This window comes from Pinus tabuliformis, chromosome 6 (genome assembly GCF_031772625.1).
Source record: "Pinus tabuliformis cultivar Carrire ecotype Pingquan chromosome 6, CPIR1, whole genome shotgun sequence".
Classification (NCBI taxonomy): Eukaryota; Viridiplantae; Streptophyta; class Pinopsida; order Pinales; family Pinaceae; genus Pinus; species Pinus tabuliformis.
Window position 1 is genome coordinate 326,674,819 of NC_142292.1, and position 144,179 is coordinate 326,818,997.

Consider the following 144,179-nt stretch of genomic DNA (forward strand, 5'->3'; position numbering starts at 1 on the left):
TCTTACATGGAATTCTTGAAGTCACAAGCATAACGAAATTACAAATTAACTTTTTGAACAATAATATCAATTCAGACTGCATATGATAGACAAAGCTCCAAAATTTTTAAAAGGTTACATGTTTTATAAGCTCCCTTGTTGGAACTAACACAATCACAATGGGGGCCCTTCCATAGGTTGTATTCCTACCTTTGGCATTTGGACCATTTTTTAACGTCTCCACAATAGGCAATACAAATTCCAATGTTCTACCGTGAACAAATTCATGTATACATATCAGTAAATATGATATGGATTTAAATTATAAAATCTAGACTTCTAGTTTTAGAGAAAAGATTTATCATTTAAGAGTTTAACTGATTATCCCTCACTGAAAAACTTGAACAAAAAATAAATCAAATATTGTCTTAAATTAATTGATGGATGCTCAAACCAGATGAGCACGCGTTGAACTTGATATTTTAGTTTGAACAACAACTCTAGACTATGAAATAATTAGTAACAAATCAGGGACCACAAAAATCCAGGGCTCTTTATATGTTTCTCCCAATACAAAATTATCATTCCATGTTATGTCCCTGTGTATAATCCATGCAAAAAGTGAGAAATTGTTGAGCATCTATAAAAGCTAGCTAGTCCTAACTCCTCACACAAAATCCAATGCACGTCATGACTATATTTGACATATTTCATATCATTTTATCACTTCCAGTCAATGCATGCAAGCAACACTTTTCAACACTTGACATTACAATGAAGTGGATACATCTCACAACTCGAGGAAGCTACCCTTTTGCTAAGATGCTACAACTGGGTGGGTATCCTAATAAACCAAATTTCACCCACAAGACATTCACCTTGGTGGGGGGCATAACAATGCCCCCACTTTACCAACCAACCAAGCAACCAAATTGTAGATTTTGGCTTATGTTTTAATGGTAGACAGGTGGGGATGTTTTCATTTTATTAGCATACTCTTTAGTTAACTATTTTGATAATTTGATATGTTACCAAAGGAGGAGCTGTCAATTTGTTCTTTAAAATGCATATTTAATTGCCACTGGAGGACATAGATAATACTTAGTGAAAATCATCTCACCCATTTTATATCTTAGCCTTTAGAAGAGAAAAGCGACTATGAAGTGTCTGCCCATGACATTTGTGCACAAATAGTATACAAAATATATTGAATTGTCACCTTAATGCGCCTAGGTGTACCAACAATGATATACACACCTCTATGCAATGCATATTCCTGTGGACCATAGGGAGCACCTCCATATACAGAGGATGAATGAAGACCAATTGCTCCACCATAAACCTCAAAGTCAGCATGGACCTGCATTACAAAACATTTCTTACATAGAATTCCTGAATTCACAAGCATAAAGAAATTACAAATGAAGTTTTTGAACAATTTCAATATCAAAGTCAGACTGCAGATGATAGACAAAGCTCCAGAATTTTTAAAAGGCTACCCGTTTTGCAAGCTCCCTTGTTGGAACTAACACAATTACACTATGGGCCCTTCCATAGGCTATATTCCTACCTTTGGCATTTGGACCATTTGTTAATGATCCACAATAAGCAACACAAATGTTAATGTTTTACCCTGAACAAATTCATGTATACATATCATTAAATATGATATTGATTTAAATTATAAAATCTAGACTTCTAGTTCAGAGAAAAGATTTATCATTTAAGAGTTTAACTGATTATCCCTCACTGAAAAACTTGAACAAAAAATAAATCAAAATAGTGTCTTAAATTAATTGATGGATGAACAACAACTCTAGACTATGAAATAATTAGTAACAAATCAGGAACCACAGAAATCCAGGGCTCTTTATATGTTTCTCCCAATACAAAATTATCATTCCTTATTCTGTCCCTATGTATAATCTATGCAAAAAGTGAGAAATCGTTGAGCATCTATAAAGGTTATCTAGTCATGACTCCTCACACAAAAGCCAATGCACGTCATGACTATACTTGACATATTTCATATCATTTTATCACCTCGAGTCAATGCATGCAAGAAACACTTTTCAACACTTGAAATTTCAATGAAGCAGATACATCTCACAACTCGAGGAAGTTACATGTGTTTGGTTTTGTTTTCTTCATTCCATAGAAGGATTTTATGGTTCATTCCAAGTCTTTGTTCATAGAATCTAATCTAGATGATATCATGTTGGATTTCTAGAGATTCCATTCTCATAGGGAAATAAAGGAAAATCCCTGGTTATTGGCACAAGTAGCCATCTATGAAATTTCTCCAATAGTTTTTCTATTTCAAATATGGAAGGCCTGGAATGTAGTCCCGATGATGAAGGAGAATTCAGGATAGTTCTAAGAGGCTTAAATATTTCTTTGCAAAGAGAGATCTGAGAGCTGATTATCTCGAGAGATTCCAAACTGGTCATTGAAGCATTGTTTCATAATTAGAGCGAACCATATGGAAGCATTCATTTTGTTCCTTAATGCATTCCCTGTGTTCCCTGCCTTCCATGAAAAAATGGATGCGTTGGAGACATAAGAATTGTATCCCCATTTGCATTTAATAGTCAGGAATTTCCTTTCAGAGATAGATAGAGACACAGACATGGGGGAATGATTACGTAATGACTCACAATCTTTAAGTGTAAGCTCTTTCTTACAATCCTGAATCAATTTTCCTTAAATGGATAAGTGGGTGAATCTAACATATTATTCCTTGCACCACATGGAATATGATATCCAACTTCAACTCTATCCTAGGTTAAGCAGTAAACAGGACATGAGATCTCTGATATCTAGAATAAATCAGTCGTGTCTCCTATTATTCTCTGATCCACCTAGAAGCCATGTTTGTGGCTTGTAGCAACCTTCTTCTAGTATTGCAGGTATGAAAAGCTTCGAATTGTGATTTCCAGGATCTTGTTCATAACAGAGTTCTAGTTTCAACATCATGCTCACAAGGTCACTTGGGTGCCCACTCTTAAAAATTCCGGGACCAAATCCGGGTATTAAACCTTGTAAAGATTCTCTTAAAATCACCTCCAACTCTTTTTTAGTTGTAAATCCCCTTCGTTGTCATCCAAAGTAGATTGACTTTTGATGTTCAATCTTACTAGACGTCCAGGGACTTCCTCACAAAACCACTCACAGTTCACTATGATGAAATGAAGCTCTTGAAAATAGATGGTTTCTCCAGCTTTATGCAAAGAGCATGCTATGGCTCTTCGCCTCTCTTCAACCTTTCTGGGGTCATCATAGCGAGACTATATTCTCAATGTTGGAATCTTCGTTTTACACAGTTGAGCAAACTCTTCCCATCTCATAACTGGCTTGTTGGAATGCTTAGCTTTCCAATTGAACAACAACACTCTTAAGTCATCACATACTTGGTAAATTTCAGGAACCCTTTATAAAATTGTTTTGGTTGTTTGCTGCACATGATGAGCAACCTTATTCATTAAACTAGATGACCTTGCATCCACTGTATATATGGTTGGGGATAATTCAACAAAGCCAGTGAAATGATCCCTAAGCCTGTAAACGCATTGGATCGCTGATAAGTACAATTTCTAAACTTTCAGAAGTTTTATCAATATGAGTGAAAATTGTGACATGACTGAGAAAGGATTCTACTCTCCTGGAATTGGAAACAAATAAATCTTAGCCAACATACTATATATTCTTCAAGTTATTGAAGCTTTTTGGGTTGTCTGTTGTCTGGTTTTTTTTTGAACAGGCTACAAATTATGAGAAAGAAATATGGGCTCCCAGGACCAAGGAACATGAGATCATGAAAAGCATGGAACTCATGTTGACCCGCAAGGTCCAAAATTGAGATTCTAGTATCATCATCTTCTAGGATCTTGATTTTGATACCCTAAGTTCTTATGATGGGTTCAACTGGGTTCACGAGAGTTTTTATTTGGTATATTGATGGAATCTTGGCTCAAGCAAAACTCTGCAATATGGAATTACATAGAATTGTTTTACTTGTAGCCAAAATTGCAGATATTGATCATTTGAATTGGAAAAATCAATCTTGGTTGTCCAATTTATAATGGAATACCTAATAACATTCATAACAAGGATAAGTCATCTAATTTTAGAAACTGTAAAATTTTCTTACTCTTATAAATTTTGAAAAGATTAAACCTCTTTTTAGATCATATTTTATTTGATTCCAAATAATGAATAATCTTCCTCGTGGTCATTGCATGACCAATCTATCTATCTATAGTTGTTTTTAAGTATTATATATAATATATTATCATTCTCCTCACTAAATATTTCAACAATATATAGAAGTAGATTGGATCGTTGCCTTTACCTTTGTGTATAATGAGAAATTGATTAAGGGTGAATAGGGAAAGTCATAAATCTTGCCAGCAAATTCTTGTTCACAGAGGAAAACTCTAGCAGTTTTGGGCACTGTCGTGGGCATGTCTTCCAAAAAATCAATCTGTGGCTCGGCATTGGTATTTTGTCCAAGACATTGGTGAACACGATCATTTTTACCAGAGGCTTGAAGCGGAGTTCCATTCAGATCAATCTCTTCAAGCCAGGGATTCACTCGCAATGTATCCATAATTGCTTCAAGTATTGCATCTCTTGCAACTCCTTTACATCCCTTCAAAGACATGGACTTCAAAGCTGCATTTCTTTGAAGAGTTACAAGAATTTTGATGAAATTAGATGCGCCCATGCTACGATCATCATTTATAGCGAATTTTAGCAAACTCTGGTTTGTGGAGATCATATGCACCAATGCACTTCCACCAGAACTACCCATTTTAGTATGAGGTCCCCCAATGGACAAAAATTTCAGAGAATAATTTGCTTGAGGTTGGTCTGGTTTGAACCTACTAAGAGGACAAAGAAAATGATCAATTCCTTCTCCTCCCATTGGATTTCTTTCAAGTTGCAAGGATTGCAGGGTATGGTTCGAAAACATAGTAGTTGTAATGTAGGAAACACCCTTAAATTCAATGTACATAAACAAATGTAATTATGAAGTTTTCACAAATTTTTTAACATAGTTTGCTCAAAGTGACTATAATTTGAGGTTACATTCAAACCTTATATTCCATAAATAAAAAATAAACAAAAATTATAAAATCATATATATCTATATATATATATATATATATATATGCTGTTCTATGATTACCTCGTTTATCGTGCTCCGATGATTCATTAAATTAGTTATTATAAAATGCAATGCTAAAAAATAAAATATAAAACAAAATTAAGTTATATTAATAGTTGTCATAATCTTTAAATATTTATTTGCACCTTTTTCACATTAAAATTTATCTACAATTATGTTCTATAGCTTGCACATGGTTTCGGACCCATGGTTTTGGTTACACATGGTATTGTGCCTATAGTATTTCTTTGTGTAGACTATTTAAATATAGTATTTCTTTATGTAGACTATTTAAATATAAGATATCTCTCACAAAATAAATAGAGAGTGGAAAATAATAATTCGAGATTATAGGTTGCACATGGTATTGTGCTCGTCGTATTTTCTTGTGTAGACTATATAAATATAGAATGACTCTCACAAATAAAAAATAGAGAGTGGAAGCTATATGACATTGGAGTGGAGGTGAAGTTTGATGAATATTGTATTATTAATAAAAAGAATGGTTGATCCTTTCTCATATTTTTTCACGAAAAATTTGTGTTGTCTTAATAAATTATTATTGATTTAAGATTTATTGTAATTTATTTATTGATTGGTGTTCAAAATAAACAATATTGAGATCATTTCTAAATATGGTTACAATGTTTAATCATACAAATTAGAGAGTTTCACAATCTTTTTAAATATATTTATCTTTTGGCTTTTAGGTGATTAAATAGTTTGACTTTATCTATTTAAAGTTGATATAAAATTGTTTTTTTTTGGGTAATGCTTAATAAAGATATTGAATTGTTTTATTTATAACTTATAACAAAATATTTTTTAGTTTTATATATATATCAACTTTATATTAAAAAAGAAATAAAAAATACACATTTATTTGGTATTTAACTAGGAATTGAGGTATGTCCCTTACCTGAAGGATGAGAATGAAAATATTCAAAGGTATATCAACTAGCATTTGCACCAAATGCTGCAAAGGAAACAACATAAGTCGGTATTGCATATGGAAGAAGAGCATAGATGAAAAAAATGTGATGTGTTAGGTGATCTAACTATAACGAAATTTGTATGAAAAAAGAAATCTTAATGTTAAATGTAATACAAGCAAACAATCTACTCAAAATAGAGGCATGCGCAACTTCCTTCCCAAGTGCTCAATCGAAGAGCTTACTTTCATTAAAAATGGCATCCCAGATTGGACCTCTGTCTTTCATTGCCTCATCCACCCTGAACCCTTCACCCTCATATGGTAATGGTTCCAGATCATTTTTTTGTGCAAGTATTCTCTAGCGGCGTTTCCATTTATACACGTCTCCATTAACATAATCAAAGGCCTAGTTCTTTTGATAAGGATTTTTCGCGGCCCAAATTTCTTGTTCTGCAATCAATTCTGCATCAGATGCATCCATAAATTATTCCCATGAAATATTGTTAATCCTTCTTTATTCTTTGCAGCCTCGAATACAATATCCTTGAGAGTGTAGTAAAAATTGGGCACAGGTAGCATACGAAGCTCTTCACAAGGGAGCATGGTCTTCCTTTCTTCCGTTTTTTATCTTCAAGCAAATATTCTAAACCAAGTTTATTCTTTTTACTACCAAATCCAAAAATTGCTAGTAGACCTTGCCTTGACTTTTGGGCTTTGATAAGTACATGGATGTTGAATTTATTGTAGAAAAGTTGATGGGTTGTGATGACCCTTAAGTTGAGGAAAGTGTTGTATGTGCACTTGGGCAATACCACTACAAAGAATGCATTAGTCATACTTGTTTCTCATATAGATTGAACCATGCAACAAACTTGCAGTGTTTATAAAGAACTTCTTGAAGGAAACCCAGTGAGTCCAAAAAAGAATACCTTGACCTTTTTATTACACTTCCCATAGAAGAAATGAGGGTTGAACTCCACAATACTCTTAAACCGATCTCTGATGCTTCATATGTAGCTGTAAACTTTCTAGAAAAACAAAATATACAACCATCAAAAGGTGCAGTGCTAGTATACATAATGACGATTTGATAGAGAATGTGATATAGGAGAGAGGAAGGGGAAAAAATCTTAATGCTTAACCAAACAATATTCTTATACTCTCATTAGCAATACCTTAGTATGTGGAAGGCCTTCGCGACTACATTCTAGCTGTAGTAAATAGAAAAGAGTGTCAACGTGAAGTTACAAATGGTAAGAATGAGGATAGCAATACGTTGGAGATGAAAACATATGTTCCAGATATGCATCCATTTTGCCCCCAAAATAGAAACACAAAGAATAAATGTTTTGGCATTTAGGTTGGTCATTTGGTTATAAATTTGTGAATATGGAGATCTTGTGTTGTATTTTGTACATTGTTGAATATTAGATGATACTGTGCAAGAATAAGGGGTTAGGAAAACAGATAAAGCACTTTCCTTTAGAACAATTTATATACAATTGGTCCTAATAAATGATATGAATCAGAATGCAAACTCAGCTTAATACTTTCCTTGTTTCAAAATCAGCTTAATACTCACCCTGCACTCAAGAAGAACTGGCCAACGGTTGCAAAAAAATAGTCTTGACTGAATCCCTGGATGTAGGAAATACACCACTTGAAGCCTTTCTTTAAAATCCAGAGGAAGTTCTTCATAGATCAACCACAATGTCAAGCTTGAATTTACTATGAACAGTAACACATAAAAGGGATAAATGAACACAAAACATGTTTTGTCACCTTAATGCGCCCATGTGTACCAACAATGATATCCAAACCTCTAAGCAATGCATATTCATGTGGACCATAGGGAGCACCTCCATATACATAGGATGAATGAAGGCCAATTGCTCCAACATAAACCTCAAAGTCAACATGGACCTACATTACAAAACATTTCTTACATGGAATTCCTGAAGTCACGAGCATAAAGAAATTACAAATGAACTTTTTGAACAATTTCAACATCAAGTCAAACTGCATATGATAGACAAAGCTCCAGACTTTTTAAAAGGTTACATGTTTTGCAAGCTCCCTTGTTGGAACTAACACAATCACAATGGGGGCCCTTCCATAGGTTGTATTCCTACCTTTGGCATTTGGACCATTTATTAACGACTCCACAATAGGCAACATAAATGCCAACGTTTTACCCTGAACAAATTCATGTATACATATAAAAAAATATGATATTGATTTAAATTATAAAATCTAGACTTCTAGTTCAGAGAAAAGATTTATAATTTAAGAGTTTAATTGATTACCCCTCACTGAAAAACTTGAACAAAAAATAAATAAAATATTGTCTTAAATTAATTGATGGATGCTCAAACTAGATGAGCACAAGTTGAACTTGATATTTTAGTTTGAACAACAACTCTAGACTATGAAATAATTAGTAACAAATCATGAACCACAGAAAGCCAGGGCTCTTTATATGTTTCTCCCAATACAAAATTATCATTCCATGTTATGTCCCTATGTATAATCCATGCAAAAAGTGAGAAATTGTTGAGCACCTATAAAAGCTAGCTGGCACTAACTCCTCACACAAAATCCAATGCACTTCATGACTATATTTGGCATATTTCATATCATTTTATCACTTCTAGTCAATGCATACAAGCAACACTTTTCAACACTTGACATTACAATGAAGCGGATACATCTCACAACTCGAGGAAGCTACCCTTTTGCTAAGATGCTGCAAATGGGTGGGTATCCTAATAAACCAAATTTCACCCACAAGACATTCACCTTGGTGGGAGGCATAACGATGCCCCCACTTTACCAACAAACCAAGTAACCAAATTGTAGATTTTGGCTTATGTTTTAATGGTAGACATGTGGGGATGTTTTCATTTTATTGGCATACTCTTTAGTTAAATATTTTGATAATTTGATATGTTACCAATGGAGGAGCTGTCAATTTTTCTTTAAAATTCATATTTAATTGCCACTGGAGGACATAGATAATACTTAGTGAAAATCATCTCACCCATTTTATATCTTAGCTTTTAGAAGAGAAAAGCGACTATGAAGTGTATGCCCATGACATTTGTGTACAAACAACATACAAAATATATTGAATTGTCACCTTAATGCGCCCAAGTGTACCAAAAATGATATACACACCTCTACGCAATGCATATTCCTGTGGACCATAGGGAGCACCTCCATATACAGTGGATGAATGAAGGCCAACTGCTCCACCATAAACCTCAAAGTCAGCATGGACCTGCATTGCAAAACATTTCTTACATAGAATTCCTGAATTCACAAGCATAAATAAATTACAAATGAAGTTTTTGAACAATTTCAATATCAAAGTCAGACTGCAGATGATAGACAAAGCTCCAGACTTTAAAAGGCTACATGTTTTGCAAGCTCCCTTGCTGGAACTAACACAATCACACTGGGGGCACTTCCATAGGTTGTATTCCTACCTTTGCATTTGGACCATTTGTTAATGATCCACAATAAGCAACACAAATGTTAATGTTTTACCCTGAACAAATTCATGTATACATATCATTAAATATGATATTGATTTAAATTATAAAATCTAGACTTCTAGTTCAGAGAAAAGATTTATCATTTAAGAGTTTAACTGATTATCACTCATTGAAAAACTTGAACAAAAAACAAATCAAATAGTTTCTTAAATTAATTGATGGATGCTCAAACCAGATGAGCAGACGCTGAACTTGATATTTTAGTCTGAACAACAACTCTAGACTATGAAATAATTAGTAACAAATTAGGAACCACAGAAAGCTAGGGCTCTTTATATGTTTCTCCCAATACAAAATTATCATTCCTTATTCAGCCGCTATGTATAATCCATGCAAAAAGTGAGAAATTGTTGAGCATCTATAAAGACTATCTAATCCTGACTCCTCACACAAAATCCAATGCACGTCATGACTATATTTGACATATTTCAACCATTTTATCACCTCCAGTCAATGCATGCAAGTGACACTTTTCAACACTTGAAATTTCAATGAAGCAGATACATCTCACAACTCGAGGAAGCTACATGTGTTTGGTTCTGTTTTCTTCATTCCATAGAAGGATTTTATGGTTCATTCCAAGTCTTTGTTGATAGAATCTAATCCAGATGATATCATGTTGGATTTTTAGAGATTCCATTTTCACAGGGAAATAAAGGAAAATCCTTGGTTATTTGCACAAGTAGCCATCTTTGAAATTTCTCCAATAGTTTTTCTATTTCAAATATGGACGACCTAGAATGTAGTCTTGATGATGAAGGAGAATTCAGGACAATTCTAAGAGGCTTAAATATTGCTTTGCAAAGAGAGATCTGAGAGCTGATTATCTTGAGAGATTCCAAACTGGTCATTGAAGCGTTGTTGGATAATTAGAGCGAACCATATGGAAACATTCATTTTGTTCCTTGATGCATTCCCTGTGTTCCCTGCCTTCCATGAAAAAAAGGATGCGTTGGAGACATAAGCATTGTATCCCCATTTGCATGTAATAGTCAGGAATTTCCTTTCAGAGATAGATAGACAGACATGGGGGAATGATTACGTAATGACTCACAATCTTCATGTATAAGCTCCTTCTTACAATCATGAATCATTTTTCCTTAAATGGATAAGTGGGTGAATCTAACATATTATTCCTTGCACCACATGGAATATGATATCCAACTTCAACTCTATCCTAGGTTGAGCAGTAAACAGGACATGAGATCTCTGATATCTAGAATAAATCAGTCGTGTCTCCTATTATTCTCTGATCCACCTAGAAGCCATGTTTGTGGCTTGTAGCGACCTTCCTCTAGTATTGCAGGTATGAAAAGCTTCGAATTGTGATTTCCAGGATCTTGTTCATAACAGAGTTCTAGTTTCAACATCATGCTCACAAGGTCACTTGGGTGCACATTCTTAAAAATTATGGGACCAAATCCGGGTACTAAACCTTGTAAAGATTCTCTTAAAATCACCTCCAACTCTTTTCTAGTTGTAAATCCCCTTTGTTGTCGATCCAAAGTAGATTGACTTTTGATGTTCAGTCTTACTAGACGTCCAAGGACTTCCTCACAAAACCACTCACAGTTCACTATGATGAAATGAAGCTCTTGAAAATAGATGATTTCTCCAGCTTTATGCAAAGAGCATGCTATGGCTCTTCGCCTCTCTTCAACCTTTGTGGGGTCATCATAGCGAGACTATATTCTCAGCGTTGGAATCTTCGTTTCACACAGTTGAGCAAACTCTTCCCATCTCATAACTGGCTTGTTGGAATGCTCAACTTTCTAATTGAACAACAACACTCTTAAGTCATCGCATAATCAGTAAATTTTGGGAACCCTTTATAAAATTGTTTTGGTTGTTTGCTGCACATGATGAGCAACCTTATTCATTAAACCAGATGACCTTGCATCCACTGTATATACGGTTGGGGATAATTCAACAAAGCCAGTGAAACGATCCCTTAGCCTGTAAATGCATTAGACTGCTGATAAGTACAATTATGAACTTTCAGAATTTTTATCAATATGAGTGAAAATTGTGACATGAGTGAGAAAGGATTCTGCTCTTCTGCAATTGGAAACAAATAAATCTTAGCCAACATACTATATATTCTTCAAGTTCTTGAAGCTTTTTGGGTTGTCTGTTGTCTGGTTTTTTGAACAGGCTACAAATTATGAGAAAGAAAGATGGGCTCTCGGGACGAGGGAACATGATATCATGAAAAGCATGGAACTCATGTTGACACGCAAGGTCCCAAATTTAGATTCTAGTATCATCATCTTCTAGGATCTTGATTTTGATACCCTAAGTTCTTGTGATGGGTTCAATTGGGTTCACAAGAGTTTTTATTTGGTATACTGATGGAATCTTGGCTTGAGAAAAACTCTGCAATATGGAATTACATAAAATTGTTTTACCTGCAGCCAAAATTGCAGATATTGGTCATTTGAATTGGAAAAATCAATCTTGGTTGTCCAGTTTATAATGGAATACATAATAACATTCATAACAAGGATAAGTCATCTAATTTTAGAAACTGTAAAATTTTCTTACTCTTATAATTTTGAAAAGATTAAACCTCTTTTTAGGTCATATTTTATTTGATTCCAAATAATGGATAATCTTCCTTGTGGTCATTGCATGATCGATATATCTATCTATAATTGTTTTTAAGTATTATATATAATATATTATCATTCTCCTCACTGAATATTTCAACAGTATATAGAATTAGATTGGATGGTTGCCTTTACCTTTGTGTAAAATGAGAAATTGATTAAGGGTGAATAGGGAAAGTCATAAATCTTGCCAGCAAATTCTTGTTCACAGAGGAAAACTCTAGCAGTTTTGGGCACTGTCATGGGCATGTCTTCCAAAAAATCAATCTATGGCTCGGCATTGGTATTTTGTCCAAGCCATTGGTGAATGCGATCAGTTTTACTAGAGGCTTGAAGTGGAGTTCCATTTAGATCGATCTCTTCAAGCCATGGATTCACCTGCAATGTATCCATAATTGCTAACAAGTATTGCATCTCCTGCAAATCCTTTACATCCCTTCAAAGACATGGACTTCAAAGCTGCATTTCTTTGAAGAGTTACAAGAATTTTGATGAAATTAGATGCGCCCATGCTACGGTCATCATTTATAGCGAATTTTAGCAAACTCTGGTTTGTGGAGATCATTTGCACCAATGCACTTACACCAGAACTACCCATTTTAGTCTGAGGTCCCCCAATGGACAAAAATTTCAAAGGCTGGCTTGGTTTGAACCTACTAAGAGGATAGAGAAAATGATCAATTCCTTCTCCTCCCATTGGATTTATTTCAAGTTTCAAGGATTGCAGGGTATGGTTCGAAAACAGAGTAGTTGTAATGTAGGAAACACCCTTATCACTCATGCTAGTGTTTGACATATTCAGATGTTTCAGAGTCTTGTTTTCCTGAAGGACCCTCCTGAACTCTTGAGCACATTTGGAATTGATATGATTTCCACTTATATCCATATTTTCTATAGTATTATTTTTGCAAAGAGATGTCATTTGAAACAGAGATGTCAATTTTTTGTATTGCTTGGGATATGTTTTGAGCTCCAAGATGGATATAAATTGAGAACAATGAGTCCAATGGTATGTTGGGATCAGAAGGGTTAGGATGCCATGCAAATTTTCGGCTTGCAAAAGATCCCATGAACAACTCTTTCAACTTCAAGTCATCAGGAATGAAGGTTTCATTTGGGGCACTTAGTTGGATATCTCCAGAGCTTGTGTAAGCTGGCAATTTACTGCATCATCATCAAAACCTAAAATACACCCTAACTTAACCACCTCACATAAACCTGCAAATTCGTGTGGACCATAGGGAGCACCTCCATATACAGAGGATGAATGAAGGCCAACTGCTCCAACATAAACCTCAAAGTCAACATGGACCTGCATTACAAAACATTTCTTACATGGAATTCCTGAAGTCACAAGCATAAAGAAATTACAAATGAACTTTTTCAACAATTCCAATATCAAGTCAGACTGCAGATGATAGACAAAGCTCCAAACTTTTTAAAAGGTTACCTATTTTGCAAGGTGCCTTGTTGGAACTAACACAATCACATTGGGGGCCCTTCCATAGGTTGTATTCCTACCTTTGGCATTTGGACCATTTGTTAATGACTCCACAATAGGCAACACAAATGCCAATGTTTTACCCTGAACAAATTCATGTATACATATCAGTAAATATGATACTTATTTGTAAATAGCTTGTCTGTGGTTCCAGCACTAGCACCAGCCTCTCTTGTTCTGAGTTCAGTGTTTGTTTTATAATGAATAAATATCTAATGACACATAGAGGCACCGAGATGACTGGGTTGAATCTTCACTATGGCCAGGCCAAAACGTGATAAAATCGTTTCCAACAAATAATTTCACATTTTGAAGAAGAATATCCATTGACACTCGAGTCGAATCCTGAACGAGAAATATATGACATCAGAGGTGTAGACTGAGGCCGACAATCCCCCATTGATGGAACGCTCATCAGATACTTCAAAAAAAATATAATTTCTTCGAGATATGATGTTTTGCAGTCCAGAGAATATAAGATCTAATTGGTCATAATACCTACTTGCCAAAACGTGTAATAACCTCACCTTTGGTCAGCGTAAAGAAAGAATTTTGTACCATCCCCTGTCTTCTAGAACTTGTTGGGAAACTTCAATGGTTTCATTTCCCCCTTTCTGGTGCTGGAAACCCTGGAGTAGGAACCCGGGTCAGTCAATCGCAATGGTTTGAAATATCCTGAACGGTTCCAACCACCCAACTACCTTACCTTGATCAAATGATTGACAATCCTCTAATCGTCTAACACAATCTAATCGCGCACAGTTATGACAGGTAGCTTTTTAAGGGACTTCTTTTCAGAGGGGAACGCCTTACGGCGTAACTAGTTTCCACATACTTTTAGTGACATGATAGAGTTTGATGAGTCACAAAATTTTGAGGACGTTATTACAAAAAAGAAGTACTACTACCAGGAATCTAAACATAGGTTAGAATATATGAATGATTGGAAAGCAAAAGGAGGCCTCAAATTCAAAGGAAAGAAGCACGCAATTGCAGGGAAACTCCTTGGAAAAAGAAAGGGAGTCCAATCACAACTAACAAGGGTGAGTTCTAGCAAAGGTTTATTAATGTTGAGAGAGCACTATTCACTCAAACTGTGAGAGAGGAGGTCAAGAACTATGGAGGGAAACCACAGAAATGTTGAACTTATAGTAAAAATCATAAAATGAGAGACTATCCATAAAGAATAATAACCTCAAGTTGTCCATGGAATATTGATTTTCTTATATAAATCAATATTATTTTTTATAAGCAATTAATTTATATCATATCACACTTAAATATGAAGCGAAAATATTAATTATATATATTTCTATTAAAAAATAAATAAATTATTTTATATATATATATAAATAAAATTTAAAACATATGAATTATTAGTTTTATTTTAATATTTATCTGAAAAGGTTGAGTGATGTTGTTGGGTGTTTATTGGTTCCTTTCACTTTTTATTAGTTTCGAATTTTTTAAAATTTAACTTGTATAGAGTAAAGAGATTTTGTATTGGATTTAGATGGAAAAAATCCTTGCATAGATTTATAACTATATTTTACATCGTGTTATATTTTACTTATTGAATATCTATATAAAATAGTGCCATGCACATGGGCATAGTGCTATGTTAGTGACTGGTGATTAATATTTATTTGTCAGTTTTAAAGTGAAAAAATCCTTGCATAGATTTACAATTAGATTTTACATCGTCTTATATTTTACTTATTGAATATCTGTATAAAATAGTGCCATGCACATGGGTATAGTGCTATCTTAGTGACTGGCGATTACTATTTATTTGTCAGTTTTAAAGTTCCGGGCGTAGCACGGCATCACAAGACGACAAAATAAAGCCACGGCATCACAAGACGACAAAAGAAAGCCGCACGCAAATCCGCAGGCCTTCACAACCAAACTTTGAGAAATCACGTTACACGCCGATTATCATGGGTACGACTATTCCGATTTTCAAAATATTCTTGGAAATCGACGAAAAAGTTAGGTGAAATGAAAAGCTTATTAAGCGGAAATTTTTATTTCTATAAATGCTCGAAAAAAAATAAATGCTCTCTGACATGTTAAGCATTCAATTTTTATTTTCAGGTTGCTATCTCAATTCGCGTGTTGTCAATCAGAAGACAAAAACTAAATGATTAACATACCAGGCAGCATTTATTTTATTTTTCTATGGTATATGGAGTTGCCTACCTAGGCACCCTACACCTGCGCAACTATTTTAATGACTTTGACCTTTTGATCTATTCATAGTCCTCACCATCTTTGGGCATTTCTTTAGGTTTCATTGCCTTTATTTCTCTGGTTGAAGAAGCATTTCCTTGGTCTTCCAATCTGATCCGATCGGTAAGAGGTATCAAGTATGGAGCAAGTCACGGAGGCAGAACAATACCAAGTATTCATCAGCCACCGCGGACCAGACACCAAGAATAATGTTGCCAGCCTCATCTACCATAACCTCAAACCATATGGGTTGCGCGTCTTCCTGGATAAGGAAGAACTGCGCACCGGAATGGCTCTTTCCCCTGCAATCCGAGGAGCCATTAGCAGTGCCTCAGTTCACCTTGTAATTTTTTCTCAGAATTATGCTCATTCGCGTTGGTGCTTAGATGAGCTGCGTTGGATGTTGAGATCATCTCATGAGCGCAAGTTTATACCCATATTCTGCGACGTTGAGCCTTGGGAACTTCGTCACACTGAGAGGGGATGTTATGCCGATGCCTTTCACAAACACCAACAAGACGGAAGAGTCTCCCCGGAAGTCGTGGAGGGGTGGAAGGAAGCACTTCGAGAAGCCGCAGAGATTACAGGTCTGCAGTTCAAATCCAAAGAAAGGTGAATACACATACTCTCTTATTTATCATCTATCGTCTTTGTCGATCTTGAATCATCCGTTCCTAAACTACGTTGGCCTGAAAATATTTTTTTGTCTACAGTGACTACGGGGAGTTTGTGAGGGAAATTGAAAATGTTGTAACAAAACAGGTAAAATGGGACCCTTTAGAGGTCGCTACTCACCCAGTTGGACTCGATCAGGCGTTGAAGGATTTGGATGATCACATTCAAAAACAACGCTCCACTAAAGTGGTAGGGATTGCCGGTGGAAACGGAATAGGGAAGTCAACTCTGGCGAAACATATGTTCAACTTGAGACGTTCAAAGTTTAGCAGGGCTTCTTATTTATTTAATGTCAGAGAAAAAGTCGATTTAACATATTTGCAGCGGCAACTCTTTCGTGATTGCTGGGCAAAGATATGGACATTCCGAATACTGATATTGGTAGGACTATTTTACGAAATAGTCTAAAAGGATTAAAAATTTTGATTGTTTTGGATGGGGTGGATGACAGCGAGAAAATAAAATGTTTACTGGATATGAATGCGGTAGAGGCTGGTAGTCTGATCTTCATAACATCTTGTGATAAAGATATACTGAGGGGCTCATTTAAAAACACTTTGTTGTATGATGTAAAGCCATTGAAACAGAGCCATGCCCGAGAGCTGTTCTGCCGTCATGCTTTTCATCAATCAAATCCATTTGAAGGCTATGAAGAATCGGTAGAGGGGTTTTTGAAGATTTGCGGCGGATTGCCTCTATGCTTAAAAGTTTTTGGGGAACAGCTTGCTGGCAAACTTGACCGAAAGTATTGGAAGCGGCAGTTGGAAAAATTCTCTCGAGGACAGCAACTCATGGAAGCAGACACTGTAATTAATGCACTAAAATGGAGTTACAAAGCTATGGAGATGGAACAGCAGGAGATGCTTTTGGACGTCGGTTGTTTCTTCGTGGGAGAAGACGTGGAACTAGCAGTTCGAGTATTAGAGGGATTAGGTTATCATAACGACGTTCGGGACTGCCTCGAAAGTCTCCGTCAAAAATGCCTTTTAGACTTCAACAACGATGTGGAATCTCAAAACGATATTGAAATTTTAAATGCAGGAAGGCATTTAAGACTGCCACCAGTATTACACCAGCGTAGTTCAAAAATTATAATGCAAAATCAAGTCAGGGAATTGGCACGGCGTATTGCTAGACAAGATCTACACACAACGGATAAGCCACTACGCCTTAGTTTGGCAATTGAAATAGAAAAAATGTTGCAGTTGCGGGTATGTGAAATTTTGTACTTTCCTTGCATTTTTACTTATCAACCTATTTCTTTTGACATTTTGAATTTGCATATTTCTTGTAATAGAGAGTGTTGTTTAAAACCATGCTGTCAGAAGTTCTGGTGAGAGGCTTCACCATCTATGGCGAAGTTTGGTTGAAAGGATCATGGATCGCTACCGTATCCATGACACTAAAAGCCCTGGAATAACCAAGTTTCCAATTCAAATGATGTAGACTAAAACCATGCCAAGTTTCCAATTCAAATGATGTAGACTAAAACCCTGCAAAGTTTCCAATTCAAATGATGTATTGATAAAAAAAATGGAAAACATAGTATTGTCAAATGCAGAAAAAGTCGGAAATGAGTTTACAAGTTTATCATAGAATACTAGGTAAGAAAAATAAAACATTAAGGGAGAATTATGGAAAACTATGGTTAAGGTCCATTTTGAAACTGGTTTAGTGTTTATTTTGAAATATAATTTTAGAATTTAATTGTAAATAATAAGTAATGGTAGAGATATAACTTCTAAAGAATATTTATTGAATATTTTTAAATTGATAAAAAATTAGATTTATCTTAAACATACAAAATTAAATGAAGGTAAATTATATATATGAAATATTTTGACTATGAAATTGATAGAATATGTAATTATTAGTTGTTTATGTATATGAAATTGGTAGAATATGTAACTATTAGTTGTTTATATGTATGATGAGTATATTGGTCATTATTGTTAGAGTTCTAGGTTCTACATGAAGGAGTATGTTTTTATTAGTCAAGAGGTTATTAAAGCCTAACTGTTTGAGAGATTCTCTAAAGCTAGTTAACTTCCTAATATGGAATGTGATTTCAACAAACTGATAAAGTCTAAGATAACTCTCCTATAAGTTAAGTTTCTCGGATTAAACTTCCTAATGTGATTTCAGTTTTAAAGTCTAAAATAATTCTCCTATCTTAAAGTTAAGTTTCTTGGATTAATATTTGTAACATTATTTGATTAAACAAAGTGCATTACCCATGTAATTTGGTATTAGAGCAGTCTGGCCTCACTCCATCATAAGAGGGCCCAAGTGAAACCTGTGCGAGCAGAAGAGGAGATTGAGGTATGAGATAGTGAGAGAAAGTGTGGGCTGCTGGAGTGTTGAAAGAATGAAGTGTTGTGTGGAGTTCCCTGTGAGACATGACATTGTTGTTGTGCCTATTGCCGCTAAGGAGACCAAGCCGCCAAGTTTGACCGTGTTTTGTTTTCGAGTATTGGAACTATGCGCTGCTAAGGTGCATCAGCATTGTGGAGTTTCCTGTGAGACGTGAAGCTACTATTGTTCCTGAGGAGATCGAGTCGGCAAGTTTGATCATGTTGTAGCATTGGAACCATGCACTTCTGAGATGTATCGGTGCTATGGAGTTGCTTATGAGACATAAGGTTGTCGAACGTATTGAAGCCATGTTGGGTGTGAATGACCTCGATGAAAAGGGCAATCATTATCTTCGAGAATCTCCTTGGCCATAAGAATTGTGTATTGTGAGTTTGAGCCATGTGGAGATGTCTGAAATTGTGAAGCTATTGAATGTTAAGCGTTAAGATGAGTCGAGGGCCATTTGACCAACTTAGAGCCAAGGGCCATGCGAGCTAAGCGTGTGTTGTGTTGCTTATGGGGACCATGTTGTGCAAGCTTCTATTGTGTGAGAATTGTTGTCTTGTGATTCAAGTGAGTTGAGGACCGTGTAAGCCGAAGGCCATGTGAGCCATGCCTGAGTCGTGTTCGTTGTGGGGGCTACCTTCTGTGGTGATCCCAAGTGCCAAATCCATGTTTGATTTTATTTGTTGACTGTAATTTGTACGGAAAGTTGTTTTTTTGGTGGTTTGCTTGGTATTTTTATTGTTTGGTGGAATCAATAAGTGAGGAGTGGGTTGTGTTGGAATGTGAAGCATGTGTGGCTTGATCCATTGGATTCCTGTAAAGTGTTTTTTAATCAGTTTGTGAGCTCTCCATTTATGTCTGTAGTTCGATCTAGGCAGTAGGTAAGGCTACCCAGCATGGTAATACCTCACAATCTGTCCAACGTGGTAAGGCTACCCAGCATGGTGATATGTTACAATCTGTCCAACGTGGTAAGGCTACCCAGCATGGTAATACGCACAATCTGTCCAACGTGGTAAAGCCTGTATGGTGTGGCCCAAAGTGGTCCACAAGAAAGGGTAACGTTCAGCCTGTTGTTCTGGATTTTATGGTAGAAAAAATATACAAATGAATAGAGAAAGGCACCAGTGCATAAAGTCTCATCGATTCACCTATTGAGGCATGTAGTAATGGATGCTCCATGTGTTGGCCGATTCTTCACACTATCTGGTTGCGGGAAATGTGGGTGGAGACATGTTTGATAGGATACCAAGTGACCAAGATTTTTTTATGAAGTGGATTTTGCGTGATTGGAGCGATGATCATTATATGAAGATTTTGAAGAATCGTCACAAGGCATCGCTGGAGAAAGAAAAGGTGTTTGTTGTGGATACCATTCTACCAGTGGTTGTAGAGACATCTCCTTATCCTCGCCTCGCCAGAGACTTCATACATATTTAATGATGCTGGAATACAATTCACAGGGTAAGGAATATATAGAGTAGTCTTGAAAAAAGCAACTAAGGAGGTTTTTCCTAGTTCTTTAGACTTTTTGCCCATAAAAACACATTAAAACACCTTTTTAGTAAGTGACTTTATGAGTCATTAAAGTAATGTGATAAAATTCATTTTATGAGGTACTTTGATACTATGTACTTTATGTTATTAAAGTCACTTTATGTTTTTGAAGTGACTCTACGGGGAAAAAGTACAAGGTACAACTCAAAATTATAAAGTGACTAGGGAGACTCATTAATGAGGGGCACATGAAAAAAGGAGGTCAATGAAGATTAGATCTCCACCATTGATCTATGAGAGTTGAGATCTAATCTCAGCTATAGATCAAAAAGGTCAGGGTTTCTCCTCATTATGAGGAACTAAAAAGGGAGAAAGGAAAAGTGAGCTCATTATTATGCTTGTGAAGAGTTGAAGAGGAGAGCGAGGTGAAGAAGGTTTGGAGAGAAATTGCTTTAGGAGAAACACAAATGTAGGTGAAGACCAGTTCAGGGGCTTGAGATTCTAGCCTTCGACTGGCATGCAACCTGTTGTAGCGGCTGCAACTCCCTCCAAAATTTTGGCTTGCACTTAAATTTCAGAGCCTTCCTTAGTTTTTCCCTTTATGGTTGCAAACACTTGAGTTCATTTCATGAGCTCTCTTAGAGTCTTTTCACCCCGCTTTCTTGTTTGACCAACTGTTGTCTTTTGGCATGTTTGATTGTTTTACCATGCTTGCGGTCCCTTTTTGGTGTTTTTGAAGGTTTGTCTTTGTGTGTTCGAGTTGTCCTAGCTATGTAAACATCGGTCGCACTCATACACAAAGTTTTAAGCATTGTTGCACAAGTGACGTCATGGTCATCCTAGGGTCTATCTCATGTGTCGCGCTTGTCACTTTTTCTTCTAGACAGTCTCACAAAGGGTAATGCTTTGTCTTGTTGATCTGGTGGTCTATGTTGTCGTGTCGTCAAAATATTCTAAGTGTGTGATCACAATTTCAAGTTCCTTACAAGTTCACCTGCCTCTCACACTTGGCCATTTTTCCGAAAATCCTCCCAACCGAACAACTCTCGTTCATCGGACCTCGACTGGACTACGCAGTCTCAACCCTTAGTGAAGCAACCCTACTGTGTGGAACTATGCAGTGCACAGTCACTACCCCCCGGGGTAGTTACACTACGCAATTTCAGAGTTGAGCAGACTGCCTTCCTCCCGAGAATTGCGTAGTAGCTTCTTCAAGCCTGCCCTGAACTGTGAATTTCGCAAGATCAGTCATCAAGCTCCCTCCCTGTCTGTTGGAACCCCGCAATGCATAGAGACCCAAGCCTTCCTTGCCTCCCAAAACTGCGCAGAACTGTCTCCTAGTGTCCTCCCTCAGTCGAGACTCACTCATCCGAAGAACTACGCAAATTTGTTCTCCTAGGGCCCTTTGCTGCCCAGTCTCGCCTTGCCTCTGCAAACTGCGCAGACCTTCCTCTCAGGATCCCACCTTGTAGTAGCCACTGATGGTCTCAACTATGCAATCCTGTCTCCTAGTGGCCTCTGTGCAATTTTTCCCGACAGTGAAGACTGTGCTTAGGAGTTCCTCAGCTAAGCCTGAGATGTGCTCTACGTAGTCTCAGTAACTAGTCTCCCTCCCTATCACTTGGAATTGTGCAATGCGCAGTTACTGGGCCTTCTTTCCATCTTGTCACATGTCTCGGGCCCATCCCCTGGATAACAATGCATTGTCTTAGACTAGGAGGGTTTTGGATTTGATGTCGTCCCGTCATGAGTGAATTACAGGAACAGAGATACTGTTAGATCATGGCGAGATGATGAAGGAGATGAAGAAGGAGCGAACATGCTAGAAGACTCACTTACAACTGGATGGACAAAGAAGCTTATCAAGTACAAGCAAAGGGAGCACATGCATGCAACCACCACTTAAGACCAAAGATCATTGAAGACCTCGCATCATCAAGCTATGTGTAGGAGAAGAGAGAGCACATCCAAAAACATGTCTATCACTCAGCAGTAACAACAGCTTGACATTGCCACCTCAGCGAGCTAGTCCATGTCAACAGTGTCATGTCAAGTCGTGTCATGAGTTGTCAAAGGCCACATCACTATTATGGGCCATATTTATTGTAAATCGAATGTAATGTAAAGTGGAAGTCGAATGGACACACATAAATATGAAGAGTCATGTCAGTTGAAAAGTCATAGGAAGTTGAATAATTATGAGGGTAGTCCAAGAGTCACAAGTGTTAAGCATCACCCTTGGTTATATATACCCTCCTCATTGTATGAGCAAGGACTTTTCACCTTGGCTCCTCCCATAAAGCATAGAGAGTTTCTATCAATTCTTTGAGGAGAAAGGAGTGGCCCCAATGTTCCACTACTGGGGCTAGGGATGTATGATGTAAATATGTGTCTTGGAGCTTTTGCTTAATACAGAAGCCTATTCAGGCCAACACGTTTCCATGCATGGCTTGTGGATGTTCGTAAGATTATTCTTTGAGCATTTGTAATTCATGTTTGTTTCACATGTACTAAGATAGTTGAATTATTTCGGTTGTTTTAGTACTTACCTTGTTGGGAATGTATTGTATTGCTTATCACTGTTGTCTCATCCTTGTGGACTACTTTGCAGGATACTATACAAACCTTTCTCGCTTATTGGTGATAACAACTGTCACATCCGATGTGAACTATTTCACTAGATGGTGGACAAATCTTCCCCTTTACTTTGGTTTTACCGACTGTTGCATCCGTTGTGGACTATTTTGTTGGATGTTGAATAGACCTTCCTGGTTCGCATGTGTCTCTTCCTGGGTGGTACTATTACTTTTCACTTAGAGGCTCACTTTTCTTCCCCATTTTTGCAGTAAGAGAACTTAGACACAATTACATTCCACACTCAACAAGCACACTCACCTTGCTTTTTGAAGGTACCATTGCAACACTCTCATGTGTTGAACAGCAAGAGCCGAGGCAAATCTCTAAGTATATGGAAACCGAGCCATCACATCGAATGGAACTCCTACACCAAACGTGTGAGGTTTAATTGTGACCTCATATTGGGGAGATCCCCAGAATGTTGGAAGATCCAACACCATTAACATTTCTGACGCTATAAGGAGGGTCGCCAGTAATTTATGGCTAATTGTCCCACCGACCCCACTCATCCATTTTCTGGTCAAGGCAGTAACATTCACTTCCTCTCCCCTACTCGCAATTTGAAGTTGGTAATTTCTCAACTCCCAAACCTGAATGTGAAATCTTGTACCATCAAATCCGGGCTGTCCATCCCATCACCTGTCAATTTGCAAAAGTTGTTGGACTAATTCGGGAGTGTACACCCTTCCATACTCTCAAAAGAATCACAAGACTACCCCCACAGTAGTAGTTACATCGGTCGAAGATGCGATCTTTGCCACTCTTTAGGAGTTGGCAGAAGCTATGGAAAAAGAAGAGGAGCCACCACTTTTTCGAAAGGAAGAAGAGGACAACCTCTTACTCTCGGGTTCAGGGTTTGGCGGAGGAGGCAGAGGGGAAGGAAACGAAGAAGGAGCAGAAGAAGAGGAGGAACCAATAGATTCAGAAGAGAAAGAGGAAGACAACGAAGAGGACAACATGGCAAACCAAAATATAGATTGGATGACTCAGGGCCCATTGTCACTTTCGGGTGTCCTACACAAGATGCCAAGACACGCAGACAAGCTCTTAACGAAATATGACCTTGACAAGACAATGAAGGCAGAAGATCACTTAGACACTTTCTACCTACACATGTAGACACTCGAGGTACATTACGATGACGTTGCGTGTAGACTGTTTCCATGTACCTTGGATGGCAGAGCAACTGTATGGTACCACAACCTTCCTCCAATTCCATCTAGAATTGGGGGGTATTCAAAAGGATCTTTCTTGAAAAGTTTGCTGAAGACAAGACCCCTGCCATGTTACTGAAGGAGTTGGGTAGTCTCAAGATGGAGCAAAAAGAAAAGGTCAAATATTTCAATCAGAGGTTCAACTGTATTCTGAACAAGTTCTCAAACGACACTAAACCTCACGACTCCATCTTTGTCGACTACTACACTGATGCCCTACCGACTAGTATTGCGTAGTTCGTCAAGCGAGCTGCGAAACCATCATTAACAGAAAATTATGAAGAGGCTATTGTCGTGGAGAAAGACCTACGCACTATTGGAGTCATTGCAGATGATGAACCCACTAAGGATTCCAAAGACACAGGTAAGAGGTCCCAAACCTCTGTGAGCAAGGCTAAGGAAAAGGAAGCAAGTGATATTGAGAACCTTACTCGTCTTGTCAACTCCCTGACTACTGAAGTGGCCAAACTTAAACAAAGGATAAGTGAGACTACCGTGAGCAGTAGGCCCCCCAGGTATCCACAAAAGAAAAATGTAGCTTCCAATTGCAGCAACAACATCATCCAGCTGGTCAAATCTACGCAGAGCTCCAACCTGGTTATGAACCTTGAGAAAACGCTACTGATTCATACTGCATGTTTCACCATGAACCCCATTCAAAAAGAACCTGCCCAAAATGGAACCATGTAATGAGCAGTCTAGCTACGTAGTTGTTTAGCACAATCATGGTTGATGAGCAAGTTGAGCCTAACAATGAAGAAGAAGAAGCTACTATACCTGATGAAGCTCCAAGCACTGGGCATGTAGTAAACATGTATCAGTACGCTCTCACAACCTAGAAGACCACCACCGATAAGGATCCTCCAAGTGACGGTTTGACCCCGAAGAAAAATAACCGATATAACTTGAGAAGTCAAGGGGCCACCACTGTGATTGAGATACCGAAGAAGAAAATAAGACAAGATATGTTAAGGAAAGTGGATCCTTCGGTTGACTCAACACATAACACTCAGAGTAAGTTCGGGAGGACAACTTCAACGAAAAGTGTTTCCACAAGCAGTAAAGACAAAACCATCCCATCGGAAACCATGAATTCATTTCCACCCTTGGACACCTCGATGAGACTTTTCGCAATAAACTATAACATTGTATAAGACATGAAGAAGACTCGTGAAAATATCTCTCTGTTTGAACTTACAAAAATCACGAGTCAGCGAGACATTCTTCTACGAGCACTTGGGGAAACCTCTACTAGTCAAGCCACCTCTTCAAACAAGGGATCTAGTAGGTCTCGTGACGCTCACGCTTATGTACTTAACACACTCTGAATGGAGGAGGAAAACTCACTATGCCCACCATTCTTATTATCATTTGAAATCTTTAACTTCAATGTTCACAACTGCTTGGTTGATTCTAGTGCATCGATCAATGTCATGCCACTCTCCATCGCCAAGAAGATCAATGCTCAATGGAGTAAGACAAGTGCACATATCATCCAACTAGACAAAACTTGTGTGCCAGCAATTGGTGAACTTAGGGATGTGATCATCCGACTAACATCTGATGAGTGAGTTCATCAATGCATCAATATTGTAATTGTGGACATCTCGAAAGCATATGGGGTATTTCTCAGCAGAGACTAGTCAAGCAAGTTGCAAGGATACTTTGCCACTGACTGGTCACACTTATGGCTTCCGTATAAGGGCAGGAATAACTAGATCCAAGTGTTGCTAGAAAGATACATGAAGCACAACGTGACTCCCTTGAATGGAGAAAACGATCTGTTGGCTTTTGCAGAACTCATGTTCAACAATTGCTTTCTAGAGACAAAGTTGGGGTGCTATCTTACAGAGGCATCCCCTATCCCACCAAACACACAGTTGGGCCTCCTTCCATGCCCAAATGGCGAAAATGAAACTTGAACAATAAGTAGTAGTAGTAGTGGCAGTAGTACTAGTGTTGTAAGCGGTCCCTGTACAGATGATAGGTGGACCATGTACTTTGGTAGATCCAAAACGCAGGAGGTATCTGGAGCTGGTTGTGTTCTAATAGACCCGCTACAGAGGCAACATCTGCTTTCTAGTCGCGTGGAGTTTGAGTGCACGAACAACACTGCAGAATATGAATCACTTGTCTTAGGCTTACAAAAAGCCATTAACCTCAAGGTTGTTCTAAAAGTGGTAGGTGACTTTGAAATCATGGTGCAACAAGTACGTAACATTATAAATTTTGTGTCACCGGGTCTTAAGAGTTATCAACAAGAGGTATGGCAACTCATTTCTCATTTCCAGGGTTTCAATATTATTTCAGTGCCAAGAATGCGTAATGCAGTGGCTGATGCCTTAGCAAACGCAATTGCTAAGATGTTACCATTAAGGGACAATTTTTCTATTGAGATTTTGTATAAACCATCTGTCCCAGACAACATCACTAACTTACGTGTTTTTTATGATGATCAATAGATATTGCATTTCATGGCCAATAATGACGTCTTCAAGGACGCAACGATAGATAAAGATGAGCACGAGCAGACTCTGCAGGACACAGCTAGTACAAGCAAAGGGAACCTCATCCCCAAGGCTGTGGTATCACTAAAGAAGTTGTATGACTTGTAGAACCATTGTCATAGACCTGTGAATGCTAAGACTCGTAGCTCCACATTATCGCATGAACCGATCAATCTGGGAACAAAAGAAGATTTGAAGTATGTGAATCTCGGTACTTGTTGTACACCACAAGAGCGATAAGCTTTTATCTGCCTCTTCAAGCAGTACCGTGATGTATTCGCGTGGACGTACGATGATCTTAAGACATATGACACGAATTATCCAGCACGTTATGCCGATCAAAAAAGGGGCCAAGCCTTTTCAGCAGAAACTGAGGAAAGTTCATCCAGCACTTGAGCCCCTTATACAGAAAGAACTGACCAAAATGTTGGATGCTTGGATCATCTATAAAGTGCGACATTTGACATGGGTATCTAACTTAATCCTTGTCAGGAAGAAATCCGGGGAGATCCACCTATGTGTAGATTTATGCAACCTCAATCGCACCTCAGATAAGGACAACTACCAGTGCCGTCCATGGAGCACATATTGCAGACAATATTTGGAGCAGAGATGTTTTCTTTTCTTGACGATTTTTCTGGTTATACAGAATGTTGTTTGGGCTGGTTAATGTAGGTGCAACTTTTCAGCGTGCAATGGATATCATTTTCCATGGGGTTATCGAACATAGCTTAGTAGTCTACCTCGATGATGTAACAGTGTTCTCAAGACAACGATCATACTACCTACACCATCTCAAGAAAAAAATTGAGCGATGCCGGAAATACGAGATATCCTTGAATCCCAAGAAGAGCATCTTTGCAGTGTTTGAGGGTAACATGCTTGGACACATTATTGCCAAAAGTGGGATTAACGTAGATCCAGACAGAGTTTGGACCATCATGCAGATTCCCCACCCCGTAAACAAGAAATCCATGCAGCCTTTCTTGGGGAAGATCAACTTCGTCATAAAGTTCATCTCCGATTATGCTCAGATCGTCAAGACTATACAGGAGATGATCAAGAAGGACACAATCTATAGTTGGGGAAAAAGGAAAAAGGATGCATTCGCCCATATAAAACAAGTAATAGCATAAGCACCAATACTATACAACCCAGACTTCAACAAATATTTCTTGCTCTACACTTTCGCTTTCGACACTTCTCTCATTGTTGTACTCACTCAAAAGGACGAGTTGGACAATGAGCGACCCATCTCCTTCATGAGCGCAAGCCTGCAAGGACTAGAGCTCAACTAACCTGCCATGACAAACAAGGTTATGCGGTATACAAAGTGGTGAAACACTTCAGACCCTATTTATTGAAAAACTATTGCATTATATTTGTGCCACACCTAGCAGTTAGATCACTTCTTGTTCAACAGGAGCTGGGTGAGAGAAGGGTGAACTAGATGACAAGACTACAAGAGTACGATCTTTAAATTAAATCAGTTCACACCATCAAGGGTCATGGTCTTTGTATGTTAGCAGCGGAAGCATTTCATGCACAAGAGGTAGAAGAAGAGCTCGTAGGCTGGGAGCAAGAAATAAAAATGTACAATGTTGAGCGAGCATCTCCCACTTCAAATGGAAACTCTTGGTACAAATATGTGTGTTGGTACCTCAAGCATGGCATCGTTCCCTCTCATTTCTCTTTGCGGCAAAAGAGCGCACTCCGACTCAAAGCTATATCATACCAACTGGTGCATGGGTTGCTATACAGAAAGCACCATAATGACATATTGCTCAAGTTCCTAGAGGCACAAGATTCAGATAAGGTTGTATGTGATCTCCATGACAGACCAGCCAAGGGACACTTTGCGGGTAACACCACAACACACAAGGTCATGCGGGTCAGTTTCTACTGGCCTACATTATTGAAGGATGTGCATGCTTACACCCGCAAGTGTCTGGTCTGTCAAAAGTGTGCTAACAGAAATCGGAAGTCAGCAGCCCCGCTGTAGCTTGTTACAGTGGAAGAACCATTCCAACAGTGGGGCTTGGATATCATTAGGGAAATGTTCTCACATTCATCAAAGCAACACCGTTGTATTTTGACTGCTACATATTATTTCACACGATGGACAGAGGCAGTTCCGTTGAAACAAGTGAACGATCAGGGAGTCATCAACTTCCTACAACAAAATATCATTTCCAGGTTTGACGTTCCTATGCCACTTTTTTTGACAATGCAATGTACTTTTCTTCATTAAAGCTTTATGAGTTTGCATTGCAAAATGGTATTGTCTTGAAGAATTCTGCTAACTATTATCCACAGGGGAATGGTCTTGTCAAATCCACAAATAAGAACCTCATTCACATCATTAAAAAGACCATATTCTATGAGCAATGAAACTAACACTTTGCTCTGGTGAATGCTTTATGGACTGACCAAGTCACATCTAAGCCTTCTTTGAATACTTCCCCTTACTTCCTGGTGTATGGAAAGGAAGACATCCTCCTTCCGAACATTTACTTGCCTGCTCTCCAGTTGTTCCAAGAATCCCAGGGCAAGTCGTGCCCTTTAGTTCTGCGTAGGATGGAAACTTTACACAAGTTACAAGAAGAAAGGCTGAAAGAAAAAGAAAAAATTTCACTCCATCAGAACTGTATCAAGAGATGGTTTGACAGAAAGTATGCAGGGAAGACTAGCTTCAGTGTGGGTGACTTAGTCTTAAAGTGGGACAAAGCCCACGAGGACAAAGGAAAACACACTAAGTTTCAATCCATGTGGATTGGTCCTTACACTGTCCACGAGAAGATTTGACAATACACATATCGTCTTCAATCACTTGACGGGAAGATTGACACTCTTCCTGTCAATGGCCAAGACTTAAAATTTTATTTTCAATGAAATCTGGTGTCGTGCCCTGCACTATGTACATAGTCTTTTTTTATTGTTTTTTGTTTTGCTTTCTTTTGGTTTTCGGTTGTTTGCTTATGTAAATAAGTGTTGTGCCTTACTGCATTTCGGCTTCCAAGTGTGTGTGTCGCTAAATTTCAAAGTCTTGTGACACTACAACCCTTGGTCGGTCCTGTGTCTGACTTCTTTATATTTGGTTGTAAATTTTGGCCAATGAAGTCTTGACGGAAAATATGATCCGTCTTTAAGGAGATTTTTGGTCCAACCATGAACCTGTGTCCAATCTGGGAACCTCATGCCTATACTCAATTTTATGCTTTGGTGTTTTCAAGCTCATCGAACTAGTAGAAATGGAGAAGGGGAAAATCTAAACGAGCAAACCTAAATCATAGGTCTTTATATACTTCTCTGAAGAAACAACCTCTTCTGCTCTCAATAAGTTGGGATCCCTCTTTTGCCCCAAAAATAAATAAGTGCCTATGCATAGTTCTCTTTAAAATAACAAAGACGAAAGAAGAAAAAGGCTTCCTGCATGGAGAGGTGTAGCAGACAACTCCATCGGGATATTGTCCAGGCTCGCTGGCTGTGGAGCAATGATTGTGTTCCTGCATGACTTTGCTGGGGTACTGTCTAGGCCTACTGGCAACGGAGCAACACCAGAGATGAAAAGAATACTCTAAAAATCATAAGCTCGCGAGTTAAACTACCCTTCCCAGTCTAAAACACTGTGATCTCGCTGAATTATGTTGTGTTCAACTAAGAAGGTATTAAGGGAATCATGTCTGTCATGGGGTAAGTGGAGAAACCAAAGTAATATTCACAATGAATCAATACTCCCTGAAGGACCAAGGCCCTGTTATCACCCTAAGAAACTCTCGTAGGTTGTATCTCAGAAATGCTCGGGAACATTACAAACTCAACAAAAAGTTGGAAATGGATTAATAGAAGGAATAATGCATATTCAAGCCAGATAACCACTTCTACTATGCTTGACCCCAGACATGGGTGAACACCCCCAGACTACAAGGCTTTAGACCACCAATTACTCACAGTTTGAAGATTAGGTGAACATGGAGAAAACTGACCACACCAGCAAATGCACAAGACCATGTGATGGTCGGTTGCAACCAGTAGAAAGGTCTGTAAATCTATTTCCTAATGCACAGACATGATGACAGCTCTCTGGCACCAAGATAACAGAAACCTGCATACATATTTAATGATACATACTAGATTCTAACACAGAGGTGGGATGACAACCCCTCTAATGCTAAACATCAAGAGCACATGAACAAATGCATAACAGGGATAGCCTGGAACAGAATAGAAGTGGAAAGTGAGCAATTAATAGCAAAAGAAGCTTGTATTAGTTGAAAATGAAGACCAGACGCTGCAAGTATCACAGTAGTTACAGTCTCCAGAAGTTGAACCTTACATCAAAACAATATCCATCAACCCCCATTACATCTCTCTTTTGGGTATATATAGAGTTTGTTTACAAAAAATGCTCTGCTATTCTAAGCGTGGAGGGGTCATAATTGACCACCAACCACTTTTAACTCTCTGATGGAGTCTCTGCTACGATCTGTTGGCTTTAATGAAAAAAATGAACTTTTCTGCTGTTCAGCAGTCATTTCAGGTAATTAGAGTGTGGTATAAAAGACATTCCATGACTGATAAATGCTTGATCTGCTCGAGGTTGGTCTTTTCCTTCTTGGCCATGCTTTCTTGTTAAATGCAGTTGTTGAGGATTTAATGCGCCAGGTACTGGATTCTGGCCTCCTTCCTCCTTTGGGTACACTGGACAGGCTATGGACATGGGCAGCATGGCAGAAGCATGGCTATGACGAGGACAAAGCTTAGTCGTTGGATCGCGTGAATCAATGGTGGGGATCGTTTTGCAGTGGCTATCGGGAGACGTGAGATCGGGACAAATGAGGGCCGTCGAATCGCGGTCGGGCAGATCTGACGGTGATCAGGAGGCGAAAGTACGCGGGAGATAACGCACGGGGACGGGCGGGACGGGGATAAGTGGTTTCCCCGCACTGCTTATGGAGCTGCGGTGGTATCCGTACAAACCCGCACGATCACAATAGCAGGGCGACATGTGGTCGATGTGACGGGGCCAAAACCACTTTCCCCGCCGGCTAACAAGTGGGCAACTCATGGGCGTGGGAGGTGCGAACAACGTTGGATCGTGTGGCAGGTACGATCAGATGGTGGAAAGAGATAACTGGTTAACGCGCGGGAAAAGGTTGTGGTGGCAGGAAAAAGTCAGTGAACGTGCGCGGTCATATGAATACGGTTCCATGATGGTGTAAAACTCGGCGCCCGGGAGCTAAAGAAAATGGTTTATGCCAGGCTTTGGAAGAAAACCGGGGTAACGGGGGTTATGAGAGTGAAGGAAAAAATAAAGGAAGAGGAGGAAAAGGCACTGCTGCGGGCTCCCTGCTTGCTAAAAACACACGGCCAGACCTGTTTTCAATCCACCAAAAACTTCGTCTTATAGCAGAGCTAACACTGGCTCCTTCTGGGGATGAGATCCTCCCTGTGAGGTCTCAAGAACCTGCAGATCAATGCCTTCCTGATGAAAACAAGTTAGCAAAATTCCTAGTGTTCCATTGGGCATGGAGTCTGACTGATCCTATACTAAACTGATAAAATCAAAATATTTACAACTTTAAGGTCAAAAGACCTTAAATCACATAAATTTTCAGAAAACGCCCATTAACTGGGCCATCAAAAACTGCCTCTCCTCCCATACTTTTCAGTATTAAGGTGTTGTTCCCTTGAATCTGAAAAATGATAAAAGGCCCTGTCCAAAAAGCATCAAACTTTCCATGATTGCCTTTCTTCTCCTTTAGTGCATCCCATTTCAGCACCAAGTCCACAACCTGAAAATTATCTGTCTTTGTCTTCCTGTCAAAAGCATCCTTGATCTTTTTCTGATGTGCTGCAGCCTTTTCAACCAACTGCTCTCTGATTTGATGTACCTCTGCCAAATCAGTGATCCTTTGTGCCATGTCTTCTTCCTCATTCTGCTCATCTTGAAGGAATTTTGCCACAGGGAGGGTTAACTGAATTGGGACTACAGCTTCAGTACCATATACCAGTTTGAAAGGAGAATTCCCTGTGGATTTTTTAATAATCACTCTGTTAGCCCACAGTGCATACTTGAGCTTAGAATCCCAATTCTTTTTATTGTCTTCTAACAACTTTTTGATTATCCTTATTAGGCTTTTGTTAGAGGATTCTGCTAGACCATTTCCCTAAGGATAATACGAGGTGGAATGAACCAGTTTAATTCCCATTGAATCACACATATCCACCAATTCTTTTGCCCTGAAGGCTGCTGCTTTGTCTGTGACTAATTTATATGGGCAACCAAACCTGGTGAAGATATTCTCTGTCAAAAATTTCATGACCACATTATGATCAGCCTTCCTGGTTGGGATTGCTTCAATCCACTTGGTGAAATAATCAGTGGCTACTAATATCCACCTATGCTGGCCACTGGAATGGGATTGATCTCTCCAATGAAATCCAAGCCCCACTGCTGAAAAGGTCCTTTTGCATGTATTGGTTTTAAGGGCAGGGACTTCAACTGCTGTTTTCCTTCAAATCTTTGGCATCTGTCACAAGATTTAACAAATGAAAATACATCAGAAAAGAAAGAGGGCTAGTAATATCCAGATCTGAGGATTTTATGGGCTATAGTTTTCCAATAGTGGTGTCCTCCACACATGCTGGAATGAAACTGCTGCATAACGTCTATTGACTGTTCTTTGTCCAGACACCTCAAAAGCACTCCAGATGGATCCCTCCAGTAGAGCAGATTTTCATTAATGCAATATTTAGCTGCCTTAAGCTTTATAGTCCTAGCTTGACTTGTGCTTAAGCCTGGAGAGATTTCTAGCTTCAGCAAGAATTTAACTATTGCAGAATACCAATCACAAGAAGCTAGATTTTCGGCCAGAGTCTGATTCTTTTCTGGTTCAGCTGCTTCCTCTTCCTCATTTGTCTGACCAATTTCTGCAATTATGCACAGGAAATCAATATCCAATGATCTGCAATTTTCTTTAGCTAACAACCTGGCAAGACCCTGACCTCTGACAAGTTTGGTGGGCTTTAATTCTATAGTAAATTCAATCAACTTTGCAATCCATTTAGCCCTTCTTCCATCAGCATCAAGCGTTGTCAAGACATCTTTTATTGCAGCAGAGGGTACATATGCAATTATCTTGGAATGCAGAATGTAAGCTTTGAAAGCTTTCAAGGATTTGATAAGAGCATATGCTTGTTTCTCAATAATATCATACCTCAGCTCAACATCCCTTAAGTTCTTGCTGAAAAATGCCACTGGATGTTCTGAACCTTCTTCATCTGCTTGCAATAAAACTACTGCAGTGGTGTCTCCAGAGGCAAATGAGAATAAATGGAACTCCTTACTGTAATTCGGACTTGTTAAAGTGGGAGCTTCCATAATGGCTTTTTTAATAGACTCAAATGATTTTCTTGCTGCATTAGTCCATCTGACCTCTGACCCTTTCTTCAACATGGAGGTAATAAGCTTCATTAATTCTGCAAAATTTGGAATAAACCTCCTCACAAAATTAATCTTGCCCAGAAAGGATTGGATATCCTTCTTTGATCTCAGGACAGACAAAGTCTGTATTGCTTTTACTCTTTCTGGGTCAATTCGGACACCTGCAGCAGAAACAATATGCCCCAACAACTTGCCCTCCTCTAAAGCAAATTGTGATTTTTTAGGATTGACTGAAATCCCAAACCTTCTGCACTTCAGGAATACTTTTTTCAAATGCTGCAAATGATTTTGATGGCTGCTGGAGTAGACTGTTATATCATCAAGGTAGATAAGGACAAATTTATCATTCTCTCCCACAAATGCTATGTCCATAGCTCTTTGAAAGGTGGCTCCAACATTCATCAGTCCAAAAGGCATCTTGGCATACATAAAGTGCCCCAAGGAGTGGTGAATGCAGTCTTCTCTTGGTCATTTGGATGCACAACAATCTGATTAAACTCGGAAAATCCATCTAAGAAAGACATTACTTTGGCTTCTGAGACTTTTTGCAGCAAATGCTCCATCTTGGGTAGGGGATAGTTGTCTTTCTTAGAGCATTTGTTTAAATTTCTGAAATCAACACACAATTTGATTTCTCCACTTTTCTTCCTCACTACCACCAAATTGGCTACCCATTTTGAATATCTGAGAGGGACTATGATTTTGGCAGCCAATAACTTTTTAATTTCTTTTTCAATCATAGGGAGGAGCATAGGATTTATTGGTCTCAGCTTCTGCTTGAAAGGTATGGTGTCTTTCTCTAGAGGGATTTTATGCTGAATAATCTTTTTATCATAAATTTTCAGGTCACTATATTCCCAGGCAAACACATCAGCGAATTGCTTCATTAAATTGCAGTATTCAGCACTTTGGTCAGCAGACAGATGAGAAGAAATATTTACGTATCTAGGCTGACCTGGACTCCCTATGTCATGCTTACAGACTGCAGATTGATCTTCTTTTTGGGCAGCCTTGTAAGGCACATCGTTTTGGTCAAACAGTCTTTCTAAAGGAATTAAACCCCTAGGAATATGATTGCTGGGAAGTTGGACAAAGCTATCTTTGCCAATTTTATTTCTAAGCTGCGATTTGGGGCTTTGTTCCAAGGCTTCATTTTCTTGATCAAGTTGCATTTCAGAAAACTCATCAATGACTTGCAAAAACCTATTTATTTCATCATCATCATCGAAAACTTTCCAATGCTGGACATTGTCAGGCAAGGATGGTCTATATTTCATTTGGACTTCATAAACTAGTCTGGGAGGCATGGAAGGAATAAACAAACTAGCAGACACAGTAAGGGAATCAGCGAGCTGGTTTTTGGCTCTAGGGATATATGAAATACAAAAATTATCAAAGGAGTCTTTGAGTCTCCATACCTCATCTCTGTACGCTTTCAACCTTGGGTGCTTTGCTTGAAATGTTTTATTTACTTGCTGAATGATCAGATCAACATCTCCAAACACCTTTATGTTCCTGATTCCTCTGTCTTTTGCTGCGTTAAGGCCCAATAACAGAGCTTCATACTCTGCTATATTGTTTGTGACTTGAAAACCCAGTTTAAAAGACAACTGTGTGCTTTTTTGTTCTGGAGATATCAGCACCACCCCTGCTCCTGCAGTCTCCCTGGAACATGCTCCATCAAAGAACATATCCCAAACTTGACTTCATTGCTCTTCCTCGGCTTGAACTGTTGGTTTCCTGATTTGCATTGAGACCTTCTGAGATTCTTCTATTTGGAGGATACATGCTCCAAAATCAGTGTCCACAGCATATATGGGATGATTAGTAGGATTCTTCTAATCACTGATTATGTATGCCAACTATGCTTCCCTGTACAATCTCCTGCTTTCTCTTCCAAAAACTGGGACAGTGGCATAAGATAGATCATTATGTAGTGTCTCACCTAGTCTCTTAATCCATCCTCTGGACAACAGCATGCCAAACTTAGGAGGGACGTCTGCTACCACAATATCCATCATCATACTCTTCATGGGCAGTTGAGTTAGGGTAATGGCCAGGTCTTTGATTAATCCTAGGCATTTCACCTTCCTGGAATCAAAAGAAAATAAATCATGATATGGTCTAGTGATGTCAAGGCCCAACTCTTCCATGACAACTTTAGGCATCAAATTGTGGCTGGCCCCTGTGTCTAGCAGACAATTGTGGAGGATTTTATCATGAATGGTCAAGGAGACATAAAATAATGGAGAATTATTATCAGCAGGTTCAATCATGGGGCTAAGCACAACAACAGGCTTATCATCTTGCAAATTGACAGAGTCAGTGGAGGCCTGTGTGGTTTTTAGCTCAAGAGCTTCAAGGATAGGCTTTCTAAACACTTCACTTTTTACCAACTCTACCAGAGGCACAAAGATTTTTAGTTTCTGTACTTCTGACTCAAAGCTGAAAGAGGAAGGTAACTTATCAGAACCTCTTACCTCTTGAACTGGTGCTTTGAGGATGACTGGATCAGCTGCTGGTCTTCTCTGTCTGATATTCTGTGACTCTGTTTGGACAGCAGCTCTTTGGGCAGGGTTCTCCTTGACATTTTTTGCATTTGACCTCAGATTGTATCTTTGCTGTTCACCAGTCTATAGAACAGCTCCTCTGTCCTACCCCTGACTGTCTTGTTCCTGCAGCAATGATTCTTGATACGCAGCCAATGTCAAAAAAGCAGCACTACCTTTATCTTCCATGCAATGAATTTCATCCTCATCTTCAAATTGTTCCTCCTCCATGACTAAATTCTGGAAAGGAGCTTTAACTTTCTGTTCTTCATTTGGTTCTTTACCCCTCTGAATGATTTGCAGCTGTTCATTTGCTCTTCTGAATGGATTTGGATTTCTTGTAGCAAATGTGTTTTGCTGCTTTGTCTTTCCTGAGTTCTGCTCAACCTTCAGCTTAGATATTTCAGTAGCCAATGACTCTATCATCTTGGTCATTTTATCTAATTTAAGCTCTAAAGATGAAGCAGAGGAAGAAGAAGCCTCACCTCTCTGCCTCCTTCTGTCAGCATGACTTTTTAGCTTTTCTGCAGCCATAATATTAGATAACACCTCTAGTGCTGTGTCTTGCATATCAGCTAGAGTGACACATCTTCTTTCTCTCAATAACAAGCAGAAATCCGAGTCAAAAGCATTGGCATAAGTGAGTTTGGCAGAGGTGGGGGTAGGCTTTACCTCAGCTGGTATCTTACTATACATACGGTTAAATCTTTTATTAAAATCAGGCAATGATTCCCCATTTTCCCTCTTTAGGTTACCAAACTCAGTATGGTAATATAGCAAGTCCTTTTTATCTCCCCAGTGCTTCAAAAATGCTTCATCTAAGGCTTCAATATCAGCAATAGATCTAGGGGCTAGTTCTCTAAACCACTTTCTGGCCTCTCCATCAAGGCTCTGGACAAAAACTCTCATCCAAACATCATTTTCACTTATATCTAAGTTATCAACATAACTATAAAGAGCCTCAAGGTGTTCTTTTGCTGTTACTCCCTCTGTACCAGTGAACTTGGGCATATATTTTTGATATTCTCCTGCTGGCTTAGCGTTCAAAGGAACGGGCAGGACCAAAGGTCCATACCTGGCAGCTACAATTCTTTCTATCTTCGCAGGTGCTTGTTGTCCTGCCATGACTGGGGTTTGTGGAAGGACACTGGCAGATTGAGAAATATGAAACAATGAAATGGATAACAGAGGCAAATAGATGTTATGGACTGTATGGGAAACTTTCTTTGGACTGAGATTCAAATGGGAACTAACTCAACAAGGAGCTCTACTAATCTCTGAAGGAATTTCTTCACTAACAGTGCTGGGTTGTAAATCTTCCGATTGTATATTCTCAACTACAGCCTTATCTTTCAGAGATGCATAAGTTTTCTTAGGCTTACCTGATCCTGATGCTCCTTTCTGTGATGTTTTCTTCAACTTGACAATCTTCTCAGGGTCAGGCACTGGTTCAACTGGTGTTTTCTGAGGATTTCTTCGAGTATGTTTCACAAACTGAGCTAGGACTAAACTGTGGAGTCGCCAAAGGTTGGTCTTCCTCCACTGGAGTTGCCAGATAGATGATTACAACTAGAAATGTGCCCAGACCTTGTCTATCATTAAAATCTGGAACTATGTCGTTCTCCCAGGGAAGTTGAGCTTCAATCTCCTCTCCCCGGCAACGGCGCCAATTAATGTTATCACCCCAAAAAACTCCCCTAGGTTGTATCTCAGAGATGCTTGGGAACATTACAAACTCAACAAAAAGTTGGAAATGGATGAATGGAAGGAATGATGCATATTCAAGCCAGATAACCACTTCTACTATGCTTGACCCCAGACATGGGTGAACACCCCCAGACTACAAGGCTTTAGACCACCAATTACTCACAGTTTGAAGATTAGGTGAACATGGAGAAAACTGACCACACCAGCAGATGCACAAGACCATGTGATGGCCGGCTGCAACCAGTAGAAAGGTCTGTAAATCTATTTCCTAATGCGCAGACAGGATGACAGCTCTCTGGCACCAAGATAACAGAAACCTGCATACATATTCAATGATACATACTAGATTCTAACACAGAGGTGGGATGACAGCCCCTCTAATGCTAAACATCAAGAGCACATGAACAAATGCATAACAGGCACAACCTGGAATAGAATAGAAGTGGAAAGTGAGCAATTAACAGCAAAAGAAGCTTGTATTAGCTGAAAATGAAGACCAGACGCTGCAGGTATCACAATAGTTACAGTCTCCAGAAGTTGAACCTTACATCAAAACAATATCCATCAACCCCCATTACATCTCTCTTTTGGGTATATATAGAGTTTGTTTACAAAAAATGCTCTGCTATTCTAAGCGTGGAGGGGTCATAATTGACCACCAACCGCTTTTAACTCTTTGATGGAGTCTCAGCTACGATCTGCTGGCTTTAATGAACAAAATGAACTTTTCTGCTGTTCAACAGTCCTTACAGGTAGTTGGAGTGTGGTATAAAAGACATTCCATGACTGATAAATGCTTGATCTGCTCGAGGCTGGTTCTTTCCTTCTCGGCCATGCTTTCTTGTTAAATGCAGTTGTTGAGGATTTAATGCGCTAGGTATTGGATTCTGGCCTCCTTCCTCCTTCGAGCACACTAGACAGGTTATGGACACGGGCAACATGGCGGAAACATGGCTATGGCGAGGACAAAGCTCAGCCGTTGGATCACGTGAATCAACGGCGGGGATCGTTTTGCAGTGGCTATCGGGAGAAGTGAGATCGGGGCAAACGAGGGCTGGCGGATCGCGGTCGGGCAGATTAGACGGTGATCGGGAGGCGAAAGTACGTGGGAGATAACGCGTGGGGATGGGCGGGACGGCGATAAGTGGTTTCCCCGCACCGCTTATAGAGCTGCGGTGGTATCCGTACAAACCCGCGCGATCACAATAGCAGGGTGACACGTGGCCGATGTGACGGGGCCAAAACCACTTTCCCCACTGGCTAACAAGTGGGCAACTCATGGGCGCGGGAGGTGCGAACAATGTTGGATTGTGTGGCAGGTACGATCGGATGATGGAAAGAGATAACGGGTTAACGCGCGGGAAAAGGCTGTGGTGGCGGGAAAAAGTCAGTGAACGCGCGCGGTCATATGAATACGGTTCCATGATGGTGTAAAACTCAGCGCCCGAGAGCTAAAGAAAATGGTTTATGCTGGGCTTTGGAAGAAAACCGGGGTAACGGGGTTTATGGGAGTGAAGGAAAAAATAAAGGAAGAGGAGGAAAATGGACTGCTGCGGGCTCCCTGCTTGCTAAAAACACACGGACAGACTTGTTTTCAATCCACCAAAAACTTCGTCTTATAGTAGAGCTAACAGGCCCTGCACTAAAATGAACCAAGACAGAGAAGTTGGTATTCAATTAGTGTGTCGCCAACTATTGTAGCGACTACAACACCCTCCAAAATTTTGGCTTGCACTTAAATTTTAGAGCCTTCCTTGGTTTTTCCCTTTATGGTTGCAAACACTTGAGCTCATTTCATGAGCTCTCTTAGAGTTTTTTCACCCCTTTTGCTTGTTTGGCCAACTATCGTCTTTTGGAATGTTTGATTGTTTTACCATGCTTGCGGTCATTTTCTCGTGTTTTTGAAAGTTTGTCTTTGTGTGTTTCAATTGTCCTAGCTATGTAAACATCGGTCACACTCATACACAAAGTTTTAAGCATTGTCGCACAAGTGTCATCACGGTCGTCCTAGGGTTTATCTCTAGTGTCGCGCTTGTCGCTTTTTGTTCTAGACAATCTCATAGAGGGTGACGCTTTGTCTTGTTGATCCGATGGTCTATGTTGTCGTGTCGTCGAAATATGCTAAGTGTGTGATCACAATTTCAAGTTCCTCACAAGTTCACCTGCCTCCCACACTTAGCCATTTTTCCGAAAATCCTCCCAACCGAACAACTCTCGTTCACCGGACCCTGACTGAACTGCGCACTACGCAGTCTCAACCCTTAGTGATGCAACTCTGTTGCCTGGAATTGTGCAATGTGCAGTCACTGTCCCCTGAGGCAGTTGCACTGTGCAATTCCAGAGTTGAGCAGACTACCTTCCTCCCAAAATTACGTAGTAGCTTCTTCAAGCTTAACATCAACTACGCATTTTGCAAGATCAGTCATCAAGCTTCCTCCTTGCCTGCTGGAACCCCGCAATGTGCAGAGACCCAAGCCTGCCTTGCCTCCCAGAACTGCGCATAACTTTCTCCTAGTGTCCTCCCTTTGTCAGGACTTACTCATCCCAGGAACTACACAGATCTATCCTCCTAGGTCCCTCTATTTCCTAGTTCTGCCTTGCCTCTGCAAACTGCACAGACCTTCCTCCCATGGTCCCACCTTGTAGCAACAATTGATGGTCTCAAGTTTCAACTGTGCAATCCTGTCTCCTAGTGGCCTCTGCGCAAGTTTTCTTGGCAGTGAAGATTGTGCTCAGGAGTTCCTCAACCAAGCTTGAGTTGCACTCTGCGCAGTCTCAATAACTAGTCTCCCTCCTTGTCACCCGGAATTGCGCAATGCACAATTATTGGGCCCTCTTTTCAGTGTGTCACCTGTCCCTGGCCCAGTCCATGGATAACAATGCACCATCTTAGACTAGGAGGGTTTTGGATTTTATGTCTTCCTGTCATGATGAGTTGCAGGAACAGGTACACTGTTATATCATGGCGAGACGATGAAGGAGATGAATAAGGAGTGAACATGATAAAAGACTCACTTACAATTGGATGGACAAAGAAGCTTATCAAGTATAAGCAAAGGGAGCACATATGCAACCACCTCTCAAGACCAAAGATCATTGAAGACCTTGCATCATCAATCTATGTGGAGGAGAAGAGAGAGCACATCCAAGAACACATCTATCACTCAACAATAATAATGACTTAACATTGCCACCTCAGCAAGCTAGTCCATGTCAGCAGTGTCATGTCAAGTCGTGTCATGGGTTGTCAAAGGCCACACCACTATTATGGGCCATATCTAATGTAAATAGAATGTAATGTAAAGTGGAAGTCCAATGGACACACATGAATATGAAGAGTCATGTCACTTGAAAAGTCATAGGAAGTTGAACAATCATGAGGGTAGTGTAAGAGTCACAAGGTTCAAGCATCACCCTTGGTTATATATACCCCCCTCATTGTATGTGCAAGGAATTTTCATCTTAGCTTCTTCCATAACTTATAAAGAGTTTCAGTTAGTTTTTTGAGGAGCAAAGAGTGGCTCCAATGGCCTACTACTAGGGCTAGTGATGTATGGTGAGGAGGAAGAAAGGTGGGTGTCTTCCCCTTTTCACTTGTGTTTTTCTTTGCCTGCAAATCAATCCTTCTCAGATAGGGTCCTGTGATTAGTTTGTTTATTGAAAGAGCAGACACCCATGCCCCACATTGAAATGCTCTTTTTCCGCACAGGATCTCAAAACTTGTTTGAAGTTATATGAAAAATTGTATGGAAAAACTTGTCCCATCCCCATAAAGAAAACAAGATGTTTTAACCAGGTAGAGGATAAACCTACAATTACCTTGGAATTAGACCCAAAGCCTCTTGTAGAGTTTTTTGGGATTAATTGTTTATACAAAGTCATTTATCTATGTTCTATCCCCCAAGAGGATCATTGACTGATGACAAATTTCTCATGAGCTCGAATGATCCACTTAGAATTATGTGCATCAAGTGATGCTCACAGAAATATGTAAAGTGATTCACCCATGGACCATGTGAATATCCTTGGTGAGTACAGTCTTCACAAGGTTAATGCTTGGCATCATGATAGGAACTCAAGTGGGAGTAATAGTTATGGATCTGTCATCCACGGGACAATAGAGGGAGTCTAGTGGAAGCAGCTTTGCAGATAGTCTCTATTCTTGGGTTTTCCCCCTTACTAACTACTATCCCATCTTGTCTCTGAATGTTGTTAATTCTTCCTTCCTCAAAACATTTTATGAATAGGAATGGAAATATGATGATATCGAGCAAAGTGTTGAGGCTGAGAAGAACTAGGCACAATAGACTGAAGAGAGTTACAATTTGTAGCTTACTCTCGCTTTTCGACTTATTGCAGAAGCATCTCTAGTAGAGGACCTCCATTTCCTTGGTATACACGTTCAAATTATGCCTAATATCTCATGTATAGGTTTTGTGAAAAACTCTGTTGCGGCTTTATGTCATCGTTTCTTGGTATGTTTTTAGGATCTTTTACTGTCTCATTGAGGCTAGGAATGTATTTTCCTATTTTATAATTTTTCCTCGTATATTTCTTATGTGTTGTGGTTTGATGAAATATATTCAATGGGAGAAATATGCTCAAATAATAGTATTCAAGTGATACACATGATTTCTGGTTTTGTAGTGTTCATGGTCTGAGTGGAAATTTAATTATTGTCTTGTCCATGTTTCACTTAGGCTTTAATTTCTTTGTATATTGGTTTATCCCTTTCTTCAAGCAACTCTTAGTTCACATAACTTCTTAATATTTACAAATAATAGACAAGAAACACATTTTCTTGGGGCTTACCAATTTCTTTTATGAACATGCAAAAGAAATTCCATAGCTTCAAACCCATGCAAGCCATCAATATTTTCTATCTACCTTGTAAAACTTAAGTTATCACATATTGTTTTGTTTCACTTCATTTAATCATTTTGTACTTCCACTTATGATGCAAGCTATATTTTCTTCAAAAATACATTTTGTTTTTGTTCTAAATTTTTGATAGTGAAATTGCTTGGTTTCCGTCGCCGCCTGGAAAAATGTCCGGCTTCGGCCGTCGGCAATTCCTCCGCCCTCCGACACCCTCCGCAAGCTTCGCCACCCTCCGCCACCTTTTCGCATTAAAGCCCTGATTCGATTGGAGTTGGTTTGACAAAATTGGCGCTGCAGGGAGTTAATGTGCGTTTCAATTCGAAATTTTGCAAACCACGTCTTTACAATTCGGAGAATGTACCTGCGCGTTCGACATTGGCGCAATGAAGGCAACAACTTTACCATTCGGAGAAGCGCGGAGAGTATGCAACACCCAGGGAGGAAAACTGAAAGAGGCGTTTCGGATTCTGTAGGAGGAGGGCATTGGAGTGGTGTGGTGTACGTACGACCAGGTGCTAGAGGAGTGTGTTATGGAGAAAGCATGGGAAGAAGCCAAATTCATCCAAGCCCACATGATCCGAACCGGATTCAATGCAGATACAGTTTTAGCAACTAAGCTTTTGGGACTGTATTCCAAGTGCGGGAATTTGGTGGAAGCTCGCCAAGTGTTCGATGGAATGTTTGAACCGAATGTAGCCTCATGGACTGCTATGATCAGTGCTTACTTTGGGTATGGATATGGTGAGAAGGCGCTGAAGTTGTTTTATGAGATGCAAAACAAGGACCTGTATATAAGTGGCCACAGCAAATAGCATTCTGGAGTCTGGACTACAAAATTGTGATTACTGCAAGGCTGTAGAGCCCTTCTAAAGTTGGCTGCCATGTAAAAATCCAGTGAGAGTTGAAGGCATTCACTCAGCTTTCTACATATTTGAGTCATCAGTCCCCTCTTGTTGTGTATATATACAAAATGCAATGATCGCTAGATATATACAAAATGGGTATCTTGATGAAGCAGTGAAGCTGTTTCAAGGAATGCCAGAACGAGATATTGTCTCGTGGAATACAATGGTTGCAGGTTATGTACAAAGTGGGCATTTCTATGAGGCATTGACACTTTTTCAGGAACTGCAATTGACTGATATGAAGCTAGACTTGGACACATTTGCCGGTGTGCTTCCAGCATGTGCCAATTTGGTAGCTCTAGGACATGGAAAGTTGGTCAACAATTGTATAGTTAAAAATGGATTTCAATCTGATCATGATGATTTTGTGGGTAGTGCCCTGGTAGACATGTATTCCAAATGTGGTACTACAAAGGATGCACGTCGGGTTTTTGATAGAATGCGTAGACGTGATGTGCTGTCATGGAATGCAATGATATTAGGATATGCAATGCATGGTCATGGCGGGGAGACTGTTGGCATTATGATACAAGTGTTGTCCTTGATGGCAACTCACTCAGAGATAGGTACAGGTGATGGCAACTTAATCAGAGGACAGATCTTAGTACAGCAGGCCAAGAAAGTTCATACACGCAGGTTCATTAAGCCCAAGTCGCGTATACACGCTGGTTCACTATATACCAAGTCGCGTGTACGCAGGTTCGCTATATACCAAGTAGGGTATACACGCAGTTTCATGAACGGAAAAGAGCGTACATGTCGGAAAGCTTACTTTTGGTCCGTGGTAGTTAGTCCTTGGAATTTGTGCCTATGGTTTTGGACCATGGTGTCTCGACGGACGTGTTGATCCCTAGTTTTGAAGTTGATGGTATTGTGTTACTATGGTTTTGGACCGTGGTATTGTGAAGGGCCTAAGGCTATATAAGGAGAAGATCATTAGGCAAAGTATGAGTAAGCAAGGTGTGAGAGTGTGTGAGTGACGAATATCTGATGAGGTGAGAGATCCAAATGCTGGTTATGGGTTGGTGATCTGAACCAAGGTTTCACTCATGTGGAGGATGATGATGAACGATGGAACGGGATCTCAAGGCTTGGAATGATTATCTTCATATGGTTTGACTGTGAATAGACTAGATCTATTGACGCATGTTTATTGTTATGATCTGGGTATGTTTTGATGTCTGGTATAGCTGCGGAGTTTTAAGTTTGAATTTACAGATCTGTACGCGGGTTGTCTTTGGTAAAAGGGCGTATACACGCAGGTTGGGTTCGTCGAAGTAGCGTATACAATGTGAAGTATGAAGATGGAGTTGGATCTGGTTGTTGTTATGTTGTCTTTGTTGTTGACAGGGTTTCAGTGATTCAGTATTGGGTGATTCAGAGATTGATGATGCAGGTTGTACTACAATGGTGATAGTTTCATGGATCCAGTATGAAAATGTATGAAACGTGGTCCCGGGAAGATCGTAGGCCAGCACCTACGTACTGGTGAACATATCAGCCAGTACAAGAGCCAGGGGGTTGTAGCTCCCTTCCAGGAGCAGCTGGAAAACGAGTGAAGGTTGTAGCCTTCTGTAGGGTTGGCACCTACGTACTAGTAAATGGATCGGCTAGTACAAGAGCTATGAGGGTTGTAGCCCTCTGCAGGTTGTAGCCTGCGTGCTGGTAAAGGACTGCACCAGTACATTGTAAAAGAAGTTTCTTATTAAAGAAGAAAGAGACGAATTGCAGCAGGTGGTTTTCACCCACATTGGGTTTCCACCTTATATCATGGTGTTCATGTGTGTGGCTTTTGTGTGATGATCTATTCTGTTATACTGCACCTGTTTACTGTTAATATGGTTAATAATGTTCTGATGCATTTACTAAAGATAAGCTAACTGAATCATAAGATCTGTGGATATACGCTAGTTGCTTTAGACACAGTAGCGTGTACACGCGGGTTCACTTAACTGAAGTAGCGTATATGTTTCTGAGTATGAAATTGAAAGATTTTACTGACCTGATAATACTGATTCACCCCCCCCCCCCCCTCTCAGTATTATTTCCAACAATTGGTATCGGAGCAGGTCCTTCAGAGAAGCTTATTGCTTGAAGGAGATTCGTAGAACAATGGGGAAGAAAGCACGTCAGAAGAAGAAGACAGCTCAAAGGAACAATGACAACCTACTATTGAGTGGAAGCAAGTATTCAGATCCTGAATTACCTCAGATTGAAGATGGACAAGCAAATGAAGCATCAGATCAAATCGTAGATCAACAAGATCTACCTAGCAAAAGGGAGAATGCCCTCAAAGAAGAAATCATCATATTAAAAGATCAGTTGGAATGTGCATCCAGAATTCGACAAATGCTACTAGCGCTGAATAAAGAGCAAGAAAACGAGATCCTCAAACTAAGGCATCAGCTGGATGAAGGAAGGAAAGCTGAAGAGACCTTGAAGAAGCAATGTCTGGAAAAAGAAGAACAACATCAAGTTGAGGTAAAAATCTTGAAAAGTAAATTAGAAGAAAAAGATAAACTATTACGATTTCAAGATAGTACTAAGATCTTGGATGATATTCTTAGTAGTCAAAGGTCCCCTGCTATCAAAACTGGTCTTGTTTTTCATGAGTCTATTGAAGGTGAATCTGGTTCACAAAGTAAGACAAGAAACTCTAATGCAAAATCTGAAAGGCTCTACAAGGAGATGAAAGGACAACCCCATCAATGTAACAACCCATCTCAAACCCCGAACAACATAGCAATATTAGCATGCATGTGAGGCATGCATATGATAGCTACATATGCATGCATCATATACGTTGCACTAGTATAAATATATATATATACATATACATCGACGATATATCGACTATTCATGGAGAATGTCTAAAATATAAGATAAATGAATTAATTATCAAAGGTGTAACTAAATACCTAATTCTCGTAAACAGAAGAAATATATCCACTCACTAAGAAATATAGTTGAGTTTATTCATATGGTTACATATATATAACCCAAACGGTGTACTAATAAAACTAAACCCATAAAACCTTATGATTAGACTTGATATTTTATAAGACATAAAATAATATGTAATATTTAAATCATCATGGTTTTATACTATTTAAATTAAAGTACCATCTGCCTTAAATTAAAGTGACACCATCCGATGTGTGAAGATCTGATTCTATTGAAGGCAAATATCTTGACAAAGCGGTCACCGCCTAACAAAATCTTATCCTTTCATAAAGGCGGTGAGCTGGTGCGTAGAGAGGGAGGAACCTCTGCTATAAAAAGGGGGGGGTGCTTAATGTTTGGGGAAAGGGGGTGGTATGGACTGTGAGGGGAAAAACTGAACCGGGGGCTGTTGAATGGAGAAGGAGAGTGTTGTTGAAGGAAGAAGGAGAGGAATTTATCCATACTGTTTATAATTCGGAACTAGAGCCTTACTTGTTTTGAAGTCTCTGGGCACGGGGGAACGGTATGCTTCGGTTGAGAGGCATACTGGATTGAGTATCTAGGTATACTCGGTTCGGCTGGGTGGTTTGGTCATTCGGTAACGAGAGAAGTTCTGCAGCATCCTCATCGCAACAGCCGTAGCAGATCAGGTAAGTACTCCATCAAATCAATTAAATACAGTTTCACAGTTTCAATAATCTTTACAGTTTCGGTAAGGACTCTTTAACTTCTTTAACTTAGGAAAGTCATTACATATGGTATCGGAGCTGGTTCAACTTTCGGACCTGTTAAGTTTGTTAAAAGATTTAAATTTATCAAAATAAGGTGGTGCAAAATTCATCTCCTTGACAATGCTGCAGCAGTTATGTTTCAGACAATTTAATATGATGCAAATTAGTGCCAGGACAGTCCCAAAGCTTATATCTCCTAAAATAAGGCACTGACTGCTTATGCAAGTGAAGTTTTCAGAATTCTGGAATTGTTTTATGACAGTTCTGGTATTGGAAGGAGTTAAATAGAAGAACTCGATTGGTTTGAAATTATTGTACCCAATTCTTGTTCCAATAGGTGAATGTTGCTTCCTAGCTTGTTATTCTTCTGTTAGCCGGAGGCCTTGTTTTATTTCAGCAGGTGAGACATTCTGTGTGCCCTTGGAATTATACTTAGATTGAACTCAAAGTATCATAAACAAGATTCATAATTTATGACAGGACACTAAAATCCTTGTCCGTTACTTGTGGGTGTTACAGTAGGATCACAACTTTTCAAAGGAATGTAGAAACCTTCTATAATATATTGTGTTCGTGGAAAATTGCTACCTCATGATCACCGTGACCATGTTGTGAAATGACTTTTTCTTTTAAGAATTTTATTAGCATTGACAACTGGTTGTGTTTCTAGCTGAAGCAAGTATATGTAAATGATAGATTAGATATAGATATAGTTTTCAGATGGTCTCACTCCTGGTTCAAAACTTCAAACTAATTAAATGAAGCTGCCAATATATAACTCTTGAACAAGCATAATAAATATGCATGCATAATCAGTGTGCATGAAAAGCTAAATGTAAAATGCAGCTTGTTGGAGTGGTATATTCCACTCACATCACAGTAAGGGATGTTAAGAGAAGCTTGCAAAACTGTGCTTTTAATCGTGAAAAGGCATCTGTTACTGGGCAGCAGTGTTTTCTTGTTGATATCATTCAATACTTTCTAAATCTTGGTATACTTATTCTCATCCTGCATCTTTGTCATTGATAACGATTTCCATGTAGCCAAAAACTATCATATATTATATAGCCTTTAGTAGCATATGACCTATTTACTCATAGTGTTAAGATGCTTAAAATAGCTTGGCTTTTAGGTATTTCACTGATAATTGTCTAAGTTCGGATTATAAATTATCCCCAAACTGTTATATTCTAAATCCAGAGAAGTTATATCAACCTTATACTTTTATTAAGGTTTAAAAATTGAACTGGACTGCCCATATACCCTGCTGTGTATTTATTCCTCTCTTCAATGCTCCTCTCTCCTTAATGTTCAAAGAGGGCTTCTTTCTGTTAGATGCTGTCTGATAATAGAAACTATTGGATTTTTATGGTAGTAGTATGTTTATTTTCTCACTGTACTTTACATATATCTGTTCACCGCGTCCCTCCATTCCATGCAATCAGCTTTAGAAACAGAGGAAAATACTCAGGAAGAAGAGATGGATACGCATTGAACAACTTTGTTTTATTCCGGTTGAGGAAATTATGAGTTGCTGCAGCTACTAAAGAATCTGTAAATTGCCGGCTTAGACATGAACGGAAGAATGTTCGGATGCTAGCATCTGCATCATGCAAAGTTGCCCCCCATACTCCAGGGAAAACTGAAGAATTGCCAGAAGGAGAAGTCCAGCAGAGGATCTTGAATTGGGCATAGAAGCAATGCAACGTTGGAAGAGTTTGTTGATTTGTGGATAAATTCTCGCTACCAGATCTTCTGAGTTTAGGCCTTGCAGATTTCGTAGAGCTTATTCACAGATTGGACGCGGGTAACATCATTGGCAGGATCAATAGAGTCCCTTGTACTCTGTGATAGTAGTCGCAGATGAAACATCCACTCCCCCTCCATTGCTTTTGCCATCACCACTGCCAGATAGTAATTTATAACCGTCTCTGCCAGTGATAGGGGGCGTCGAAGGTCCTCCCAGGTGATGAAACTGGCGTGCAAAGCTCATGTCAATGGATGGATTGCGGACTTGTCTGATGCCAGCTAAACGATTGCGTGTTAAATTAAAGCGTGAGTTTGGTAGTTATTGGACGCGTAAAGAATTACGTGCCCCGTGGGCTTATGAGTCATTATACGCCGACATAAAAGTTTTTGGAAAAGCATGGGAGATTTTCTATCGATGCTAAGTGCCCGCCGTTTAGCTTTAAATAAATCTTATTCAACAGTTACCTTACATAAATACAGTCTCCGCGATGAGGCGTAGAGAATTTTGGTGAATTTTGCACTTGGTTATCGAAAGACAATGAAAATCCAAATTTTAAAACAGGGATAGACCAATTTAAATGAACGATAATGCATTTCATCCTCTACGCGGATAAAAGCCGCAGGGGATTTACACGCAGCGGAAGCCAGAGATTTCCGATAGTGGCGGAGTCCTCACGGAAACACCTTCTTGATTTCGAGTCTAAGAGGTATCTAGTATTGACTATGCTGTTAGAACCTCAAGAAGATCTTGATAATCGGCATGAAATTGAAGTCCATAGATCTCAGCTTCTTGTGGATTCATTTGAGCCACTTGCCTATGCAGAAGTCGATGCGTTAAAGGGGAGGCATATGATTCAAACTATTAATCGATATTTCAGTGAATCACAGGCGTGCTGTTGTCCAGCAAGTTTTATTGCTAGATTAAGAACAAACCCTACGCAAAAGCTCGATACTGTCGGGGTGTTCCAGCTCCCAAAATCTGTATATACGATGTTGGTGCCAACAAATGAGCAGCGGACGAGTTTCCCTTCTGCGTTCAATTGGTGAGTTGAGAGAACGAAACTGTAACGAGCAAGGCGCTGGAAGCGGTCCGTATTGCTTGTAACGAGTAAATGGCCAAGTTCGACGGGAAGGACGCGTTCCGTCTACGTGTTTGTGTGTATCCATTCCGTGTTCACCGTATTAACAAGATGCTTTCGTGCGACGAAGCCGATACGGGACGGAGCATGGAAAATCCAATGTGGAAAGAGAAGCCAAAAGCTGATGTCCAGACATCTGCAAGTGTGACTACTAATTCTGGAAGCAGAGGTTCTAGTGGATCTGCTGATGATTTCAGGGGTGGGAAAAATTGCTCTAGAAGCTTCCTCAGTTAATAGTGCTTCTGATGTATCAGTAAACCTTGTTGCTGGGAGAGCTCAGCCCAAGCAGAAATTTATACCAGTTGAGTCGTTTGTTGGGGGGATTGGAAGTTCCACTGATTCAAAGTTGTCTGGTTTAAAAACTAGTGTTGGTGACAAACCGTCTATTGGACCTGATTCATCAAAGAAACTTGCTGTTGCAAAAGGTCAAGCTGGACAGAAAACACTGTGGGTTGCAAAGGGACCTGCAACCTATGGCGGTGGTAATAATGGGGATCAAGGAAAGTCATCAATGATAGTGATGGGTGAAAGCTCAAGTTCTAGTAGCAGTGGTACTGCACAGTTTGGGGCGAAGCCATTATCAACGGCTTTTGGGCAGAGTGTGGACACTGTATTGAACAGCAATCCAACGGTTGAAGAAGGGCAGTCACTGAAGGGCCCTGTTGTGGGAGATTTCGTGGTAGACAAGGGGGCTTTTGCTTGTTCTCAAATTCGTGCTACTTTCTATCCCAAGTTTGAAAATGAGAAATCTGACCAAGAGATCAGGACAAAGATGATTGAAATGGTGTCAAATGGCAAGGGTACCTTAGAGGTTTCATTGAAGCATTCGGGATCTCTTTTTATGTATGCTGGTCATGAAGGTGGAGCATATGCCAAAATAGCTACGGAAATATGTAAGATAGATTTGATATGGTTCTTGGAGCATTCACAAAATCACATAAATTCTAGTGATGAACTGTTCAATTTTTTTTTCCACAATGCTTTGAGATTTGACAATATTATCTGTTTGTTGTGAGGATCATAATATCTGTAAGTGCAGCTATACAGCTGTTGGTGTCTTTGTTCTTGGCCGGATGTTGCAAGAGACATGGGGTGCTCAGGCAGCACAAAAAAAAAAAAAAAAAAAAAAAAAACAACACATAAAGAGTTCAATGATTTTCTTCATAAAAACCGTATGTGCATATCAATGGAATTGGTTGCTGCTGATTCAATGTCATTTTGTGGCACCTGTTGCAGAGCAAATTAAATGCTTTGCCCAGGGGTTTTCTGATTTGCTTGGAAATTCATCACTCCATCAGTTTCTTCGAGCTTTAGAACCTGAAGATCTGGATCTAAATGTTGTTTAGGAAGGGTACATTCCAGTCTTGTGAGAGAATCAACCTTGCCTTTGTGATCTTTATAGGACATTCAATTGTGGAAACCTTGCACTTGTGGAAGTCTTCTTGGGTCAGTATAGTCCTTGTCTTTATGTATTTTGAAGGATCTCTCTAAGCAGGATTTGGTTGGGTTTTGCCCTGGTCTTGGACCTAATTTCTGGTATCTCTTATTGTGTATTGTGATCTCTGCTTTCTCCTTACTACTGTGGTTAAGTTCTGAGGTATAATTATTTGTTGATAGAAGAATAAATCTAAAAGAAGTACTGTTAACCTCACAAATAATATCTGAAGTTCAGAAAATATTGCTTGTACTACACTATATTTGGTTTTCTAACAAGGAACCCGAGCTAGGTTAAGGAAGAAAGTCGAAGATTACTTGGTTCCTAAAGTGGAAGTTGGAGTATCAATCCTTGCACTTGGAATCATCAGTGGTATTTCTCAGAAGTTTCAATCTTGGAAGGTACCAGTGAAAGAATGGTTAAAGGTATGATCACCTATCTGTTCTAACCTTTCTATACTCAGTGATCTCTAAGTAATGTATCTGTGGCTCCTGAAGTTGTACTGATATTATTGATCCTTTAAAAACCAGAGATCAAATTGAACAAAGTATTAACATCATATATCATCCTTGTTATTGTACTTCTTGGCATCTTATGGAAATCCGAATTGGTTTTTACTTCAGTGATTTAACCTCTCTAGGGTATAGTCCATATATATATGAGTAAGAAGAATCGATATCAAGAAGTCGTGGTATTGGTTCTCTTGAATCTCTGCAATCAAAATCAAGTCCCTTGGATCCAATAACCAAAGTCTCTCTGATGAGCTCGTATCTACCTCTGTAGCCAAATCATAATCTTTGTGGCATTTTAAATCTGAGGCATTTTTCTTGAAAGATCTATTGGTTGGCAAGGGCATCTCTGTAGGTTTGCAATCAAGATCATGCTACCATGAAACTTCTATCATTCTGAAGTTTATATGACGAGTTCGACCTTTCCTCTTATATACCTAAATTTCAACTATATTAGTGATGATCCAAGTTATAACATATCTCTATGATAGGCATTCTGTTAATTTTAGTTATGTTCTTTGTTAGGACAATTACTTCGATGTTCCATATTATCCCAATTAACAGTTCCATTTCATTTGCAAAAGCAATCACATAAACCATTATCACATTGACGGAAACTGTAGAAAGAACAAATTTGATTGGGAAACTATAACGAAGAATACAAATGTAGAAGATTGTAGATTAAAAGAGAAAGGGACTCAAATACCAAGGATGTCGTGAATTGGGATGCAGTCAGATATGCTGATCTTGAAGATACTGCAGATGCCATCAAGGACCGAGGGATGAACAATGTTCTTGCAGGGAGAATAAAACGGTTTCTTGAGATGCTTCACACAGACATTGGCACCATTGACCTAGAGTGGTTGAAGGATATTCCACCTGATGATACAAACTGGCCTTTCCTGCCGATGATGATATGGACTCCCTTGATGCTGTGAAATTCCTTGATAATATGGACGAGATTAACTCCTTGAAGAGTTGAACGAAAAGGAGTTGACGTATTCTCTAGAGATAAGTACTTTCTCGAATATTTTGATATTATGCTTTTAATTATTATTAGTCTCTTGTAATTGTAAATTTTGCTTAGATGAATTCGTTTTATTATTATTTATGCTCCAGTAACAAACAAGTGGTAATGATGTTTATATTCTTACAAACTTCTAGATATTCATTTTGTTTAGTCATCCTCCTTTATAATTACTAGGGGACTCACTCCTCAACCTGTCTTCTTCTATCTTGCATAGAAACCACAAGTTGTTGAATGGTTAGAATCTGCTCTTGCCTTTTTTTCAATAGTGCTCTGTAATGATATATTCTTCACTGTTGGATTGATGCAATTTAGGAACATCTTTAACAAATTGTTTGAAGGCTAGTTCTGTTGTTACATGCCTACCTCATGCATGAGCAGAACCATCACATAAACCTTAAACCTCACACATTCTACTGCTGGAGCATTTGATTACAGTTAATACAGTCTTTTGTTATTGGCTCCTGTAGTTAATGTTCGGGACATTTCAATCTCTAAGATATTTTGCTGAGATGTGATGATAATTCTACTCTACTACAACCACGTAGATATTCCTCCTTGATAATTGAGTTTGTATAAAGTTCCTCTATGAGACCTTTCTTCAAGTTCGTATGAAAACTTCTGTAAGCTGTTTTCTTAATAGTTTTACTTCAGAAAATATATATATACCATTCACAATTATTCAACAAGGAATACACTGCTATTAAACACCGTGTGATGAGGAACTAACTAAGAATTGCATCAGTCATTAACTCATTTATATAGAGGCATAAAAATAACTGGTATAATGCATAGAACTTAAGTTCGGACCCTGGAATGTGCGCTGGCAAAAGATCTGGAAACAGTAGTTCACTTGGCATGAATATCAAGTCCTTGGTAGTGAAACAGTCAATAGGATCGGATACTACGCAACATTCAGACCTAATTTAGCAATAAGATAAGTGATGAATACAACCTGAGCAAAGGTTCCATGAGCATAAATTCAACCTAAAGGGCCAAGGTATTGAAAGAGTACTACCATTTAAACATAGAGCAATGTTCGGTGTATTATTGTTAAAGGAAATGTTGAGTTCAAAATATGATCCCCAAATATGTTGCATACCATACTTTGAGCTAGGTATTTCAATCAATTTATATATAAAAGAACACAACAAATAACAGTATTGTTAAAAAGAAGGAATTGAGAATTGTCCTTGCTAATGACTGTCCATATGATGCATTTTGTTACCAAGTAAGACAATAACCCAGTTAGTTGTTACTGAGCAAACACATACAGATCAATGAAAGTTTGGAACATAACGATATGTGCTCGTAAGATCAATATCAAGTATCAGTTAGCAATTTAAAGCCAAGAGTTTATGCACAAACAATACACGAAAGAATGATTATATTGTAAATATGAAAGCTAATGGCATGAATAGATTATGGCAAGGTATGTTATACTTTAGATGACATGTATGAAATATACATAAGCTATGTGTTTTTTTTATTATTAATGCACATGTTATAAATGCATGGACAAGTGTTATGATTGCAGATAAAATCCGTTACCAAATGACCACGTGATGACAGAAACTTCAGAACAATTAAGGCTCAAAGAGATTCCATGATAGGGTATTAACCCTGATTCTACTGGGAGGGGTGGAGGTGTTGCCCACCGTTATCCTCTAAAAACCTGGGGTCATGAGAGGATTGTGCGAGTCACGCTCCCCTAGACGTGTGATGATGATTGCCGGATGCCTACTAGGAAATCAGGTCGATATAGTCGACGCTGCCATCCTTAGAGTTTATGCATGGTTAGGTCAGTATAGCTGACGCCATGGCATACTCCAGTAGAGGACGGATAGGATGGGAGCGGAAGAGATTAGGAAGGATAGGATGATTTTAGAATAGCTTGGGAACCTGGTTTGGGCAAGGCATGACCATTAAAATTAGAAATCTACCAGCGTTCAAAATCTCAAATTCTAAAGTGTCCTCGATCATAAATGAAAATTCAATCACATAATACAATCCTTACATACCTTAAAGGAATTATCAATATACTTTATAAACCCTTAACTTCGGGACGAAGTTCTTTTGAAGGAGGGGTGTATGTAACAACCCATCTCAAATCCCGAACAACATAGCAATATTAGCATGCATGTGAGGCATGCATATGATAGCTACATATGCATGCATCATATACGTTGCACTAGTATAAATATATATATATATATATATATATACATCGACGATATATCGACTATTCATGGAGAATGTCTAAAATATAAGATAAATGAATTAATTATCAAAGGTGTAACTAAATACCTAATTCTCGTAAACAGAAGAAATATACACTCACTAAGAAATATAGTTGAGTTTATTCATATGGTTACATATATATAACCCAAACGGTGTACTAATAAAACTAAACCCATAAAACTTTATGATTAGACTTGATATTTTATAAGACATAAAATAATATGTAATATTTAAATCATCATGGTTTTATACTATTTAAATTAAAGTACCATCTGCCTTAAATTAAAGTGACACCATCCGATGTGTGAAGATCTGATTCTATTGAAGGCAAATATCTTGACAAAGCGGTCACCGCCTAACAAAATCTTATCCTTTCATAAAGGCGGTGAGCTGGTGCGTAGAGAGGGAGGAACCTCTGCTATAAAAAGGGGGGGGTGCTTAATGTTTGGGGAAAGGGGGTGGTATGGACTGTGAGGGGAAAAACTGAACCGGGGGCTGTTGAATGGAGAAGGAGAGTGCTGTTGAAGGAAGAAGGAGAGGAATTTATCCATACTGTTTATAATTCGGAACTAGAGCCTTACTTGTTTTGAAGTCTCTGGGCACGGGGGAACGGTATGCTTCGGTTGAGAGGCATACTGGATTGAGTATCCAGGTATACTCGGTTCGGCTGGGTGGTTTGGTCATTCGGTAACGAGAGAAGTTCTGCAGCATCCTCATCGCAACAGCCGTAGCAGATCAGGTAAGTACTCCATCAAATCAATTAAATACAGTTTCACAGTTTCAACAATCTTTACAGTTTCGGTAAGGACTCTTTAACTTCTTTAACTTAGGACAGTCATTACAATCAACAACCAAGGAAAGAGACTCCTCAAAGAAAATCTTTTACTCCTCCCATGAATAATGTTGAATGCCATGTATGTCATAATCTTGGACATGTTGCAGCCATATGTAGAAGAAGAAGGTTTCAAGACCATCATGCAGAAAGATCATCACATTCAAGGTACTTTAATGGATATTGCTTTTCTTGCAATATGTTTGGCCACAAAGCTGCTGATTGCTATAAGAGGAATATGAAACATGTAAGATGCTATGCATGTAACAAGTTTGGACATAAAGCAAGAGATTGCAGGAACAAAGCTCATGATAAGAAGAAATCATCAACATGCTTGAAGATATGGAAGAAGAAGGAAGTTCAGTCAGAAAAATATGGCACAGCACAGGGTACTTAGCATAGTACAGACATAACAGACTCAGGGGGAGCTGAAGGTGTAAAACTTCAGTGTTCTAATTCTCATACGCAAGTTTCATGAAGGAAAGCCGCGTATATACGCGAGTTTCACACTGCAAAGTCGCGTATATGTCAGTTTGTGAAAAAGCAGTGGGGACAGACTCAGAAAAGGGGTCTGATATGATCCAGTCCAGTATATGCTCTATTGGTTAACAGTTACAATCTGCTGAGGATGTCTGGAAATGTCTTGATACTTATGGCACAGGCTCAGGGGGAGCATATACTTCAAATAATGCATTGTTGGCATTATGGTTAGAAGTTGTTGATAAAGTCTATGAAGCTAAATGATACATCTTGCTGTTTGATCAAAGGAATGGTATTGCAGGCTGATGCTTATGGCACAATCATGATGCTGCTGGTGTCTTTCATAAGTCTTGGTCTAGATATTTAATCACCATGTCATGTATCTTTTTTTTTGTGATATCTCTTTTATGATGTCAAGGTCATGTAACGGCCTATGTTGGTTTCCCCACTATGCCTGGGATAAATGATGTAATGTTCATGAGTAAACTCTTAATGTATCTCCACATGGTTAGGTGGATGAGTCAATATTGGTATATCCCCACTAGGTTGGGTGATGAATGTATGTATTGAGTCTTTTGGTGATAGGAAGGTCTTCTATGATGTATAAGTCTTTGTTCTTCTTGAAGAAAATCTTTTGCAGATATTGCCTACAGTCAAGGGGAGCATGAACAGCACAATTCAGCAAGAGCAGGATGGATAGATTGGTACACTTTGGCATACACAAAGGGGGAGCACATTTGGAGATTTCAGCAGGTACTCAGGGGGAGTATGGACAGCAGAAGGTATACCAAAGAAGAGAATATCTTGGTCCGCCCTTTGCCCTTGATGTCAAAGGGGGAGAGTGACTTGGTGTGGTGGTTGCCATCAAGTCCAAAGGGGGAGATTGTTGGCATTATGATACAAGTGTTGTCCTTGATGGCAACTCACTCAGAGATAGGTACAGGTGATGGCAACTTAATCAGAGGACAGATCTTAGTACAGCAGGCCAAGAAAGTTCATACACGCAGGTTCATTAAGCCCAAGTCGCGTATACACGCTGGTTCACTATATACCAAGTCGCGTGTACGCAGGTTCGCTATATACCAAGTAGGGTATACACGCAGTTTCATGAACGGAAAAGAGCGTACATGTCGGAAAGCTTACTTTTGGTCCGTGGTAGTTAGTCCTTGGAATTTGTGCCTATGGTTTTGGACCATGGTGTCTCGACGGACGTGTTGATCCCTAGTTTTGAAGTTGATGGTATTGTGTTACTATGGTTTTGGACCGTGGTATTGTGAAGGGCCTAAGGCTATATAAGGAGAAGATCATTAGGCAAAGTATGAGTAAGCAAGGTGTGAGAGTGTGTGAGTGACGAATATCTGATGAGGTGAGAGATCCAAATGTTGGTTATGGGTTGGTGATCTGAACCAAGGTTTCACTCATGTGGAGGATGATGATGAACGATGGAACGGGATCTCAAGGCTTGGAATGATTATCTTCATATGGTTTGACTGTGAATAGACTAGATCTATTGACGCATGTTTATTGTTATGATCTGGGTATGTTTTGATGTCTGGTATAGTTGCGGAGTTTTAAGTTTGAATTTACAGATCTGTACGCGGGTTGTCTTTGGTAAAAGGGCGTATACACGCAGGTTGGGTTTGTCGAAGTAGCGTATACAATGTGAAGTATGAAGATGGAGTTGGATTTGGTTGCTGTTATGTTGTCTTTGTTGTTGACAGGGTTTCAGTGATTCAGTATTGGGTGATTCAGAGATTGATGATGCAGGTTGTACTACAATGGTGATAGTTTCATGGATCCAGTATGAAAATGTATGAAACGTGGTCCCGGGAAGATCGTAGGCCGGCACCTACGTACTGGTGAACATATCAGCCAGTACAAGAGCCAGGGGGTTGTAGGCTGTAGCTCCTTTCTAGGAGCAGCTGGAAAACGAGTGAAGGTTGTAGCCTTCTGTAGGGTTGGCACCTACGTACTAGTAAATGGATCGGCTAGTACAAGAGCTATGAGGGTTGTAGCCCTCTGCAGGTTGTAGCCTGCGTGCTGGTAAAGGACTGCACCAGTACATTGTAAAAGAAGTTTCTTATTAAAGAAGAAAGAGACGAATTGCAGCAGGTGGTTTTCACCCACATTGGGTTTCCACTTTATATCATGGTGTTCATGTGTGTGGCTTTTGTGTGATGATCTGTTCTGTTATACTGCACCTGTTTACTGTTAATATGGTTAATAATGTTCTGATGCATTTACTAAAGATAAGCTAACTGAATCATAAGATCTGTGGATATACGCTAGTTGCTTTAGACACAGTAGCGTGTACACGCGGGTTCACTTAACTGAAGTAGCGTATATGTTTCTGAGTATGAAATTGAAAGGTTTTACTGATCTGATAATACTGATTCACCCCCCCCTCTCAGTATTATTTCCAACAGAGACCCTCTTACTCTTTGAAGAAATGAAAGAGGCTGTCACCATGCCAGACAATGTAACCTTTGTTGGTGTCTTGTCTGCTTGCAGCCATGGAGGCTTGGTGAAGGATGGCTGGAAATATTTTCATTGCATGAGTCAGAATTATCACATGGAACCAGAGCTTGAGCACTATGTGTGCATGGTTGACCTCCTTGGTCGTGCTGGGCATCTGGATGAGGTGCAAGTCTTTATTGACAAAATGCCAATAAATCCTGGACCAGCTGTGTGGAGATCTTTACTAGGTGCCTGTAAGGTCCATAAGAATATAGAACTAGGAGAATCTGTGGTGCAACTACTTTTTGAGTTAGATCCTGAAAATGTGTCACGTATGTGCCACTGTCAAACATCTATGCAGCGGCGGGTAGGTGGGATGATGCAGAAAATGTCCGGAAAATGATGAAAGACGGGGGGTAAAAAAGATGCCAGGATGCAGCTGGATTGAGGTAAATAACAGGGTTTATGTTTTCATGGCAGGAAACAGATCAAACTTACAGATGCAAGACATTTTTGCAGAGTTGGAAAGGTTGTCTGGGTATATGAAAGAGGCAGGATATGTGCCGGACACAGACTTTGTGCTGCATGATGTGGAAGAGGAGCAGAAGGAACATGTTCTCTTCCACCATAGTGAGAAGTTGGCCATTGTATTTGGGCTTATCAACACATATCATGGGACAACCATTAGAATTGTTAAAAACCTTCGAGTGTGTGGTGACTGTCATTCTGCCACTAAGTTCATTTCCAAGATTGCTTTACGAGAAATCATTATGAGAGATACTAAACGTTTCCATCATTTCAAGGACGGGCAGTGTTCCTGTGGGGATTTTTGGTGATATGCTACTTAAAAATGGATTATACCCAGGCTGAAATAATGACAAACTTGTGTATATCTGCTCTGTGTTGCTAATGCACTTAATTTTTTCAAGAACTTCTGTGTCGAGAGATTCTATTTATTAATCTGAATCGGATAAATTACTTTCGAAAATGATACTTCATCCTAGAGTATATATGTTTGGTGGCAGGCCTTAACTTCTTCAGAGAACGTTGTATTAAGCACTTCTTGAAGATTTGATTCTATTAGCTTTTAATCTTTTAGTTTACTATACTGCTTATAAATCTTTAGCACTCAAGTGTGGTAAATTTTTTTGTATGCTAGTTCTTAGTATAAAAGTATATGATATCTGTTATGAATGCAAATATATGAACCCAGAAATTACTCAATGACAGATTGATCTTACTGAAAACAACGGAATAAATGTAGCTAGGTCTGTAACAATAAATTCAACAATCTGTATCACGACAGATTCCAGTATACTAAGGAAATTCAGCAATAGTAAAATAAATACAGAAGATATATTTGGAATTCCAATTATGCCTCCATTGCTCCCCGATACTCCTTGAGCCTTTTTTGATGGAGCAAGCCAGAGACATATTGTGAAAATTCCTTGAATGCAATTACTGGAGATTTATCTTCTAACTGTTAGCAGTTTGTCTGTCTTCTGAATTATTATTCAGCAAACAACGATAAATTCACAATTGCATTCTTCACAATAAAAATGTTGCGGAAATATAAAATACAGAACTGAGAAATAGATGCACACATACAAAAATTGACACTGTTGTTTTTGGACAATTGTTCCTGGAAAAACCCGAAGGGAAAACTAGTGTAGTAGACGAGGGTTTTATTAATTCTTCAGCAAATTCAAGAGTACAAAGATCTTCTTGCTAATCTAGCAAAGCTCCGGCAATATACTACTGATAAAATAATCTGGAAGACACCCTTGTCTCCCTTTGCAACTGATCTAGTCTCTCCTAGCCTGCTTGCACTCTCCCTTGCCACTCACACTGAAGCCCAAAAATGCGCAATGCCTGGCTGAATAAAACCGTACAGCCCCAAAAATGCTTCTAGGTGAGACGTCTAGCTTCCCTCTGCCTCTAGAACCCACTCGCTTTGCCTTGGGACCCTGATCCGACAACTTGCAACTGAAACATGGCTCCTCCAGCAACTCGCACTGGGAAATCTGGCTAACTCGCACTACTGTATTCAGCCTCCTCTTTCTTGTGTCTTGGACACTGGAAAATACTAACGAAAATTCCTCCAAACTCCTACTCTCAAATCTTTGTTGATCTCTCGCTCTGATCCTTTCCCTAGATTCAATTGTGCCCTTGTTGAGTATTGCAACTGGGTAAGTCAAACTGCTCAACTTACCAATTGTATCTATCTTCAAGCCCTTCGACATGCTCTTATAATCTCTCGTTGGAGTCTCAACGGCCATGATTATATCTCAACCAACGACCAAGATCATCTTGACTTCATCCATGGAAGTCTCTGGAGCAAAATCAAACTTCCTTAATTAATTCTCTTTAATTAACCAATTTTCCTAGGTTAGACTTAGGAATATTTTAATTATGGCTAATTATGTTAATTAAGGCATCTCCAAGTCTTTTCTCTCAAAACCTTTTCTAGGTTTTGGAGATCTCGTGTTCCTTACTCTCATATACACATTCTGTGACTAGAACACCTGTCCGTTGCTACAAAAACTAACACATCCCCATGCTGTGATGTTGGTGTCATTATCTTCTTTCATCAGAATCATCATATGCCTATTTGATATTCCCCTGGTTTTGATACAAACACTGAAGCAGAATTTACGGCTTTGTGGACCTTGTTTTATGTCACCAATTTTAAAAACATTTTAAGCTGCAAATCATGGGAGATTCAAAGCTTGTCATTGATTGGTTGGATAGAAAAGTTTTCATTGAAGCCCTTTGTCTAGAACATATCCTATGGAATATCCGTAGCGAAGTAAATAAGATGAAATGGTTTTCTGCCAAGCATATCCTGAGGGAATTGAACTCAAAAGGAGATCAACTTTCTAAAGAGACTCTACAATTGCCATCTGTTTCTCTTGGCATCTATGAAATCCTAGATGGGCAAGAAATTCAAGTGATGGAGTTCCATCTTTAAAGAAAGGAAGTTTTGAGATGTGTTATCGCCCCAAGAAACTCTCCTAGGTTGTATCTCGGAGATGCTCGGAAACATTACAAACTCAAAAAATGTTGGAGATGGATGAATGGAAGGAATGATGCTTGTCCAAGCTAGATAACCACTTCTACTATGCTTAACTCCAGACATGGGTGAACACCCCCAGACTACAAGGCTTTATACCACCAATTACTCACAGTTTGAGGATTAGGTGAACATGGAGAATACTGACCACACCAGCAGATGCACAAGACCATGTGATGGCCGGCTGCAACCAGTAAAGAGGTCTACAAATCCATTTCCTAATGCACAGACAGGATGACAGCTTTCTGGCACTAAGTAAACAGAAACTTGCATAACACATTCAATGATACATACTAGACTTCAACATAGAGGTGGGATGACAACCCCTCTAATGCTAAATATCAAGAGCACATGAACAAATGCATAACAGGCACAGCCTAGAACAGAGTAGAAATGGAAAGTGAGCAATTAACAGTAAAAGAAGCTTGTATTAGCTAAAAATGAAGACCAGACGCTGCAAGTATCAAAGTAGTTACAGTCTCCAGAAGTTGGACCTTACATCAAAATAACAACCATCAACCCTGATTACATCTGTGTTTTGGGTATATATAGAGTTTGATTACAAAGATATGCTACTGTTCTATGCGTGGAGGAGTCATAATTGACCACCAACCACTTTAACTCTCTGATGGAGTCTCTGCTACAATCTGCTTGCTTTAATGAATGAATTTGATCTTTCTGTTGCTCGGCAGTCCTTCCTAAACAAGTGGAGTGTAATATGAAACAGGCTCCATAACTGATAAATGCGGTGATCTGCTCGAGGCATGTCCTTTTTCCGCTCGGCCATTCTGCTTCTTGAATGCGGTAGCTGAGGATCTGATACAAAAGGTACCGGGACTGGTTATGCTCGTCCTTTGGGCGCACAGAGCAGTTAAGGAGTGTGGACTTCATGGCGGGTCGACAAACTGAATGGAGTAACGAGGCTGGCCATCGGATCGTGCAGATGGATGGCGGAGATCTCTTGGCGGGAGGTATCGGGCGAAAGTGGGAGCGGGCGGTCGTGAGCCGTTGGATCTCGACGCAGCGGATTCGACGGTCATCGGGCAGGAAAGGTGTGCGGAAGTTAACTGGAGGGGACGAGCGGACGGGCGGTAAGCGGTATTCCCCGCACCGCTTTTCGGAGGTGGGTGGTAAACGTACGTGGGCTCGCGATACAAGTCATCGTGCGATGTGTGGCAGATGGGACCAGCAGAAAACCGCTTTCCCCGCGGGTTAATGCGCGGGTAGTTCGCGGGATCGGGAGGAGTGACTGTCGTCCGATCATGGTGGAGTTGATCGGACGGCACGGGTTTAACGCACATGTTTTGTGTGACTGATGTGACAGGGAAAGCGGCGGGCTAGGGACTTTGTAAAAGCGCACAGTTATGAGGACATAGTCGTATGGCAATTTAAACCCCACGCTCGGGGCTAAGAGAAAAAGCTCTTATATGCGATTTTAAACAAAGGACCTCGGAAAATAAGGGGAAATGAGGATGAGCAAGGTGAAGGGTGGCGGGAACACACTGGCATAGGTTTCTTTTGAGCCAAAACCGAGAACCAAGCTTACTCCGGCTTCTTTGAATTATTAGCAACCTGTAGTAGAGCTAACACTGGCTCATTCTAGGGATGAGATCCTCCCTGTGAGGTCTTAAGAACTGCAAACCAATGCCTTCATACAAAACAAGCTTAAAAATATTGCCTAGTATTCCATTGGGCATGGAGTCTAATTAAGTCTATGCTAAAACCTGCAAAAGAACATGCTTACAAACAGCATAAATCTTCAAAAGCTGGCCATCTACTGGGCCATCAAAAATGTTTCTCCTCCTCTCGGCCGGTTCATCAAAGATTTGCAAAATTGGATTTATTTGATCATCTACCTCAAACGGTTTAGGACATTTGACCTTGTCAGGTAGAGATGATCCAAACTTCATCCCCTCTTCGTATGCTCTCCTCCTTGGATGTTCTTCATGGGAGCTTTTGTACACCTGCTGAATAACCATGGTTACTATGTACTCTGTGTCCTCTGTGGCCTGCACAATTAGTATGAATGGTGAACCATGGTATTCTTGTGTGGAGGACACAAAGACTTCATCTGCTCATGCACCTTTCTTAGAGCAGTCCACATCCAAGGAGGTGTCCCATCTCTGTGCACCCTCTTCCTCTGTGATCTGATACACTGCCCCTTCGAGCTGTTTGGAGGCCACCTGGGCAAGTTTCAGGATATCAAGACTAAGGTGATCAGTATCAGCCTTGGGAATGGAGCTATGGCCTGCCTCAGTGCCTAGGGGGTGATTATGAGGGATTTTCATTTGAGCAGACAGAGAAACATAAGATGATGGGGAGCTTTCTTCTCCCTTATTGATCACTGGGCTGGGGACAAAAGCAGGTTGGCTAATTTGCAGATCTGCATAGTCATTGGAAGATGGGTTAGCTTTAGGGTTTTCAAGGATGGTGAGGTCTGCTGCTGGTTGCTTCTGCTGATAAGCTTGTTGTTCTGCAGATACAACAAACTCACGAGCAGTGCCTCTGGATAATGCTTTCTCGTAAGCAGCCCTGGTTAAGAAAGGGGCACTGCCCTTATCTTCCAAGCCATGGACCTCATCCTCTTCTTCAAAACGCTCTTCCTCCATGACTATACTCTGAAAAAGGGTCTTCACCCTTTGATCTTCGTTTGCATCTTTATTTCCCTGCAAAATCTACAGCTGCTCCTGTGTTCCTCTATGTAGATTTGGATTTAGAAGAGTAAAGGAACAAGGAGCTCCTGCTTTCTCAGAATACTGCTCAGCCTCTAATCTAGAAACTTCAGAGGCTAATGACTCTATAATCCAGGCTAATTTTTCGATCTTAAGGTCTAAGGATGATGAGAGCTCTCCTCCCTGTCTTCTCCTATTAGCATCACCTCCGAGCCTCTCTGCAGCTATGATGTTTGATTCTACTTCAAAGGCCGCATCTTGCATATCAGCCAAAGAAGCACATCTTCTTTTTCTTAATAGCAGGCAGAATTGAGAGTCGAAGGCATTGGCATAAGTGAGCATAGCAGAAGTAGGGGTGGGTTTCACTTCAGCTGGCATTCTGTTGTACATATGGTTGAATTTGATGTTGAAATCAGACAACAGCTCACCACTCTCCCTCTGCAAGTTCCCAAATTCAGTATGATAATAGAGCAGATCCTTCTTATCCCCCCAATGCTTTAGGAACACATCATCTAAGGCCTCAATGTCTGCTATAGACCTAGGGGTTAATTCTCTGAACCATTTTCTAGCTTCCCCATCTAGGCTTTGGACAAAAACCCTCATCCATACATCAACTTCATTAATATCTAGATTATCAGCATAGCTATAAAAGGACTCTAGATGCTCTTCAGCTGTTACTCCTTCTGTACCAGTAAACTTAGGCATATATTTTTGATAATCTCCTGCGGGCATGGCATTTAAAGGGACAGGCAAGACCAAAGGTCCGTACCTAGCAGCAACGATTCTTTCTATCCTTGTGGGAGCTTGCTAGCCTGCCATGACTGAGGTATGCAGACGGATACTGGCAGGTTGAGCAGTGTGGATCAATGAAATGGATAACAGAGACAGAGGAATATGATGGACAGCATGGGATGCTTTCTTTGGGCTGAAATCTGAAAGGGAAATGAATGAACATGAGCTTTATGAATCTCTAAAGGTGATTTCTTCACTAGCAGAGATACATAGGATTTTTTAGGCTTACTTGATCCTGATGCTCCCTTTTGCAAAATTTTCTTCTGCTTAACAATCTTCTCAGGGTCAGGCACTGGTTTAGCTGGTGATTTCTGAGGATTTCTTCGAGCATGTCTCACAAACTGATCCAGGACTGTAATGTGGAGTCGCCAAAGGTTGGTCTTCCCCTAGTGGAGTCACGAGATAAATGATTACAACTAGAAATGTGCCAAGACTTTGTCTATCATCAAAATCTGGAACTATGTCGCCTCCCAGGGAAGCTGAGCTTCAATCTCCTCTCCCTGGCAATGGCGCCAATTAATGTTATCACCCCAAGAAACTCTCCTAGGTTGTATCTCGGAGATGCTCGGGAACATTACAAACTCAACAAAATGTTGGAGATGGATGAATGGAAGGAATGATGCTTGTCCAAGCCAGATAACCACTTCTACTATGCTTAACTCCAGACATGGGTGAACACCCCCAGACTACAAGGCTTTAGACCACCAATTACTCACAGTTTGAGGATTAGGTGAACATGGAGAATACTGACCACACCAGCAGATGCACAAGACCATGTGATGGCCGGCTGCAACCAGTAAAGAGGTCTACAAATCTATTTCCTAATGCACAAACAGGATGACAGCTCTCTGGCACTAAGTAAACAGAGACCTGCATAACGCATTCAATGATACATACTAGACTTCAACATAGAGGTGGGATGACAGTCCCTCTAATGCTAAATATCAAGAGCACATGAACAAATGCATAACAGGCACAACCTAGAACATAGTAGAAATGGAAAGTGAGCAATTAATAGTAAAAGAAGCTTGTATTAGCTGAAAATGAAGACCAGACGCTGCAAGTATCAAAGTAGTTACAGTCTCCAGAAGTTGGACCTTACATCAAAATAACAACAATCAACCCTGATTACATCTGTGTTCTGGGTATATATAGAGTTTGATTACAAAGATATGCTGCTGTTCTATGCGTGGAGGGGTCATAATTGACCACCAACCGCTTTAACTCTCTGATGGAGTCTCTGCTACAATCTGCTTGCTTTAATGAATGAATTTGATATTTCTGCTACTCGACAGTCCTTCCTGAACAGGTGGAGTGTAATATGAAACAGGCTCAATAACTGATAAATGCGGTGATCTGCTCGAGGCATGTCCTTTTTCCGTTCGGCCATTCTGCTTCTTCAATGCGGTAGCTGAGGATCTGATACAAAAGGTACCGGGACTGGTTATGCTCGTCCTTTGGGCGCACAGAGAAGTTAAGGAGCGTGGACTTCATGGCGGGTGGACAAACTGAATGGAGGAACGAGGCTGGCTGTTGGATCGTGCAGATGGATGGCGGAGATCTCTTGGCGGGAGGTATTGGGCGAAAGAGGGAGCGGGCGGTCGTGAGCCGTTGGATCTGGACGCGGCGGATCCGACGGTCATTGGGCAAGAAAGGTGTGCGGAAGTTAACCGACGGGGATGAGCGGACGGGCGGTAAGTGGTATTCCCCGCACCGCTTTTCGGAGGTGGGTGGTAAACGTACGCGGGCTCGCGATACGAGTCATTGCGCGACGCGTGGTAGATGGGACCAGCGGAAAACCTCTTTCCCCGCGGGTTAATGCGCGGGCAGTTCGCGGGATCTGGAGGAGCGACTGCCGTCCAATTGTGGCGGAGTTGATCGGACGGCACGGGTTTAATGCACATGTTTTGTGTGACTGATGTGATAGGGAAAGCAGCGGGCTAGGGACTTTGTAAAAGCGCACGGTTATGAGGACATAGTCATATGGAAATTTAAACTCCATGCTCGGGGCTAAGAGCAAAAGCTCTTATATGCGATTTTAAACAAAGGACCCCAGAAAATAAGGAGAAATGAGGATGAGCAAGGTGAAGGGTGGCGGGAACACACTGGCATAGGTTTCTTTTGAGCCAAAACCGAGGACCAAGCTTACTCCGGCTTCTTTGAATTATCAGCAACCTGTAGCAGAGCTAACAAGATGAACGATTATGTTGATAAAGATGTTTAATTGTCTATTACAGTTTATCCTTTTGGTCATTTTCTTCTTGGATCATTATCCAGATTAGATTAGGTTTCAAACCTGGTCTGACAATGTATATTTCACTTCACTATGAAAATATAAGTTTTATTTTTCAGGGAAAAAGAAAATACAACAGATATATATTCTGAAATACAGCACCATGAAACTGTAGAACAAAATTTTAAACATCAAACATGAATCTTAGCCAAAATTAGGATTAGTTTGAATCTCCAACTACACAACGAAAACTTTCCTAAGTATGTTTGCCAACTTACCCTAGATTTTCCAAGGTAGTATGAATGCTGCTCTTGGACCAACCTACTCTCATATCAACTAGCTGCAAGAAACCAAAACTCCATTCCAGATTTCTTTCTGAAATGCCAAGGCTTATTTTCATGCTTCTCCCCCACCCTAGTCCAAGTGATGATGTAGTTACTCCATAAATGTGTGGCCACTGCATAGACCAATGAATGGATGGATTTTCCAACAACCTCCACTTGAGTGATAAGTTTAGTTTCACCTACCATATATGGACAAGGTCAACCACATGAAAACGATGGTTTTCCGACTACCTGTAATCACCATTGACCAAGTTCTCAAGCTTCTGGATGAACATGTAAACTTGGTCTATTTTGGCTTCTTTGGCTTGTAAAAACACTGATTACATAATTGTAGCTAAAATTACAACTTCTTTGAGGCATATTTTTATCTGATGCCTCTTTGATTTTTTTTTTTTTTGTCAGTTAGGCATTGTGATGGCATAGTCTTTGCTAGTTCACAACCTGAGTTTATCTGGTCTCTGTGAATCTACTGTTTTGCTAGAGATTTGGGGCCAAGTGCCTTAATGGTTGCACTGAGCCTACTATTGTTCCCCTTTTTGTAATTTATCTTAATCCTTGAGTGATGAAAAACTAAAATATGGTTTCATCTTTTCTGAAATATCCTAATCTTTTTGCAGACGATAGATATTGGTAAAATTATAATTTCTATATATTAGAGGATCATGTTATTAACTTATTAGCATATTCAAATTGGACTGTTATGTTCAATTCTGTTCTAATAGAATAATTTTCTTTTGGATATTGTTCTATATAATATTTTCTGTCTCTAATTTTTTGAAAAATATCATTTCTTTTTCTAGATCTATCTTGAAATTGATTGTGCCACTACAAACATATTGCAGTAGGAAGAAGTTTCTTAGCTTTTCCTAGATCGAAACGATTTTATCTTTCATATAAGGACCTGTTTTGGGTGCATTGATTAGAAGGTTAATAAGTTCTGTAAATCATGTGAATCAACACACCATCCATGTGGACAAAACTCACATTTTCAAAGCCATTAGATGTTATTCACCATTTCTGATGCCTCAAATAAAACTGGAGGAGGAAAAGAGACAATACAAACAGAGTATAGCATTTGTCACCATTCCTAGATCAGGAACAGCTTCTGCCTTGAGGATTGAGCTTATACTCAAGACCATATCGGAGAAAAACTATAGAAAAAACCTCTGGATTCCTGCAAAGCAAATCATCCTTTTGAATTTGTAGATAATTTCAAGGAATCTGACACAACAAGAGGGGACTGAGGGGACTGATGACTCAAAGATGCAGAAAGCTGAGTGGATGCCTTCAACTCTCACTGGATTTTTACATGGCAGCCGACTTTAGAACGGCTCTACAGCCTTGCTGTAATCACAATTTTGTAGTCCAGACTCCAGAATGCTATTTGCTGTGGCCACTTATATACAGGTCCTTGTTTCATGCAATGAAATTTAATGTTTTATATTTCAAAATCTTTGGCTCAAGGTCATGATTTTGGAAGTGTTTTGTTTATTATTTATCAATCAAACAGTCAAGTACTCCTAAATCTTACATATGTATCCAAGATCTCCGGGTATTTCTGCTTATTTTGTTTATTACAGATTCATTGCTTCAAGAGTTTGCATATTTCTCAGTGCTTTTGTAGGATTCTTTGGATCGTGTTAATGTATTATGTTTAATTTATAATGTCCTTTGAGATATACTTGGTGCGTATTGAAAAATGAGTTTAATCAGAATTTCAGCCAGATATTTGATCAAGGATGTGTTTTACAGATCTCATTTATGATTAAGAATGGAGAAGTGCTCATCACATGCCCCGCAAATACCATAATAACATGTATTTATGAGAACTTCTCCATTAGCAAAGTTGTTATGATGATCTCAATGATCCCACTGGCTGTTTCAATGGTCCGCACTCTTGGCCTTCTATCACCTAATAACTCATATTTATGAGCTCTTCTCCACTAGCAAAGTTTCTATGATGATCTCAATGATCAAATCTCTTTAAATGATCGACTTGTTCTGGTATATCACTCGATGTATTTCTTAAGTTTTGTAATGTGCTCGGATACCAAAAGTGATCTGGCTTTTAGAAGGCAAATCCAACTAATTTTCAGTGTTAGTATAAGCATTTAAAACACACATACAACAAATAACCACAATGAGTTTTATTTAATAACACATGCAAAAGAAGAAAACAACACAGCATTCTTATCATCTACTACTAAGTACTATTACATGGATTTTGTCCCTTAGCCATGGACCATGGTTTCTCAAAGGAGCTGCCAGACATGTAGAGCAAGAAAACTAAGTCCCTGATCTCTCATCTAGCTTCTAAGACTTTAAGAAGTTCTATTTTCTTTTGTTTGCTAACTCCTCTCTCACTTCAGTAGTCTTCTTATGTTGAAACATTCACTTCCCAATAGATTTCTCATGGCGAGCGATAACGAATTCTTTTTAGTTTTAGTTCCCAGCTCAAATGCTGTCATGGGTTGATTGGTTGCTAATGCCCAAATGGTAATTGGTCTTCAACTGCTTGTCATGTCTTTTTATCATAGGTCCCTTAAGAATAAGCAGGCTTTTATATGAATCTTTCAGGGCTTTACTTTATACACTGAAACAACATGTCTTAAGATATTGACCCCATTCAGGGCTTTACTATATCCCTCAAGTGACATTTCCCAAGAAATTGACCCTGTTCAGGGCCTCAGGTTATCCCCAAAGCAATTTCCCAAGAGCTTGACCCCATTCCAGACGAAAAAAGGATATGCTGGTAAACCCATACAAAATGAATATGGAATCTGACATAGGCTAGTTGTGTTTAACACAAAATTATAACCCACTGAATAGATAATATTTGGCATTTGTCATGGTTTGAATGCTGAACTAGTAGTGAATAATTTTTGGGGGAACCAGCGGGAAACTGCTTCCAGTTTTCACAAGGGATAGCCATGGGGGATGTTTCCCAGACATCCCTATTTTCAGGAGGAAATAAGGACACATCCCCTGCCTCTCTAGCTACAGAGAGAACATGAAAATAAGCCTGGAGTTATGTTGCGACCGTGAGTCTCACCGGTTCAAAATCTGAGAAACCAATTTACTTATATCTAACATGAGCCTTATGTTCCAAGTTCAATTGATCAGCTCCTTAATGCTGAGCACAGAGGAATTGCCCACAGCCGGAGCTGGACGTTTTTCCAAGCAGCAACAGAAACCGGGCAATTCCTCCGCCTTGTTAGACTGCTTCTATGTTTTTTGCTGGTAGCGGTTGGAGTAAAGTAATGCACCACCACACAAAAGGCCATGCCCTCATTATGAGGAGGGAGGAGGAAGGGAGTGAAGTCGCCACTTGGTTTATGAAGGCAACTAGGACCAGGGTGGGGGAAGTAGGAAAGACAAATGGAAGCCACTAGGTTAATTATTAATCTTGGTTTAGTGTTCAACTATGGTGGGGTTGCAAGAGAGATTGGATTGGTATACCAACAAGGTAAAAATATTGTGACTATTTCAACCTCATAGAATTTTTCATGCATCTGAATGTGAACATAGGATCACAAGTGTTGTCTCTACACTTATTTAAATATAAAAATAGGAGTTGTTGCATCTTAATCTCATTTGGGTCATACTTTGCCTCAAGATTCTAATATGTTACTGGTTGTACTGGCATTCCGATATGTTAAATTGGTAACTAGGGTCAAACTCCATGTGGGTCATCTTATTCATGGCTGATAATATTTTTATTAGATTCCTCTTGTCGATAGGTGTAGGATTGATCTAAAGATCAGCCGATTCGATAAGCTTTTATGGAGATATGAATTTATTTTGATTATGGAATAACTTTCAAGCTGACCTACAACTCATGTAGGCTCAGAAGCCCAACAGTGGCATCTATTCAAATATCAACAGTTGTGTATAAATACAGGAGGAATTTTCCTCATTTGCCCTCACTCATCTTATCAAATCTCTCTCTCTCTCTCCTGCGCAGAAAAGAGGCTCTTCTCTAATGCGTAGAAAAGAGACTCTCTCTCACACATGTGGAAGGAAGGACGCAGTTTTGGGGTAGCAACTGCAAAACCAAAGTTTGACCAGCGTTGACCAGAAGACTCCCTCCTCAGGATTGCGCTATAGGTCCATATGGATCTCCTCTAAAGGCCGCATTTTTTGGTGAAGGAATCAAGCCGATCCGACGGTCAGTTTGCAAGATATTGTCTGCCCTAGTTTGGCTGATCTAGGGTTTGCTGCTGCTGATGTAAATCAGATTTATGTACTATTTCTCTCTGCTGAATTATTGAAGATAAAGGAAGATTTGATCAAAGGGTTTCCCCACATTGGGGTTTGTCCCTGGCTAGCCACCACATCTTGTGTCTCTTGTCTTGGCTTGTTTTCTGTCGATCGTTTAATGTTCTATCTGCACTTTACTTTATGTACATGTGATTGCTAATCTGTGGATAATAATAAGAAAGATAAGTAAACTGTTATAAGCATAGAACATACCATAACTTAACATGGTATTAGAGCTGAGGTGAAGACAAAGCCCGAGCAAGAGCAAGAGAAATCACCGAAGAGAAGATTGGCAAGGCTATCCTAAAAGAACTATGGGGTCCTCAACACTCTTCCCTACCGAAGACAAGCTCCGTGAGAAAGCTGACTATCACGGATGGAAGATGTCTATCGATCTAACCTTGGAAGATCAAGGAGTGTTGGACCATGTGAGAGGCAATATTGTTGAGCTTCCATCAAATGCATTCCCTGCTGCCAGGAACAAATGGAAAAATCAGAGAAGTCAAAACAAAGAAGATCATCCGAGACTCTATCGACAAGCACTTGAACACCTCCAAGGAAATCTACGATAGACTGGATGTATTATATGTACCTGACCTTAAAAAGAACTTGGTGTCCATCTCGGCAATGGAAGACAAAGGCTACAAGGTAACCTTCAGCGATGGCAAGGTACGTATATGGAAAAATAATGTTAAAGATGCCTTCACTCTTGGGTTTCGAGTTGATTCATTATATCAGGTCGGTGGAAGTCCGTTGGGTGTCATGTCTTGTGACACATCTCTTCAGTCCGAACTTTGGCATCAGAGGTTTTCCCACCTTCATTACAAAGCTCTACCCGATGTAAGACAAATGGTAACAGGGATGCCTGAATTCCAAGTAGAGAAAGAAGGTGTATGTCCGGGATGTGCCGAAGGAAAGCTCAAAAGGGGACCATTCCCCTCAAGCCAAAGCAAGACCTCTGATATATTACAACTGGTTCACTCAGACATATCTGGTATGATGCCTGTGAACTCCTTAGGAGGATATTCATATTACCTTACTTTTACAGATGACTATTCTCGAAAGACGTGGATATACTTCTTGAAAAAGAAGGATGAAGTGTTCTCTTGGTTTCGACACTTCAAAGCCTTGATCGAGAATCAAACTGAAAAGAAGATCAAAATCTTAAGGACTGATAATGGGACTGAATATGAATCTAACGAGTTCCATGATTTTTGTAAAGAGGCTGGCATCAAGAGGGAGACTACTACACCATATACTCTTGAATAGAATGGTGTGGCGGAAAGGAAGAACTCTACGAGTGTGGAAGCTGTCTGTGCCATGCTTCATGATCAAAGACTTCCGAAGTTTCTATGGGCTAAAGCTGCAAACACCGCCATATATGTACAAAACTGATGCCCTTATCAAGCATTGGGTTCCAAGACTCCTGAAGAAATGTTCACCGGTAAGAAACCTGACGTATCTCATTTTAGAATTTTCGGAAGCCTTGTATATTTTCATGTACCAAAAGAGAAAAGGAATAAATTGGGTGCATCTGGAAAGAAAGGAATCTTCGTGGGCTATGGAGAAAATACTAAGGGCTATAAAATCTATGTAGCCGGTCAAAGGGAAGTCGTGATTAGTCATGATGTCACCTTTGACGAAGATATGGCTCTCAGCAAGGTGGACAATTTTGTGACTTTGAGGAGCTCTCAAGAGGCCGACACCAGGGAACTGAAATAAAAGGATGATGAAACAATGCCTGATGTGGAAGAACCCATGGATCTGATTGATCCTCCTCCACATGAGCCTTCCTCTTCTAGGAAGAGGCCTTCATGGCTTAGGGGGCTACTTGATGATGCTGAAGGACATGTTGCACCCCGAGGAAACTTCCGTGAAAGTAAGAAACCTAACAGGTATCAGGGATACCTGACAATCATGAGCATGATCATACAAAATGAGCCTTCATAATTCTCAGATGCCGTCAAGCATCAAGTATGGAAGGATGCTATGACCGAAGAATATGAGTCTATTATGAAGAATGATGTCTGGAAAGTAGTTCCCAGACCCCAGGACAAGATAGTTGTCACTTCTAAATGGCTTTACAAGATAAAGCATGCAACAGATGGAAGTACGAAAAATTATAAGGCTAGTTTTGTTGCTCGTGGCTTCTCCTAGAAGGAAGGTATAGACTATGATGAGATATTTGCACCTGTTGCCAGATATACGACCATCCGCTCGATCATAGCCCTTGTGGCTTCACAAGGATGGAACCTACATCAGATGGATGTCAAGACCATGTTCTTGCATGGTTCGATCAAAGAAGAGGTCTACGTGGAGCAACCCGAAGGATTTGAGATTTATGATCGAAAATCTCATGTATGCAGGTTGAAGAAGGCTCTCTATGGGCTGAAGCAAGCACCCCGAGCATGGTATGAGAGGATCGATAGCTACTTGATGAAGCTGGGATTCACTAGGAGTGAAGCCGATCCTAACCTTTACTTTAAGGTTGAAGATGACAAACCTCTCATACTGGTGCTGTATGTGGATGACCTCTTTCTAACAGGTGCAGACCCTCTCATTCACAAATGTAAGAGGGAGTTGGCTTCTGAATTTGAAATGAAGGACCTAGGACCGATGCACTATTTCCTAGGACTTGAAGTGTGGTAGAAGCCAGGGGAAATTTTCCTATCTCAAGGAAAATATGTGGTGAAGATATTGGAAAGATTTGATATTGTGGACTGCAAGCCTGTAACTACCCCGAATGGAGCTTGACTTCAAGAAGTTAAGCGGTAGTGCTGCTAGACCTGTTTTATGAAATGCCACGAAGTATCGGCAACTCGTCGGAGCATTAATGTTCTTAGTGAACTCCCGTCCAGATATATGCTTCACAGTCAACACGTTAAGTCAACATATGGTTGAACCTCACCACATACATTGGATTGGTGCCAAGAATCTGTTGAGATATCTTCGTGGCACAATTACTTATGGGTTAAGATACACTGCCGGAGATATGAGACTACTTGGATACACTAATGTTGATTGGGCAGGCAATGTGGAGGACCGTAAGAGCACTTCCGGGTGTTGTTTCTCCTTGGGATCTGCTTCGATATCCTGGATGAGCAGGAAGTAGAAATCGGTGGCCTTGAGCACCGCCGAAGCAGAGTATATTGCTACTAGTGTGGCCTCCTGTGAGGTAGTCTGGTTGCAAAATCTCTTCAGTGAGCTATTTGGATTTACATTGGATACCACTGTGATCCTATGTGACAAGCAGAGTGGGATTCGTTTGTCAGAGAATCCGGTATTTCATGATTGCTCCAAGCATATCGATATCAAGTACCACTATATTCGAGATATGGTGCAGCAGGGAGCTATAAGGCTCCAACATATCGGTACAGATGAACAGGTCGCCGACATTCAAACAAAGCCCCTAGGAGAGGTCAAATTTTTGACTTTCCGAGAACGACTTGATGTCGTTAAAAGACCCTCCGATGAGGGTCTTGTATGATGTATTGAGCTCTGGGAGCTCTGGAGGGTGCGGGGTACTTCTTGGAGCGACATATGACCACAGGGTGATTCACCATCCCCTGGTGGTATACATGTACACCTTGTGGCGACTATGTAGCGGGATGATTGGTTCTCTTGTGAGGTCTGGATGATGTGTTCTCCATGACAACTATGTAGCAAGATGATTGGTTCTCCTGTGAGGTCTGGATGATGTGTTCTCCATGACAACTATGTAGCAGGATGATTAGCTCTCCTGTGAGGCCTGGATGATGTGTTCTCCATGGCGTTTATGTAGCAGGATGATTAGTTCTTCTGTGAGGACAGGATTGATAAAGTTCTCCTGTCAAGGCATCCTACCCATGTAGTCTGGGACTCATGGGAAGTACCTCTCATTTGATCAATGAGCAGGGAAATGAGGATAGGGACCATAGTAGTACCGATGGATGCATTGCTGTATCTACCGTACTCCCTATGCTAGGATGACCTTCATTGATCTGGGATCAATGACACTGGTCTGGGACCAGTGGTAGGAGTTGTACCCACTATGACGCTGACTTCGGGTCGGTTGAGACTGGTCTGGGACTAGTGGTACATACTCTGAGACTGACTTCGGGTCAGTGAAGGACTGGTCTGGGACCAGTGGTAGGAGTGGTACATACTATGACGCTGACTTCGGGTCGGTTGAGACTGGTCTGGGACCAGTGGTACGCACTCTGAGACTGACTTTGAGTCAGTGGAGGATGATACTGGTTTGGGACTAGTGGTAGGAGTTGTACCCACTATGACGCTGACTTCGGGTCAGTTGAGACTGGTCTGGGACTAGTGGTACATACTTTGAGACTGAATTTGAGTCAGTATGACACATCCTCGATCATTTCTTCCTCTTCATAATTCAGACAAAGCAGAGCAGAGCAGAACATAGCAGAGCAGATCAAAACAGGGCAGAACAGAACAGAGCAGAGCAGGCAGAACATAGCAGAGTAGGCAGAACAGAGCAGAGTAGGAAGGATAGAGAAGAGCAGAGCAGGGGTCAAGCTGTACAGGGTAGTGCATTTGATGGATGAATAGTAGCGACCGACAGACAGATTGCAGATGGAGTTCTCCCTAGTTGAGAGGGAGTGTTAAATTGGAAACTATGGCCAAACTCCATGTGGGTCATCTTATTCATGGCTGATAATATTTCTATTAGATTCCTCTCGTCAAGAGGTGTAGGATTGATCTAAAGATCATCTGATTCCAATAAGTATTTATGGAGATATGAATTTATTTTGATTATGGAGTAATTATCAAGCCGACCTACAACTCATGTAGGCTCAGAAGCCCAACAGTCGCATCTATTCAAACATCAACAATTGTGTATAAATACAAGAGGACTTTTCCTCATTTGCACTCACTCATCTTATCACATCTCTCTCTCTCTCCTGCGCAGAAAAGAGGCTCTTCTCTACTGCGAAAAAAAGAGACTCTCTCACACATGTGGAAGGAAGGACGCGGTTTTGGGGCACCAACTGCAGAACCAAAGTTTGACCACCTTGACCAGAAGACTCCCTCCTTAGAAATGCGTTGTAGTTCCATCTGGATCTCCTCTGAAGGCCGCATTTTTTGGTGAAGGAATCAAGCCGATTCGACAGTCGGTTTGCAAGATATTGTCTGCCCTAGTTTGGTTGATCTAGGGTTTGCTGCTGCTGATGTAAATCAGATTTATGTACTATTTCTCTCTGCTGAATTATTGAAGATAAAGGAAGATTTGATCAAAGGGTTTCCCCACATTGGGGTTTATCCCTGGCTAGCCGCCACATCTTGTGTCTCTTGTCTTGGCTTGTTTTCTGTCGATCATTTAATGTTCTATCTGCACTTTACTTTATGTACATGTGATTGCTAATTTGTGGATAATAATAAGAAAGATAAGTAAATTGTTATAAGCATAGAACATACCATAACTTAACACGATAATAATAGAACATGCATCATCTAACTATCCAACATGCCCAAGCAGAGCAACTATGCTTGTATAATGATCCACCATGGGAATTATGCATTTATCTTCTCATGCATTTGAAATGCAACCAACCCTCATTCAAATTACCTACACGACTGCAAGAAAACATGACACCAGTGATAGTGATTTAATCTGGCTTCACACTTCCCTGTTCCATTATGTAGAAAAGTGTGAGAGATTCCATGCCACCCACATGCATTTAATATCCTGCAATAATAGCACTCCATAATAGCAAATTCTGAATAAATTTTTTATCAAAGAAATGGTGTGCAACCTATAAACTACCACACTTGACAATTGATAAATTTATATGAGGGCATCACCTACACAAACCTTGAAGAAAATTAACACACTAACAATAACACTCACACTCATAAAATAAATATTAGACATATTGAAAAACCAGACATGGCGAAAAAGGCATGAGAGACTTTCCTGTAGTCTCTCATTCTCATGAATTTCATTTTCATTATTAAAATAATGTTTATGATACATATAAATACATGAGGAGGTTGTATCAAGATAGTGCATCTATCTTGAACAAACTTGGTTGAGAAAATATCTCAACAACACACTAATATAGGAGCCTAACTAGTTGGAGAGAATCTCTCAACCAACTAAGCCTAAACTGACTCCTAACCATGAGGAACAAACTCAATTTAGAAAGGTAGGATTAAATCCAACTTTCTTGATTTTAATTAATTTAATTATTTGGACTTAGAATTGTTTTTAATGTGAGAGTGAGGCTAACATTCCCCCCCTCAATGATAAGTCCAAATTAAGAACCAGGAACCATCTTCCAAGTTCTCATGCTAAAACTGTTGATCCTAAAAAACCTTTGCCTGAAAAACTGCCAAAGCTGGATGTTGAAGAAACTGCAATATGAAGAGACCATGAGTCAGTGGCATGTCTGATTCATCTCTGAATGTCGCTTGACAACTCCATCACGTGCCAAGCTGCAAAAGGATCCATCTGTCCTTTGCTTGAAATCAAGATCCTGTGTCCACTGACAAAATATGATGAACGCCCACTCGCTGATGACGTTGAAAAACAACTCACTGTTGCTTTTGTTGTGTTTGAAAACTGCTCACTATTGACTTTGTTGTCGATCGCCCACTAGCGAATTTGTTGATGCTCACTCACTATGTAAAAATCTCTGTTTTCCCACCCCGGTTTTCAGTTTCACCTTATTTCTCCCATGTAGTTAAATGCCCATTCCCATAGCCATACATTTAACAGACTGAAAAAAATAAATATTGCTGAAAACACAAATTTTGGAAATTTTTCAGAGTGCTGGAAATTGCAGAAATAAAAATCAGCAATTAAAAACAGTCATTAAAACACATTAAAACACTGATATTTTTGGTCAACTTGACCCTGGAAAAACCCCCTACAACTCTTGGGGAAAACCAGTTTGAGAGCTCTTCTTTATTTCCTGGAAAATGCCTTTTTACAGAGAAAATTTTCAGCAAATAAATTTCAGCAAAAACAGAAATTTCCAGCAAGCAAAACTTATCTGTTTTCAGCCCAACAGACAATCTGAAAAGTGCTGTACGAGCTGTACGGATGTACGGACCGTACGGACTGTACGGACGACCGTACGGACTTGTACGGACAGACCTCGAAAAATGTGCAGAAAATCGCCTCCTCGATATTCGTGCTGAAAATTAATTTTTCCACTGTTTTGCTCACAAAAACTGACTTTTTCTGCTTGTTCTTTATGCTGTTCGGATTTGCTGAAGTGCTGCCTGTATGTGTGCCAAACTGCTGCCTCTTTCTCCTCCTTGTCCAGAAATCTCCCTTGCTCTCTTGCTCTCCTTCTCCCAATCTGCTCATGAAAGAATGAATGATCTTTTCCTCCTTTTCCTCCCTTAACCCAACCCTAAATGACTTTTGGGTGATCCCTAAATCCAATGGCTGAAATAGATTTAGATCAATGGCTGAGATTAAATGCTCATTTAAATCTCACTTTCTATTTTTTAATTCACCCCACTTTAATAAAGACCCACTTAGTCATTTATTTCCAAAGTCACTTTTCCTTTCTAATTTTTCATTGACTTTATAAAAGTCACTTTAAAATTAGACTTAGTAACTTTATCACTTAAAGTCACTTTCAAATTAGATTTAACTTTATAAAAAATTATAAAGTTACTTTAGGAGAAAAATTAAATTCTTTTGGACACTTTTCCCTAGGCCAAAGATCAAAGCCTTAGGGAACCACCTGTCCTCCGGTACCAAATTTCAACACTCCCTCTTACCGAGGAAGGTGTTCCTCACCACACCCATCTTGTCTCTGAAGTAGACATGCTTGCCCCGTGGTAAGGCTTTGGTAAGAATATCTGCAACCTGCTCATCAGTGGAAATATACTCAAGCTTCACAGCTCCCTTCTGAACATAGTCTCTGATGAAATGATATCTGATCCCGATATGCTTTGACCTGCCATGAAATACTGGATTCTCCGTGAGTTTAATGCAACTCTGATTATCACAGTAAATCACTGAAGGTCTCAACGGCTGACCAAATAAGCCAAACAACATCTTGCGAAGCCAGATGGCCTCACAACTAGCTAGACTGGCTGCCATATACTCTGCTTCCGCTGAACTCAGTGCTACTGACTGCTGCTTCCGGCTGAACCATGACACTACTGCTGAACCCAACCCAAAACAACACCCTGAAGTGCTCTTCCTATCAGAAGCACAACCTGCCCAATCAGAATCAGTGTATCCTGCCAATCTCACTCCATCTCCCTGCCTGTAGTCCAGACCATAATCCACTGTCCCCTGCAAGTACCGCAAAATGTGTTTTGCAGCCACCCAGTGAACCTTCCTAGGCTCACACATAAACTGACTCATCGTGTTGACTGCAAAACAGATATCTGGTCTAGTGTTGACCAAATACATCAAGGAACCAATCAGCTGCCTGTACAATGTGGGATCCACCAACTCGGAATCCGAAGCATGAAGCTTCTTCCAGTTGGTGATCATCGGTGTCGACATGGGTCTACAATCCTCCATGTGGAATCTGCTAAGGATGTCCACAATATACTTCCCCTGCCCCAGGAAGAAATGCCCCTCCTCCTGCCACACCTCCAAACCCAAAAAGTAATGCATCAAGCCGATGTCCTTCATCTCAAACTCCGCCGCAAGATCTCTCTTGCAGTGCTCTATGAGTCTCTCTGCACCTGTAATGATCAAGTCATCCACATACAGCACCAGAATGAGAGGCTCCTCACCAATCACAATAAAGTAAAGGTTCGGATCTGCCTCACTCTTTGTGAAACCCATCCCCTGCAAATATGCATCTATCCTGGAGTACCAAGCTCTGGGAGCTTGCTTCAGGCCATAAAGGGCCTTCTTCAATCTGCACACATGGGACTCCTTCCCATGCACCTCAAAGCCCTGTGGCTGCTCAATGTACACCTCCTCCTGTATGAAGCCATTGAGAAATGCGGTCTTCACATCCATCTGGTGGATCTTCCAACCCATCTCTGCTGCTATCGATATAATGGAGCGGATCGAAGTATATCGAGCCACGGGAGCGAAGGTCTCCTCATAATCAACTCCCTCTACCTGTGAGAACCCTCTAGCCACAAACCTCGCTTTGAATTTCTCAATGCTGCCATCTGCAGCATGCTTTACCTTGTAAAGTCATCTGGAAGTAACCACGGATTTGCCCTCAGGCCTCGGCACCACCTCCCAAACATCATTCTTCATGATAGAAGAATACTCCTCCTGCATGGCCTCTCTCCAGACCTGCTGGCTAGCTGCCTCCTCATAGCTAGAAGGCTCAGAGTCAAGGATGCTGGTAACCATCGCCATATAACTACAAAACCTCTCAGGTGGTCTACTCTCTCTGACTGGCCTCTTCGGCTCAGCAACAGATGTGGCATCTCTCAAGGTGTCCTGAAGCCACTTGGGCTTCCTCTTCCCTGAGCATGCTTCTCCCATAGGAGAATGAAACTCCTCCTCCTCATCACCATCAGTAGCCTGAACTCCTGACTGTCTGTCTGCTGTCCTCCTGCCTGCACCTGAACCTGTAGAAGCTGAGGTACCGTGTGAACTGTCCATCAGTGGACTCCCTAGTGAACTGCTCTGTGAACTGCTCTGCATGCTGCCCGGAGCACCACCCCTCTGGCTCGGCGAGCCACTGCTCACTGATGGACCTGACATCCTCATAGATGTACCTCCGGATCCTCCTGATCCCTGCCCACTGGATCCCTGCGACTGACTCAACTGCTGCTGAGGGTCTGGCTGATCCAGATACTCTAACTCCCGTGACCTCCTAAAGGCCCTGTCCTCCTCGAACTTCACATCCCGTCTGACAACAACTCTCCTCTGTGCAGGAATGTAAATCCGAAAGGCCTTTGAGGTCTCACTGTACCCCACAAAGATACCCTTCTCTGCGGTGGGCTCTAGTTTGGTCCTCTTCTCCTTGGGTATATAGGAGTATGTAATGCATCCAAAGATATGAAGATGACCAAGATCAGGCTTCTTCCTAGAGAAAGCCTCCTCCGGAGTCATGTGCCCCAAGGCACGATGCGGACTCCTGTTCTGCAAGTAAACAGCTGTGTTGCAGGCCTCTGCCCACAAGAACAATGGCAACCCCTGATCATGTAACATGGCTTTAGCAGCCCCTATGATGGATCTGTTCTTCCTCTCTGCAACTCCGTTCTGCTGGGGGTTGTAAGGAACAGTGAACTCCCTCCTAATGCCTGCCTCCGCACAATAGTCAACAAACTCTCCAAGGGTGTACTCTCCTCCATTGTCCGACCTCAAGGACTTGATCTTTCGACCTGTCTGAGTCTCCACAAGAGCTCTGAACTCCTGAAACCGCTTGAAGACCTCACTCTTGGTCTTCAAAAAATAAATCCAGGTCCTCTTGGAGTGATCATCAATGAATAACACATAGTACTCATATCCACTCAAGGAAACATGAGACATCCGATCGCTCACATCGGAATGAATCAAATCAAGTATCCCCGTCGCTCTGCTGTCACTGCTGGGAAAAGGGGATTTGGCAAACTTGCCCATCGCACAACCTCTGCAAGTATCAAAGTGATCAGTACTGAAATCTGGCACACCTGTAGTGATCTCCCGCAATGTCCTCAAGGCTCCATGATACATGTGTCCCATCCTGCGGTGCCAAATCTCACACAGCTCAGAACTGCTAGCTCTGCTGTCGGTACTACTGCTCAATGCCAAAAGGGGCTGGAATGCAAACTTGTACACCTTTGCATGGCGTACACCTATCACTCTAGCTGAATCAGCTGGAGTGCCCCTGGGATACATCAACACCTGTCCTCCCCTGAACAGTACCTCATATCCTCTGTCCTCCAAAGCTGAGACGGATATGAGGTTCTTCCTCATCCCTGGCACATAAAGAACATCTGACACTTTCAAGGGAGGTCTGGACTCCCTCTGAAATGTCAGTGTACCCACCCCGACTGCTCTAACAACTCTGTCATCACCGAGTACTACCTCAATATCAGTGCCACTCTCTGAAAGCTCTGAGAAGTACTCCCGGACTCCTGTCATGTGACGTGAAGCCCCACTGTCCACATACCAGATACCTGTAGATGCTCCGCTAATCGAGGGAAAAGCATGCTCCCTCTGAACCTGTGTGGCAGGTGATCCTGCACTAGAGGACTCACATGTAGTGAACGCAAACTCCCGGTCAAAACGACCTGCAAAGTCCTCAATCTCAGCTGAAGCTGCCACATCCTGGTTCTTCCCCTTCTTTTTCTTCTTCTCCGGACACACAACTGCATAGTGTCCCATCTTCTGACAATTCCAACACTTCACTTTGGAATAGTCCTTCTGTGAGTTACCCTGTTTACCTTTACCTTTGCCTTTGCCTCCACCACCGCTTGTGGAAGCCTGCTTCTTCCCTTTGCCTTTTTTGCCTCCTGCCACCAGTGCTACGTCCTCATCCTGCTCAACTGGCTTGGCTGCCCCAAGCTGTCCTTTCCTGATCTCTGTCTGAATACAATCATCCCAAAACCTCTCCCATGTGGGAAGGGTCTCACGTGCACAAACCCCATCAGCAAAGTTCAACCATGAACGGGGGAGGCCATTCACTGCAATACGCACCAACTCAGTGGATGGAATGGCCTCTCCAATCGCTGCCAACTCATCTCTCACATTGGTAATCTTTGTGAGATATCCAGCTGCACTATCATTCCCCATCTTAATGTTCTTCAGCTTCTCCTTCAGGACCATCTTCCGGTTCTCATTGGTACTCTGGTAGAGATTGGACAATGCTGTCCACATCTCATGGGCATTGCTCTTTCCTCTCACATGAGGAATGCAATGGTCTTTGATTCCGTCTAGAATCAGCCTCTTACCCTTGTTGTTCTTTCTATTATAAGCTGCCAACTGAGTAGCATCAGTAGGCACAACAACAGGGTGCTGTGCTGTATGCACCATGATATCCCAGACTTCTGCCTCCTCAAAGATACTCTGCATTCTCTCCTTCCAAACGCTGTAATTTGTATGCCCATCCAACCTATCCTCCACCCTCAATCCCAATGACATCTTGCTGTCCTAAAACTGAAAAATAGCACTGCTGTGGTAAAGATAAAACTGCTGTTTATGAAAAATCAGCTTGCTGGAATTTTCTGAGTGAAAAAATCAGCAGTTGTATTTTTTTTCTTTTGCTGTCCCAAACTGCCCTTCAGCACTCAAGCTCTGATACCATGTAAAAATCTCTGTTTTCCCACCCCGGTTTTCAGTTTCACCTTATTTCTCCCATGTAGTTAAATGCCCATTCCCATAGCCATACATTTAACAGACTGAAAAAAATAAATATTGCTGAAAACACAAATTCTGGAAATTTTTCAGAGTGCTGGAAATTGCAGAAATAAAAATCAACAATTAAAAACAGCCATTAAAACACATTAAAACACTGATATTTTTGGTCAACTTGACCCTGGAAAAACCCCCTACAACTCTTGGGGAAAACCAGTTTGAGAGCTCTTCTTTATTTCTGGAAAATGCCTTTTTACAGAGAAAATTTTCAGCAAATAAATTTCAGCAAAAACAGAAATTTCCAGCAAGCAAAACTTATTTGTTTTCAGCCCAACAGACAATCTGAAAAGTGCTGTACGAGCTGTACGGACCGTACGGATGTACAGACGGTACGTACGTACGGATGTACGGACTGTACGGACGGCCGTACGGACTTGTACGGACAGACCTCGAAAAATGTGCAGAAAATTGCCTCCTCGATATTCGTGCTGAAAATTAATTTTTCCACTGTTTTGCTCACAAAAACTGCCTTTTTCTGCTTGTTCTTTATGCTGTTCAGATTTGCTGAAGTGCTGCCTGTATGTGTGCCAAACTGCTGCCTCTTTCTCCTCCTTGTCCAGAAATCTCCCTTGCTCTCTTGCTCTCCTTCTCCCAATCTGCTCACGAAAGAATGAATGATCTTTTCCTCCTTTTCCTCCCTTAACCCAACCCTAAATGACTTTTGGGTGATCCCTAAATCCAATGGCTGAAATAGATTTAGATCAATGGCTAAGATTAAATGCTCATTTAAATCTCACTTTCTATTTTTTAATTCACCCCACTTTAATAAAGACCCACGTAGTCATTTATTTCCAAAGTCACTTTTCCTTTCTAATTTTTCATTGACTTTATAAAAGTCACTTTAAAATTAGACTTAGTAACTTTATCACTTAAAATCACTTTCAAATTAGATTTAACTTTATAAAAAATTATAAAGTTACTTTAGGAGAAAAATTAAATTCTTTTGGACACTTTTCCCTAGGCCAAAGATCAAAGCCTTAGGCAACCACCTGTCCTCCGGTACCAAATTTCAACACACTAATGAAAATGGCCACTGGCTGCTTCGTGATGTTGTCGAGACTTTCAGTCTGACTACCATTGTCAATTTCATTGACATTTCCCCCCTTTGTCCGCTGAAAGGAGAGTCAATCTTCTGCAAATTATTTCTGAACTCCCTCCCTTCAGGTGTAGGAGTGTTTCACTGGTGTACTCCCCCGTTCAACTGCACGAGAGTACCATCTTCATTTTTACTGTTGGCTGCAATATGTGTGAGTGAATTCGATTGTAAAACCTATACAATCTTCTGACCGTGGATGACCATTCGCAGGGATCAATCCATATAATCAATCTTCAATCTGCTTGTTTGTTGTTGTTTGCTACATTGTGTTGATGAATGATTTGATTTGCCACAATGGTGACAAGGATGGAGATCAAAACACTGATCTTCCAGATGATTGGCTCTTTGACAATGAAGGCATTCTGGTTTGACTGCAACTTCAGTTTGTGTGCATTTCTGTTTGTCTGCAACTTCAGTTTGTGTGTATTTCTGTTTGTCTTCAAGTTTCTTAGAACTAGCCGATGTGATTTGTGCAAGAAACCCTGCACTGACAAACTAAATGGGCCTTGAATAATATGGGATATGCAATTTGGCATCATCTTTGACATATCCTAAACCTCGTCGATTTCTGTTACTTTGGATTTATTTCCATGGCTTGATGATTGGTTTGGAAGAAAGTTGAACTAGATCAGGGACCACTTCGACACTTGAAGTTGGTTGGATCAGTGACTTGGAATCAACATCTTTATCTTCATCTGTACGGATGAAAGACTTGGAAACATCACTCTTCTGTTGCAACTCATATCTTTGAAGTTGCGACTCTAGTTGAAGGAACTCAATTGTTTCATGTGCTTGTTGTAGATTCATTGAAATATCAACAAGAGTTGATTTGCTGATTTGTAGCATGTGTTGAACAGTTGAGAGGGTCAAATTGTTAAGAATCTTTAACAACTAAATGCTTTTCGCCATGTGAACTTGTTGGAACTCACGCTCGCTTGCTTTTAATACTTGCTGGATTTTTAGAACTTGCTCGCTTGATGTTTGGTTGATTGTTGCACGCTCGCTTGAACTTGTTTTAACAATTGATTGTTTGAACTCACACATGCTTGCTTTCACTCTCGCTTGATGCTTGCTTCAAACAGTTTTAGGCTCGCTTGATGTTTGTGAGATTTGCTCTTGCTTGAACTCACACTCTTGATTGATCAAAAGAAGGGTGTTGAATACTATCAAAAATGCACCCAAGAGAAATGCTTACAATGATTTGAATGACTTAGTTAAAAAACAATGGATTCACTTGGTTTAATTGATTCCCTATCAATTCAAAGCATGGGTGTCGGTTTCAACCGAGAATGCACCCTTACAATTCAACTTAATTTGACTTTGATTACAATCCAACTTACAAATTATGATTTGCAAGTTACAGTTTTGTATTGAGCTTATTAAAAAATGGTGCAAGTGCAATTTCCAAAAAATTGTTGTTGAATTGCTGCAAAAATTGTTGATGTAGATGACAGCTTGATTGGATGTTGATGTAGAAATGTCTTTGACAACTTGATTATGTATTGTTGCTTCTTGATTGCTTGTAGTTTGCTTGATTACATAAGCTTGAATGGAATTGATTATGTGCATGCAAGTCGTTCATGTGTTGTATGCTACATGTGTACCATATTAGAAAGATACCACATGAAGGTTAGTGTCAAAACTAGACACAAAACAAAAACAATATCAAGAATCATGCGCCATCACAAACATATAGATCCCCTTATTCAATTTCGGGCGGATCTAGGGCACAATCACCACCAAAAAGATATGTTTTTATTACATAGTGAATTACATCAACCTTCACCTTCACAACATCATGAATGAAATTTCTCCAACAATGAGAATGCCAAGCTCACAGCCCCTTGAAGCAACTTGTCTTCAAAAATAAATGTACACTGACTCAATAAAGCTTTCTTCAAAATACAACAATGAGCTGCTTTTTTAAAAAGCTTCACTTATCACTCCAAATACAAAATATGCCCAAAATTCCATTTCACAAAATCACTTATGACTCCATCACAAAAAATTACAAATACTCCTCATTTCTCCAAAAATTTATAAAACTCACACCTTATCGCTCCAAATTTCAAAATAATACAAATTATACCTTAGCAGCCCATTACAAAAAGTTCACTTTACTAACTTTTTTTTTTTAAATCCAAAAATAAACCTTTTATGAGTATTAAAATAATATTTTAAAACTCATACTTGTCACACCATATGAACTTAATGCGAAGCACTAATTTCATGATTTTACTTCACAACTTACATATGTGCTCTTCCAATAAATTATGTACATTTTCCAGCGATATAATTGCGTTTCCCAAAAGTTCTTTTTCAGCTAAAATAAGTTGGCAAAATTAGCCATGACATGTGGAGCAGAAAACAGGCCATCAGATTAGAGCAGAACCAAATCTTAGACAAAACTGCTCGGGCGGAAAAAAAAAATGACAATTTTCTGGTGGAAATCACAAGTTCAATTCTTAATAGTAATGCATAATTAAGGGGAAGAATAATAGTGAATTATGCATACATACATACCTTCTTGAATATCTTAGTCGGCTTTATCCTCGCGAAAGACTTGAGAAAATTTCCATTCATTTAGCGGAAGGAGGCCAATGTTCCCATCTTCGTCTCCCCGGTAGCTCATGAATTTGCCACTCTTCCTTGGTTACTGTGGAATTGTGGCTTCAGTGGAAATTTTCAACGCAGATTTAAAATGATGACGCAATCATGCTTCCATTGCAAACTATATCAGGAAAAATTGGATAGACCCAGCGAATTCTGACCCCGTTGCTCCGCAATCTCTCATTCCCATTGGCTTGTCATCTGAGCATCGTCTCGTTCGTCCAGCACCATATGATGAGTGCTCGGCGACCAGACTGCAGATGTTTTCCTAGTTGCTTGATTTGCCCAATATATTGAATGTGTTTGTAGAGTGAATGACTTCACAGAAGTGGTCCGACATTAAGGCGATGTTCGAGTTGTGGTTGAGATTGTTGGATCAGACCGGCAAGCCTAACAAGTCTAACATTAATCTATATAATCATTACCTGCGTGCTAATTTGATGATTGGCGCATCTGCAGGTGAGTTGCTAGATTTGGTTCAACAGATGGAAGATTACGTAATTCTGCCCAACACTGCTTCCTTCAACTTAGTATTGAAGGCAATGTACCATGCACAGAGAGCGATTCAACTGTCAAGTTAATTGAACGGATGATACAGACATGGATGTTGTTCGCATTATTTGCCTAAACAAGGTTCAAGAATTACCGGCTGGAAAGTGTAGAAATTTCTCATTTCCCACCCCGGTTTTCAGTTTCACCTTATTTCTCCCATGTAGTTAAATGCCCTTTCCCATAACCATACATTTAACAAGCTGAAAAAATAAATATTGCTGAAAACACAAATTCTGGAAATTTTACAGAATGCTGGAAATTGCAGAAATAAAAATTAGAAGTAATAAACAGCCATTAAAACACATTTAAACACTGAGATTTTGGTCAATGTGACCCTGGAAAAACACCTTACAACTCTTGGGGAAAACCAGTTCGAGAGCTCTTCTTTATTTCTGAAAATGCCTTTTTTACAGTGAGAAATATTCAGCAAAAAATCAGCAAGCAAATTTACAACTTACCTCTTTTCCCATGCCTCACAGCAAACTGAAAATTACAGCAAACAGGCAGCAATAAATGTTGTACGACCTCCTCGATTTTCGTGCCCACTTTCAGCATTAAATGCTGCTGTATGGCCAACATTAAATGCGCTGTACGGACTGCAATAAATGCACTGTACGACTCTTGTTTTGTGTGCAGAAAAATCAGCAAATTGCTCCTCGATTTTTGTGCAAACCACTCCTCGAAAATTGTGCCAAAATCTGCCTTTCACTGTGCTGAATCAGCTGTACAAATCTGCTCAACTGCTGCATTGGAATGTGTGCCAAGCTGCTGTCTCCTTTTCCTCCCTGCTCAGAAATCTCTCTTACTCTCTTGCTCTCCTTCTCCCAATCTGCTCATGAAAGAATGAATGACCTTTTCCTCCTTTTTCTCCTTTAATCTAACCCCAAGTGACTTTTGGGTGATCCCTAAATCCAATAGCTGAAATAGATTTAGATCAATGGCTGAGATTAAATGCTCATTTAAATCTCACTTTCTATTTTTTTTAATTCACCCCACTTTAATAAAGACCCACTTAGTCATTTATTTCCAAAGTCACTTTTCCTTTCTAATTTTTCATTGACTTTATAAAAGTCACTTTAAAATTAGACTTAGTAACTTTATCACTTAAAGTCACTTTTAAATTAGATTTAACTTTATAAAAATTATAAAGTTACTATAGGAGAAAAATTAAATTCTTTTGGACACTTTTCCCTAGGCCAAAGATCAAAGCCTTAAAGAACCACCTGTACTCCGGTACCAAATTTCAACACTCCCTCTTACCGAGGAAGGTGTTCCTCACCACACCCATCTTGTCTCTGAAGTAGACATGCTTGCCCTGTGGTAAGGCTTTGGTAAGAATATCTGCAACCTGGTCATCAGTGGAAATATACTCAAGCTTCACAGCTCCCTTCTGAACATAGTCTCTGATGAAATGATATCTGATCCCGATATGCTTTGACCTGTCATGAAAAACTGGATTCTCCGTGAGTTTAGTGCAACTCTGATTATCACAGTAAATCACTGAAGGTCTCAACGGCTGACCAAATAAGCCAAACAACATCTTGCGAAGCCAGATAGCCTCACAACTAACTACACTGGCTGCTATATACTCTGCTTCCGCTGAACTCAGTGCTACTGACTGCTGCTTCCGGCTGAACCATGACACTACTGCTGAACCCAACCCAAAACAACACCCTGAAGTGCTCTTCCTATCAGAAGCACAACCTGCCCAATCAGAATCAGTGTATCCTGCCAATCTCACTCCATCTCCCTGCCTGTAGTCCAGACTATAATCCACTGTCCCCTGCAAGTATCGCAAAATGTGTTTTGCAGCCACCCAGTGAACCTTTCTAGGCTCACACATAAACTAACTCATCGTGTTGACTGCAAAACAGATATCTGGTCTAGTGTTGACCAAATACATCAAGGAACCAATCAGCTGCCTGTACAATGTGGGATCCACCAACTCGGAATCCGAAGCATGAAGCTTCTTCCAGTTGGTGATCATCGGTGTCGACATGGGTCTACAATCCTCCATGTGGAATCTGCTAAGGATGTCCACAATATACTTCCCCTGCCCCAGGAAGAAATGCCCCTCCTCCTGCCACCCCTCCAAGCCCAAAAAGTAATGCATCAAGCCAATGTCCTTCATCTCAAACTCCGTCGCAAGATCTCTCTTGCAGTGCTCTATGAGTCTCTCTGCACCTGTAATGACCAAGTCATCCACATACAGCACCAGAATGAGAGGCTCCTCACCAATCACAATAAAGTAAAGGTTCGGATCTGCCTCACTCTTTGTGAAACCCATCCCCTGCAAATATGTATCTATCCTGGAGTACCAAGCTCTAGGAGCTTGCTTCAGGCCATAAAGGGCCTTCTTCAGCCTGCACACATGGGACTCCTTCCCATGCACCTCAAAGCCCTGTGGCTGCTCAATGTACACCTCCTCTTGTATGAAGCCATTGAGAAATGCAGTGTTCACATCCATCTGGTGGATCTTCCAACCCATCTCTGCTGCTATCGATATAATGGAGCGGATCGAAGTATATCAAGCCACGGGAGCGAAGGTCTCCTCATAATCAACTCCCTCTACCTGGGAGAACCCTCTAGCCACAAACCTTGCTTTGAATTTCTCAATGCTGCCATCTGCAGCATGCTTTACCTTGTAAAGCCATCTGGAAGTAACCACGGATTTGCCCTCAAGCCTCGGCACCACCTCCCAAACATCATTCTTCATGATAGAAGAATACTCCTCCTGCATGGCCTCTCTCCAGACTTGCTGGCTAGTTGCCTCCTCATAGCTAGAAGGCTCAGAGTCAAGGATGTTGGTAACCATCGCCATATAGCTACAAAACCTCTCAAGTGGTCTACTTTCTCTGACCGGCCTCTTCGGCTCAGCAACAGATGTGGCATCTCTCAAGGTGTCCTGAAGCCACTTGGGCTTTCTCTTCCCTGAGCATGCTTCTCCCATAGGAGAATGAAACTCCTCCTCCTCATCACCATCAGTAGCCTGAACTCCTGACTGTCTGTCTGCTGTCCTCCTGCCTGCACCTGAACCTGTAGAAGCTGAGGTACCGTGTGAACTGTCTATCAGTGAACTCCCTAGTGAACTGCTCTGTGAACTGCTCTGCACGCTGCCCGGAGCACCACCCCTCTGGCTCGGTGAGCCACTGCTCACTGACGGACCTGACATCCTCATAGATGTACCCCCTGATCCTCCTGATCCTCCTGATCCCTGCCCACTGGATCCCTGCGACTGACTCAACTGCTGCTGAGGGTCTGGCTAATCCAGATACTCTAACTCCCGTGACCTCCTAAAGGCCCTGTCCTCCTCGAACTTCATATCCCGTCTGACAACAACTCTCCTCTGTGCAGGAATGTAAATCCGAAAGGCCTTTGAGGTCTCACTGTAGCCCACAAAGATACCCTTCTCTGCGGTGGGCTCTAGTTTGGCCCTCTTCTCCTTGGGTATATAGGAGTATGTAATGCATCCGAAGATATGAAGATGACCAATATCAGGCTTCTTCCCAGAGAAAGCCTCCACCGGAGTCATGTGCCCCAAGGCACGATGCAGACTCCTGTTCTGCAAGTAAACAGTTGTGTTGCAGGCCTCTGCCCACAAGAATAATGGCAACCCCTGATCATGTAACATGGCTTTAGCAGCCCCTATGATGGATCTGTTCTTCCTCTCCACAACCCTGTTCTGCTGGGGGTTGTAAGGAATAGTGAACTCCCTCCTAATGCCTGCCTTTGCACAATAGTCAACAAACTCTCCAAGGGTGTACTCTCCTCCATTGTCCAACCTCAGGGACTTGATCTTCCGACCTGTCTGTGTCTCCACAAGAGCTCTGAACTCCTGAAACCGCTTGAAGACCTCACTCTTGGTCTTCAAGAAATAAATCCAGGTCCTCCTGGAGTGATCATCAATGAATAAAACATAGTACTCATATCCACTCAAGGAAACATGAGACATCCGACCGCTCACATCAGAATGAATCAAATCAAGTATCCCAGTCGCTCTGCTGTCACTGCTGGGAAAAGGGGATTTGGCAAACTTGCCCATTGCACAACCTCTGCAAGTATCAAAGTGATCAGTACTGAAATCTGACATACTTGTAGTGATCTCCCGCAATGTCCTCAAGGCTCCATGATACATATGTCCCATCCTGCGGTGCCAAATCTCACACAGCTCAGAACTGTTAGCTCTGCTGTCGGTACTACTGCTCAATGCCAAAAGGGGCTGGAATGCAAACTTGTACACCTTTGCATGGCGTACACCTATCACTCTAGTTGAATCAGCTGGAGTTCCCTTGGGATACATCAACACCTGTTCTCCCCTGAACAATACCTCATATCCTCTATCCTCCAAAGCTGAGACGGATATGAGGTTCTTCCTCATCCCTGGCACATAAAGAACATCTGACACTTTCAAGGGAGGTTTGGACTCCCTCTGAAATGTCAGTGTCCCCACCCCGACTGCTCTAACAACTCTGTCATCACCGAGTACTACCTCTATATCAGTGCCACTCTCTGAAAGCTCTGAGAAGTACTCACGGACTCCTGTCATGTGACGTGAAGCCCCACTGTCCACATACCAGATACCTGAAGATGCTCCGCTAATCGAGGGAAAAGCATGTTCTCTCTGAACCTGTGTGGCAGGTGATCCTGCACTAGAGGTCTCACACGTAGTGAACGCAAACTCCCGGTCAAAATGACCTGCAAAGTCCTCAATCTCTGTTGAAGCTGCCACGTCCTGGTTCTTCCCCTTCTTCTTCTTCTTCTTCTCCGGACACACAACTGCATAGTGTCCCATCTTTTGACAATTCCAACACTTCACTTTGGAATAGTCCTTCTGTGTGTTCCCCTGTTTACCTTTACCTTTGCCTTTGCCCCCACCACTGCTTGTGGAAGCCTGCTTCTTCCCTTTGCCTTTCTTGCCTCCTGCCACCAGTGCTACATCCTCATCCTGCTCAACTGGCTTGGCTGCCCCAAGCTGACATTTCCTGATCTCTGTCTGAATGCAATCATCCCAAAACCTCTCCCATGTGGGAAGGGTCTCACGTGCACAAACCCCATCAGCAAAGTTCAACCATGAATGGGGGAGGCCATTCACTGCAATCCGCACCAACTCAGTGGGTGGAATGGCCTCTCCAATCGCTGCCAACTCATCTCTCACATTAGTAATCTTTGTGAGATATCCAGCTGCACTATCATTACCCATCTTAATGTTTTTCAGTTTCTCCTTCAGGACCATCTTCCGGTTCTCATTGGTACTCTGGTAGAGATTGGACAATGCTGTCCACATCTCATGGGCATTGCTCTTTCCTCTCACACGAGGAATGCAATGGTCTTTGATTCCGTCTAGAATCAGCCTCTTACCCTTATTGTTTTTCTTATTATACTCAGCCAACTGAGTAGCATCAGTAGGCACAACAACAGGGTTCTGTGTGGTATGCACCATGATATCCCAGACTCCTGCCTCCTCAAAAATACTCTGCATTCTCTTCTTCCAAACGCTGTAATTTGTATGCCCATCCAGCCTATCCTCCACCCTCAATCCCAATGACATCTTGCTGTCCTAAAACTGAAAATAGCACTGCTGTAGTAAAGATAAAACTGCTGTTTATGAGAAAATCAGCTTGCTGGAATTTTCTGAGTGAAAAATCAACAGCTGTAATTTTTCCTTTTGCTGTCCCAAACTGCCCTTCAGCACTCAAGCTCTGATACCATGTAGAAATTTCTCATTTCCCACCCCGGTTTTCAGTTTCACCTTATTTCTCCCATATAGTTAAATGCCCTTTCTCATAACCATACATTTAACAAGCTGAAAAAATAAATATTGCTGAAAACACAAATTCTGGAAATTTTACAAAATGCTAGAAATTGCAGAAATAAAAATCAGCAGTAATAAACAGCCACTAAAACACATTTAAACACTGAGATTTTGGTCAATGTGACCCTGGAAAAACCCCCTACAACTCTTGGGGAAAACCAGTTCGAGAGCTCTTCTTTATTTCTGAAAATGCCTTTTTCATAGTGAGAAATATTCAGCAAAAAATCAGCAAGCAAATTTACAACTTATCTCTTTTCCCATGCCTCACAACAAACTGGAAATTACAGCAAACAGGACAGCAATAAATGCTGTACGGCCTCCTCGATTTTCGTGCCCACTTTCAGCATTAAATGCTGCTGTATGACCAGCATTAAATGCGTTGTACGAACTGCAATAAATGCGCTGTACGGCCCTCGTTTTGCTTGCAGAAAAATTAGCAAACTGCTCCTTGATTTTTGTGCAAACCACTCCTCGAAAATCGTGCCAAAATTTGCCTTTCACTGTGTGCTGAATCAGCTGTACAAATCTGCTCAACTGCTGCCTTGGAATGTGTGCCAAGCTGCTGTCTCCTTCTCCTCCCTGCTCAGAAATCTCTCTTGCTCTCTTGCGCTCCTTCTCCCAATCTGCTCATGAAAGAATGAATGACCTTTTCCTCCTTTTCCTCCTTTAATCTAACTCCAAGTGACTTTTGGGTGATCCAAGTGACTTTTAGGTGATCCCTAAATCCAATAGCTGAAATAGATTTAGATCAATGGCTGAGATTAAATGCTCATTTAAATCTCACTTTCTATTTTTTTTAATTCACCCCACTTTAATAAAGACCCACTTAGTCATTTATTTCCAAAGTCACTTTTCCTTTCTAATTTTTCATTGACTTTATAAAAGTCACTTTAAAATTAGACTTAGTAACTTTATCACTTAAAGTCACTTTTAAATTAGATTGAACTTTATAAAAATTATAAAGTTACTTTAGGAGAAAAATTAAATTCTTTTGGACACTTTTCCCTAGGCCAAAGATCAAAAACTTAAGGAACCACCTGTCCTCCAGTGCCAAATTTCAACAGAAAGATCCTTGAAACTTTGCAATATCCCTTCTTAGATCTATAAAATTTAGTGGTTGAATCAAAACACTGTCACCCTTCCACATGCATTTGATTGTCATCAATCCCAAAACTAACCAGAGAACATACCAATATTTAACAGGTAGCAAGGATTTGGGCACTGATATCATTCACTCCACCGGTAACAAGCCGAGTTCTCCCCTGATCAACACCCCTTCAAGCTTTGCTTTTGTGATTGGGGTTCTATCTAGCTTGTTCTATGTAGCCTATACGCTTCAAGCTTTGCTCCAATACCACATGAAGGAAATTAACACACTAATAATAACACTCACACTCATAAAATAAATATCCGACATATAGAAAAACCAGACATGGCGGAAAAGGCATGAGAGACTTTCTTGTAGTCTCTCATTCTCATGAATTACATTTTCATTATTAAAATAATGTTTATAATACATATAAATACATGAGGAAGTTGTCTCAAGATAGTGCATCTATCTTGAACAAACTTGGTTGAGAAAATATCTCAACAACACACTAATCTAGGAGCTTAACTAGTTGGAGAGAATCTCTCAATCAACTAAGCCTAAACTGACTCCTAACCATGAGGAACAAACTCAATCTAGAAAGGTAGGATTAAATCTAACTTTCTTGATTTTAGTTAATTTAATTAGTTGGACTTAGAATTGTTTTTAATGTGAGAGTGAGGCTAACAAACCTGACTCGAAATCCATCTCTGATGATGTAATTTTGGATCCCCTTGTATTACAATAGATATCTTAAATGACTACAGATTTGAAGAATATTTATCACATTCACTGAATAAGGTAAAGCATCTGAACTATCCATTTAACAATAGCGGTTCTAAGCTTTGTCAAAATACTAATTATAAGAATAGCCTACAATGGCATCATTCTAGGAGGCCACATCTTTGTAAGACAATGTAGCAAATACTTGGTCTCCAATCTTGCTCCTGGATGTCGAATGCATTTCTACAAGTGCATTACCCAATACTCCAATCCATTGTGAACTACAAAGTCATGAATTCTCTTGCTGTGTTGAAGATCCTCTGAGCTGGGACATATAGGAAGAATGCTCACAAGGGTGCAGAGTCGAGTTTCACACCTGCAAGTTCCATATGATGAAATACATTCAAGGTTTTGTGGTGATTCTGATTCTGAGAATAGCTTGATGTTAGTGTTCAAATGTCTTAAGAAAGCCTTGTCATGGGTTGAAAATAAAACTCTTTAATCACTTTTAAGCTAAAATTGAAAATTATGTAAATGAATATGCAACCAAAGAGTTACCAGTAATTTGATAAAATCCACTTAATTAGGGCATCATATGGGTAAGGGTTTGTGGAAGGTTGCATGTCTATTGCTTTTGATTAATTCAGTGAAATATGTAAAGTGTTTCGCTCGTGGACCATGTGAATATCCTTAGTGAGTACAACCTTCATAGGGTTAATGCATGGCCTAGTGATAAGAGCTCAAGTGGGAGTAACAGTTATGGATCCATCATCCAGAAGACTACAGAGGGGGTCTAGTGGAGGTAGCGTTGTAGAAAATCTCTATTCTTGGGATTTTCCCCTTACCAACAACTCTCCCAGCATTTCTTTTATTGTCACTGATTTTTCCTTATTCAACGTATTTTATGAAGAAGAATGGAAATATGATGATATGAGGCAGAGTGTTGAGGCTGAGAAGAACTAGGCATGACAGACTGAAGAGAGTTACAATTTGCAACTTACTCTCACTCTTCAGCTTACTGCGAAAGCATCACTAGTAGAGGAAGTTCATTTCCTTAGTAGACATGTTCAAAGAAAGCCTAATATATCATGTATAGATTCTATGAAAAATTCAGGTGTGGCTTTATCTCATCATTTTTGGGTATGTTTTTAGGATCTTTCACCGTCTCATTGAGTTTGGGAATGTGTTTTACTATTTTATAATTTTTCCTCATATATTTCTTATGTGTTGTGTTTTGCTGAAATATTTGATGGGAGAAATCTGCTCAAATAATAGTTTTCATCGTGATTTTTGGTTATGTAGCCTTCATGGTTTGAGTGGAAATTCAATTGTTGTCTTGTGCATGTTTCACTCAGTCTCTAAGTTCTTTGTATATTGGTTTAAGCCTTTCTTCAAGCAACTCTTAGTTCAAATAACTTGTCAATAGTTACAAATAATAAACAAGAAACACATTTTCTTGGGGCTTACCAATTTCTTTTATGAACATGCAAAAGAATTTCCATAGCTTCAAACCCATGCAAGCCATTAATATTTTCAATATATGTTGTAAAACTTGAGTCATCCCATATTGTTTTGTTTCACTTCATTTAATCATTTTGTACTTCCACTTATGATGCAAGCTATGTTTTCTTTGAAAATATATTTTGTTTTTTTTGTTTTTTTTTTTTCCAAATTTTTGATAGTGAAATATGTTTTTTTGTTGTGGAGTAGTGGTTAGAGTAAAGTAATGCACCACCACACAAATGGCCTCGCCCTCTTCATGAGGAGGGTGGAGGAAGGGAGTGAAATCACCACTTGGTTTATGAAGGCAACTGGGACCAGAGTGGGGGAAGGAGGAAAGACAAAGGGAAGCCACTAGGTTAATTATTAATCTTGGGTTAGTATTCATCTTGGGTGGGGTTGCAAGAGAAATTGGATTTGTATACCAACAAGGCAAAAAGATCGTGATTGTTTGAACCTCATAGACTTTTCCATGTATCTGAATGCGAATGTAAAATCACAAGTGCATTACCCAATACTCCAATCCATTGTGAACTACAAAATCATGAATTTTATCGTTGTGTTGAAGATCCTCTGAGCTAGGACATACATGAAGAATGCTCACAAGGGTGCAGAGTCTAGTTTCACACTTGCAAGTTTCATCTGATGAAAGGCATTCAAAGTTTCATGGTGATTCACATTCAGAGAATTCCATGATGTGGAGTCTTCAAATGTTTTAAGGAAGCCCTGTCATGGGTTGAAAACACAACTCTTTAATCACTTTTCATCTAAAATTGAAAATCATGTAAATGAATATGCAACCAAAGAGTTATTGGTAATTTGATATAATTGACTTAATTTGGCCATCAAATGGGTAATGGTTTGTAGAAGGTTGCGTGTCTATTGATTTTGATTAATGCTTTGCAAAATAGTGACTCTTGGTAATATGTCCCTTTATCCCTTCCAAAATAATCAATTGAGGTCTCCAGGGATCTTGATGAAGCTCCTATAAGATTTGATGAGTTAAAGAGTAATGATGACATCAAACACTTTTCTTTTGAAATCAGAAAAAATTGAAATGAACCAGCAACCTACATAGACAAAATATTTTGAATGTAAGGTGAGCATGCTTTGTTTCACAAACTCATAACAAGCTTGAACAAGCATATATTTTATATATGTCGAGAGTGCCTTGCTTTAAACTCTTTCATCTAGTTACCTAGCATCATTAATTTTCTTTTCAGCAACAAAAGAAACTTGGTAAAGTGTTGGGCACAAATATCTATACCTTATTGCATTGTGGGCACAAATATGTATACTTTCTTTACTTCAGTGAACATAATGAAGCACAAAACTTGTATTGGGGAAATAACCAAAGTTATTCATCTCTTCCGCCAACCTTTCTAGCATTTCATATTTTTTGCTGCTTGCGAATGTGATTTGTCTCCTGCGCGGAATGCATGGGATCTGCTTTTCACCTCTATCCAACTGTGTCCTGGCCACTTTTTTAGTCCCCTGTCTTTGATTATTGTTCTAATATTTGTTACTCCATCCCAGCTGCCAACATTTGCATATAAATTTGATAATAGTACATAATATCCTACATTTTCAAGTTCTAAATCAAAAAGTTGATTTGTGGTCCATTCTCCTATCTCTACATTATAGTGAATTCTACATGCACCAAGCAAAGCCCTAAATACATCAGTATCCAGCTTTAATGGCATTGTTTCAATCAGATTGAATGCCTCATTAAGCTGCCCAACATGCCCAAGCAAATCAATCATGCATGCATAATGACCCACCATGGGTGCTATGCAATAATGTCTTCTCATTTGATTAAAATGCAATTGTCCCTCGCCCACCAAGCCTGCATGAACAAAGGACGCCAACGAAGGTGATGTGATATGGCTTCATGCCTGCTCATTGTATTTCATCGAAAAGTGTGAGAGCTTCCATTCCATCCCCATGCATTCCATACCCTATAATCATATTTTTGTCTATTGATGGCTTTTTAGGAATCACATTCATGAGTATTGATTGATCATTTCAATTACATATGGAAGTAACCAAGGTATGTTTCTCTCTATGTTCTCTCCATATTTCAATGTTGCATCAAATTAATGTTGAAAAACTCATCAAGGCAAATGACTTGTAAGAGACGGGAATGCAAGAGTTTGATTTGCATTAGGGAAAAGCTCAACAATCAAATTGAGAGTTTTCCTTTTATTTTTTGACACATAATTTTTCACTACCTATAAACTTGTGATATCGACAAACCAGTGAGTACCTTACTCCGCTATTGGTGACTTGCAAAAAAAATTGATAATTTAGTTTGAAAAAAGTTTTGTTTTTTTTTTTTTTTTTTTTTTTTAGAACGAAAAAAGCTTTATATTATATGAGAGATATAAGAGTCCAAAAAGTAGATACATCTGAGATGGCCTAAAAAGGCCATTGGTCAAAATAAACATATGTTCATAGGATCTACAAGTGGGGATATCTATCAAAAGATGATCAAACAGCGTATTAAAACTAAATTCAACATAAGTCCTATAAACTATCATGGTTCCCATAGTATAGAGAGACTATATGCAAATACATAAAAAAAACATATGTAGATTGAGGCAGATTGGCATGAAGATCATCAGACTAGAAGTCCGGGAATGCAAAATCGTGGATCTGGAAGGTTTCTCCCTCAGAAAAACATGTTTGAGACTCTTGAGTTTGACAAAGCAATTATCATTTTTCTTATGAATTCATCACAATATCTCATGTAGTTGTTGGTTGTTCTATGCTATTGTTTCCTATGCTACCACCTTATCGTGTTTCCTTTGCAACATGTGGTGCAATTGCTAGTTATAAAGAAATAATAAGATTCTAGATTCAATAAGGCATTTGTGTATTATGGTCATTTTATTTTTTTTTCTTATGATAAATATGTGAAATTTTTTAACATTGCTGTGTTATTGAATGATTATTTTTTAATCAAAATTTTAAAAGTACAGGGTTAAGTTACCATCAAAATATCATTCTTGACAGACAAATTAAAAAAAAAAGGGTTTTTGATAGAAAAGATAAAGATCCAAAACATCAAAAACAATTGCTTCCCGATAAAAAGAATCTAAATTCCAAAAAATATCTAAATTCCAACCCTGTGCCGTTTATCTATCTATTTATTCAAAAAAAAATAGCAATAGAAGACTGAATTTGTTTTTGAATGTGGTTGACAGAGTGAATCAGTGTTGTGTCGAGGCATTTGCATCCGTGAAGATCGTAGACCACCTCAATTCCCAAATAACATAAACTTCAGGGGCGTACGTCTTCTGGTCGTTGAACATCCCGCAGACTCCTCGTGGTTTCCCTGTTCGGCCATCTACGGGGATTTGGTATGGCTTCGTTGACGTAATTCTCCCTTCATCTCCCTCTCTCGTACCATTTCACTCAGAAGTTTAAGAGTTTTGGAACTTCGGACTCCTAAAGCTGACCTCCTCGAAGGGTTCTTTATGTGCAATGATGAGGTAAGTAACTAAAAACATTTATACAAGTAATTGTCCCACGCTCTCGTTAGATCATGTAGTTGTTACTCAGGTTTAAACCATAGTTACCAAGTTCACCGGCAAACAGTACGGAAATTCGCCAATTCGGTTCGCCCGCCGAACAATTCGCTGAAATTCAATCTGATTATTCTGTGGCACAGGATGTTTTCTGAACATATATGGGTTAAGCAGAATGGGATATATATTGAAAGGAAAAAAAAAGATTGAAAATATAAATGAAATTGAAAAAAAATTGTTTTTCAGCTCACATGGCTTTGGATTGACCATGAATAAGTGTACAGTTAAGGCACTCCTTGCTATAGATCACTGGTTCAAATTCCCCGTGGATGCTTACCTACCAAAAAAAATCTGTTTTTCCAATCTTCCAAACCCAAAAAAAGGACAGAAAGTAAATGAAAGTGGTTTATTCCTGAGCTGTTATAAGATTCTCTGAATAGAAATAAATAGAGTTTGGATGGTATATACAAAGACCAAAATAATAAAAGGTTAAAAAGAAAGAACAAAATAGAGAGAGTAATTGATATTAGAAAAATTTTGTTTTTTAATCTTGGAAACCTAGTAAAGTGACTTAATTTTAGGTAGTTAGGATTTATTTATGGAGACATTAAAGTTTTGTAGAGAAAAGATGAATAATAGATTTTTTTAAGATAATTCTATTCAAATTTTTATATTATTTAATATTAATAAAAAATAAAAATAAAAATAAAAAAACTAAAAAAAATATTTATCAGGTTTATTATCCAATTTATTACTATTAAATTTCTTTTTCCATTTGAATTTTTTTTGTATGGTATAGCATTGGAATTAGAATTCGAATTCAAAATCGAAATTGTAACTATGGTTTAAACTAATTCCTGAAACTTAACTAATTCTAGTGATTGCAGGTACCTTTGGAGTTGCGTGAGGTCAACATTGAGGTGAGGAAAGAGGGCGCATCTTCCAGTACTTCCAGCAGCGCCCAGCCAGTTGAGTCTTTTTTTTTTTTTTTTCCAGATCGAAAAAGCAGAATGCATTATATTGAGGCAATATATAACAAATAGTACATCAAAAACTTTGAAAGTGTGCTTGTAGCAGGAAAAAACATATTGGATGCCCTGTGCATCGAGGACTCTATGGAACTGGAAACACAAAAGGTCAGATACAGGAGTTCCGGGACAGCAGCATGTAAACACCTGGAATAAACTGATTGCCATAGGATAGTCACCAAATATACATCATGCCTATACGAGATATACAAGGATATGTGTCAAAAGATCATAAAAACAGAAACATATCAGTAAAAAAATCAGGGCATTTAGAAGCCAGGGAGGGAGAACTCCTGTATGGGCAAAGAAACCCCGACAAATATTACCTTCATAGACCAATTACCTGTTTGAGCTAGCAATCCTTCTTTAGATAAGCAATCAGCTTGCTGATTCTTTGACCTGTAGATGTGTTGAATGGAGCACCCCTGTACCTTACCCCACAGATACATAATTCTATCCATCTAGCCTGCAAGGTGAGGGCAACTGATACAGCATTTACCCATAACATGATCAACTATAACTTTAGAATCTCCATAGATTGACACAGAGTGAATATCAAAAAAGATGCAAAAAGACAGAAGACCCACCAAGGCCATCGCCTTAGCTATACTGTTTGTGCCCTTTCCTCCATTCCACGAGATAAAATATTGAAGGTCCTTGTCCATGATAATATGAACCCTGCATCCACAGGAATCATGCTGAGCAGCGCCATCAGAAAAAGCCCTTGGGGTCCTCGAGATAACATCTCCTCGCCTGTTCCCATTTGCAGTTTTTCTTTTCCGATTCTTTGTTGGAATCGATTCATAATAGGAAACAACGTTTTGTAAAATAGCCATGAAGGGCTCTTTCCTGGCTCTAAAGATTATGGTGTTCCTCCATACTGTGATGATAATTGGTCTCCAAGATTCACGCTGCCCACTCCACCAGATGAAAGCTTCCTGAATAGAGGCATGTGACACAGCAGGGAAACCAAATATGATAGCCAGTTCACCCCACAGTGATCGCGATTTCTGGCACTGGAAGAACATATGGAGGTTGCTTTTCTCTGCTGCTTCACTTAATAAACAAAAACCCTGCCCATGCCAGTTTCTTTTTTTCAGATTATCCCAGGACAAATTTTTATTGTGGAACACCAACCATGCAAAGAAAATTAGTTTGAGAGGACATCTGGCTTTCCAGAAGATGGAAGGAAAAGAAGGGCCGTCCTGTGCCACTTTTAACCCAATCAAGTTCATATAGATATCTTTTGCGCAAACCTGGGACCTTGCATTTGGCACTTTCCATACCAAAACATCTTCAGGAAGAGAACGATGTATGCCACTGCTAGTCAGGCAGTCTTTGATTATGTTCCACTGTCTTGCTAAAACATCACACATTCCCAAGCTGTTCGCCTCTCTCCACAGTGGGATCGGGCCCTGCCATGCTACAATGAGTTTATCCCAGGTGAAGAAACCCATTCTATGGAAAAAACTTAGCAGATTTACAGGAACAAAAATATTCTCACGCCCACTTATAAAAGAGTCCGTTCCAATGAAGAGCCTGTTGCCAGATTGGAAGCTCCATATCAAGTTCTTGAGAAAATAGTATTCAATCTTTCGAAAGCTGAGCCAGATAGCGAATCCATACAAGGAGCCAATCCTCCCTACTCTGTACCAATGTACGATGTCTTTACCGCCCATGTATTTCATTTTAATTATGCTGCTCCAGGGGCCCTCTCCATAGATCCCCCTCCATAACGATTTGCACAGTAGTGCCTTCCCAAACGTTCTCAGGTCCAACAGTCCCCAACCTCCTGAAATCTTCGGCTTTGAGATCTTATCCATTTTAACAAGGTGGTATTTCCTCTGCTCTGATTTGCCACCCCAAATAAAGTTTGCAGTAATCTTATTCATATTCTAGATGATACTTGCAGGGAGAAAGAATAAATGTGCCCAATAAACAACGAGTTGAGTTAAGACAGATTGCGCCAGGATAATCCTTCCAGCCAGTGAAAGGCTCCTATATTCCCAATTAGATATCTTTTTGTGGTACTTGTCAATTATCCTTAGCCAATCTGCTTTTGAATATCCCTTTGCTTTGAGATGGAATCCTAAGTATTTAAATCCATCTTTTATGGATTTCATATCTATCCCAAACAACCTTGAGACCCATTCAGCTGTTTCCATGTTGATATCATTGTGGAACAGAGTGGACTTTGACTTATTTATATGAAGACCAGTAGCATCTTGGAATCGTTTCAAAATGACATGTAGATATGACCGAGTGACTCTGCATAGCATTGCGAAGATGAGCACATCATCAACAAACAGGTTGGGCGAAATGTAATTGTTCCTGCAAATCTTCAATGGTCTGCATCTGTTTGCCCTGACTGCAATGTTAATATGAAGACTTAAAGAGTTCATCATTAGAATAAACAACAAAGGAGATAGGGGATAGCCTTGACAAAGACCTCTTTTTGCATGAAAAAAAGGGGAGTGGATCCCATTAATGATGACAACATAACTTACATTCTCCACACAAGCCATGATCCACTTAATATTGTTGGATCTCAAACCAATCTTAGCCAATAAACATCTGATAAACCCCCAATCTAAGGAATCATATGCTCTTTGTAGATCAATTTTCAAAATGGCAGCATCAGATTTGTTTGTAACCATGGAATATAAACTTTCTTGCGTGTTTGCTACAACATCCAATATGTTCCTACCCTTCAAAAATGCGTGCTGGTCCTTTGATAAAAAACAAGCTAAGGTAGATTTGATCCTTTCAGCAATAATTTTAGTAATAATTTTGAAAGTGATGTTCCATAGGGAAATCGGCCTAAAGTCTTTAAAGGAGTCAGCCTCCGATTTCTTAGGGATGAGAGCAATTTAAGTGGAGGCCATAATCTGGTGTATGTTGCCTGAAATTCTTGCTGCCTCAACCATCCTAAGGAGGTCATGTTTGATGAGATCAAAAAAGTGGATAAAGAAATCTATTGTCCAGCTGTTCGGACCTGGGCATTTGTCTTTCTTGAAGGACGTCATGACACCAAGAAGTTCATCCTTAGAAATGGGCTAAAAGAGATCCTCATTTTTTTCCTCATCAAACATCTGGGGGAAAGGATCTATGCCCCATAGAATATCCTGAAATTTGCAGGTTTCCATCCTTTTATATTGCCTTTCAAAGTATTTCACGGCGTCCTTTTGGATGTCTTTGTGGGAGAAAAAGAAGCCCCCTTGACCATTGTTAATTTTCCATATGGAGTTTTTCTCCCGCCTGAAATTTGCATACCTATGAAAAATTTTAGTGTTTTTGTCACCTTTCTTGAGCCATATCGCCCTGCTCTTGAGCCTCCACGTGGCTTCCTCCTGTTTCAGAATTTTCTGCTTTCTCCTTTCAAGCTCGTTGAGATGACATCTGATATCAAAAGGGAGAGAATTAGCGACCAGGGACCCTTAGATACTATCTAATTCCTGTTGTAACTCCCTCAGCTCCTTTTTGTTCATGAATCTTTTCTTACTTTGCCAATCTTTTACCACCTTTCTCATTGTGGAAATCTTTTCTCTGAAGGTCAGGAAGGGGGGGGGGGTCTTGTCTCTAGCTGATAGATCCTTCCAGGTTCTTGTAACAATATCATTAAAATCGGGTTCTTCTAACCAGCGTCTGTTAAATTTAAAGGGGTACCCTGTCCTAAACCCCTTCTCCCTCCAACTGAGATATATCGGTCTATGATCGGATAAGAAGACATTTCCAATGGATGAGAAAGGCATCCCCATTCTGTCAATAATGCTGTCACGAACAATAAAAAAGTTGATTCTTTTTGCAACATATGCCTCCTCTATCCTTCCGTTGTCCCATGTTGGCAGCGTTTTGGAGGGGATTATATCTATAAGATTCCTGTGCAGCAGCTCACATTTAATACGTTCTGCCAGCAGGTCTCTTTTCCTGCTTTTACCCCATCGTTCCTCCGGATATAGAGTTACATTGATATCTCCTACAATTATTAAGGATTCAATATCAAAAATTTCTGATGCGAATAACCTTTCCCAAAAAGGGAGCCTGTTCTTATATGGTGCATAGATATTCAATATGTTAATTGGACAATCTTGACCTCTAAACAATGCCGATATGAGAATTCCTGCAAAACATCTATATGCCTTTGCTTTGATCCAGGCCGGATCCCACAAAACAGCTAGGCTCCCCGACAGACCTTTTGCCTCCGTGGCAGCTAGGTGCCAGAAGGGAAACATTTTCCTAAAATAGGATATAGTAATAGAATTACTATGCATACTCTCTTGAATTAATATAATTTTTGGTTGGACCGAGAGGAATAAGTTTTTTAGCGCCAAAAATTTGAGGTCTGCTCCCAGACCTCTGATATTCATGGATAAGATGAAAGTCATTTAGGAGAAATTTCAGCCACCCTTGCTCTAAGAGGTCGATTCTCAGTCATATCAATAATTGGTATATCAATAAGGGACAGGTTACTTACTCCTTTGTCTGCGCCCCCCGATCTACCCCTAAAATACCTGTTGCCTTTGTTATTTTTCCTCCTCACCGTTATATTCCTGGCAGAGTCAGGGCTAATAAAAAGAGGCAATGGATTTGTCGGCTTATGAATGGTTAAGGGTTACAGATCAAACGAATTCTTACTTAGCAGAAAGTCGATGTTATTGTCAAACAGGTTTGGTGGAGATGAGATGGGAGAGTTTAGAGGGGTAGTTGAGATCATAGCCTCTTTCCCTTTTATAGATGGATCAGCTGCCCTATTCCGAGGAGGGGATGGAGATGAAATAACAATGGTTTGGGAACCCACAGAGAATTCTTTGATAGGCTGGGCATACTGCGGAGGGGGAGGGACTTCTTTGTCATCCTTTGGTTCTTGGGGGGGGGGGGCGAACACAGAATAGTGTGGGACATATTCTCGAGTGTGGATACAAGCCTACTCGAACTTTCCAGAATGGAAAAGTCCTGTGAGAGATACAGAGGAGACTAACTAAGATGTTTTCCAAAATTTGATAGATCATTCATCACTTGATGTTCTAACGGAGAGAGGCTACAAGAGGAGGACGGCTTCACCTTTTCAGGAGGCCGAGGATTCATTTTGAATCTGTTGGTATATCTCTGAAACTTTCCTTGAAACGACCTATGCCGAGGGCAGTTTTTTATCAAATGTCCCGTCTTGTGGCATCCAGCGCATCTGAAGGGGACTCCCCAGAAGTCCAGTCTTTGAATAATTTTTGAGTATCCCCATGCTATTTCTATGTGGTCTGGAAACCCTCCCCTGAACGCCTTTTCAATAAGAACCCATGCAATCCTTTTGTCTTTTTCCCAGGCTTCTTGGGTCTACATACACTCATTTACCTATGGCGTTTTTGATCTCCATTAATGTCTCCTTCGACCATAACTCTAAGGGCAAGCCCGGAAGCTTAAGCCAGATTAAATTGTTTGAGAGAGTGTTCTTCAGAGGGTCATACCCTATATACCACTTATAGAGAGCAAGGAAACTCCTTTTATGAACCCACTGCTATTTCTGAGTAGTGTCTTTATAATGTTTGTTGTCGATTTTTTTAGAAATTGAATTTTTTTTCATTTAATTTTTATCTTATCTTATTTGAATTCGAAATTGGTAATTATGGTTTAAACAAATTCCTGAATCTTAACTAATTCTCGTGATTGCAGATATTTTTGGAGTTGCCTGAAATCAACATTGATGTGAAGAAAAAGGGTGCATCTTCAAGTACTTCCAGCAGCGCTCAGCCAGTTGAGTCTTTATAATGTCTATTATCAAATTTCTAAGAATGGAATTTTTTTTATTCAAATTTCAGTCTTTATAGCGTCTATTATCAATTTATATATATATATATATATTTTTTTTATTTTTTATTTTTTTTTCATTCGAATCTTTATAGTATGGTATGAATTGGAAATTGGTAACTATGGTTTAAACTAACTAATTCTCATGATTCCAGATACCTTTGGAGTTGCGTGAGGTCAACATTGATGTGAGGAAAGAGGGCGCATCTTCAAGTACTACTTCCAGCAGCGCCCAGCCAGTTGATCTTCAACATTCTTCGAAAGCACTTGATGGAAAAAGTGTCCTGCCATATTTTTCCTCTTTTCTTCGATCGATGGGGAGTTCGATGAAAAACTTGAATAAGATAGTGCTGAAAGGTGTCATAGTTGCACAGTTACTCCCTTTTGACTTCTCGGAGCTCAAAAACCTTAGGCATCTAGATCTATCTGGCTCTACTCATCTAACCACATTGCCCGAATCCTTCTCTCAACTATTGAGACTCCAACATTTGTCATTGCGAGGCTGCATTAATCTATCCATCCCAACGAATGTCTTCGGAGAAATTTCCACACTGGAGCATATCGACTTCAAAGGCTGTGCTCAATTGGTATACTTGCCACAAGGAATCACCTCTCAGAGGCGTTTACGATACTTGAATTTACTACATACTAGTTTACGAGAATTTCCCTTGAACTTAGAACCAGTAGAGGAGTGAGAACAACTAAGACTAGGAAGCGGAAGCTTGACAGAGCTACCATATTCTGTGGCCTACTTTGTGCACTTGAAAGAGTTGATTCTGGTCCAATGCTTCAGATTAAAGCATATCAGCACACCTATTGAACAGTTAACATGTTTGGAAAGGTTGGAAATATATGACTCCAACGTGCCCATTTTACCAGCAGGAATTGCAAGGCTGAAACATCTGAAAGTTTTGACTATTTGCAGTTGTCCAATAAAAAAGTTTGCCTTGGATAACAATGTCTGCATGGATGCTTTAACAGATTTGTCTTTGTTACACACATCCATATCCGATATAACCATTCCTGCCGGTGCTTGCCCTAGGCTGGAAATTGTTGATCTTTCATGTAACCCTCAGCTGAGTCAGGTTCAAGTCTTCCAATCAACCCTTGTAAAACTAAATCTGGATTGTTGCTCCAATCTGTCTTCTTTAACACTTGTACGCCTTAAATTTCTCAGCATAAACGGATGTGGCGTCGTCAGCCTGAATGTTGAAGATTGGAGATCATTGGAGGAGATTATGGCGGAGAGATGTGGCCTATTGCGGATGAGAGACGAAGAATGGAATCAGTTGGAACGGCTAAATTTTTTCAGCTTTTCAAATAAATTTCTTTTTGGCGCGGTGGGTACCTTATTCATAATGAATTAAGCAAAAAAATTTAACAAAAATCTGCAGTTCATTATATATTAATAATATTTTTATTTAAAATTTAATTTTTAGAATATATATATATTTTAATATCACTGATTTTATATTATTAAAATTAAATTAGTGACATGAATCTGTATGGTGAAATTTGTACAGGAGTTCGAGAAATTGCTGAACAGTTTTCATGATGTCACAGTGCTGGAGGTCCCTCCTACAGCCACACCTGCATCTCCGATGTTGATAAAGAATGTACAATTACACAGAGCAATATTGATGTGCTTTCTTACAGTAGAGACAGGTCCGTCCACAGAGTGGAACAAATTTAAGGTAAGATTTGAAGCCAACAATAGTGGTTCTCAATATGAGGTGTTTGAAACCGGCTGTGGAGGCGGAGGCGGAGGATTGTGGTTACACATGTATATGTGGACACACGATTGGAAATCATTTAAAGATGAAGACCATGTGTACAACAATGTGAGTATTTACAAAGAGGACAAAATCGATGTAGAGGGTGGGGAGAGGGGATGGATACTGACGTTTGCATGTGGAGACCATATCTTAAATGTTTGTAAACAGATAATGAAACACTTATGATGATAATGAAATACGTCGATTGTAGAGTATTGCAATATTTGGGAATTGTAAAAAAATTAACCGCGCTCATGTCTGTTGGCTATCTGAATATTCCAAAAATTTACATGGGTTCGATAAAAAAAATTGATCGCGCCTATGTCTATATTTCAAAAATCTACAATCGACTTAATCTCACCCATAGGTATTTCATCGAAATTTGAGAATGTAAGTGTATATGATATTGTAATTTTGTATAATTTAAATAATATTTTTAATATATAAATTAATTTAATATTTTCACAATTTTTTGCTCCATTAACGACGACCGCACACTCCAGAAACGAAGAAAATCAATGTCTCCATACATGGCCACCATACTTCTTCTGACGTGGATAATTTCACCTAATTCATACAACCACAATATACTGTATAACCTAGAGACACAGGAAGCGCTAAAAGCCCTTGATGCGCCGAACCAATCACCAGAATCTGCAAATAAAATTGCTATACCTCTACGGAATTTGCGGATGCATAAAACCAACTTCTAAGGGCTCCAACTGCCCAGGCCTGAGCTTCCCTCCGACCCTTCATGACCACCGCCCCTGGTTGATCGTGAGCAGACTTGTCTATTGTTACTTCCAATTTTTACCAAGATAGGAAGTCATAATATTGCGGAGGACTTAGCAACTAGAGGAAAAGAGCCAAAAGACAAAGTGTAGATTTGCACATGGAGGGATATTATATTTCGATAGGTGATAGATCTTTTGGTGATAGATCTGGTAAAAGAGGTCGCACCAGTAGCAAGGAGAAGAGATGCAAAACTATCATTTGTATTTGTGTATCCTAACAGACAAGGCCGTAACATGGTTAGACAAGTTTGGGTGACGTACCATATGAGACAAATAAGGCACTCACATATCTCAGCTTTCAGACTGGGGATTTCTTGGATGTGGCAATACTTACTTGAATCACCCTTCATAAATTGAAAATTAAAACATAAATTATCAAATACTGTTGATATATGTTGTTCAACCTTAAAGTTAATGTGGTTGATAAACATATATCAATCATTTTGTTGTTGTTGTTTTGTTATTTCTCTTTCTAGAAGAAAAAACCATTTCATTTCATAATAATAAATGAAGTATAAATATCTTTTTTCTTTCTACCCATCCCATTTATAGTAATATGTATCTTACAAAAATGAATCAGCGCTTTGTGTACCCTTTTCTACTATGCTGCTTGATTTTACATGTCTTCTCACAATCTCCCAGAATTATGGAGTATGGTCTTTCCCCCCTAATACTTCTTATCAAAAACTTATGACTTGACTCCTCATAAGCTATTCAAAATAAACAGATTACAAAAACTGAGTTACAAATAGCATGTCCATGTCCTCTCTGAAGGACCAAGGCAAGAAATCTCATATGAAGTTTATGTATTCTTCCTTGATCTTAACATGGTTTTCAAAAATTGCATATGCGATCTTACCAGGTTCCACCCTCAAGCCTCTTTTGGATAGGAGGTCGATTGTTGTATTTTGTTCCCTGTAAATATGTTCAAAATGGATATGCTGGAAGAAATTTACCAGGACCCTAATACGATTCATCCAATTTGATAGAATATGCAGACTGAAGGCATTGTGATCCTTTATCCAGTCAATGATGTTCTTTGCATCCTCATATACTTGCAGTTTCTCAATGCCCAACCACTTTGCAGCTGATAACAGACCCCATAAGGCAATGATCTCTGCTCTATTGTTTGTTCATGTACCTCCTTCCCACCAGAAATGATAGTAGAAAATAGGATTGATTTTTATGAAAGCCCCACATCCACATTTCCTCGTCTTGCATGCACCATCAAAGAACCCCACCAGGTGGACCTTCCATATATTTTTGGACTTGACCATTCTATTAATCACCTTTCCTTTTACAGGCCCAATCTCATTGAAATATGCCATAGTTTTAATGATGTCCCTATGTACAGAAATTGTTTTCTGTTAAAAAATTCCAGCATTCCTGCTCCTCCAAATCGACCAGAAAATATAGATTGGTAGAAAGCGATATTTCTTATGATTCTTGTACCAATACGGTAAACATGATGTTACTATAATAAATCTTCTGTATGAGATTTGGTATTTGTCGAGAATACCTTTCCAAACAGCCAGGGCGTGTATACAGAAAAGGAACAGGTGTTCCACATCCTCTGAATCATTTTGGCATAGTATGCAAATGTTCGAGCCAACAAAACCATGCTTCTGTAAATTATACCATGTCAGTATCCTGTCATTAAGTACCAGCCAGCTAAATATCTTTAATTTTTTTGGCAGATCCCCTTTCCAGGTTTCTTGAAACCAAGTGTTTTCATCCATCATCTTCTCCTGTTTGGGGATTCTATGATAAATTTCCCTTACCATTGGCTGCCCCTTCTTAAAATTTCCATCCCATACCATTCGATCCTCCCCAATGGTGATCATTATACCAGCTTGTCTAATTTTTAGTAGATATTGGTCCCATTCTATTGCATATGGCCCAACAATTTCCATCATTTCTGTCGTTTTCCACCCTTGTTGTCCGGAGCTATTGTTCTGATCGTCAATGCATTGATGAAGTCTATATATTCCCTTTTGGTGAATGATTTCTAGTAAGTGAAACGATAAGGAATGGTTCCCTATCATCTCCTTTAAGGCATCAAGTCCCACCTCAATCTTGGTTCCATTTTCGACTTCCCATCTCATGAACATAAAAAACCATGGTAATTTTTTCCTCATGCCACCCCAGATTGCCGATTTATTTGTCAAGCTTTTGGCTCCATTACGAACCCAAGTTGCAAGAGGTAGTCCACTCATGTATTTTTCTCTCATTATGGTAGACCAAAGGCTAGTACCAGTCAATACCCTCCACATGTTCTTTATTACTAGCGATTTGTTGAAAGAGCCCGTATCTAAGATGCCCTAGGCTCCCTCCTCGATTGTCCTTGCCAAAATTGGCCATCTTACCAAGTGGATTTTTCCCTTTTGTTTGCTGCCTGACCACAAAAACTTTGCCATGCTAGTTTCTAACCTGTGCAAAACCTCCCTCGGTAGTATGAAAAGCTGCATCCAGTATATCGATATACTTTGTAGTACATATTTCAACAGTATCCTTCCCCCCCTCGTCAGCCACCTGTGATGCCACCTTGACAATTTTTTTTCCATTCTATTAATTAGCTAGTCCCAATCTTTGTTTTTGTAACAATTCGGCTTTAGTTTGAATCCAAGGTAATCAAAGCCTAATTCCATATTTCTACCTGTAACAATAGACCACAAATATATCTGATTATCGGATCCTCACTGTTCCCATAAATAAAAAAAGACTTGTTCTTATTCATCATTAAACCAGTCGCCATGCCAAAGGAGAGGATGATCCTATGCAAGGTATTCCACTCTCTCGGGTCTTTTGTCCCTCCAAACAATAAATCATCCACAAAACATAGATGTGATACTGTGGAAGTTCTGGTAATTTTGAAACCAGTTATTTCCCCCCTGTTCCTGAAATCCCTCACTTTTAGACTCATGAAATCAATCACCAGAAGGAAAAGGAGGGGAGAAAGGGTGCACCCCTGTCTCAAACCCCTATGTGTAGGAGAAAAAATTGTTGGCAAGCCATTTACTATCACAAAAAAATTTGAGGACTTTATACAAGCCATAATCCACTTCGAGTTGTATGTTGACAATCCCACTTTTATCAATACCAGCTTTAAAAACTCCGAGTCTATGGTTGTGCTAATTTATTATTGATGTGTCTAGGGTGGATTTGTTGATCATGGTTTACATTAGTTGATTATGCTTAAAAATGGTTGACAAATATCTACCATGATTGACAATGGTTAACCATGGTTGGAAAAGTTGGCAAAGGGTTGACCATAATTACCATGGTTGATAGTGGTCAACATTAGTTGACCATGGTTGACTAGGGATTAAGAGTATAGTATGTGATGGATTAAATATGACCATGGAAGACCATGTTGACAATGGTTGTCTATGTTGACCATTGTTAACATTAGTTGTCCATGGTTCACCATGGTTGGATGATTTTTGACCATGATCAATAATCATTAGCTATTGTAATGTACCCTTTACTCAAGTATATATTGTAGAATTTCCTGTAGATTCACAAGTTCATGTAATCTACTAAAACAAGAGACAATAATCTACTTCTACTCTTTACATTGGAAGCACATAAAGATCGAGCAAAACAATAATCGACAAGAGGAAGATAATCAAAGGCACATAACACAATAAGTATCCGAGGAAAGCCACAACTCAAAACCCCACTATCTGTATTCCATTAATAAAAAATCCAAGATGATAATACAATGCTTGTTCTCACAAGAACAATCTCAACACTCAGTAAAATCAATCTCCAGTGCACAATCAAGCTCAAGCCAAATCCATGCCCCCTCTCTTCTCTCCAAGCCTCCTATTTCCTTGTGCCCTTGTTCAAATAATTTGGATGAATATAATATGCTATGCTCAACTTTGAGCTTAACCTGCACAATTATTTCCTATCCTTTCCCTGATGACTTCCTTTGGCCAATATTTAGCCAAATTTCCAAGTCTCCAAACTTCTAATTCTTTGCACAGTTCCTAAGAGAATTAGCCCATATTTAAAGGGAAATTCCGCATTCATAACTGCGCAATCCCTTCTAGGTTCAGTTACTGGCTGCATGCACCCTCTGTACTGTTGAAAATAGCAACAAGAAATGCTAAAAATAGCATTGCTATAGATAACATTTCGGGATATATTTCAATTTTAATTAGTCCCTGAATTAAAATTGAGAATCAAAATTCGAATTTGGTCTCAGCAGTTGTTTGAAAAATAATTAATTAATTCATCTTGAGTTAATTAGTTGGAGAAAATCAAACATGAAGTCTTTGTGAAGTCATGCAATAGTTATCCCTTTGATTGAGGAAGTTATCCCTTAATTAAGGAGATCAGGATGAGTTGTACTTGAGTTGTAATTAGTTAGCTCAATTAACTGAGTTAAGTCCAGTTAAATTAGTTCCAACAATTTGTGGAACTGATTGTGAGTCCAGTTAGTTCATGCATGCATGCATGCAACTAGTGTACTTTAGATAACTTAATATTCTCTCATAAATAACTCATGCATGTCAGTTCATACAAGGACGCTGTTGAGATTAAAGGAAGGGACAATATACTATCAGTTGCAGGAATATTCCCATGAGGATATCTCTTGCATGTAGAAAGAATTCTTTCCTTGAGGATTGCGTCGTTTCTACAGAGGTTAGAGCAGTGTGTGAGGTGAGTTTTACACAGGTGACACCTGGAGGACCTAGGAGGAACTGCGCAAGGAAATAGGAGGCTTGGAGGGCAGAGGAAAGGCATATGTGTTGTCTATTCTGTCTATGAGCAGCAGGGAGGGATTGTACTGAGCGCTGGACAGCTTGTGAGCTAAAGCTTTGTGTAATCCTGAGATATTTCCACCTGTATGATAATACAAAGATCGGGGTTTTTAGCTGAGGCTTTCCACAAAGAATTCTTATGTGTTTCATGTGTGATTGATTTCTTCTTTATCTATTATATGTGTTCTATTTGATCTTGTTCAAAATCAATTAAGCTTCTGCAAGTTTGATTGTAGAAGTAGATTAAGTATATTGCTTTAGTTACATTGCATTATCAGTTTAATCTACAGGAGAATTTCTACATGGTATCAGAGAAAAGGTGATCAAAGCAGAGAACAATATACTGTGAAGGGAGAAATTCGAAGTTTTGAAGTTCTTGATTGTAGGTACAAAATCGATTTCTTATCACATCTCAAAGTTCACCAATGGTGTTCAATGGCTTGAGACTCGAGTATGCTCTGGATGGCAGCTCGAATTACGTAGCATGGAAGGATCATATGGAAGCAGTATTAGAAGACAATGGTTTGAAGGGCTTCATTGATCAAGAAGTCCCCAAGCCAGCAACAACTAATGCCTAAGAATTGGCGGAATGGAAGAAATGTGTGGCGAGAGCGAGGAGGATTCTTCTGGAGGGAGTTCGAGACCATATTGTCTCGAGTCTCCATGGGAAGGAGACTCCATTTTCAATGTGGAAGACATTGAAGGATCTATATCAGAACAACAACGACTAGAGGAAGCTGGCGCTGAAGGACAAGCTTCGGAAAATCAAGTGTGAAAAGGGCGACATGATCTCTACATATCTGAACAAGCTCACCACCTGCAGAGATGATCTTGGAAGTGTAGGAATCATGACAACTGATGATGATATGATGATTCTTGCTCTCCTTGGTCTTCCTAAGAGCTGGCATAGCTATCGAGACTTAGTGAATGGAAGAGAGAAACTTCCAGATTGGGAACGACTGTGGTCGGATTTGATGCAGGAGGAGATAAGGAGAAACACCAGAGATGGTTCTTCATCTAAGCATGATGTTGAAGAAAATCTAGCCTTCGCCAATAAGGCGAGGAAAGGGAAAGGGAAGGCTTCCCATTCCAAATCGAGTTCTTCTCATGGTGGGAAGAAGATTGACAAATCTAAAGTGAGATGCTTTAATTGTCATGAGGTGGGCCATTATGCAACTAATTGTCCATTGAAGAAATCCAAGAAGGGATCCTCGAAGGGATCAGATGGTGAGGCACTGGCCTCATAGTGCGAATTGGATTTTACCCTCATCGCATGTATGATTTCGTCAATGGTGGGTTGTGTTTGGTACCTGGATAGTGGAGCCTTATTCCACATGACTGACAATAAGAGTTTATTCTCTACCTTGGAGGAGAAAGACATCCATATGCGCATAGAGATGGGCGATGATGGAAAGTACCATGTTTTAAGTGAAGGCATGGTTGTGTTTCAGAGGGAGCATGGAGCTCCTCTCACCCTGATTCATGTAAGGTATGTGCCTGGACTGAATAAGAACCTAGTATCCGTTGCAATGTTGGAAGACAAAGGGTATGATGTAGTCTTCAGTAAAGGAAATGTGTTCCTGAGACACATCACCACGGGTTAGACCAAGAGGATTGGGATTCGAGTGAAGAATCTCTACAAGCTGGAGGTAGATGATTGTGCTGCATTGAGTTCCAAAGCAGAGTTGGTGCAAAGCCAAGATATTGGCGAGTTATGGCATAGAAGGTTGGGCCACTTGCATCATGGGGCCTTGAAGATCATGCAGCAGATCTCTACCGGACTTCCCAAAGGTAAACTTGAGCAAGTAGATACATGCAAAGGTTGTACCTTGGGTAAGTATGCAAAATCTTCCTTTCATGATCGAGACAGTCGAGCTGAAGCAATCTTGCAGCGAGTTCATACAAATGTGTGTGGACCATTATCGACAACATCCACCGTGAAACAAAGGTACTATGTTATTTTCATTGATGATTTTTCTCGTAAGTGCTGGATCTATTTCATGTAGAAGAAGGATCAGACCTTCTCCAAGTTTTGTGAGTTCAAAGCTTTGGTTGAGAAGGAATCAGGGAAGAAGATAATGGCCTTGAGAAGTGACAATAGTGGAGAGTATGTCTCTCAAGAGTTTAAGGACTTCTATGCAGCAGAAGGAATTAAATGGGAGTTTATGGCACCCCATAACCCATAGTAGAATGGGGTGGCCAAGAGGAAGCACAGAACGATTGTGGGAGCAGCTCGGGTGATGCTGCATGACCAAGGCCTACCACTTCATTTGTGGGTTGAGGCATGCAATACAACGGTATACTTGCAGAATAGAAGCCTGCATCGCATACTAGGGATGAAGACACCAGAGGAAGCTTTCTCCGGGAAGAGACCAGATGTGAGTCACTCTAGGATCTTTGGCTCATTGGTATTTTTCCATGTGACCAAAGATGCCCGGAAGAAACTTGAGCCAACAACCGAGTTGGGGATACTTGTGGGGTACATTGATACACCCCATAACTATCGGGTGTTCTTTCCTACCAGTCAGAGGACAGTGGTACGCAAAAATCTAAAGTTTGACGAGCAGAAGACCATGTGAGTTTCCCTTGAGAGGGAGCTCAAGTTGCATGCAGAGGAGGAACTTTTGGTTCCTATGGAGGAGGAGCCTCATACTAATGCAGAGCAGCCGCATACAAAGGTTCCAGGAGTGGAGACATCCACTCATGCAAAGTCTTCCAGAGAGGGGCGGAAACGCACAAGGGAAGTTGACAAATTGCTGATGGATGCGAGAGAGAATGTGGGAGAGCCATCTTCTCATCGCAAATAGAGGAGGTCACCTGAGTGGTACATTGGTTACATGGCCCTTGTTGGGGAGTGTGTAGAGACCGAACCATCTTCCTTTGAGGAAGCAGTGTAACAACCAGTTTGGGTTGATGCTATGGTGGAGGAGTATGAATCCATAGTTCGGAACAATGTTTAGGATGTGGTTCCAAGACCAGAGAACAAGTCAGTTGTGAGTTCTCATTGGCTTTACAAGGTAAAGCAAGCTGTTGATGGTAGTGTGGAGAAACAAAAGGCAAGGTTTGTTGCTCGTGGTTTCTCACAGGTCGAGGGGATCGACTATGATGAGACTTTTGCTCTTGTAGCAAGGTACTCATCTATCAAATCGATGTTGGCACTGTCAGCACAGATGGGTTGGAAGATCCATCAGATAGATGTGAACACTACATTCCTCAATGGCAAGATTGAGGAAGAGGTGTACATAGAGCAGCCGGCAGGATTTGAGACCTTCGATCGTGAGTCGCATGTGTGCCGACTTAAGAGAGCTTTATATGGGTTGAAGCAAGCACCTCATGCTTGGTACACCAGGATCGACAACTACTTCACTAGGTTGGGCTTCACAAAGATTGAAGCGGATGCGAACTTGTACCACATCATGGTAGAAGGTAAGCCATTGATCATTGTTCTTTATGTTGATGATCTAATATTAACAGGTGATGATCAGTTGATCAATATTTGCAAGGAGGATCTTGCAAGAGAGTTTGAGATGAAATACATGGGTCTCATGCACTACTTTCTAGGCATGGAAGTGTGGCAGAAAGATGGGGAAGTGTTTGTGTCTCAAGTCAAGTATGCCAATGAGATAATCAGGAGATTCCACATGGAGAAGTGCAAGCCCATGCAGACTCCTCTAGCAGGTATCTGGAGGAAGGAGGATGCTACTTCAGGTGAGGTAGTAGCTGCTACTGTGTATCGGCAGCTTGTGGGTTCATTGATGTATTTAGTGAACACGACCAGATTTGTGCTTTGCGTTGAACTAGCTGAGTCAAGTCATGGTTCAGCGTACCAAGATGTTTTGAAAGGCAGCTAAGCATGTGTTGAGATACCTCAGAGGCACATCTTGGTATGGATTATGGTAAAGACAGACAGAGGGAGTGAAGCTTCAGGGTTTCACAGATGCAGATTGGGCAGGGAGTCCATCAGATCGAAAGAGCATATCAAGAGGAATTTTCAACCTTGGTTCAACTACAGTTTCTTGGTACAACAAGAAACAGAGGCCAGTTTCACTTAGCTCAGCAGAGGCTGAATACATGGCTGCAAGCCAGGAAGCATGTGAGGCCATTTAGATGCAGAAAATTCTAGTTGGTTTGTTTGATCAAAGGATGGATCCAACTGTGATCTATTGTGATAATCAAAGTTGTATCAAACTTTCTGAGAATCCAGTATTTCATGACAGATCCAAGCACATCGACATTCGGTATCATCATCTTCGAGACTGTGTGGTGAAGAGGATCATGTTGTTGTTGTATGTTTTGACCGAGGAGCAGGATGCAGACATTTTGACTAAGGCATTGTCAAAATGTAAATTCGAGTTCCATAGAGACAGGATTGGGGTGGCAGATAATCCCTTTCTTGTTGAGAGGGAGTGTTGAAAATAGCAACAAGAAATGCTAAAAATAACATTGCTATAGATAACATTTTGGGATATATTCCAATTTTAATTAGTCCCTGAATTAAAATTCGAATTTGGTCTCAGCCGATGTTTGAAAAATAATTAATTAATTCATCTTGAGTTAATTAGTTGGAGAAAATTAAACATGAAGTCTTTGTGAAGTCATGCAACAGTTATCCCTTTGATTGAGGAAGTTATCCCTTAATTAAGGAGATGAGGATGAGTTGTGCTTGAGTTGTAATTAGTTAGCTCAGTTAACTGAGTTAAGTCCAGTTAGATTAGTTCCAACAGTTTGTGGAACTGATTGTGAGTTCAGTTAGTTAATGCATGCATGCATGCAACTAGTGTACTTCAGATAACTGAATATTCTCTCATAAATAACTCATGCATGTCAGTTCAGACAAAGACCCAGTTGAGATTAAAGGAAGGGACAATGTACTATCAGTTGCAGGAATATTCCCATGAGGATATCTCTTGCATGCAGAAGGAATTCTTTCCTTGAGGATTGCGTAGTTTCTACAGAGGTCAGAGCAGTGTGTGAGGTGAGTTTTACACAAGTGACAGCTGGAGGACCCAGGAGAAACTGCGCAAGGAAATAGGAGGCTTGGAGGGTAGAGGAAAGGCATATGTGTTGTCTATTCTGTCTATGAGTAGCAGTGAGGGATTGTACTGAGAGCTGGATAGCTTGTGAACTAAAGCTTTATGTAATCCTGAGATATTTCCACTTGTATGATAATACAGAGATAGGGGTTTTTAGCTGAGGCTTTCCCCAGAGTATTCTTATGTGTTTCATGTGTTATTGATTTCTTCTTCATTTGTTATATGTGTTTTATTTGATCTTGCTCAAAATCGATTAAGCTTCCGCAAGATTGATTGTAGAAGTAGATTAAGTATATTGCTTTAGTTACATTGCATTATCAGTTTAATCTACAGGAGAATTTCTACATGTACAACTCAGAAAATTATACAACAAATAGTACATTGTCCCTGAAGTCTAGTCTCAACTGGGTCTTTCTCAAAATCGACATGCATGAGTTTCTGATGAGGGAATACTCACTTAACTGAAGTAGCATTAGTTGAGTGCACTAATGCATCAACTGACTGTTAATTCACTATTAGTTCCTCAAACAATTTGGAACTAATTTAAGTAGGCTTAAGTCAGTTAATTGAGTTAACTAGTTACCATTCATACTTAACTCATCCTCGACCCCTATAATATAGGGAGAACATATACATGACTTCAGAAAGACTTCCAACTCGAAATTCCTAAGTTAACTAAGTCAACTCACTCTAGTTAACTATTACAAGTTGTTATGAGAATAAAATTCGATTTTAATTCTTAGTTTAATTCAAAGACAAATTAAACTGGAATTTCTGGATTCTATTTTTATCATTTCTTGTTGTTATTTTCAATATATATATATATATATATATATATATATATATATATAATTGTCACAATGGTCTATTAAATAGAAAATTGTCTCCATGATCCATCACATGAATGAATTAGTTATCGATGCATTTCAAATCATCTAATGTGGTTCATCATCACCACGAAAAGATAGAGAAAATCTAATCCAACAAGAAATCATAAAGAACAAAAAGCCAAAAGAAAATGACCCATATAAAAATGGAAAAATATTAGTCAAATAATCGTTAAGAAATAATAATAAATTAATATAAACACATAATATAATTATTTATAAAAATGAATAAAAAGAATTAAAGATAAAATATGGAAAAATAATATAATAATATATTAGAATAAATTTTAAGGGGGAAAAAATGGAATGATAATTAGGATTAAGGAAAAATAGGATAAAAATAAGGAAAATTAAAAAAAATTATAAATAAAAATATAATTAAATATTATATTGATGATGATGATTAACATCCACTAAGACCGATATGGTCTATCGGACCTTAAGAAAGAAGTAGTTAATTGGGATTATTTAAAATTTTATTCATGTGATCAAAAAGAGGGAGAGAAGTGTTTTGAGGTCATTGTAGTTTTGTTGATTGAACAAGTTGAGGAGGTTGGTAGTGGGGAAAATGTTATGGAAATGAGAGCGGATGTGAGTAAGGGTCAGACAATCCAAGAGAAAGTGCTTTTCATCTTCGACTCTCTTAGTATCGCAAAGGATGCATATTCACTCGTCCCAAGTATCACTCACGAGTTCATGAGAATTAGTTTTAATATCTTGAGAAAATGGGATTAAAATAATAATAATTATGTTAATACTATATAAATTATAAATAAAATGATAAAAGTGTAAATACTAAATAAAATCATAAATATAAATAAATATATAAGATGAAATGGGGAAACATACTAACACTTAAATATTGATATTATAAGTATATAAATATATATAAATACTACTCTTATATATATATAAATAAACATAAGCACATTAAGGGAATAAACATAAAAAAAAAAAAAAAAGAGGGTGAGGGGATTAAGAACCAAAGGGAACTTAGGAAGAAGATAATTTCGAGGCAAGAACAAGGATCCAATTTCTACTGATTTTTCGGCGTCATTCCTGAAGACAATTTTCTAAAGAATTCTACTCACAAAAGCCTATCCGATAGTCTATTAAATACTTGCATGACTCCACTTTAGATACAAAGACATTTGAACTAACACAACTTCTTTTGCTTTATATAAAAGGGATTGGGTCTTTACCTTTTAACTGCTTTTATATATATATATATATATATATATATATATATATATATATATATATATATATATAAAGGGTGCACGAATCAAACACCAAACATTATATATTTATCAAGCATTTCCTTCATTAATACAAGTTGATGGTGATGATTAAGATCTTCTGAAAAATCACATGGAGAATTATTGGTCGACGCGTTTTGAACCTCAATCTAGGTTCATCATCAGGACCAGGATGAGGAGCAAGATCAATAGACTGCTAAAATATATCACAGAGATGCAACAATCATTATCCAACATTCAAAGGATCAATTAATAAAAATGAACGTTGAGGAATAAAAATTAATATCTTCAATAGTTATCTTTGACTTTATTATATTTCATATAGTTTTATAATTTATTCCAAATAATTTATAACAATTTAATATTATATAATATTATTATTTTAAAATTTGTTTACAATTCATTTATATAATATTATAAGACCATCATAATTCTTATTATTTTTATTCTATAAATAAATTATATTAATTTTAATTGATTTAAAAAAAAAGTCATCACAAAATATTATTAATAAAATTATAATATCTTAATAATAATAATAATAATATCATTATTGACTTGTATGTTATCTCTGGGAATTAAGTCCTTGATAGTATTTTATTAATGATTATTATATATATATATATATATATATATATATACTTTTTATTAATAAAATAAAAACAATACAATTAAAAGTTAAAAGTTAAAGAACTATGATACCATTGCCTAAACGGATGAAGGAAAACACTGGGTTAAGAACAAAGAGAAGGTAACCACAGACTGTTTAGCTCTCATCCATCGTCCCTATTAAGAGTTTTATTCCATCCATCCAAGTTGATGGTGTTTAATAGTTCTAAAAATGGTTTTAAATATAGTTTTATGTCCCATAATATTTTACCCTTTTGTGCCTATTATACATAATTAATATATGTGGGGTTAACATTCCAATTGACTTAGGGCTTAGGTGGTTGTACACACAAGCAACAAATCATCCAATCATGTGGTTGTTTAGAGTTCCTATGGTGGAAATCTTTTATGTTTAATCCGAAAATCATGTAATTGTTTGGGTGGTTAGGATAACCACTTACTCCCCTCCCATCGCATTGAATATCATTTTATAGTCTTCACTCCCTACTCTCGGAGCTCTGCTCCTCCATGGGGGCTTCACTAGGGGAGTAATACCATACCACGTGCATTCATATTGGGAGATATATATTGAGGGAAAATTGACATAATATATTGAGCATATAATAGGGGGTAAAGGGTTTTTAAATTGGCAGGTATAAAAAATGGAGCTCAAAGTTAATGAAAAAAATGTAAAGGGGTATAAAAAATGTTAATGAAAAAACGGATACCTACAATATATAGTGAAAGTAGGGGTTTTTTAAATTGGAAAGGTGTATTTGGTTCGTATTGGTAGGGCTTCAATAATGTGATTTTTAGAGGTATTTTTTGATATGTAGTCAAATTAAGAGTATTGTTCAGTATGCCACGAACACATGTGTTATGTCATAGGTTCATTGAGTGAAGCCCCTGTGTGCTCCTCTAATGACTTTAGGGTTTCTAACATTCGACTCTTTGGTGAATAATTGTGGTTTTGGTTGGCACTTTGTTGAATTTCTCTTCTTCTGATGACAATGACATGTAAAAATCTCTTCTCCTTGTTCCAGAGTTCTAGTCACGATCCCTTATGCTAATTCTCATGTTGGTAATTTTTGTGGTCTGATACTTTTTTGTTGCAATTTATTTTTAGGGTCTAGTTTATAGGTATTAAATTGTACAAAACCTAGTCCATTATTCCAGTTAATTGTTATCTAGCTTCTTGGACAATAATAGAACCCCAACCCCTTTAATTGCCAATTCTTTACAAATCAGGTTTTCTTCTCAGAACTGTAGATCTTACAGCCAAGTATACTCAACTCGGTTAAGTAAATCCCTAATCGTATTTGAAAGACTTTTCTTTTCATTTTTTTCAAGAAGGATTCTTTATATCCTTTGTTGTGGTTTATATTGGTTTATTGTAGGTTACGACTCTTAACGAGTTCACTGCTTCATGTTCAAGGCTAAGTCCTTTCCTTTAGGAATGTCGAGCAAGAATTTGTTCTCTGAATCTGCTACAATTCTTTCTCCTATTGAGGTCCAATTTGTTAAGGGTTCGAAACTTATGGGAAAATTAGTCCATAAGCCCCATATGATCATATATTTCCTACAAAAAAATTTAGCATTGTAGACTCATTTCTCAGTAGGGTTTGATGGCCTTCAGAATTACAACAAGAATGCTAGAATTTCTAAGGGAATCAACTTTATTTATCGATTCACAATTCATACAAACTTAAGATGCATTGATACCATATGTACAACAAGAAATGTATTCTACTTAGGTTGATATGATGCAACTAAAGAAAATTTAAAATACATAGAGACCACTAGGCTACACGAAATGCTCAGAAAATTCCATGAACAATAAATAGATCTATTCTAGCTTGCAAGAAAGGAAACAACCTAAAGGAATCATATTCTATTGCAGAAAAGTAAATGACCGAAGGTGAACCATAATCTAATTGTGGGAAGGTAAATGGCAAGAAGTATTTCTACTACGTTTTACAGACAGTAAACCTATGTTATTGCGGGAAAGTAAATGACTGAAATAAACCTATGTTGCTTGCATGAAATAAAAGAAAACACTTCAAGAATGTTGGAGGAAAATAAATCCCACTATATGGTGCACGATAAATTGATTCTGCAGCTGAAAGAAGACAAACAAATAACAAACCCTAATTGCATAAAGAAAGCTACAACTAGTAGGGTAAATTTTTGATCCATGTGGCTCTAGAGAGGTTAAAAAATCGAAGTCTTTGGATTTCATCGAAACTGGGACTAGAATGAAGAGCTCGTCATATTAATTCAAAATATGCAAATGAAACTCAAATATGACTTCGTATGTGCGATTTATTGACATTCAAAGTTTAAGTCAAAGGGAGAAACACTTTTGTCACTAACAAATTTTGAGGCTCACTAATCTGACGGTCAGGCTAAATCTCGTGGAATCTGTTGAAATTAACGGTAGCTAACTGAGCAACAATTTGGAACTTAGCGGTGGATGGAATTGACCAAATTGTTACCTACTTAATTTTGTCAATGACCCTTAAAATTCGGTCGATGGTTTTTGACTTACAATTTAAGAAGAATAAAAAAAAATGGTGGCGGGCCACCAACCCCACTGCTCCATTGTTCAATTTATATAAAAAAATATTTTAAAAGGGTCGGGGCCTACGGTTGAACCAGGACCTCGCCCACAATGCAATGAAAATATGTTATAACTGGGAGGGTAGTGGGGATAGATCCTTCCCAGCCGACAATAGGGATCGAACCTGCTCGGCCATTGGTCATCCCGCCCAATGAGAGACACCATTAACACACCACACCATATTAAAAAATAATGATATTTAGAACAACCACCAGACGAATACATAAAAATAAAACGCTTGTGGTTATAATGGGGGGTTAACAGGGTTGGAACCCCCGACCAATCCAGTCAAAATAATTTTAAATTTGGTCCGCCAACTAGGAAAGTCCAACTGGGCCATTGGGATATCTGCCAAAAATTTTATATAAAAACCTAAATTCATTTGAACATTGTCGGCAGATAGAACATAGCCGAGAGGAATCGCGGGGGCGAAACCAAGACATGGTCAGGAATGATTTTTGAGACGGGAATATTCCACAAAATATTTCTTGGAATATTCTAGAATGCAAACTCATTGAAGAATATTTAAGATTCCCTGGGGGCCAAATTTTGGCAGTGTCAGAAATATGCCAAGTTTATACTAATCTGAGTCGATTTTTGCTAGGAGTCTAATGGTGGAGTTTGTTTCTTCATCTAAGAAGTCAATTTTCTTCCCGTATTAAAAAGAGAATCTTGTGAGAAATCTAAAGGATTCCTAAGAAGCTTAGATTTGACCATGACATAAAGGGTTCATGTTTATACTCAAATTTCACCTTTTTTTGCTAGGAAGTTGATGATGCTAACGAATTTCTGATCCGAATAGCCCATTTTTAGGCCATTCCTATATTTGGAGGTATAAGGTGTATTTTTTCCATGTATTCATTGAATTTTTCTGCTTATGAATGAAGATGCCTCCCCACTTTGAGCAAGGCCTGGAGACGTAGTCCAAAATGGGAAAAATTCGTTATCAAGTTTTGCGTGTTCCTTGTCTTTATGGTTGCCTTTGATTTTCCTATTCTTTAAAGTGTATGAATATGTGTTATAGCATGCTCTTTCACATGCAATTTTGAATACTTCAATGAAGTAAAAGATCCTCGATCAAGTTTGGTATCAGAATGGGTCTTCGGCTGATGTGAATTGCAAGTGTGAATGATAACCATGAACAAGCTCCAAAAGGGTGAAGGTAAACTTAATTCCTTTGATCTAGAAGTGGGGCATGCAACACGAAGAAGGAAAATGGCAAATCATGATGCTCATCTGGAGGAAGAGAAAGCTTTTCACAAATATTTTTACACCATGATCGACTAATTCGACAAATTATTTACAAAATACGAGAAGACAATGGTAAAGAAGGAGAAGAAAAAAGAAGCAACATAAAAACATGCTTCGGTAAATCAAGGGAATGGAGAAGAACCTCTTGAACCTCCATCTCCCTCTGCTAGTGAATGCTCCAATTCTTGTTCATATTCTTACCATTCTAACAATAGGAAAGCTCATAAAAAGCCCTTTTTCAAGTTGGATGTAAACTTTGATTTTATTATGTTAAATGGAGATTCTAATGTAGAAAAGTTGAATAATTAGATCAGACAAATTGAAGTGTATTGTCAGATTCAACAGATTGAAGAAGATAAGACAAATATCTAGTTAGCATCTCTTCAACTAGGAGGCATTGCTCTCATATGGTGGGAGAGAAAACCTCAAAAAGGAAGTAAGCATGTGGTTAAAATCCTTCCTTCCTGGTTTGAATTTGTTTATGCTCTAAAAGAACAATTTTATCCATTAGCATATTGGCAGAAAGCCATGATAGAATGGAAATATTTGAAACAAGGAAAATGTCAAGATGTTCAAAGCTTCATAGAAGAATTTAGAAAACAAGATTTATCATTGGAAATTCCTTTAGATTCACCTGATACTTCGATGAAGTATATTGGTTCTTTACTTGATTATCTTCGACATTATTTGTTATTATTTGAACCCACTTCTCTTGACTCGGCTAATGTGAAATCCATTCACCTTAAAGGAAGGGGAAAGTATGAACAAGGAATCTATGCAAAGAAGGCAGTGACAACAAATAAAAAGGAAGTAAAGCCCTCTTGCACTCATTGTGAGAAAGAAGGGCATGATGAGCAACATTGCTGGAAACTACATCTGGGATTGAAGCCAAAGAGGAATGACATAAAGGAGAAGCAAAAATAAGTAGCCATTGTACAACTAGACCATGAATATGATTTAATAAATGATAAGGTCACAACTGTCAAATTTTCATATGTTGGACCAGTTGACCAGGTTTCTAATTCAGGAAATGAGATGAAGATCACAACCCTTGGGATTGTAGGTGATGGAAATATTAACATGGGTTTGAATTTAGGCGATGAGACGAATATTGTGGTAGATGTTGTGCCAAAGATGAGAAGAGCATCAAAGACTGCATGGCTCCAATAACTTGATGATATCAACCAAAGCATTCAAGCAGAGAATGTTGAACTAAGGATACTCCTACAAGAAGAAGAGGTGGAGAAAACATTTTGCAGCATCAGTTACAAGCCAAGGAGGAGGCGTTGAAAAAGTTCCAATGTGACAAACCATCATCACCCACTTCAAATTCGATACCTGAGGTAAAACATGATTCTTCAATTTCATGTTCTCTTTATAATGATGATTTCGCCGCTTTTGAGAAACACACCATAATAATTGGTTCAATATTGATGAAGAAAATTGGGTATCAAGGAAAAGGCCTCAACATTAATGGCCAAGGCATTGTGAAATTCATCAAAGTGGAGGAATTTCCTTATTATGTAGGACTTGTTTATGTCATAAAGGAGGTTGGAGAATACTGCAAGACAACCAATGACCAATCAATGATGGATGTTGAGAGCACATTATGACATTCCAGTGATAGTGAGGATTCCATATGAAGAGCTAAGGCAAGTTATCCCCATCAGAGATGCACCAAAATAGTCGTTCAAAGAAGGTAAGGAAAGTATGGAGGATAAAGAACTTTTTTAGTCATTACAACAAGGGTGAACATCAGAGGACCACATGTTGGGAGTGTTATCGGGAAAAGTGTCTACTCAGAATGCCCCTATCCCACTAAGGTGTGACAGTACCTTAGAAACAAACAAGGAAAACTACTTTCATATTCTTCTTTATGAACTATAAACGAAGAGGAATAGGATGAACCAACCTATGTCTTGCGCTAGTCCTTTGATCAATTCTCTCTCCTCTTTGACAGCTTCCAGCTACCTGCTCCCTTACTTGCCCAGCTTTACCAAGTTCTTGCAAGATCAAAGAAGAGGAAAACTACACAAAGACATGGATTCATATTCATAAATAGCTTAGGATCAGATTTAAGCTAAACATGCAAATATAACAAAACATCATTGATACACAAGCATGTAGGAGAAACTCAAATAGTTTTATTGATATAACAAGAAGGTCTAGGAGGAGTTACAACCGATGATTCCTGATCCAGCATCAACCCCCCAGCAAAGGAATCCCCTCTTCACCTCCAACAAAGCATAAATCACCCAATACACTGATCTCTATCTCAAAACCAACAGCAATTCTCTGCAATGTACAAAATTCCAGCCTCTGGATCTCTGGGATGAGGGATCCATATATAGATGTATGCAAAGAGGATGAGTCAGCTTATGATTTGACTAGTGGCCTCTCTCTGTCAGTTCTTGCTTCCACTTGGAGACTGAGAGCCTCTTACTCATCCTTGGTCGAACTCAGTGAGGCAAGTGTCATTGGGGAAGATTCCATTGTCTGTCCACCTCGCGGAATGACACTGCCATTTGTCATTTCCCACTCAGCGCACGCTGGTAGTGCATTTAGGTGCGTTGCAACGCACCTAGCTAGTGTACTAGGGTGCTATGCAACGCAACTAGCTAGTGGAGCAGCTGAAATGATCCAGATTTGACTGATTTTGAGCAGTTTCTGGTGGAGAACTTCTAGGAGAAGCTGTAATTGGTTGAACTTGTTCCTCTAGGGGTAGGAACAACACTTTTAGGGACTTAGGATCCCTTGGTTTATGTACATTTCATGCTTAGAGCTGTAAGGCACAAAAATGTCTATAACAGTTGCCCCCTAAAGTATGAGGCCGTTTATCGGGTGAAATGCTTTATTAGGAGGATCCGAAGTTCTTTCAATGCTGGGAGGAGCCCTGTAATAAGATACAATACAATACATTATCTTCATACTGTTTTCATGATCTAGCTGAGGCGGGCATTCCCATGCTCAACTTTATAAATTCATTTCTTATGTACATAGGATAGATAATCGTCTGATGGTAGACTGATGATTCTGATGAAGTCATCATCCTTTTGGTAGGATGATTATCTGTGCTGCAATGCTGTACATGTCAATGTTTTTATTTTTCCTGAATATATATCGCAACCCGGATGGATGAAACTAGATCTGGGGTCTTCAATCTCGTTCGATCTTCACTCGAAGTACAAGACGATCCATGTGAGAAATGTTTTGAAGTCGAACATGGAAAGACATCGCTTGATTACCAGTCGATGATGTAAACTGTTAACAAGCGCGAGAGGAATCACCGATAATGATGATGACCCTCAAGGTACTGCAGTACAATTCACGTGGTGTGAATAAAGGACTTGGCGTCGAACACCACGCAAAATCTTTCGATCGAAGGTCATTGATGTATACCTGTCGCCGGAAGTGAGAAACTTGCCATTGAGGCATGCAAGCTTCAAAGTACCGAATGGGGTGTTCCTAGATCAACTTCTTGGATAATGAGCTGATGTCGACAAGAAGCGATCCGTCAAAGGAGGGCCTTGATGAATCCCACATCAATGACACGGAACGGAGCAAATGATTTTGATGAAGGTGAAAACGATATGATGATATATGGTTCAGGATGGTGGTCATGAAGGAATAAAGTATAATGTATGGTAGTGGATGGGACACGGGTGACTTCTCTGGATGACTTCTCTTGAACATGTCGGCGACACTTATGTGATGGATTGGTAGCATTTACCCCAAATGTGGATGGTATGGTGTGACCATGGTGATGTGACCGGTGAATGAAACAACCCAACCCAACTCAGGCACGGAGTGGAAGTGTCATGTTCAAGAGCGACTTGCTACCAATAAAGATTCTTTGAGTTTCTTCCCAATTTTTCCCCAGTCATTGCTGACCAGTACCTCTTTATTTTTGTCAAGCTTGAGGAGGATAACATATGCTTGTTCTATAATTTTCCCTTCGGGCAAACCCATCGCTATGTTTTAACGAGCCTAGCGATAATGAAACTCGTTCTCGTCTAAAGACAAGTTTGTCGCTATTAATCTTTTTAACGAGTTTAACGACAAAGATAACTCGGTCCTTTTCATTTTTAGAGAGTCTGAAAAGGTACATAAAGGTAACTCCGAAATTCCTTTTTCGTCATCTAATCCCTTAAGTCCGAAAAAGTATAAAACAATACAGAAGGGATGAATCTTCGATAGTTTTAACGAGCCGAACAAAACAAGCGCTCGATCTTTATGTGCAATAATCCCTCAGGTCCAAAAAGATTAAAATCTAGAGGAGGGATAGCACTTCCGGTCGCTTTAACGAGCTGGAAGGCCAAAACTCGGCAATCTTTTCATATTTTACGAGTCAGTTGAAAAGAGCTTAAAGAAGACTCGTCTTTTGAGGAACGAGTGATAAAATGGGTAGCAGCTGATTCCAGGTAAGGGTTGGAATTTTCCAATCACGGCAGTGTCACAAGGATGGCTAGTGAAATCACTCTTCGCAGCTGTTCCTCAAAATGGGTAAACAATCAAATGGAGGTAAATGATCAGCCAATGGAAAAGTGGTGGTGACGGTGCAAACACGACCAAGGTTTTAATGGCTGAAATCTTCATTCACGGTGGTTATTTACCGGGGAATAGTTCATTTTTTAATGAGCTTAAACGCGGGTGGAAACACTTGCTCATGTATTATGTTTATTTTTTAACGAGCTTGAACTATGTGCTAAAACTGCTCGATTAATCCAGTCATATGATAAGAATGTCTCATATAAAATGGCAACTTTTAGATTTTTGCCCCACATCCTTTCTTTATGTAAGTTAGGTGATGACTAATCCTACGGGTTTAAAGGGTTAGAGGTCCTAAAAATTTAAAAAATAAATAGCCGCACCTCGCTTTCACTCCAAAAGGTTTGCATGCCCCTAGGTATAAAGTAGAGTTTCGAGGTCTCCCTCTATTCAAGCTGACAAAACATTCATTTTATCAGGAAGGGTCACCCTTTATTCGAGCTGAAAAAACATTCATTTTATCAGGAAGGGTACTACCTCTTACAGGTTACCCAAAGATTGTCTTATTTACGGCATAAACAAAACACTTCTTCGGCGATGTCTACCGAGATAAACAAAGGTGAGTGACTCTGTTCAGTCAACTCGCATAACTTTGACAAGAGAATCTTGTTCTAGAATAACCCCTCTTCCAATCACGGACGGGGTACGGACTAGTCATATTCTCCCGCGGAAATCTACCCTATACCCGAAGTTTTCCTGCCGAAGCAGACCAGGATGCATGCCCCCTGGGTTTCAGTCATATCCCTCCGAATTACTCGTGTTCATCGGGAGGACGGACTGGAGATTGAGACATTTCTTGCGTGAAGAGACCATTTAGGGATGGTATATGACTATTTGCTATGCGTGATCTGGGAAATGAAAGCTGGTCCACGAGCTTGACCGCTCTTCCTTCGTGCGGAAAACACATTACTCTAAAGAGTGAGGAGACGATGGCTCCCATGCAATAAATATAGTCTCGTCCAAGGAGTAGGTTATAATCCAAGGGTCCTTTAACTACCATTACGTTCATTTGAACTGTCTTCCCTCTCAATGTTATGGGCACATTGGGAAGGATCCCTAAAGGTCGACTGGTTCCTTTATCAAAGCCTGTTAGATTTCTCATCTCAGGCAACAGCAATGGCGAACCAAGCGCTTTCCAAGCAATAGAGGAAAGGATACTCACAGAATCCCCCTCATCTATGATGGTACCAGTCATGACCATTCTATATATTTGAACGATAATTCGGAATGGTATGCTCGCTGGTAAACGGGGTCTGCCTAGTTGATTCCAATCGAAGGAGACAATTAGATTGCTTGGAGGTGGGACCGAGTAGACGGCCAGGTATGGCTCTGATGAACTTCCCTCCTGCGGTAAAGGAATGGGTAGATTGCCCCCATGTTCGTCAAAGTCTGTGTTGATGAAGAGAATTTGGACGGTGTCATCCTTGTTCTCTTCAATGACTGTATCATCCGAAGATAAAACCTCTGAAGGCAAGACCAGGTCAACTGCCGCCTCGACCTTTTTACTTTCATCTGGTATGGATTCAGATGGTTTATCTTCGATGATAGGCGCTTCGATGATGAGCGGGCCAGCTGGATTCTCAACTAGCGACGGACTCGACAAGAGTTTTTTATATCCAGGAGGGAGTCGTAACGGTGAAACCGGACGATCATCCAAAACTATTTTCGCTTCGTCTAAGAAGGGACAACGATGGACAGCATGATTGCCTTCGCACAGTTTACAGGGAAATCTAGCTCTCCCTTTTTGTCTTGGGGCTTCACTTTCACTAGTTGATGGTGTGCTTTCAACATGATCATCAGAGGTTGATGACACCGGATTGTGCAAACGAGGAGACCAGTCCCTTAGTATCCGAGGGATGCAAGGACAATCTCTGTGAAAGTGGTATCCTTTGCAAATGACACATGGCGATTTAGGCCTGGTCGGTGCAGTGTGTGGATTTTCGTTAGACGACACTCGTTTTCCACCATTCGCCTTTGGCTCCTTCTTCTTTTTCTCTTTCTTCTTCTTCTCCTTCTTCTCCTTAGGAACTTGACTTTTGGCTTTGCCAACCCCATCAAGTGAAGAGGAAGGAGGAGAGGAAGAATTAGAGGAAGTAGACGGTTGGTGGGAAACTCTGGACTCGTCTAATTGCTTATTCGATTGTTCAGGAATAGTGGTGTTCTGAACGACATTGGTTGAGAAGAGCCAGACTGGCAAGCCAATTGTCAGTCCTGGAAGTGACAATGTGGCCATATGGGGTGCACCAACATCTCCCCAAGAGGAGAAGGGACTAGGATTTCCACCAAGGGGAATTCCTTGGTTGGTAGATTCCATTTTCTCAACCTAAGATCAACGTAGGAAAAGGGTATGAATATTCCGTTTAAAATAAATTTTAAGACGCTTTGACACAACTTGTTTTTTCAGTTTTAAAGAGTCGAGAAAAAACAAAAGATGACTCTAGTCTCCTTCGATTTTTAATGAGCCTGAAGTGACAAGTGCTCAGATGGACCTTTTCCGTTAAGGAGTCTGAAAAGGAACGAAAGGGACTGCTTTGGAGATCTAGGTAGAGGGAGTACCAAACCAATCGCAAAACTGCAGAATACTTTTTACGGTACGGCAGTGAATCTTCCCGATTGCTGTGTTCGGTGCATTGCGATCAGTAGGGCGGCCGACACGGCTTCCTATGGATAAAAGGTTTTAAGCCTATAGGGGTCTCCCAATATATACTTGACGGTACGTGGGAGCACAAGTCCGTATTGGCACTTATCGTCTCGAAGTGGAGGAATCACCCAACCATAAGTGAGGACAACAGTTACCAGGCTTTACAACGTCGGAATACGTCTCTAGCCTAGACCTCTAAATGTTGTGCGTTAAGTTCCAAAGCATTGTTAGATTCATTCAATTTATTTTAAGTTGATCTTTCTTAGAAGTTTGCCTTTTGGGATCACCACGAGATGTAGATGTAATTCCTAAAATGCAATCTAAAGATGATAAGCAAGCTTTTATCTCTTTTCAGCAATGAAAATCCTAGCTACAAGGGGAAAAGAAAGACACAATCTTTTCTCAAAGAGAAAAGAGCACACTGCAAATGCACTTTTCCTAAATCAAGCCAAACAGACTATCAATATGCAAATGCACATATGCATGTATTTGTTTTCACTTTCTTAATATTGATGCCTAAAAAGAAAGTTGATGTACAAATCTGAATTTGCTTTCAAGTGAAAACACAAACAAGCTTCTTTTCGAAATCAAAAGGTAGAGAAGATTACGACACTTTATGATTTTGAAATAAACACTCGTTTCGACACTAGAAAGTGACAAATTCAAACCAAAGACAAAAGTAAAAGCATAATCGACTGTCAACAGTAAATAAACTTTCTCCTAAGATCAAAATCGAATCTTATGACAGATCTAAATCCAAGGACGACAGTATGACTATTCTACTCTTTCAATGGAAAACTGTAAATGATGTAACAAACACACAAAGAACATCTACAGTCTTTTTGTACAAAGGAGGCGGAATTAAGGCAAAGAAAAGGGGTTTTTAAACAGACACACACTGATCACAGGCTGCAAAATCAGAGACGAAACTAAAAAAATGAAGCAAAGAACCTCAATTGTACAGGGCTAGGCTGATCAGCACACCTGTTACACAGAGAAACTGAATTGCAGCGCAGGTAGCCCTCTCGGGAACTGCGTTGAAATGCAGAATCTCTTCACTGTGCCTGCGTTGGGGCAGAAATGAGACTTCTATCCGGGTTTTGGGTCACAGTTTGCAGTTTAATCTATGGATTTTGGCCGAGTAAAAGCAATCAGTAATGCACAATCAGAGGGTGGATTTAAAGGAGGTCTAAGAGCTATCACAAAGGGTAATCAGATCATTTGTGAATCAGTTGTTCAAATCATAAACAAATCCAGTGAATGGATTGAAGTAGCAGGTGTCTACTTTGCATTTGATAATGGCAAATGCAGTTCGATTGCTACTTCTGTGTTTATGAAACAAACAACAAGAGAAACACAAACAAACTAACTAGACACGATCCCCAGCGGAGTCGCCATTTTGTTATAGGGAAAAGTGTCTACTCAAAACGCCCCTATCCCACTAAGGTGTGACAGTACCTTAGAAACAAACAAGGAAAACTACTTTCGTATTCTTCTTTATGAACTATAAACGAAGAGGAATAGGATGAACTAACCTGTGTCTTGCGCTAGTCCTTTGATCCAATCTCTCTCCTCTTTGACAGCTTCCAGCTACCTACTCCCTTACTTGCCCAGCTTCACCAAGTTCTTGCAAGATCACAAAAGAGGAAAACTACACAAAGACATGGATTCATATTCATAAATAGCTTAGGATCAGATTTAAGCTAAACATGCAAATATAACAAAACATCATTGATACACAAGCATGTAGGAGAAACTCAAATAGTTTTATTGATATAACAAGAAGGTCCAGGAGGAGTTACAACCGATGATTCCTGATCCAGCATCAACCCCCCAACAAAGGAATCCCCTCTTCACCTCCAACAAAGCATAAATCACCCAATACACTGATCTCTATCTCAAAACCAACAACAATTCTCTGCAATGTACAAAATTCCAGCCTCTGGATCTCTGGGATGAGGGATCCATATATAGATGTATGCAAAGAGGATGAGTCAGCTTATGATTTGACTAGTGGCCTCTCTCTGTCAGTTCTTGCTTCCACTTGGAGACTGAGAGCCTCTTACTCATCCTTGGTCGAACTCAGTGAGGCAAGTGTCATTGGGGAAGATTCTGGAAGCTTCCATTGTCTGTCCACCTCGCAGAATGACACTGCCATTTGTCATTTCCCGCTCAGCACACCCTGGTAGTGCATTTAGGTGCGTTGCAATGCACCTAGCTAGTGTACTGGGGTGCTATGCAACGCAACTAGCTAGTGGAGCAGCTGAAATGATCCTGATTTGACTGATTCTGAGCAGTTTCTGGTGGAGAACTTCTGGGCGAAGCTGTAATTGGTTGACCTTGTTCCTCTAGGGGTAGGAACAACACTTTTAGGGACTTAGGATCCCTTGGTTTATGGACATTTCATGCTTAGAGCTGTAAGGCACAAAAATGTCTATAACAGGGAGCTCCATCCAGAAATGTAGAAATCACATGAAGGAACCAGTCAATGAAGTATTTCAACAAAAGAATCAACTACAGGAAGAAGGCCCATTCACCTTGTTGGGTGAGAGATGGTGGCATCAAAACATTTTTTAAGCATGGCCACATTTGTAAATCAAATGTTGATTTTTTTTTGTAAAAGTGATGAAGTGTTTTCCATCACTTATGAAAGCAACACAGTGATATTTTTTGGCCCTATTAGTTAATAGCTTGGGATATAGTTTCTATTATGATTCTGATGTAAAATTGACCATGAGTGTGTTATAAAATATTGGCAAGTATGGGGTTTGCTTGGGTCATGATTGGTCTTGTAATTGAACATGTATTAGCAGTTATGAGTTTGCATATGATACATGTGTTGGCTTCATCATTCTGAGTTTTGAAGTACAAAGGTGAAGGAAAGGGAAGGTGGCATGTCAGGGCATCTATTATGTAGGTCAATATTGCAGTCATGTTTATGCTTTTGGAGGACCAAAATATCCTTAGTGGGGATGAATGATCCAGGTGGCTATGGAGAGGATAAAAAATCAAAGTCTTTGTATTTCGTCAAAACCAGGACCAAAAGGAAGAGCTCGTCATCTTGATTCCAATGACATAAATGGCACTCAAATCCGCTTCATATGCTCGAGTTATTGGAATTCAAAGTTCAAGTCAAAGGGAGCAATAATTTTGTCGCTAGCTAAATTTGGAGGCTCACTAAATCTGGCGGTCAAGCTAAATTTGGCAGAATCCGCTAAAATTGGCAATAACTAATTGAACAACATTTTGGAACTTAGCAGCAAATGAAATTGATGAGATTGTCACCTATTTAATTTTTTCGGTGACCCCTAAAATCCAAATGGTGAATTTTTGACTTAAAAAAAATAAAAATAAATAAATAATAATAATAATAATAATAATAAATATGTGGGCCACCAACCCCGCCACCCCACTGTTTGATTTATATAAGAATCTACTTAAAAGGTGCGGGGTTCATTGTTGACCCAATAACCCGCCCACGGACCAACGACCATACAATATAATTGGGAGGCTGACGGGGATCTAGGCCCGCCCAATGGGTGACCCCATTAACACACCACAACATAATTTAAAAAAAACACACACACGTTTAAAACAACTTCGCAACAGAACCATAATAATAAAGCGCATACAATTGTAATGGGCGGTCGACAGGGTTGGAACCCTTGACCACTTTGGTCAATTTTTTTTAAATTTGATCCACCATAATCATAACAATAAAATGCATACAATTATAATGGGGGGTCGACAGGGTTGGAACCCTAACCACTCTGGTCATTTTTTTTTAAATTTGGTCCACCAACTAGGAAATCCCAATTGGGTCATTAGGAAATCCGCCTAAACTTTTATATAAAAACCCAAATTCATTTGAACATCGGAGGAAAACGTAACAGAGTCAAGAGGAACTGTGTGGGTGGAACTAAGACATAGGCAAGCATGATTTTTGATATGGGAATATTCCACAAAATAATTCACTAAATTATTCCACAAAAATTTTCCTATGCAAAATCTTTGAGGAATCTTAAGATTCCCTAGGGGGTGAATTTTGATAGTGTTAGAAATATGCTAAGTTTATATTTATATGAGTCAATTTTTCACTAGGAGTCTGATGGTGCGGTCCATTTCTTCATCTAAGTAGTCGATTTTCTGCCCATATTCAGAAGAGAATCTTGTGAGGAATTTAAAAGATTCCTGGGGAGCCCAGATTTCATTGTGATAGAAAGGGGTCATGTTTATACTCAAATTTCATGTTTTTTCACCAAGAAGTTGAAGGTGTAGACTATTTTTTGATCCGAGCAGTCCATTTTCATACCATTCCCATATTTGGAGGTATAAGGTGTATTTTTACCATGTATTCATTCGATTTTATTGTTGATGAATGAAGACGCCTCCCCACTTTAAGCAGGGCCAAGAGACATAGTCAACATTGGAAAAACTTAGTTATCAAGTTTTACATGTTCCTTGTCTTTATGGTTGCCTTTGATTTTTCTCTTCTTTAAAGTGTATACATATGTGTTATATCATGCTCTTTCACATGCAATTATGAATACATCAATGTAACATCCTCCTCCCACACCTACCCAAGTAACCATGCCAACCGGGTAAACATGCGACGAGAGGCTACTATGATTGGATTTGACCTCCTATGTGACCTTAAGGAAGTGGAATCGACAAAACACATCAACCAACCTATCCACATCAACAACAGAACCCTCAGGAGACATGTTAGCCACTTAGACATCCTGTCCCTGGGTCCCACTGATGTTCTGGACATCTTAGTCCTCAGTCGCTCTCATGTTATAGGGAAGAGAGTGTCTAGAAACCGGAAGTCACTCTCACAAGCTTGCCTGCTAGTGACCAGAGACTAAATTTGTTAATGTTATGCCAGTGACCCTGGGATTTGAGCCACTTTTTTAGGCCCAGAGCCCAGGTCACTGCCCAAAATGGAATGATAACTCAAGAACAGTAAAAGAACATGGAAACAATGATGCAAAAGAAATAAGTTGAACAAGACCTTAATCAGACCCCTACTAGCCATGCCAAGCATTTCGTCAAACATATCATCAACATGTAACCTACAGGTGTAAACAACAGAATTAAGTGTAGGGATCTCATACTTATCTGAGAATCGCTATGAACCATTGTTCCCTCATGTCATTTGCTGCATTATCATCTATTAGGTCATAGATACATTATCCATTCATTTACAAGTAAAAACATGTTGAGATCCATACATAGTTGTTGTCATAAAACATACATATAACCAACATAATAGGGACAGAAATATCATAAGCATATCAACCATAAAATCCACATATACATCAATACATTTACACATGAAAATCAAGGGAATGAATTTCTCATTAATGAATGCAATAAACCAACCGGAGATGGGACTACCACGTTCCACCTGACCATAGAATGGCTGAGCCAAATCTATCTTTAGTCATTCACCCCCGTGCCATATTCCAAGCATGAATGTGGAACTCAAACCAAAAGAACCAACCAGGGCATATTGAGGCTAAACCACCTCACCCTCATCAATAAAAACTAGTCTTTATCGTAATGCATTCCAGACCACTAGGCCAACACAATGAACACATCATAATATGTTTTATCGTGATCTCCACATGATCACTAGGCCAAACAAGTATGGATTCCACCAGATTACTCCACCTACACCGCGAGGAATTTTCCTGTCTCCTAATCTCTTAGGCTTTACTGCAATCCAAACTTGGATCACTAGGACCTAAACTGAGACCCACTCTCTAGGGTTACCACATATCCCAAACCCCAGATTACTAGGCCCAATAGAGATAAAACCACCTTTTTTCTTTACCATATATCCCGCTATTCACCAGCAAGGATTCCTAGGCCCACTGAGGCAACACAATCCTAGCTTTACCGCAACCCACAGTCTGGCTCAGGGGTCACTAGGCCACTAGCTTTATCGTAATACACAATCCGGTTTAGGGACCACTAGGCCATGTGCTCTATCATTCAGAGATCCACCCCACTCAACTTCGAATCCATTTGGTAACCCTCTCAACCAAAACATGAGAACCCCATCACACCATGGCTATTTGGAAATCGTAAGTTTGCGCTGAAAACATTATTACACCTAGAAAAACCCATGCCACAACAAAAAAAGAACCACATGCAATACCATGCATGAAAAATATAGCAAGGAAATCACACATGCAAAGCGATACCTGTAGAGAACCATGTTGTAGTTGCTCGATCCTACTTTTTGTTGCTTGCTCCTTCCTTCTTCTTGCCTTCTTTGCCTCTTTTGATCCCAGGCATAACCAAAGCAAAAGCTTAACACTGACTAAGAGCTTGCCAATTGATCCTCAGAAGGCTTTTCATTAATGAGGCCTCCATTTTCTTAATTCTCCATTATTTTCCTTCATTTTTCTCCTCAGATGCAACATGTGATCTTTCACCTTCCTTTTCTCCTAATTTCCTTTATTTTCATAAATAAATGTGCCAAAAATGCCATTTTATCTTTCCAAAGCCTTAGTCATTGCCTTTTCCAATTTCCTTAGCCATAAACAACCAAATAAACACCCCCTAGGATGTCTTGCCCAACATTAAGCTTGGAATAAGTGTCCCATCAACCGTGGTTATTATTTTTAACTTTTATTACATGGAATTTTCACTAGGGCTATTACAAGCAATGAATTAAAAGGTCCCATATCAAGTTCCAATGGGGTATTTTAACCTCTAATCTCTATCTCCATGGTCTAATGCATGTTGTAAAGTGCCTAGGAATGATAGATAAGTTTTGGTGAAAATCTAGGGATGTTCTAAGGCAATCTACGTATTGCTACAAAATGGCCCTATTGTCTTCCAAGAAACATCCGAGAGCAAATTTATGAGGTATAGATGCAGCTTGAAGAGTAGAGAAGGTGGAGGAAGGTAGTGGAAGGGAAAACAGGTCCTTTCCAAACTTAGTTACATCTAATGTATCAACTCATATGAAGAAGAGTCCAAAATGGGGGTTTCCTGTCGCTTGGTTAGGGAAATTTTAGCTTGTTAGTAGTTTGCAAAGATGTAAAACAATGGGTGAAATGATGATTTGAAAATCACCCTATGAGTGAACTCAGTTAAAGAATTATTACATGAAGGTATTACAGACTCATGTGCTGGTGTGTGTCTATGTCATTTTAGGCAACGGATCGATCAGATTGCGAAATACACAGACACTGGAAAGATGGAAAACAACAGAGAAACACAGTAAGCAAATACAAGAACAAAACAATTAATAAGGAGTTCACCCTATCCTCCAGGGCTACATCTCCAGTCCAGCTCTCAGTGGTGGACTTCTTATATTGTGTCTAAAAGCAGAGAATTACAATGAGGAGCCCAATCTAAGTCTCCTGAAACAGAATTGCTTGGCAGGGTGGTTCTTGGATTCCCCAAGCTACTGGAGTACACAGACTCTATGCCTTGCCAGCTCTTGACCTCTCTGGTCTTTAATGGAAGGAGCCCAATGTGGTGCTCAGTCCTGATAGATCCTCTCGGGGATGGCTTGAACCTCTCAAGCTCTCTGGTGCTCGATGCTGCCTGTGGTCAGCTTGGCCCTCTATCTTTCTGCTTTTTGCTTCACTGTCTTGTCTTCTTTGTCTTCTATCTTTTCTTCTCTTTTCCCCGTCTTTGGTATCTTCTACTCTGTCTGTTAATGGCTTTAAAGCCAATCGGCCTCACGACTGTTTGATTCCCCTTCCACCTCCGTCGGTTCGTTTGCTGCTGCTCGCTTGGAGTCCCCTGTCTCGGCGTCATCATCAGGCTCACAGGGAGTGGCCACTTGTCCTCCTATGAACTGCCCAGCTCTTCCTCGTCGGTTCGATTCTTCGATTACGTCAGGAAATGACTCGTCCGCCACCTCAGCGGTCAAATCGAACCTCAAATCCTTATGGATCGCGGCTTAATCCCCTATCAAATCTAGTTCTTTCATCGGGCGCGATCTCAGCCGTTAGATTTGGAGCCCCCAGATCTGATGCCATTTACTCATTTCACGCGGTTGACTTGCTTGACTGTTAGCGTGAGATGAGCAACGGTTTTCTCTCTCCTCCGCCTACCACGTGTCAGGCGCTGAGTGGAATCGCTCATTTTTCACCAAATCTGCTTACCTCCCAAGGGTGCCCCCGATAAATACCGCCGGTTTTGGAGCGCAGGTCCTGCCTTTAGCCCTTAGCCTTTTCCCCATGGTTTTCCCGGCTCCCATGCGACTGAGCGCTTGGGGCCTCTCCTTTGCGCATCAAAAACTGCCTCCTTTTCCCGATTCGGGCTTCCCAGGGGCTAGTTTCGCCTCCTGCACTTCAACTTATGTTGTTGAAACCCTATCTTTACAACTATGGATGATATTTCTCATCGTATAGATATATTTGTTAGAAACTCAAGTAGTAGTATGTCCAATTCACTAACCAAATGAGCTACACTCTCTTTTCTCTGTGATCACAATATTATAATGTTGCATTTTCTATCATTGTTTGTTATGAAACCAGCTCACAAAAAGATAGAAAAGATAGATCAACACCTTAGAAATAAGCCTCTTCGAGGGGCAACCTCCTTTACATTAAACAAATGAACAATTCTTGGATGATACAAATGAAAAGATCTCCTTTCTATATATAGGAGTCTAAGGGGTCATAAATAATCAAAGCCGACATAAAAATA

The 144,179-nt window shown here is 39.7% G+C and overlaps 4 protein-coding genes and 2 pseudogenes across 5 annotated transcripts; 4 read left to right on the forward strand and 2 right to left on the reverse strand.

Moving 5' to 3' along the window:
* Positions 1–2,808: 2,808 nt before the first annotated feature.
* LOC149258623 (protein TORNADO 1-like) lies at positions 2,809–10,703 on the reverse strand (annotated as a pseudogene).
* Positions 10,704–10,866: 163 nt separating this feature from the next.
* LOC149258624 (protein TORNADO 1 pseudogene) lies at positions 10,867–13,171 on the reverse strand (annotated as a pseudogene).
* A 2,734-nt stretch (positions 13,172–15,905) lies between these two features.
* On the forward strand, positions 15,906–102,333 carry LOC149258625 (disease resistance protein RPP2B-like). Its single transcript, XM_089415607.1, has 3 exons — positions 15,906–16,594; positions 16,696–17,868; positions 102,158–102,333. The coding sequence occupies exons 2-3, from the start codon at positions 17,014–17,016 to the stop codon at positions 102,326–102,328; spliced, it is 1,026 nt and encodes a 341-aa protein (XP_089271733.1). The 5' UTR covers positions 15,906–16,594; positions 16,696–17,013; the 3' UTR covers positions 102,329–102,333.
* On the forward strand, positions 16,272–16,598 carry LOC149258626 (toll/interleukin-1 receptor-like protein). Its single transcript, XM_089426177.1, has one exon. The coding sequence runs from the start codon at positions 16,272–16,274 to the stop codon at positions 16,596–16,598; it is 327 nt and encodes a 108-aa protein (XP_089282303.1).
* On the forward strand, positions 50,629–60,741 carry LOC149258627 (pentatricopeptide repeat-containing protein At2g22070-like). The gene is made up of 4 exons (XM_089433927.1): positions 50,629–51,817; positions 51,964–52,024; positions 59,960–60,237; positions 60,386–60,741. Exons 1-4 carry the CDS (start codon positions 51,112–51,114, stop codon positions 60,739–60,741), a joined length of 1,401 nt encoding a protein of 466 aa, XP_089290053.1. The 5' UTR covers positions 50,629–51,111.
* On the forward strand, positions 102,307–111,283 carry LOC149258628 (uncharacterized). 2 transcript variants are annotated; one of them, XM_089415614.1, is made up of 5 exons: positions 102,307–102,445; positions 103,369–103,449; positions 109,174–109,254; positions 109,464–110,648; positions 110,832–110,860. In XM_089415614.1, the coding sequence occupies exons 1-4, from the start codon at positions 102,431–102,433 to the stop codon at positions 110,001–110,003; spliced, it is 717 nt and encodes a 238-aa protein (XP_089271740.1). In that variant the 5' UTR covers positions 102,307–102,430; the 3' UTR covers positions 110,004–110,648; positions 110,832–110,860. The 2 variants fall into 2 exon arrangements, with proteins under 2 accessions (XP_089271740.1, XP_089271738.1); XM_089415612.1 differs by lacking the exons at positions 102,307–102,445; positions 103,369–103,449; positions 109,174–109,254 and having other exon boundaries at positions 110,005–110,648; positions 110,832–111,283.
* The last annotated feature ends 32,896 nt before the right edge of the window (positions 111,284–144,179 follow it).

Bases quoted from the DNA above. Each gene is read 5' to 3' on its own strand.
- LOC149258626 (XM_089426177.1), top strand. From the start codon at position 16,272: ATGGCTCTTTCCCCTGCAATCCGAGGAGCCATTAGCAGTGCCTCAGTT.
- LOC149258625 (XM_089415607.1), top strand. From the start codon at position 17,014: ATGGACATTCCGAATACTGATATTGGTAGGACTATTTTACGAAATAGT. The intron at 17,869-102,157 runs GTATGTGAAATT...TGTGGTTGACAG, and splicing joins AAAAAATGTTGCAGTTGCGG to AGTGAATCAGTGTTGTGTCG.
- LOC149258627 (XM_089433927.1), top strand. From the start codon at position 51,112: ATGATTTCAGGGGTGGGAAAAATTGCTCTAGAAGCTTCCTCAGTTAAT. The intron at 52,025-59,959 runs GCAGCACAAAAA...GTCTGCTTGCAG, and splicing joins AAGAGACATGGGGTGCTCAG to CCATGGAGGCTTGGTGAAGG. The intron at 60,238-60,385 runs GTATGTGCCACT...TTTTCATGGCAG, and splicing joins AGATCCTGAAAATGTGTCAC to GAAACAGATCAAACTTACAG.
- LOC149258628 (XM_089415612.1), top strand. From the start codon at position 110,274: ATGGATGCTTTAACAGATTTGTCTTTGTTACACACATCCATATCCGAT. The intron at 110,649-110,831 runs GTGGGTACCTTA...AAATTTGTACAG, and splicing joins ATAAATTTCTTTTTGGCGCG to GAGTTCGAGAAATTGCTGAA.